Genomic DNA, 144,179 nt, shown 5'->3' with positions numbered 1-144,179 from the left:
TGCACTATAATCGTAATCCTGATGAGCAACAGTTCTGGAAATAGGCCTATTCGATGAGACGTTCGAAGGTAAGCTAACTAATCAATTCGCGATTATTCTATTTTCTTTCAGATGTACTATTTTTAATAGGCCTAAAATATCTGGAAGTTTTTTTTGCTATTAATTTTACGTCGCACCGATACAGATAAGTCTTATGGCGACGATGGGATAGGAAAGGGCTAGGAGTGGGAAGGAATCGGCCGTGGCCTTAATTAAGGCACAGCCCCAGCGTTTGCCTGGTGTGAAAATGGAGAACCACGGAAAACCATCTACAGGGCTGCCGACACTAGGATTCGAACGCACTATCTCCCGGATGCAAGCTCTCAGCTGCGCGCTCCTAACCGCACGGCCATCTCGCCTGGTAGTTTTATATTATCTTAGATGCTATTGATATTAAGAATGACACCATGCCTTTTCAGAAAAAACCTGTCACTCTGGAGTTGTCTTCTTTGGCCATGATATGTGGTTATCGTGTTCGATTTGCGGAAGAAAATTCCAACTGTGAATCATGCTTGGGGCAGATATCCTCGGCCGCTACTGACAGTCCATTGATGTGCCTCATTAGGATGAAAGATCGTGGAGCATTACGCTACCCCTCAAAATAATTTGTTTACTTCCTGCAAAATATGTTGAATTTTACGCGTCACTCATTATGTTATCTGGGAAGTACGAATTTAGTTTTAAAACTTAACGTTTTTGTTGTTCCAAAGTTCACTGAGGCATTCAGATGTGAGGAGTGTGATCAGAAAGTACTGACTGCAACTCTCATTACAAAACTTTTAAAACCAATACTCGACAATGAAGCTCATGACTTGGAAAATAACATCAGGACAAAACCTTTAAGTTGGAAGATCTTAAAACTGTGAGTGATACGAGCAGTGATCATGGTAAGTCATTTTTAATGTATTGCTTTTATTATTTATTGCACTTGACTCCTCTAAAGTAATACCACTTAAATGTGCTTTACTTTACATCCAAACACTCGAAATCACATTTAGGTGGTCCGAACTTCATTATTTGTAGATTTTTACGTCTTTAAAAACCAACATGTACCGGTACTATTAAGTGAATGTATTTCGCGCGAGCAACATAGCACGATGTCGAGACCTCTATCGGACGTTCGTAAAACTACTTGCGACCCGCATTGCTATCGGTCCATTTCCCGGCCTTGAATATCTCGTAGGCAACGGCTGAAGATGGTAATTCATGTGGATGAACATGCAAGATCGTGATTTGCGGATCAGCAGCTTCGTAACCAATCTGGAAGCTCCGATTTCGAACGAGGCTGCCTTGACCAAGAGACGCTTGAAGATGTGGCAATGGTAGTGTTGTTTCCTGTGGATTTTGGCAGACCACATTACGCTACTTAGAGTGGGCCTATATATACATAGCCTATGTGCACGTGCAATGAGTGTCTTATATCAGATTTGTCATGGAGTGATGGACAAAGCATATTGTGCCTGCTGCGAGTTTGTTATTATTAACTTACTGTTCACGACTATTGCGGTTGCTGTTCATGAAGATTACCGGTACCATTACGAAGTGTTTGCTATATGAGTTCTTTACGGTTTTATTAATGTAGCGTTATGGAGTCACGGCGAGTGCATAACTCGGCAATCAAGTTTCCGATGACCAGTTGGTGGAAGATGCTACATTGTGTTCTTTTATAAGTAAGACTCTGGATGATTCCTCGCTGAGGAAATGCACACTGTGAGATAATTTATGTGTGTAATCTGGAGGTAATATGTTGTTGTGCACAGAACTAATTACGAATTGATGAAAACGTAGGCCGAGTGTTTATTACTTGCTCGTTCTTTGAATAATATGACATGGTTGTCGTTATTTATCAATCCCACAGCAGACATTTTACATTGTGGATGTGTATGGCTTATTAACAGTGTATAGTGTGACGACTGGGTTTATTTCACATAGCCTACAGTTATAACCCTGGATAAATAGATTCCGCGGTGATGATGCTATTGTGCTAATGTACCGTATATAAGGTTAGGAAGGGACAGTCTTCTTATTCTTAGGATATATACAATTTGAAGCTGGGCCTTCAGAACTATGCATAGTTGTGGTGTTTTGGGAGTAAATTCATGTAGTGAAACTTGTGGTAAATCTTTTATTGGTGGAGTAAGGAAAAACCTGGCATGCTACCCACATTTAATTTCAGGAGTAAACTGTAATAGGTAAGGTTATAAAGCAAGTTTGGAGCTTCGTCAGCCTGATGACCGTTGCCTTGGGAGAGGGAGTTCTTTCATGCTCTACAGAATCGATTATTTCTGTAAATCTTTTGCAGGTGGCCCCGCTGCTTGGGTCACGTAGCTATCAGCTTGTATTTGGGAGATGGTGGGTTCGAACCTCGCTGTTGGCAGCCCTGAAGATGGTTTACTGTGGTTTCCCATTTCACACCAGGCAAATGCTGGACCTGTACCTTAATTAAGGACATGGTCACTTCCTTCCCACTTCTAGCCCTTTCCTATCCCAGCATTGCTATAGGACCTTCCAGTGTTGCAGTGACATAAAGCAAATTGTATTGAATAAATAAGAAAAGCAGATGAGGAGTTTGTGATCCATCCAACACTCATTAATATTTCATGCAGTCCAAGACTGCTCCAGTGCACAGTCGATTTAAAGGGAATTTGTAAGCAAGGAAACAGCTTATTTGCTTGATCTTCCGTTACCAATAAGTTTGCTTTCAGATATTTTCTTGTTTATTCCTCATAATGGATACTGAATTATTGTATGTCATCTTCTTCATCCATTCCCTTTTCCTGATTCTCATGTTCATTTTCCAAAATATGATTTCAGAATACCATCAAATATTTGTTTTAATCTGGAGATTCTAGCGAGACCTGATTAGATTGTATGGTTGAGTTGATTGATTGCATTTTGCATTTCATTTCTAATATCAATGCTTTGTTTTCATTAATACTAATTTTATGTTTTCTGATTTCAGTTTGAAGAGGAATTCCAACGCATATTTTTATGCGACATTTGCAGCATACTTTCTTGGTTTGATGGCTACTATATTCGTGATGCATTTATTCAAACATGCACAACCTGCCTTGTTGTACCTTGTGTGCCTGCCTGTTTGGGAACCCCTCTTGCATTAGCAGTTGTGAAAGGTGACATCAAAGCTATGTTTTTGTAAGTATCTAAGCAATTTAATACACCAGTATGAGTGAATATATTTTCTAGGAGTCTGTAATGTAGTGGAACTAATGTTATTTTAATGGACCTCCAAGTATAATCTCTGATGTTGCATTGCTCTGTTAGCAAAGTTAAAGTGATGATTATGTCTATGGTTATGAAAAATGTTTAGATTCATGGTGAAATAGTTTTCATGCCATTAACTTGTTTGAATCTCTCCTACAAAACATAGCTATGATATTTAGCTTTGCTCTCATGCAAAATTAAGAATGTTATGAAATACAATGCAGTTGTGGAATAGGCCTACACCATTTGTGTTGGCATTAAAAAGGTATTATCCTACAATCTGACCTTGTCTGTATAAGTAGTGTCTCTGCAGGCTTTGAGATAATGTTGTAAAGTTGTCAGAGGCAGCTGGTGTGTAACACTTTTTATCCAGAGCAGAATGAACTGTTTGTGTACATTTGTGGTGTGACCCTGGAATACATTTAACTGTTGTTGTTCTAGAATTTTGTAATGCAGTAGAACTAATGTCATTTTAATGGTTCTTCAGGTATAATCTCTAATGTTGCATTTATCTATTAGCACAATTAAGGTGATGTGTTTTATGTCTGTGGCTACAAAGAATTTTCAGATTCATGGTGAAATTGTTTTCATGGTGTTAGCTTCTTTGAATATCTTCCCCAAATCAAGAAACACATGTGAATGATACTGTGCAAAGAAGAATCTATTATTAGGCAACTCAAGGTAAATCAAACTCAGATTACGGTGTCCAATACCTAGAGGTCTTAGTTTTTGTTAATTAGCAATAAAATGAAAAAATTATTCATTGGTTAGGATGGTTTTATTTTCACGTATTTACATGTTTTTTGTTGTCTGGGACTGAATTTAAATAATGAAATAACACTAATTTTGTAAATAACACCACAAACACCACAATCGTCATAATATAACCCTTTTTATAAAAATAATCCAATGTTTGAAATTGTTTTGTGTAAATTCGTAATGATGGATTGTGTAGTTTCACGAGGGGCAATATATTGTTGATAGTCTCATTACTTGGCGACTCATGAGTAATGGAGTTGGTCCTGGATTAGTAGCGCTGTGGCCTCATACTTCCTTTTTGTTATTTCAGATTATTCGAAACTGGGCTCAGTTGTTGTCTGTGTGGTTGCTTTTGTGAACATCACAGCAAAACAGCTTGAAAGAATTTCTTGAAATTGAAGTAGAGGTATATGCAGAGTGTGCACTAGGCTATATATTATTTGATTTATATACTGTGACATGGAAATATTGAGGATCATCAAAACATGAAATGTCAAATTTCTCCTTTAATATTAGCTATATTAGAATACTGTACATTTTAAAAGTTGTGTAAAATATAATTTCCAATGTTTTATGTGTTACAAACTTTTACCTTAAGAGAAAAAATAACTGATATTCATAACTATTACATTATTCACAAATGTCCAAATGTCCTGGGATATATTTCTTCAATTAAAAACCTGTACATGACAAACGTTATAAAAATTGAAATATACAATTCTTTGTCTTGTATATTTTTACTCCAGGGTCACTGATAAGAGATCTTCACGAATTTAGATTTTCAGAGCGAAGGCCACCGACGTCAAACATCACTGATATGGAAATATTGTTCAATCTTTATGGTAACGAGGTACATGGCGATATTGGTGAGAGATTTTATAAAGTACAAAACTGCATCATCAGCTTATATTGATCAGGAAAACAGATAACTATTGAAATGAGAACAACCATAGTAAAAGCAAAAGGAACCATAAAGGGACGTGGAAATATGACTCCCCGACCTTGGGTGTTCCAATATTGCCAAGCCAGAAGAAAATGAAATGCGATGGATTCCAATGTCCTAAGCCTTTTAGAACTGGTCAGCAATAACATTACATTGACTGTTGTTAATTGAGAAGTGCTGTTTCTCTCTTCGGCTGCTACTCTTCTCCACTTGATGGCATTACCGCTCTAGTTGTATATAAAGAAACCTGTTATTTTCAATAATTAGTTTACAGTAAAATGTACTGAATTCTCTCCTCACTTATTCACCCTTATATTTTATTGCCCCATTCTATAGTCAAGAATTGGAGGCCTTCCGTGATAAACTCTTCTTTTTATTCAACTACTCTTTGAATTATTTCTCCTCTTATAAATAATAACTCTGCCTTGTGTTTGCCTCAACACTTCTCCATGCTCTCTCATCCTGGACTACTTGAAATAACTTCTATGTAACCACTTCACCTTCTAGTAACAAAGTTTTCAATCTCTTATCTTCCAAGTCTTTTTTTTCTGTTCCTGAAATTGCTCGTTACCTTGTTTTAAAGATGAGCTCTTCTTTTTCAGTTTCCTTCAAATTCCATTGTGAGCATCCCATATGGTTATAACATTCTGTATCTGTTACTTAATCATTGGTTTATTTGTTATAATTTTTATCTTCAAGTTATATATTTTCTTTGCTTCATTACAATGGAAAATAATCATTCTAGCAATATTATTTGTGCTGTTTGTGATGTCACCATCCCACTATTATTAATTACATATATTTTTCACATCATGTTATTTTACAGGTATGAAGACCATCTATATGAGAAAGCTGAAGAGCCAAGTAAATCTGTCACAAGCAAGGAAAATAAAATAAAATAGATATTCCATTATTTTCGTACAAGTTACAGTGATGCAACTCAGGAGTGGTCTAAAGGAAGGTGCAGCCCATATTTATTTTATTGGAATTTTGAAATAATATTGGGGGCTAGAGTTCTGTGGACCATATAGTTCCAGTTAGCCTATATTGTCATTAAAAAATAAATTTTCCTGAAGTCTATTTCTTTGAGGCCATTTGACACTGATAGCAGTTTTGATTTGTATCTACCTAATTTCCCTTTTACCCTGAAAATAGCATTTAAGGAAGTTATCGCACTTTCTAAATGCATCGTTCTTCAAAAGAACTGTATTGTGAAGATTATACTAAACTATCCAGATTATGAAAATACTGAATTATACAGCCTTATAAAGGTTTTTTCCTCAAAAGAAAACTTTCATTGGACAGTTATTATAAATGTGTACATTTGGCACATTAATCTGGAAATTAACATTAGTCCCTAAATTGATAATTTAATATCTTCTCACAGCCACATCATTGTGTACAAAAGTGGCTTGACCACTGCTGGGTTAACATCAGTCTGCCCCAAGACTATGCTTCGCAAGATAAATTTTGTGCAGAAAAGAGAAAAGAAGCGAGTTAAAATGTTAAAAATCCATTGATTGTGATCATTATTTGCCTTCGGTGTGCATGAGAAACCTCTGCCGTATTCTATAGCTGGGCATTTGTTATAAGAAATTTTCCCATCAAGGGAGATTTCTCGCAAAGGGTGAAGTTGATAGCTTGTCTGTCCCTGAAATGTGATTTGAATTCTTCCTTTCGAACTAATTTCAACGCACATGCCAGGATGGTAGTTATTTCCTTTGGGAAACAGAGAATAGCTTCTCCTGTAAGAAAAAAGAAGTATTATAATTATTTATAAATTTTATACATGAACAGAAGGAAGTTCAAAGTGTATTTGTCCTTCTTGTTCTGCAGAGGAATAGGGGTTTATATCACATTGTATATAGAAAGATTGTGTAGGCCTTTTGACACTGGCACAGGGGCCTGTATTTGATGTCATTAAAAAAAAAATTTTATTAATTTGAAGCCTTTCCTACTTTTTCCCTTTATCATATTTACATTGTGCATTCTCTTAAGAACTTAGGTAGGTAGATACTGGTAATTGTACAGTTGATAGAAACAAATTTCAAAAATGGTTATTATCTACAGTTGTAATTGTAAATCCATAAATTTTATTACGTGATCAAAGAAAATCAGCAGGAGATCTTGTTTAGATTGTTTTGATCAGTGAAAGGGATTTTTGGTTTTATTAGGTTCATGCTGAAGGAACATTGCCATACATGAAGTTCGATAATTATGATCTTTCGGCTTAAGAACAGCTGTTTGAAAGTAACTTATGTATTATTGATTAGGAGGTTAACTGGAAGTAAATTGGAATTTTGAGCAGAAGAAATAAAATGATTATTTTATCCTTATGTTTATCTTTGTCCAAGATGGAAGAAAAGTTGAGCTTGAGGTAAAATGGACTAAAAATGAATTCAACTTTTGTTACTACATCTAGGATTGATCAGCTTTTTCAAAACATTTTGTGTGAACTCAGTGTTTTTGAAAATAATGCTTTGTTAAAATTGTGTGTGTCTAATGAAATCGGTTGTCCTCGTAGATAATTGGAAAGAAGTCAGTTCTTCCTTGTTCTTCCTATTAATCTGGACATTCAAACTGTTCATTCTAGTATTACTGTAGGCATTTCTCCAGAATTGTTCATTATTTATGAGGTATTTGATGTATTATATATAATGTTCTGTGTACAGAACACCAGTAGGAAAGAAATTATACAAGAGGCAATACTGAAGGATCATGTACGGTATGTATTTTAAATGTACTCCATGCAACATTGCAAAAAGCCTAAGTCCCACTAATAATTCTTCAGTACTTTGCAATTTACGAACGTTGTAATCTTTGAAATGAACAGTCTTCCTTTCTTCACCTAATAGATACATTTCTTTGCATTTAGTACAATATCCATGGATATAGAGCAATTTCCATTTGGCCAGCTCTCCCTTTAAGAGGGATTGTAACAATGTTCATTGCAATTCAGGTTACATATATTGTTTTGATATGTCTGAATAAGTGTATAATTATTGTGCACTTTGCACATTATTACTCTTTTAGAAGCATGCCTCAAGCTTGCTTTTGCAGTTAAAAAAACCTGTTATATATTTAAAAAATCCATTTAATTGAAATATTTTACACCTGTTTATTATTAGTGGCAAACTTTGTATGTCATAGCGAATGAATGTTGGGATATGTGCTTCCAGACTTTTTCAGTCAAATTACTGTTGAAGTTTCCAGAAAAGTCTCCTCCAAACTGTGTTGTATTTGAAATAACTCTTAGGATCATACAAGACAATAAATCTAATACTAAAATGATTTTTATTTTTATCTTTCTAATTTAAACTGTAGCTGTTGTTGTTATAGTATTTCTCCGATTTTGTGTTAGCTCTGTCTAGATGAGGTTTACCGGGCGAGTTAGGGGCACGCAGCTATGAGCTTGCATACGGAGATAGTGGGTTCGACCTCCATGGTCGGCAGCCCTGAAGATGGTTTTTCTGTAGTTTACCATTATCAGACCAGGCAAATGCTGGGGCTGTACCTTAAAGCCACGGCCGCTTCCTTCCCACCCCTTGGCCTTTCCTATCACTGCATCGCCGTAAGACCTATCTGTGGCGGTGCGACATAAAGCAAATTGTTAAAAAAAAGAAAAATAATTCTAATTCTAACAGAATATTTTTGTAATATTTGATGAAATAAAAATTATTCCTATGAATTTACAAAAACTATTATCAAAAAGAAACAGGTGCATCAACAGCAGCTTCCTAAAAAGAGGTTCAGCAATGAGAAGAATTGATGTACATGTTGCTAAATTGCAGGCAGGAGTACAGAAGACCAACCTTTGGAGTGGCCCTAAAGTTAAAGGGGATGGAGCACCAGTAATGAAAGTAAAGCATTCTTCCAAATCAGATGCCAATGTTCAGTGTAATATTGAAACAAAACCTCGAGAACTGACCACAAAGAGAGGTAGAACCCGAAAAATCATTGACCTAACATCAAATTACTTCAGATTCAAGTCTGTCACATCATTTCACCTCTATCAGTACAGTGTTGACTTTGCTCCAGAAGAAGATCTTAATTCAATAAAACAGAAACTTGTGAGAATCCACAGAGAGACTATAGGTGCCTATATCTTTGATGGCACTCTTCTTTTTACTGCACACAAGATTTTGAGGGACCCACTGACGTTAGTATCGTGAAGAGAAGCAGATGATCCCAATGTTGTTGTCACCATACGGCTTGTAAGCAGTGTGTCAGCTGGAGAATACCATTACTGTCACTTTTTTAATATCCTCATGAGATGTTGCTTGGAAACACTAAATTTACAGTTGGTAGGTTGTAATTATTTTGATGCAAAAGCAAACATGCCAGTACCCAACCACGAACCTACTACATTGGTGTAGCAGGGGGAGAGGTGATACTCCCACGTGGCGCGTCCCCAGGTGGCGGATCGGGGGGTCCTAACCGGCTTGCCGGCGGACTTGAGCGAAATAAAATAGCTCTCGCGGACCAAACTCAACCCCCTGTGGGTGGGGGACGCAGATGGAGAATACACCCACGGTATCCCCTGCCTGTCGTAAGAGGCGACTAAAAGGGGCGACCAAGGTTTGATCGAATTAGAACCATGAGACTTCTTGTAATTAGTACCATCACACAGGGAACACCTTGGGTCGCTTTTACTTGCGCGTTGTAGCAGTATGTTATGTACACAATAGGTTTGCGAGTAGTAGCAAAAGAGTGCGCTTCCAGCTGGGTTTTACAGTATCCATGGTTGGTACCAAGTACCACTATATGAGTGACACCATGGTTCTGCCTTGCCTATGATTAGTACCCACTATGTGAAGAACACCACGGGGTAGTACGAGTCCCTATGGTTAGTACATTTATGTAAGGAACACCATAGATTTGCGTTGTCTGTAAATGGCGCCACAATGTGCAAAACACCATAGGTCTGTGTTACATGTGCGAATTACATTACCTGTGAGTAGTATCATAATGTGTGGAATACCGTGTGTCTACGCTACTTTTGAATAGTACCACAACATGACAAATACCATGGTTCTACTTTCCTAGTGATAAGTACTGTTATGAGGGGCCAATGACCTGGATTTTGGGTCCCTTTATACTACAAGCATCATTGATTCAGTATTGTGCTTTAGAAGCAGTCCCTTGGTCAGTGATACTATTGTTTAATGCTAGTTTCTGGGACTGTGGGGCATTGTGGGTCAGATCCACTGATTGTTTTAAATTCATATCCATCCATTCATTCTTTGTTCTCGTGTTTTGAATTCTGATCAGTGGTGTATTTTGGACTTAACTACCATCTTGAATTATGGCCAGGGTATGTGACTTCAATCCGACAACATGAAGACAACATTTTGCTGTGTGCCGAGATTACTCACAAGGTGATGCATCGAGATAATTCTCTCGACATTCTGGAGAGTATTGCCGAAAATGATCCGGCTCGTTTTCGGCACTTATGTCAGAAGTGCATTGTGGGAGCAACAAAACTGAAAGACTACAATAACACCCCTGTGGGTTGGAGACTTAGATGTAGAATACACCCGCGGTATCCCCTGCCTGGTATGAAGCGACTAAAAGGGGTGACCAGGGGATCATCGAATTAGAACCATGAGACTACTTGTAATTAGTACCACCACGTGGAGAATACCATGGGTCGCTTTTACTTGCGCGTAGTACCACTTCATTAGGTACAAAATAGGTTTGTGGTTAGTAGCAACAGAGTGTGGTGTTGGCTTTAAGAGTACCTGTGATTAGTACCACTATATGAGCAACACCATGGTTCTGGCTTGCCTATGATTATTACCCACTCTGAGAGGAACACCACGGGATAGTACGAGTACCTGTGGTTAGTACACTTATGCGATGAACACCATAGGTTTGCGTTGCCTGTTAATGGCGCCACAATGTGCGAAACACCATAGGTCTGTGTTACATATGCGAATTACATTACCTGTGAGTAGTACCATAATGTGTGGAATACCGTGAGTCTACACTAATTTTGATTAGTACTGCAACATGACAAATACCATGGTTCTACTTTCCTAGCAATAAGTACCATTATGAGGGGCCGATTACTTCGATTTTGAACCCCTTTAGACTACAAGCCTCATCGATTCAGTATTGTGCTATAGAAGCAGTCCCTTGGTTAGTAATAATATTTTTTTACGTCAGCTTCTGTGAATGTGAGGTATTGCGGGTTGGATCCACTGATTGTTTTAAATTCATATCCATCCATTCATTCTTCGTCATGTTTTGAATTCTAGTCAGTGGAGGATTTTTGATTTTTAATTTGTCATTACGTTTTGTCTCATTTCGTACCATTAGGGGCCGATGACCTAGATGTTAGCCCCCTTTAAACAAGCGTCATCATCAGACTACAGTAACAAGACTTACAGGGTGGATGATATTGATTTCACCGTAACTCCTATGAGTCCATTTTCTCAAGATGGCAAGCATGTAACCCCCAAGGCTTACTTCAAATCTTGGTATGGCCTTGAAATCAAGAATTCTGAACAGGCAATGCTTGTATCTCTACTCAAATTGTGTGAACGTCATCGATGCTTCTCCATACCAGTGTATCTGGTGCCTGAGCTGTGCCGTATGACTGGCATCACAGATGAAATGCGTGCCAAGTTCCACCTCATGAGGAACTTGGCTGAATACACGAGACTATCACCAAAAGACCGCATTGCAGCCCTGAACAATTTTCACAAGAGACTTTCTGACATGAATATATGTGATTTTAACATTCCTCATCATGTTTATTTTGAAAAACATCATCATAGTTCATTACAAGACCTCACCCTTATGTGAATAACTGTTTTTAATCATAAACAGTCTAATGCAATTGAGCGAAGATTATTATGGTCATTGATTTATACGAACATTTAATCACTACATATTATAGTAACATTTCATGTCATTCATTCCACTTACAGTTGAAGCAATTTTAATGATCAATATTTGTTTTAATAGACATAATATAATCTTATTGATTATTTTTTAAAAAATTTTAAATTCATATTTTATCAATGTATATGAGACGTTTTTTCGTTATATATACCAGGATCAGGGCGCTGACCTACCATGTATTATGTTATCTATAGGTGATGATGCTCACTAAGATTGAGCGAAACATGTCCTACTTGTAATTAAATGGTTTTATCCTAAATATAAAGGACTATTGTGTATTGCAAAGGTGGTTTTATTAATATAATAACTTCTTATTATGAAGAAGGTAGCCAGTGAACTGAAACAATGGAACTTTGCTCTCCCAAATGAGTTTATCAAGGTGGGAAATGCTTTATCTTTGCATAGTGGCACACAGAATAACTGGGGCCGAGAAATCAGTGTTTAGGCCCTGCTGTGTACCCCAGTCCTGAGAGAGTGGGGAATTTTAGTTCCTTGCGGTTTCAGTCACCCACCTCACAGTTTCACAGCAACACTTACAGAGGTTGCCACTAGGATGCACTTTTGCATTAAACCATCATGTGTGCAAGAGATTTTTTATGAATGGACGACAAGATATATTGATGGCATTGACAGCATTACCTGCTCAAAGAATCCAAAGTTACTCATGCTGATGTTACCAAACCGTGCCTGGTGTAGTCCCGGTTGGGGACTGGTTCTGAGTTGGGTAGGATTCAGTCACTACTCTTCAGGGAATAGACTGGGATGGGGGGCCTCAACCCCAATACGGCGTGTCCCAGTGGGGAAGTTCCTGTAGATATGCAGGGCAGTTGCAAATGTTATACCAAATAAGCAACCGTGGATCAACCTGGGAAATCCGCTTTTTTGTGGATAGGGTTTTGACACAAAAGCTATGGGAGTAAACCCAGAAAGAAAATCAAGCAAGTACAGAGGCTTTAAGGGGGCAGTCCTCTCACTGTCCTAGCACCATCACAGGGTTAATTACCCATATGGAGTGAATTTCAAAAGAATTCAGAGAAATATTAGATTTGAAGTCGGATGGATCACAAGACGACGAATTGGTGAGAAGAGGAATATGATAATCGGAACCTAGAATATTTCCTTTTACAGGCAAGGAAGTGGAAGTGGTGTAGGAGATGAAGTACAAACTCAAAATTCTTGGTATCAGTGAGGCGAAGGGAAAGGAAACAGGGGAGATGAAACTGAACCAGGGATATGTCCGAGATATTCAGGAGTTGATAAGAGAATTAGAGCTAAAGGAGTCGGAATTATCATAAGTGAACAAGTAAGTAATAAAGTGGTGGATTGGAAGGCAGTAAGCCCAAGGATAATGAGATTAGATCAGGATCTGGAAAATAACCGAAAAGTTGCACTCGTACAGATATATGCTCCTACTGAATATAATGATTAGATAGAAAAGGAGATATTTCACTCTGGCCTCCAGAGGACATTGGACAAAGCTAGAGATGCCATAGAATCGGTGGTGATAATGGGGGACTGGAATGCTAGAGTTGGAAATAAGGTGAGTTCTGGTCATTGAAGCTTGGGAAGGTATCGGGCAGAGAGAAGTCTGAAAAGCAATGGGAAGATGATGCTTGAGTTCTGCATAGATAATGAAATGCAAATAGGGAATTCTTTCTTCCCTCATAAACAGATCCACCAAATTACCTTTGTGGCAATAAGCAGAAATGTATGAAGCACAATAGACTACCATGTGTACTCAAAGAATACCAACTATGATGTAATGGATGTGAGGGTATTCCGCAGTACGGAACTCAACACTGAACATAGTTTATTAGTAATGGAAACCTGGTTCAGATGTATACCAGAATCAACTATAATGAATTATGTCAAAGTGAAAGTATCTGCCTTAGAGGATATTTCCATGCGACAGGAGTATGAGAATAAGTTGGGCGAAAAACTCATACAGAAGGAGCAAAATCACAGAGGTATGTGGAACATGGAAGACAAATAGGTGATGAAAGAGGCTACAGAGGTGTGTGGGATCAGCAGTCAAAGGAAGCAGGAAACATACAAGATGGTGGAGTGAAACCTAAAAGGAAGTGGTTGCAGCCAAGAAGAAAGCATGAAAAAGATATATGAAATCCAAAAGTGAGGAAGACAAAGGAACATATATTCAATTAAGAAATGCAGCAGGGAGAGCAGTCAAGGAAGTTAAACAGGAATTCTGGGAACAGTTCGGAATGGAAATAGAAGAAAGTTATAAGGAAAATCAAAGAAAGTTCTGGCATGTGGTGAAAGGCTTGAAGGGGGAAAAAAAATCAGAAACATTAAGGATAAAAATAACAGGCTGAAAACCAACATAAAGGACATCCTGGAACTGTGGAGGAAATATTACTGAGAAACTGTCAAGGAAAGCAATAGAATGGTGGGCATGAAACCAGTGGAAGAGGATAACAGTGGAGAGAGGGAAAAGGAAGAAGGTTTTAGATTGAAGGAAGTGCATGAGGCAATCAAGTCTGGTAAAGCAGCAGGCTGGGATAATATTTACCGGGAGTTTGTGAAATTCGGAGGGAGAGAACTAGAGGAATGGATCCGGGATCTCTTCAAGTTAGTTTGGAACTTTGAGAAAGTACTAGAAGATTGGGAACGGAACATCATATTTCCCATTCACAAGAAGGGAAGCTCAGATGACTGTCATAATTACAGAGTGATATGCTTAGCATCAGTTCTCCAGAAGTTATATTCAACTATAATAGAGAAGAGACTTAGAGAGCAAGTGGAGGAAGAACTGGAAGAACAACAGGCTGGATTTAGAACCCATTGGCAAACACAAGATTGAATCTTCTGTTTGAGTAATGCAGCAGAAGAGATCCTAAATCGGCAAGGAGATCTGTTTGCAGCATTTATAGATTTGAAGTCAGAATTTGACAGAGTACCGAGAGAAGAGCTATGAATGGCTTTACAGAAGGCACATATTACCTCCGAACTGACTAGGATGATTAAAAGTATTTACAGAAGGGTTAACTCAAAGGAATTTACAATGGAAGGAGGTGTCAGCAAGGTGATGGGCTTAGTCTTCTTCTCTTTATAATATTCATGGATCAAGTTATTAAACGATGTAAGAGGCGAAGAAGTGAATGCAAAGTTGGAACTTAAAAGATGAGGCCAGTGTGGATACAGGCACTAGTATACGCAGATGATATCGCGTTGGCAACAGATGGAGATAAATTATAGAGGGCAGTGTTAGAATGGGGGTGTGCAATCCAAGATGGGGATGGAAGTTAATGTTAGTAAAAGTAAAGTTATGTACCTTACTAAGAAAGAACAAAAAGACCTGAACATCGAGTGGCAGAATGAGATTTTAGAACAGGTTCAGCAGTTTGAATATTTAGGCAGCATCATAACAGCAGATGGGAAAGTGGATTTTAAAATAAATCACAGAATCCATAAAACTAACAATTTATATTATAATATTAATGATACCATCATAGGAAAGACAGAGGTTACCAGGAAAACAAAAATGAGAATATACAAATCTGTTCATCTTCCAGTGCTGACGTACAGATCTGAAAGCTAGACACTGCAGAGTAGTTTATAGAGCTGACTCTCTGTCACAGAAATGAAGTATTTGTGAAAAAAAGAAGGAAGGACAAGGAGGAATATGGTTAGGAATACTAGGACAAGGAAAGAGTGTCTCAACCAAGAACTACTAATTAGTTTAATTGAAAAGAAGGGACTTCGATGGTTGGGGGACCTGCTGTGGATGGAAGAGTAAAGGAAATAAACAACAAATATTCTAAGCAAGACCAGAGGGTAAAAAAGGGAGCGGATGACCGAGGCTGGAGTGGGGCACCTACGTCTTTGACCTGGCACGAAAGAGGGGAAAGACTCCAGCAGAATTGAGAACATGGCTCTGGACCGGGTTTCATATGGAAAGGACCCGAAGCCTGCGAGGACATAAAGGGAAAAGAGAAAAATGATGATGTTACCAACACTCCGCACATACAGATATAGAAGAGAGGCTGTGTGGATTTAGGAATTCCCACTCAAGTGGTACTCCCAAAGAACCTACAAGGCAAGAACTTGAAGTCCATTGCAATCAAGATAGCCATCCAGATGTGCTGCAAGATTGGGGGTGCACCATGAAGTGTAGTCATTCCTCTGTCTGGACTCATGGTGGTGGGATTTGATGAATATCATGAGGCCAATATGCATGGAGTCACTATTGGTGTTCTTGTAGCAACCATGAACAAGGATGCAAATCAGTACTTCTCAGCTATAAGCTATCTGCGCACATGAGAAGAAATGAGTAGGGACTTGACCACTAACATTGTGAAAGTTCTTTGCTAGTACAACAACTGCCTACCACAGCGTATATTGTTGTATCGAGATGGAGTTGGTGAGGGTCAAGTTGCCTATGTGTTCCAGCAGGAAGTTGAACTTCTCAGGAGAAAGCTCAAAGAGATATATGGAGAACATGAATGGAAACTGGCTTACATCATTGTTACCAAACGTCTGAATACTCGTCTTTTCCATGGGCTGGATAATCCTTCACCTGGCACTGTGGTTGATGGTGTCATCACACTCCCACAAAGGTATAACTTCTATCTGGTGAGTTAGTCTGTACATCAGCGAACAGTGAGTCCCACATCCTACAATGAGATCAGCGACAATTTGGGTCTAGAGCCAGATCAGCTCCAACATCTCACGTACAAGTTGACACCATCTGTATTATAATTGGAATGGAACAGTTTGTGTACCAGCACCAGTACAGTATGCTTACAAGCTGGCCTTCTCTGTTGGGCAGAACCTCCACAAGATACCCAGTCCAAGACTCGAGGATAGACTACTTCCTCTAATGATCACTGTATTCCACATGAGCTTATTTACTACAGTAGAATTTCGTACTTTCTGAGGATATTTTATCAGTTAGATGGTTTATATACTTTAAGATTATGTAAGCAAGATTATGCCTTTTTTCATGTCTCAGGAATTAGGGTTCTGTGGGTAGATGTACATTTTTCGTATCATATGTTGTTCGTAAATGGTTATAAAAGGATTATCAATCAGGTGTTTACAGATGCTTTGGCAGTCAAGAGATCAATGTAATTCATTTAGAAATGGGAAACCACGGAAAACCATCTTCAGGGCTGCTGACAGTGGGGTTCGAACCCGGATGCAAGGTCACAGCTGCATTCCCCGAAATGTATGGCCAATTCGCCCGGTAGAATTGTTTAGCATTTTACTCTAGGAAATGTGGAAATTATTTTTAATAGTATATTCTGTGTATGTGGAAAATAAACAGCCTTGCTCTAGCAAAGAGAATATCTGTGAACTAAGGTATATATAGTGCAGGAGGGAACTGGCATGCATCTTCAAGTTGCTGTATTCCTCACATGCAAACATTTATCTTCATGGTAGGGACTATTAGGCGAACAAATGTAGTGAACATATTGCAAAATTAATACTACTTGATAGTGATGTAACAATTTTATAAATCAAGTGTATGGATGGACGGACAGACGGTAAGTGCAATATTTGAACTGTACATATATCTGTATATTTTTAAAATAAAATTTGCAGTTCCAAAAGACTATATTAAATATCATTTTGAAAACTTAATGAATGAGAAGATACTAACATGTTGGTAAATTAAAGTATTCAACCTCTTTAAACCTTCTCAATCATAAAATTACCAGTATTGTGCCCCAGTGTGGCAGTGGCCGTGAGCTTATGAGTTGGGTTGCCACCCCTTTCCATTTATGCAAGTTAAGGTATCTCCTCTCCTAGCGTGCTGTCCCTGCATTGTTATCACAAAGAGGGTTGCAGAGGTGTCTCAATGGTGCACTACCCACCAGCATCTAGGAAAGGTGTAGCAATTGATTCCCTTCTGGGAGCCTAATTGTTGATATGTTTGTAATTGTTGACATATTACATAATTATTTTGTATCATTTAATTAAATGCAGTGTATGAAAATTTAGATATTTCTAATACATATCTTATCTCTTGCTATTCACACTCCTTACAACTGAAATTGTCATAATGTTATAATATTACTTTGTTCTCCGGTGTATGCGAGTGTATTTTTCGAGTGCTGACAACCTGTGAAGAAAATATTGGAGCACGTGTATCTTCATCCCTGCGGCATGCTGTATGGGACGAGGTGGACAAAGGATTGAAGGATGAGTGGACATCAGAGCGATATACCAGAGGTCAGTCATTCCTCTCATTTTTCCTTTCTTTCCTAACTTTATATCATGGAGTCTAATGATTAAAACCTGTTGGTGAAACAACGGGCAGTCATTAAAAATTAACTGACATGTATCAGTAAGTATGTAGACAAGTTTGTGGCGGGCTCCGATATTAATACATTATGTAGCAGGTAGAAACAATTGCCTTCACTCTGGGAGAAATATAAGCACGTTCAATGTAAACTTGAGATTAATGATGACAAGAACTACAAAAATCATGAATGGGATAGAGAACAGTTCGAAGAAACCTATTACAATTCAGAGGTGAGAATGACTACACTTACTGAAAAGAGCACAACCTCCGAGCAGAATATCGATCAGTTATCTCAGCATTCTTGCGGTAATTCCCAACAGAATTCCATGTAGATACGATTGCCCGTCATTAACCTCCCTACATTTCATGGGCAGTATGAGATTTGGACTCATTTTCAAGACACTTTTCAGGCTGTAATTGCTGGTAATTTAAAACTATTGAACGTTCAGCATTTTCATTGTCTACTTTCAGCACTTCAGGGCGAGCCTCGTCAATGAATTCAGATCATTCCTGTTTCTAACCCTAACTCTTTAGTAGCTTGTGAAATCATATGTAAGGGGTACAACAACAGAAAACTGATAGCAACACAACAGAACTCAAAGATTCGCAGTTACCTCTACGATTTGATAAGGAAGACAATATCAAAACACCAGGATTGCTGTGGCATCCCTTTCTTGACAAGTTCCAGTTTGAGGTCCACATTAAGGAGAACAGTGGAGGCCCTACAAAACGAAAGGTGCTTTCAATAATAGCCTCTGTATTTGATCCACTAGGGCTGATGGGACCAGTAATCATAGTGTGTAAACTTTTCATGCAGCAGTTGTGGCAAAAAAACTAGGATGGAATGAACAACTACCATCTCCTTTACTTGAGGGCTGGATTAAAATCTTTACTGATCTTCTAGCACTGAACAGCATTCATGTCGACAGGTTGATTCTTTGCACGGGAAGAGTAATCCAAATAGAAGTTCATGGCTTCTCAGATGTTTCTGAACGGGCCTATGCAGCGTGTGTGTATATTCGCAGTGCCAATCAACACGGTGAAGTTTTGGTGCATTTGGTATGTTCAAAATGCAGAGTTGCTCCTCTGAAACAATAGTCTCTCCCTAGATTAGAACTGTGTGGGGCTCTTTTGTTGGCATGTCTGGTTGATATGACTACCAACACCCTGAACCTGACAACACTTTCTTGTGGACTGACGCGACAGTAGTACTCGCGTGGCTTGCAGCTGAACCGACCGAGATGGAAAACGTTCATTGCAAATCGTGTCTCTGAGATACAGCAGTTGACTGGAAGAGCTGAGTGGGCTCATGTTATGTCATATGACAAGAGGAGAAGGACAGCTCAGCTTACAACGTAATGAGGAATGGTGGCATGGACTGGCATGGTTAGTGCAAGACGCAAGTCGCTGGCCCACTAAGGATACAAACGACTCTGCAGACGAACTTCCAGAAAGAAGGGATATGGTACAATGAGTGCCAGTCCATCTGACGAAGTCACGACAAGGTTCTCATCCCTCCATCGTCTACGGAGGGTGATGGCTTATTGCAACTGATTTGTGTTCAATTCCAGAAGACAGAACATAAGAGAAACGGGACCAATATCTGCAGGAGAACTAGCGATGGGAGTCGGATATGTATCAAACTTGCTCAAAGTATGACATTCACAAGGGAAATGGGCGAGTTGAATTTGAATTGATCAGTTTCACTGCAAAGTTCAGTAAGGAATCTGATCTCATTCCTAGATGGGTACGAGGTATTACGAGTAGGTGGATGCTTACAAAACTCTTTGAAACCATTTGCAGAAAGGCATCAAATCATATTACCTCAGCGTCATAACATAATCCAGGTGGTTGTGGCTGACAGGCATATTCAGCTGCTATGTGCTGGTGCAAATCATGTAGCAGCTGCTTTTAGGTCCAGATATTGGGTAGTGAGCATAAAGAAAGTGGTACAGACTGTCATTCACAAATGTTGAATTAATGAACTTCATTGTTTGTCTGTATTGAACCAAGATTACAACTTTTATTATAATTTGGGTCCACCTTATTCAATACATAAAAGTTGTTGCGTAGATTTAATTACAACATATATTTCAATCAGTACTAGTTTCGGCGCCCGTCTGCGTCATCATCAGCTGATAGAAGTTTGTGGAAAAATTGACAGTCATATAAGTTTATCAGCGTTATGTGATTGTCAACCTCTATCAGCTGATGATGACGCAGAATAACGTGGACCCAAATTATCACAAAAGTTGTATTCACAAATGTGTGAAGTGTTTCAGAATATGAGCCTCAACAGCAACGCAACTCATGGGGCAGCTACTTTCTCCTCGACTGACTCCATCTTGCCCATTCTTGAATACGGGAGTTGACTACGTTGGTCCGTTGTACATTAAACAGGGTTTAACCAGGAGCAATGTCAAGGTAAAATGCTACGTAGCATTGTTTGTTTGCCTTTGCACCGAGGCAATACACTTGGAAATAGTTTGTGACTTGACTACACAGGGCTTTATTGCCGCCTTATGGAGTTTCGCAGCCAGTAGGGGAGGTGTACAAACCTATATAGTGACAATGCTACTAACTTTGTAGGAGCTAGAAATGAATTTTTGAAGGTGCACCAGTCAGAGCAGTGGAAGTCCGAAATGCTGAACAACGTAGCCCAAGAGGGATTCACTTGGCATTTCATTCCTTATAATTCACCTCACTTCAGGGGACTTCGGGAAGCTGGAGTGCAATCCATGAAACATCATTTCCGAAAAACTACTCGCAATGCCTGCTTAACGTAGAAGCTGATAGATTATAGTGCTTAACGTTTGACGAGATGTATACCCTACTTTGCCAAATAGAGGCATGCCTAAACTCATGACCAATCGTTAGACTCTCAGGCGACAGATGAACCCTCATACCTACCTCCTGTCCACTCTCTGATCTGAGCTGCCCTGCTATCCTTCCCTGAACCTGACCTCAGTGATGGTGTGCCCTGATATACTTACAGATGGCACTACATTCAGGTGCTGCAGCAGTACTTTTGGAGACAGTGGTCCAATGACTACCTTAATAGCTTACAACAGCAGCAGAAATGGTTGACGAGTCAGCCTAACCATCAGCTTGGAACTATCGTTTTAGTTAAGGACGACAACATTCTTCCTCTCTATTGGCGACTTGTAAGGGTCGAGGAAACTCATACTGGAAAGGACAGATGAGTGCGTATGGTTACAATTCGCACCAATAATGGAATTTTAACGTGTTCTGTACGTAAGTTATGTCCATTGCCAGGTCAACACTGATACTTACAAATACATTCTAGTCTCATTTTGGGTTGGTGTTAAATTCGTTGCTCTTGTATAGTAAGATTTTAATTGTGATCAGTGTCCTTTATTGTTTGTGTTTAGTGCTGCACTTTTGTTTTGTTAGATTTAAATTTGTTCATTTAGGTTTCATTATTTGAACATCTGTGTACATTTTTGCTAAGTTATATTGGTTGAACTTGTGCGTGTCTCGTAATCGGCATATGTATTGATGGTGAAAGAACTTCCAAATATGGCTGTGTGTTCAGTTTAAATTCAATATTTCTTTTAATTGTTAAATGTGATAATTTAGGTGAGGCGGTATGTTTGTGGTTGATCAGAGCGCCACTTCATGAGATAGTTTATTTCGGGAGTGGTCAGGCACCTTCATGTGCAATCGGGTGAGCGAGTGAGTAAATAGCAAGACTATGGTGAATTGTGTTATGCAGTCAAGTTTTGTAAATATCCAAACCATAACATGAGCGACAGGTTAAACAAATGTATCATGAGGTGTATATAGTGTAATAAACCTAGTGTATATATAAATAAATACATTTCATCTTTCTATGTGTTGAACCAGCATGTGGTTCCTAGAACCACGTGTTCTCCAAACAAGGTTGGAACACATACCTTGATAAACCGGACTTTGCTTAACTCAGAGACAAGAAACAAAGCAGGAGAGGGAAAAGAAAGTTAGGAAATGCAGAGTGCAAAGTCAACAATCACATTTGTCATTCAGCTACGTTGTGGTAGATTGTTTTCCATTGTTGTTTCTACTCTTCTTGCTGGTTATTTAAGTTAATCTGACTTCCCTTAATCCAAACAACTCACCACACCCCAAGTTAGTCTGGATTAACAAGGTTCTACTGTGCTCAAGTAGGGTCTAAGAGGAATCACACTTGACCCCTTATTTTCAAAGTAGAGCAGAAAATAAGATTGTTGGATTGTTGGATGTGCTTGTAAATGGTCGGCTGTTGAGAGAGCTCTTGCATTATTGTAGTGATAAAGTAGTTAAAACCTATTAAAATTGTTCAGCTTTGCGTGTGTGTGATCCATTTAGTGCTATTTATATATTGATGTTTAGTGCTTGTTGGTAGAAATTGGGAGAGTTGATATTTATTTGAATTTTGTAAGAAGTAATTCAGTTGGTGTTCAGTAGATTATGTTTTCTAGGTTAAGTAGGCTAGCCCTTGTTCAAATTTAGGTGTAGGAAATATTTTAGATAATATTATTAACTTTTAAAAAATATTTTGAAATATCCTTGTAACTTCCGCCGCAATATTTCCAGTATTTTGTATAGATATCCGTTCAAACTATCACAAAAGTAATGATTTATTAAATTAAATAACACAATACGCCTGTAAACTTTGATTTAATAAGAAGTTAAAGAGATTACACGGCAATTACACTGGATAATTCAGGTACTTAACAGTTTCTGAATTGTTGACAATTGTTGCTACATGCACATGGTAGTTGTGTAAACAGATACAAAATCAGCTGATTACTTTATTCCAATAATTTGTAGTTTAACTTCCCGGCATACTTTGTACTTTCCTTTATTCATCGAGTAAAAGATAATAATCAAATTACTATATCCCAATAATATTGCAGTTCAAGCTCCCGGCATATTTTTGACAGAAATTATTGTAGCCAACCTCATATTTTTCAGCATTGAAGGACACTTTTATTCTCCGTCCCATGTAGTAGGGAAAATAATAGTAATACACCAACGGTAAATATCATATAAACATATTTCAGTTAGAATTGTAGTGTTGATACGATATATTTAGATAGTACCGTATCTTGCCTGCTATATTTTTGTGTATCTTTCATGTGTATCTATTAGTGCATAGTACTAATAATAATCTGTCTAAGCATTTAGCTTTGTTTGTAATCTTCGAGTACACTAGGTCATGCTATTTTCATTTCTGTTTGTGCTTACTAGTGACATACGGTACCGGTATTGTAATTAGGATATGCTTGAATGTAGTTTAAAATTATTGTAATGTACTGCACAGTAGTATACGAGTAATATCTTATTAGAAATCAACATGCTTATTTTATTATTTTAAAGATATTTCTGTACTATTTGTATAGTAGAGGTATCTGTAGAAACTCGTTTACTAGAATTCTGGTGTTGTAATTAGAATAGGCTTAACTGCAGTTTAGAATTGTGTGATTCTTGTGTAATTCTTTCAGTATCCAGTAACTAACAGCAGTTTTTATCATGTTAGGGTGTTGTAGGAGAAAAATAGAATACGACTAAGTAGTACTGTAGTGTAGTAGTATATTAATTACCTTATTGTCGTGAGATCTTTGAGTACTAACCTAGACAATATTTCCTTCCGTCTTTTTCTTTTGCACATAATAAGTTATTTTATTTTTCCTTTTCTTTTCATTTTTTTCTTAAAGAATGGCACATGTGACGAGGCATTGAGGGATATGAGAGAGGAGTTGGAGAGTTGAGAGAGATAATTAGGATTCTCACAGAAGACAGGAAGGAAGGTAGGCCTCCCTCAAACAATGTACGGTACAGGCTACAGTAGGTATAAAAGAGGAATGGGAAGAAAAGGGGAGAATTGTAAAAGACAGGTGGTCTAATGTTCTAAGGGGAGGGAGATTGTAGGCTAAGGGCTCTATTCAGGATCAGAATTCAGGACAGGTATCTGTGAGAAATCGGTACAAGTCACTCCAGGTAGAACAATAGAGCGAAGATCAGGAACAGGGAACTGTTGCTGAGATGTGTGGAATTAGGAGGAGGGAAAGGTAGGAAAGGGAAATGTAGAGTAGAGGACAGGAAAAGACAGGTGGAACAGGGTCATGGAGGAGAGAAAAGGGAGTAGGAAATAGCTTTCCTAGCTCTCAGGAAAGATAGGGCTGACCAGGAGGGGAGGGGATCAAGTGAGGTGGGTAGGGTTGATGCTCTTGTTATGGGGGATTCCATCGTTAGACATGTGGGGAAGGTGTGTGGAGAAAAGGGAACCAGGGTAAAGTGTTAGCCAGGAAGTGTTAGCCAGGAATTAGGTTGAGGCAGATGTTGAGGAAAGTAGAAGAGAAGGAGTTGGGAAGGAGAAGGTGGTAGTGTTTCACGTTGGTACCAACAACGTAAGCCAAGCTGGTATAAGTGCCAACATAGTTGGGGATGTGTGGGATCTGGTAAATGCAGATTGTTATCAGTGGAGTACTGTATAGGAGGGATACTGACTGGAGGCTGATTGGAGATTTAAATGAGACTATGGAGTGGGTATGTGGGAAATTGGGAGTGAAATTTCTAGATCCTAATGGGTGGGTAGGAGATAGGGATCTGCGCTCAGATGGCCTTTACTTAAACCGCAGTGATACGTATAAGTTAGGAAATTTGTTTGGAAGGGTAATAGGGAGGTATATTCAGGGAGACAGAGTTGTCTAGGGAGCGGTGATAAGGGTAGAGATCTGGAAGTCAAGTAGGGATGACAAAAATGTTAGAGTTGAACTGTAAAAGTATTGTAAAGAAAGGAATAGAATTAATTAATTTAATAGATATATACTTACCAGATATTTTAATAGGAGTTGAATCATGGCTGACAAATGATATAATGGATGCAGAAATTTTCTCACGGAGCTGGAGTGTGTATCATAGAGACAGGATAGGAATGGTGGGAGTGGGAGTATTCATTTTGGTGAAAGAGGAATTTGTAAGCTACGAAAAAGTTAAAGATGACAAACGTGAAATTCTAGGTGTAAGGTTCATTTCTAAGGATAATATGCAACTTGATATCATTGGAGTCTACAGACTGGAAAAGGGTGGCACTGACACGGATTCAGATTTATTTGATAAGATAATCAGTTATGTGCGAAACGACATGGAAAGGAATGCGATTGTAGCGGGAGATCTGAATTTACAAAATGTCAATTGGGAAGGAAATACGAACGACATGAGGCATGACCAACAAATGGCAAATAAGCTAATATGGGAAGGTCAGCTGATTCAGGAAGTGATGGAACCAACTAGAGGGAAAAATATCCTGGACGTGGTGCTGGTAAAACCAGATGAGCTCTATAGAGAAACCGAATTATTAGAAGGTATTAGTGATCATGAAGCTGTTTTTGTCGTAGTTAAAATTAAATGAGATAGAAAGGAAGGTCTTAAAAGTAGGACTATTAGGCAGAACCATATGGCTGATAAAGCACACACGAGGCAGTTTTTGAAAAGTAACTGTGACCGGTGCAAATGGTAAATTAAAATGTAAACAGACTCTGGGATGGGATAAACCAATTTTTGAGGAATGTGAAAAATGGTTCGTACCTTTAAAGGTGGTAAGGAATGGTAAAGACCCACCATATTATAATAGAGAAATAAAGAGACTAAGAAGGATGTGCAGATTGGAAAGAAGAGTTAGAAATAGCTGTGGAAGTAAGGAGAAATTGAAAGAACTTAACTAGGAAATTGAATCTAGCAAAGAAGGAAGCTAAGGATAACATGATGATAACCATAATTGGCAGTCATACAAATTTTAGTGAAAAATGGAAGGGTATGTATAGGTACTTTATGGCAGAAACAGGTTCCAAGAAGGACAATCCAGGAATAATTAATGAACAAGGGGAGTGTGTATGTGAGGATCTTCAAAAGGCAGAAGAATTCAGTCAGCAGTATGTAAAGATTGTTGGTTACAAGGATAATGTCGAGATAGAGGAAGAGACTAAGGCCAAAGAAGTAATAAAATTTACGTATGATAACAATGACATTTACAATAAGATACAAAAGTTGAAAACTAGAAAAGCGGCTGGAATTGATCAGATTTCTGGGGATATACTAAAGACAATGGGTTGGGATATAGTACCATATCTGAAGTACTTATTTGATTATTGTTTGGCCGAAGGAGCTATACCAGATGAATGGAGAGTTGCTATAGTAGCCCCTGTGTATAAAGGAAAGGGTGATAGACATAAAGCTGAAAATTACAGGCCAGTAAGTTTGACATGCATTGTATGTAAGCTTTGGGAAGGCATTCTTTCTGATTATATTAGACATGTTTGTGAAATTAATAACTGGTTCGATAGAAGGCAATTCGGTTTTAGGAAAGGTTATTCCACTGAAGCTCAACTTGTAGGATTCCAGCAAGATATAGCAGATATCTTGGATTCTGGAGGTCAAATGGACTATATCGCGATTGACATGTCTAAAGCATTTGATAGGGTGGATCATGGGAGACTACTGGCAAAAATGAGTGCAATTGGACTAGACAAAATAGTGACTGAATGGGTGGCTAATTTTCTAGAAAATAGAACTCAGAGAATTAGAGTAGGCAAAGCTTTATCTGCCCCTGTAGTAATTAAGAAGGGAATTCCTCAAGGCATTAGTATTAGACCTTTATGTTTGCTTATATATATATCAATGATATGTATAAAGAAGTGGAATCATAAGTAAGGCTTTTTGTGGATGATGTTATTTTGTATAGAGTAATAAATAAGTTACAAGCTTGTGAGCAACTGCAACATGACCTCGATAATGTTGTGAGATGGACAGCAGGCAATGATATGATGATGACCGGGGTTAAAAGTCAGATTGTGAGCTTTACAAATAGGAAAAGTCCTCTCAGTTTAATTACTGTGTTGATGGGGTGAAGGTTCCTTTTGGGGATCATTGTAAGTATCTAGGTGTTAATATAAGGAAATATCTTCATTGGGGTAATCACATAATTGGGATTGTCAATAAAGTGTGCAGAACTCTGCACATGGTTATGAGGGTGTTTAGGGGTAGTAGTAAGGATGTAAAGGAGAGGGCATATAAGTCTCTAGGAAGAACCCAACTAGAGTATGGTTCCAATATATGGGACACTCACCAGAATTACTTGAATAAGGAACTGGAAAATATTCAATGAAAAGCAGCTCGATTTGTTCTGAGGGATTTCCGACAGAAAAATATTGCAAAGTTTGGCCTGGGAAGAATTGGGAGAAAGAGGACTCATTGCATAGTGAACAAATGAAATGGCATATGGCTTTTAGTGCCAGGAGTGTCTGAAGACAAGTTCGGCTCGCCAGATGCAGGACTTTTGATTTGACTCCCATAGGCGACCTGCGCATCATGATGAGGATGGAATTATGATGATGACTACACATACACCCGGAACCCATGCCAGCGAAATAAACCAATTAAGGTTAAAATTCCCAACCCTGCCTGGAATCGAACCCAGAGCCCCTGTGACCATAGGCCAGCACGCTAACCATTTGGCCATGGAGCCAGACTGAACAAAAGAAAAGGGGCACTCTTAGAGCAAATAATCTAGGGATAGCATAGCCAAAGCAGTCAACGGGTGCTTGATTTAGCTGAAAGGACGTGGATTCAATTTCCCACATGATAGTCAATAAACTTCAAAATGAGGCTGCCCCTTCTAGGATGTGGGATTCACTGTTCACTAATGTACAGACTGACTCACCAGATAGAAGTCATACGTTTGTGGGAGTGTAATGACACCATCAACCACACTGCTAGTTGGAGGATTCTGCAGCCCATGGAAAAGACAAGTATTCAGACATTTGGAAACAGTGATGTAAGCCAGTTTACATTCATGTTCTCCATATATCTCTTTGAGCTTTCTCCTGAGAAGTTCAACTTCCTACTGGAACACATAGGCAAATTGACCCTCACCAACTCCACCTCGATACAACATTATACGCTGTGGTAGGCAGTTGTTGTAGGCGTTGAACTGGCGAAGAACTTTCACGATGTTAGTGGTCAAGTCGCTACTCCTTTCTTCTCCTGTGTGCAGGTAGCTTACAGCTGAGAAGTACTGACTTGCATCCTTGTTCATGGTTGCTACAAGAACACCAAAAGTGACTCCATGCATATTGACCTCATGATATTCATCAAATCCCACCACCATGAGACCAGATAGAGGAATGACTACACTCCATGGTGCACCCCGAATCTTGCAGCACATCTGGATGGCTATCTTGATTGCATTGGACTTCAAGTTCTTGCTTTGTAGGTTGTTTGTGAGAGTACCACTTGAGTGGGAATTCCTAAATCCACACAGCCTCTCTTCTTAATAACATTGTATCTGTCTGTGCAGCGTGATGGTAACACCAGCATGAGTAACTCTCGATTCTTTGAATGGGTAATGCTGTCAATGCCATCAATATAACTTGTCGCCTGTTCATCAAACATCTCTTGCACACATGGTGGTTTAATGCAAAAGTGCATCCTAGTGGCAACCTCTGTAAGTGTTCCTATCAAAATGTGAGCTGGGTGACTGAAACCACAAGGAACTACAATTCCCCACTCTCTCAGGACTGGGGTACACAGCAAGCCCTGACCACTGATTTTTCGGCCCCAGTTATTCTATGTGCCACTATGGAATGATAAATAATTCCCACCTTGATAAACTCATCTGGGAGAACACGACCTTTCAAAGAAACCAAGCTTTCACTGAGAGCAAAGTTCCATTGTTTCAGTTCACTGGCTACCTTCTCTATATCAGAAAATCTCTTGTGAAACTTGTTCAGGGCTGTAATGCGGTCTTTTGTTGATGGTCTCATGTGTTCAGCCATGTTCCTCATGAGGTGGAAGTTTGCACGCATTTCATCTGTGATGCGAGTCATATTGCACAGCTCAGGCAACAGATATACTGGTGTGGAGAAGCCCCAATGACGCAATTTGGGTAGAGATACAAGCATTGGCTGGTCAGGATTCTTGATTTTGAGACCATACCAAGATTTGAAGTAAGCCCTTGTGTGTTACATCCTTGCCATCTCAAGAAAATGCGCTCACAGGAGTTACATCATCCACCCTGTAAGTCTTGTTATTGTAGTCTGTCAGTACTGTTGTTCCTGCAATGAACTTCTGATATAAGTGCTGAAAATGAACCGGATCCTTTTCAGCAATACTCTCCAGAATGTTGAGAGCATTATCTCGACCCCTCACCTTGTGAGTAATCTCGGTACACAGCAAAATGTCGTCTTCATGTTGTCGGATTGATGTCAAATACCCTGGCCATAATTGTTAATTGGGTACCGGCACGTTTGTTTTTGCATCAAACTACATTCGACCTACCAACTGTAAATTTAGTGCTTCCAAGCAACATCTCATGAGGATATTAAAAAAGTGACAGTAATGGTATTCTCCAGCTGACACACTGCTTACAAGCCGTATGGTGACAACAACATTGGGATCATCTGCTTCTCTTCACGATGCTAACGTCAGTGGGTCCTTCAAAATCTTGTGTTTAGTAAACAGAAGAGTGCCATCAAAGATATAGGCACCTATAGTCTCTCTGTGGATTCTCACAAGTTTCTGTTTTATTGAATTAAGATCTTCTTCTGGAGCAAAGTCAACACTGTACTGATAGAGGTGAAATGATGTGACAGACTTGAATCTGAAGTAATTTGATGTTAGGTCAATGATTTTTCGGGTTCTACCTCTCTTTGTGGTCAGTTCTCGAGGTTTTGTTTCAATATTACACTGAACATTGGCATCTGATTTGGAAGAATGCTTTACTTTTATTACTGGTGCTCCATCCCCATTAACTTTAGGGCCACTCCCAAGGTTGATCTTCTGTACTCCTGCCTGCAATTTAGCGACATGTACATTGATATCTTCTCATTGCTGAACCTCCTTTTTAGGAAGCTGCGTTGATGCACCTGTTGCTTTCTGATAATAGTTTTTGTAAATTCATAGGAATAATTTTTATTTCATCAAATATTACAAAAATATTCTGTTAGAATTAGAATTATTATTTTTTTTTTTTTTAACAATTTGCTTTATGTCGCACCGCCATAGATAGGTCTTACGGCGACGCAGTGATAGGAAAGGCCAAGGGGTGGGAATAAAGCGGCCGTGGCCTTAATCTTAATTAAGGTACAGCGCTAGCATTTGCCTGATGTGAAAATGGGAAACTTCAGAAAACGATCTTCAGGGCTGCTGACAGTGGAGTTCGAACCTGGATGCAAGCTCACAGCTGTGCGCCTCGAACCCCACAGCCAACTCGCCCAGTGAATTGTTTAGCATTTTACTGTAAGGAATGTGGAAATTATTTTTAATAGTATATTCTGGGTATGTAGAAAATAAACAGCTTGGCACTAGCAAAGAGGATATCTGTGAACTGAGAAATACAGTATATAGTGCAGAAGGGAACTAGCATGCATCCTCAAGCTGCTGTATTCTTTACATGCAAAGATTTATCTTGCATGGTTGGGACTATTACTCGAACAAATGTAGTGAACATATTGCAAAATTAATACTACTTGATTTATAAAATTGTTACATCACTATCAAGTGTATGGATGGATGGTAAATGTAATATTTGAACTAAACATATATTTATGTATTTTTATCACAAAATTTGTGGTTCCAAAAATTTATATTAAATGATATTTTGAAAACATAATAAACGAGAAGATACTAACATGTTTGTGAATTATTCAAGCTAACTTTCTCAGTCGTAAAATTACCAGTATTGTGCCGCAGAGTGGCAGTGGCAGCAAGCTTATTTGTTGGATTGCTACACTTTTCCACTTATGCAGGTTAAGGTATCTCTCCCAGCGTGCTGTCGCTACATTGTCGTAAAAAAGAGGGTTGCAGAGGGGTCTCAGTGGTGCACTAGCTACTAGCATCTTGGAAAGGTGTAGCAATTGAGTCCCTTCTGGGAGCCTAATTGTTGATATGTTTGTAATTGTTGAGGCATTATATAATTATTCTGTATCATTTAATTAAATGCAGTGAATGAAAATGTAGATATTTCTAATACATATCTCCTCTCTTGCTATTCACACTCATTACAACTCATTTCAATACCTGTGATAGGGCCGATGACCTAGATGTTAAAACCCTTTAAACAAGCACTACCTATGTTCAATGTATCATGTATAGTGCTGCTGTACTTGTCATCTACTCTCCACCACATAAGAAGCATTCTCCTTCTTGTTGGATGTTCTAAATTCTGCTGCTATATCGTATTGCTCATCTATCTACTTCACTTAACCCTGTTCACAGATACCTTCTCTTTGTTCAAGTTCATTACAACAACTATACTCAATTTTAGAGAGCTATAACAGTACTTTCTGCTTTGTTTGTTAATGTACAAAATTTATAAATAATGCTTACTCTATCAAATTTATATATGTTGTGTATTGTTTTAAAATTCAAACCTGTAATTTTCATGTACCTTGAACTTCACTTTTCTTCCTCTATAAAATGCTGTGGACATACAAGTGGTGAAAATATCACAAACTCTTAATAGTTTTGTTAGTAAGCAAATGATTGAGTACTTCTTCCCGAGATGAGTGACATTCTCATCTCAGTATTGTTTATGATGTGCTTATATAAATTCATGGTTTGTCCCAAAAGATTGAGAGAAATCTCTTTAAACTGCTCCTGTATATAGCGAGGCATATTATCTGTTCATATTCAACTGGTATCGTTTATGATTGCTACTGTGCCAGTGTTTTGACCTCCTCCTACATTTTCTTTCAAAGTTCCTCTTGTATTTTAACTCGTAATAAAATGTACTGGTTTTATACTTATAGGAGATCTTACTATTTGTATATTTGTATTTATGAACATTTTCTGTTTTCAGTTATTTGTTCTCATCAAAAATATTTGCGTCATATCAGTGATACTTTGCCTGAGCCTGAAGGAATTGTTATTTTATTGCTTCCTTCAGACATTCTGATATTACTCTTTGACAGTCATCATTTTCATCAAGAAGTAGAAAGAGATAGAAACATTTCTTTGATGTGTATAATTGTTATTGAGAACAGGAGAATTATAGCCATTTTCTTCCAATGTTTTTATGATATTTTAAGGCTTCCAGGTGCCATTTGATGTCAAATAGAACTGACTGAATTATTTCACACTGTTATTGAGAAACCGAAGCCAGCTTGCTGGAGTGAAGAACTAATGATTATACTTTAAGAGGTACAGATTACTGTATTATTCTTTCTGTTCCATGGTTTTGTACTTATTCAGCTTCCTATTTTATTCTGTCCTTTGAATAGCGCTTGCTGGTAAATGAAGTCTAGGTGAAAGAAAATGAAAATTGCTTTTCAGATATGTTTTGTTTCCTTTACATTTCCTGTTGAAAATTGCCATGTTAATTGTGTTTAAACCATTATATATGTTGTATCAAAAGTTTGTACTTGATAAATGTATCGATTTGTACAGAGATGACAACCATCAAAATGTTATGATAAATAGAGAAACATTCTTGATCCAGTTCATGTGGCTTCATATTCTTCTTTCCATTGTTACTGTTTTGTTGAAGTGACAATTTTTGTAATCACCCATTGTTCTGGTTTATACTAATTATACCTTAGAACGTATGAAGAAAGAGACCAAGTTTTGATCTGTTCTTTGTTAAAAATAATTTAAGCGCAATTCATTTTAGTTCTAGGTTTGATACTGCACTAAGATTTTAAGGTATACACTGTAAAATGTTACAACCTAGAGCACCCTAATGTCAATAATGAAAAGTGTGGGTGAGGCGTATGAGCAGGCATCATCCTAAACTATTGTCCGCACATAGCTAGAATGGGATTGACTGCTGCCTCAGCTCATGTTCTCAGCTGTAATGGGGATGGAGTGAGAAGAAAACATTAGCAGGTTGTCATAACAACCCAAATTTGGCAAATCACATGCAACTGGGCACAAAAGAATGCAGGCAAGCAAAGAGAAATGAGGGAAAGCTCAAGATCTTGTTGCCGTTCTCCTAACGTGTGGCACGAGATAACAAAATAGCTTTCACCAGCAGTGTTCACTGTGCTATCAGTTTCTTAATAGTGGATGTTACTTTGTATTGGTAAATGTATGTCCGTGTGTATAATTGTACTATAATTGCTTCATTTCTAATAGTAACTGATATTAATAAACAGTTTCTCTGCATGCATGTGTGTAATAATAGTTGTACAGTTAAGTTTTAGATATTGTTTGTGTATATATGCCAAGTAGTATCTTCTAATTTTAATTCAATGGCAGAAAGTGAAGGGAGAGAACTTCTCGGCAAAGGCATTCCTGTAAAGGGACAGTCTCTGAACGTTATTTGTTATGTACGAGAGTACTTTGAATGGGAGAAAGAGGGCAACAATTCTGACACTGGATGTGGCTCACAGATGAGTGGTGTATTGCATATATAAGATTTATCATGTCAGGTATGACGATATATCGTCAATGTTCACACTGGCTAAAAAGACCAGCTGGCGATATTTTGTCAATGGAATAAAAGGATGTCTGTAGGCCAAATATTTTAACACATGAATAATATGACGCTATATTAAGGGTCTTGAAGATCTTTCGGGACAAAGTTTGATTGAGTATGACAGTCAAACCATGAAATAAACACCAACAAGTACAGTGCAGCACACCTAATGCAGAGTGCCACTTCGCACTCGCCAGCCCGCGCTAACCATCGCCGAGCTGTGCAGTCTGTTGTTGCCGTTTCAACATAAACCACGAGTGGTGGCAAGTAACATAGTGTATTCTTCTCAATTTTATTATTTGTTTGTTATCTTATTTACGATATTTCCTTTCCAAAATTCTGATAAATCTACAAGTCATCATCAAAGTTCTTATTGAGTTCTGCCTGCAATTCGCAACTTGTCATACGTTTACAAGAAACACACATTATTTACAAAGGTGATGGCTGTATCACTCGAAATGGAAAACAACAATCAAAATAATTATCCACTTGGAAAGAAGATACTGTAAATAAACAAACAAACGATAAAACTGTATATATAAAATATTGTTTATTCTAAAGTATTAATTTTGTTCAAACTGCCTCCATTTACATCTCATAAGAAAAAGGGTTGTTTTATCAAGATTTGGAACAAGAATCATGAAGAAACCTTTATTGCAGCCTAAGTTATAGGTTTCTGAAAGGAGATGTGAAAAATATGCCTCGAATGCCTTGGTCTTTTTTGCCATACCACATGCTAAACAGCTGGTCTTCTTAGGCGCTCCCACCTTGAACATACCCGATCCTAAAAGGGTTAAATATTTGCATAATCCTGTTTTATGTTTTTGTACTTTTTGGTTACTCTAAAGGGGTAGTTGAAAGACAGGAATTATATCTATTCTTGCCATAAATACTAATCTGAATTTTGAATTACATATGTATTTTTATATTTTATTTTGAATATCTGTGTGAATTCTTTAAAATACTTTTCCTCTAATGTATGCTACTAGAATTTGCTGCGAGAAGGCCTTCATTAGCGTAACACTACATGTCAACACCTAGCATCTCGCTCTCTTAAAAGTCAATCCCATTCTAGTTTAGCATGGACAATAATGAACATCTGTGCTTATAACAGCACTCAGAACGAAGAGCCTTTCAAGATTGTCAAAAATTACTTACCACCTTGCAGTCAATGCTCATTGACCATGCAAGTGGCTAAAGCAGATGTGGCAAAACTCTGTCAATAAGAACACTGCATTGTAGCGTTTCAAGGTTCTAAGCGCAGATCCAGCAACTGTAGGAATATGCTACGATGAAGAAATTTATTACTCCTAACTTATGAGGGGAACCCGCCAAGTGTAACAACCCAGTTTCCCAGAAATTTCGCTCAGCGAAAGAGGGTTCGAAATTAGCACGCATACATGTTTCGGCTTGTCTGTAGACACTCGACATTTTCCGAGAAAATAGTGCTTGAAGTTTCTGACATTTTACGTACCACGTTGAGCGTAACAAATTCAACTGATGTGGTGGCGCAGTAGCTATCACTGTGGCTTTACAATTTTGCGCCTCATGTTCAAATCCTGATGAATTGTTTTGTTTGATTTATCTACTTATGTCCACCCATTGAATGTTGGTTGTAAAATTACAACTGGGTTTCACAATAAGTGTTATGTATGTGTTGTTATATATATATGGCTGGCCCTGTTGTGTAGGGGTAGCATGCCTGCCTCTTACCCGGAGGACCCGGGTTCGATTCCCGGCCAGGTCAGAGATTTTTACCTGGACCTGAGGGCTGGTTCGAGGTCCACTCAGACTATGTGATTAGAATTGAGGAGCTATCTGATGGTGAGATAGAGGCCCCGGGCTAGAAAGCCAAGAATAACGACTGAGAGGATTTGTCGTGCTGACCACACGACACGTCATAATCTGCAGGCCTTCAGGATGAGCAGCGGTCGCTTGGCAGGCCGAGGCCCTTCAAGGGCTGTAGTGCCATGGGGTTGTTGTATATATGATATGGTATATTTCAGAGATTGCAATAAATTGTAAGTTCATTCCCATATTATCGCTTCAGGGAGATACGGAGCATTCCCTTGGATGATTCCGATCATAGGAACGTTCAAAACATGGCAACTTCGCTCACAGCGAGCATCATTTGAAGGCAGATTTGCCATGGTTATATTTCTGGGTGGGTATGTCGCTTAGGAAAGAAACTTTGTTAACATTACTGAAGATTTGGCTGTAAGTCTGCAACAAACCACGCATAATGGATCATTTTTCTGAAAACTGGCGCTTGCAGTTGATTATGAATCAATGCGTGGATTTTTATTGCATCACATCTAGTCGTGATATCCCTTTGCTGTGTAATGAGTGTAGAACAATTGAAGTTTTAAAATTCAATTATCAGGAAGAAAATAGATGAAAAAGGACAATGATATTTCAAAATACATTGAGCAAAACCATTCGTGTAGTAATCGTAAATGTACAAATGTAAATAAATGAAACAAAAACAAAAAATCACAATTCATCAGCATTTGAACATGGTGTAAAAGTTTCAAACAAATTTATATAAAAACCACCATTACAATACTTTAAAATCTGTAAGTTACTAAGATACTAATACTACATACATGTTGAAATGGGACATGTTTCGCTTAGTATAATAATACAAGATAAAACAGTCATAAAATCTAGTTTGTGGAAAAAGCAATACTTAAATACATATAAAAATCAATAATGAACTTGTCATAATATTATATGTACATGGAATGAATACTAGTGTTCATCTAAAAAAGTACACGTTAGTTATTTGTAGAACGAGACAGTCATAATGATCTGACATACATTTGGATTGTACAGATTGTTTGACATTAATGAAGCATGGATTATTTAAAAATGTCGAAAAATAAACTTCGAGCATTGCTGACTGAGAATCAGGTACGTAGAATACAGTAGAGTTGTTGAGTCCATGTGGTTGCGTAATAAGGTCTATAGGCGCTTGAAGCATCAGTATAGAAGGGTTGTGTCTCCTTCTAGAATAATCTTTGTAATAGATTGTAGTCGCGAGCTGTCTAGCGTAGATTCAAAAAATAGGGTGTTCAATAAAGCCTTAGATGTGGGAGAATTTGCAATGTAGTGCGTGTTGAAAACTGAAATGTGGAAGAAAATAAATGTAAGTTTTGAAGCATAGAGAACATTCTATTAATGAGTGGAAGTTTAACAACGCTTACCCCTAGTGTTGACAGAGAGGTGACTAGTCTTGTTGGTTGTCTGAGACGATCTGGCAGTTGTTATTCTACTGCTACGTATACTGTAGGGGTGTGTCTGTGAAGGCGGAGAATGAGTCAGGAGAGGGGAGGTATGCGGAGCATTGAGGACATTAGGAGTACGTGGAGGGGGTGTGGCGTGAATCGGTGACTTGGGAGTGGCTACTATTGCGTTATGGAAATTGCTGACGTGTTTATAATTAAATATTTTCATGAAGTTATTTGTATTTATGTTGAAGACTGTGAGTAATTTAGGGATTTATTCAATTAATGGGCTATTTGTGTCAAGAACATCGTTTAGATTACTATTAATGTTATAATGCTGGTCTAGAAAAATGTAAGCATTTTCAAACTCGGTCATCAGTTTACTCTTGTTGACGTGTTTTATAATATGAAGGTCTTGTTCAGTCGTGGTAAAGTTATGGCCGGTATCCTTCATATGATTGCTCATGGCGGAATATTTTCTATGTTTTGAAGCATTGTAATGTTCCAAATATCTAGTTTTGAAACTGCGTCCGGTTTGTCCTATGTACGTAAAGTTACATTGGGCGCATTTGAGTCTATAAATTCCGGAATTCGAAAATGTATTGTGTATTGAATTTACGGTATTGGAGTTTAAAAATATATTATGATTCATGTTACGAGTTTTATACGCGATTTTGACATCATCATTTCTTTAGCAGATTGGTTATACGGTATATAGCCGGGTCAGTAAAAGGAAAAGAAGCAAAATTAGTTTTTTCGGGTTTTTCGAGAGTTAATTTTGAAGCGGCTTTTCGTTTGATTTTACCTATAATTTTATTGACCATATCTGATTTGTAGCCGTTGAGTTCAGCTAGATCTTTAATGTAACCAAATTCTTTCTTTCTGTTAGCTTTAGACAGTGGGATTTTTAGAGCCCTGTGAATTAAACTGTAAAAAGTCGCCTGCTTATGAGAATGTGGATGCAAAGAATCATTCTTTATAGTCAACGGAGTGGACAAAGGTTTCCTGTAAATTTGTAATATAAATTTATCCTTAGCCCTTGTTAAATTTAAATCCAAGAAAATCAGAGAATTATTGGATTTGTCTTCTTCAGTGAATTTGATATTATTGTCAAGGTCGTTGAGGTACTTTAATATATTATCACTGTTATTTTTTTTTTTGTCCGACTCATTGGCTGAACGGTCAGCGTACTGGCCTTCGGTTCAGAGGGTCTCGGGTTCGATTCCCGGCCGGGTCGGGGATTTTAACCTTAATTGGTTAATTCCAATGCCACGGGGGCTGGGTGTATGTGTTGTCTTCATCATCATTTCATCCTCATCACGACGCGCAGGTCACCTACGGGTGTCAAATAGAAAGACCTGCACCTGGCGAGCCGAACCCGTCCTGGGATATCCCGGCACTAAAAGCCATACGACATTTCATTTCACTGTTATTTTGATGTTTGTCAATGATAGCGAATGTGTCGTCTACAAATCTCAGCCACAATTGAAGACCATTGATTCTGTTAATTATCTTATTCGTTTCTAGGTTGTCCATGAAAATATTGGCAAGAATACCCGAAACTGGGTCGCCCATTGTGAGGCCCTTTTGATGGTAGATTTTGTCGTTAAAAGTGAAAAAGTTATTGTTTAGAACAAATTTCAGTAGATTGATGAATTCTTCTATTTCAAATTTACTTAAGTTATTCTGTTTTGAAAGATTAGTTTTAATGATGTTGATAGTTTCGTTTATAGGTATATTCGAATACATATTGACAGTGTCATATGAAACCATTATATGATTGTGTTGTAATTTAAATTTAGAGAGTTTTTCGCAAAAATCGATGGAATTTTTGACGTAGGCGAGATTATTAAATTTAAAGTGTTTACTTAAGAAAGTGTGTAAGAATTTAGAAACATTGTATTTGGGGCTGTTTCTGCAGTTTATGATAGGGCATACGGGTACTTCGTTTTTATGAATTTTTGGTAAGGCTTTGGCTGTTGGTAGTTTGAGATTCATTAAAATAAGCTTGTGATATTGGTGTTCTTGTAAAAGAAAGGACGAATTTTTCAATAAATTCTTTAAATCTCGTTGGATCTTAGGGATTGGGTCTTTATTTATTATGGTATATGTATTAGCAGAAAAGAAGTCTTCAGTTTTTTTGATGTAGTCATCTTTATTAAGCAACATGGTTGTGGAACCTTTGTCTGCTTTCGTAACGATTATATTCTTCTTAATTGTACTCTTTATCTCACGTTTTTGTTTCTTGAGAATCGGATCGGACTTGGATCTTAGTTCATTTACTAAAGAAGGGAGTTTCTTTTTTATTTCGTATTTGATGTCATTTTGTTTATCAATGGGAAGTTTTGAAATATTGGACTCAATTTCAGCAATTGTAGTGATTAAATCGTCCGTATTATTAGGATTAGGCCAATTGAATTTCAACCCTTTATTTAGGAGAGCGGGTGAAATGTCCAATATTTCAAAACATCCTGTGTTACAGAGTTTTAATTGATTTTGTCGGATGAGCACCAAATGTATCAGCAGATTTCTTTAACGTTCCGACATCCAATGAAATGCACTTCTTTCCATTTTTCGTTACCTCTGCCGGGTTTGAATCGACTGTCTTGAGATTCGGAACCTGACAATCTACCATCATCAACAGAGGGAATTATCTGTGCAATGAAGCCACGTCCCCATTGTTCGTATTCCACGTAAAACTGGAGATGCCATGGCTTTGGTGACGATATCGGCAGTCACATAAAACTACAAGTTTGCTTGACTTTTAGTTTTGGAGATCACTTTGGTTAGTTGTTTGCTCACTGTGTGAACTGCCTCAATAATTAGAATGATTATTATTCCAGCAAATATTTTTGCAAATTTTCCACCTTGCTTTCAGACAATAACCGGATGTAGCAGTAAAAATAAACTTATCTGAGAAGAAGATCCACCAGATTCTTGGTACATGTGATCAGAAACATGTAATCAAACGTGTGGAAACCTCAGGCCTACGTAAAAATAGATAATTACTTCCATCTATGAAATACATCATTAGGATGCCCAATGTCAGACCTCTGCCCAGAAGCGCGCACCTTGCGGTGGGGATAAGGAAAAAACAGTGGGAATACCAAATGAATGTGAAATGCATGAAGGAAATTAAGGTCCCTCTAAAAGAACGGAGACTCTGATTGGACACCGGACAGCCAATATTTGATTTCGAGTAATTATTTCCGATACTCCCCCATAAAGAAGGAAAAGTAAACAACTCTTTATGTTGTGGAGTTCTCTTTCGTACTGTGACGTCCCGTCCATTACCTTCAAGCTTGAGTTCGAAGTTTGATTGAATTTCCTTAAGAGACGTCATACACGATGTTTGTTTCGTAGCATCCAGTACCTTTCCAGTAGCGTGAGTGTCACGTATTTTAGTGTATGAGCTACAGATGTGACCAGGAAATCTTGATCTTTCTTCCTTTCTTAATCTGTTTACCCTCCAGGGTTGCTTTTTCCGTCGGACTCAGCGAGGGATCCCACCCCTACCGCCTCAAGGGCAGTGTCCTGGAGCTTCAGACTCTGGGTCAGCGATACAACTGGAGAGAAGGACCAATACCTCACCCGGGCGGCCCCACTTGCTATACTGAGCAGGGGTCTTGTGGGGGGATGGGAAGATCGGAATGGGTAGACAAGGCTGAGGTGGGAATCGAACCTCCCGAGGCTGAATGGATCAAGTTCCAGCCCTCGTACCACTTTCCAACTTTCGTGGTAAAGCCGGGAATCGAACCCTTGCCTCTGGGGGTGGCAGCTTAATCACACCAACCAGTACACCACAGAGGTGAAATTAGAAGTCTTCATTTTGCTTCAAATATGCAATAAACAACTCAACGTGTAATTCTCGACACAAAAACTCAGCAGACACTTGAACGGAAGATACACCGTCAAACACTGTATATCTCGTCAGTCCGGCTTTGTGAATAAATTGTCGGCACCATGGCCTTCAGTTCAGAGAGCCCGGAGTGCTATTCCCGTCTGGGCTGGGAATTTTAACTGGGTATGATGGATTCCTCTGGCTCGGGAACTAGGTGTTTTTGTTGGTATTAAAACACATCTCTTCATCTACGCACAACACAACACAGCACGCCACCAACCACCACAGAAACACACAACAGTGAATACATCCCTCCATATACTGTACGGTTGGCGACAGGAAGGGCCAAATCCACACTAAATGCCCACCCTAATAAACAGGAAAAGGACAACAAAAAGAACTGAATATCTCGTCACGTTCTGTAGTCTGTAGAACATTCCTTGGCTTTCTCAAATTACCCATTTGTTCCGTACCTTTTAAAGTTTTTCAATGCATCGAATACTGGCTACATACCTGAAAAAAATTAATTAGTAATGACAGAATTATAAGTTTCGTTTTAGAAAATTTTGTACAGGCTGGAAAACCTGAAAGTTGTTTTATCTAAATTGACATTAAAAGCATGGCTTTCATCTTTTTTTTAAGACTATTTGTTGTACGTTGCACCGACACAGACAGGTTTTATGGCGATGATGGGATTGAAGGAAGGTACTGTGACCTTAAGGTAGGCCCTACAGCCCCACCTCGTGTGAAAATAGGAAACAATGGTAAACCATCTTGAAGGCTGCCTACAGTCGGTTACTGCAAATGCAAGTTCACAGTTACACAGCCACTCGCTCGGCGGCTTCCGTCTTAACAAAGCCTTCAGAACAATTTGTAAGGAACGCCATCACTTAAATTCGCTCCAAAATCAGGGAAAATGCCTGTTTATTGGGAAAGTGCAGTTATACCTCACTGTATTTCCATCGTAACGTGCTTCTTCCTTCTGGTCATGCTTGTACTCGGGAACTTAGCACATTCAACTGATCACTTATTGTATCAAGAAGTGTACTTACGAGGAAACCTTACGGAAGAGTTCTGCTTTTGGCGCAACCGACATTGGTTCAAGTGATTAAGAGTCAAGCTCCGTAGAGTAACGATTACCCCCATTAGTTGCCGTTCTCAGTTGACTGGGTTCGATTCCCTGCCCAGCCATAGATTTAATATTGACAACGGAGCTGGTACATGTTTAAAAAATACATGCCATGCAATGAGTGAGTATGAGCTTATTCCTCTCCAATTCTACTGGTAGACTCGGTGAATAGTAGCCGGTCTGCCACGGGAAATACTTGCTTTCTTCTCGAGTGGCGGGTTCAAAGTGCGCGGTCAGTCAGCGCAGTGAACATGGTTAGCGGTAAGCGTGGTTTACAAGTGGCGTTCTTGCTGAGCGCATGTTATTATAATTATTAGTGTTGCATTCCCAAACTTGTTTTTGAATGTTATTTATGTTAGCTATTACTATGGTAACATATGGTATTAGACAGCGGATATTTCTAGAAATTGTATAACAAATAATATAATATTATTATTGGCTTTGCGTCCCACTAACTCCATGTTTACTGTTACCACAATGCAAAGTGGAAATGAATGCTTATAATATTGGTGCTGAGCATTTCTGTCCGTTCTTTCCGCCACGCTCAGCCTTGCATTGTTATAACTTGTGTTAATTATTGTTTTCTGTTATAATTCATCATGACTTTTATTGTTTAAGTTTGAATTTATATTTAACTAGCAATTACCCGCGGCTTTGCTCATGTGGATCTTGTAATTTGATCAAAGTAATCATTCCTCGGCATTGTACAGAGATATTATCTGAAAATTCCTAAAGTATAAAAACTCACCCAAAAATTCCAAATTCATTTACGCCAGAAATTCTTTGTAAACCTTGTTTATGGTATTACCTTTTGGGGCTAAGACGACCATGCGACATAGAATTGTACATGTGAGAAACAGTCTTCTCTCAGGTCGAAAAAATAAATACATGTTTCTTTATTTTTAAAGGAAATTCCAAATACCTATTCCCTCACCTATAACATCTTCAGTTTTTGAGATATACATAAGTATCCCCATCAAAAGAATTCAACCCCTTGATCAGTCCTTCCCCCACCCTCATCCTCATCTAAGTGTATTTTCCAAAAACAAAAATTCATGTTTCTTTATTTAAAAAGGAGTTTCCAAATACCAGTTTTCACGTCTGTAGCATCTTCAGTTTTTAAGATATAAGTATCCTCATTAAAAATAATTCAACTAATTTTCACTTCTTTCCACCCCCTGTTATGCACCTTCTCCAAAAACAAAAAGTTCAGGTTCCTGTATTTTTAAAAGACTTTTCCAAATACTAAGTTTCTTGTCTCTAACATGTTAAGTTTTTGACATAAAATGTAGATATACCAGTACTCATTTCAAAAATTCACCCACTTTTCTTTTCAGTCCCTTAACTGGATTTTGTGAAAACAAAAAAATACGTGTTTCATTATTTTTAAAGGAGATTCCAAATACCAGTTTTCATGCATGAGCGTCTGTAACACCTTCAGTTTTTGAGATAAATGTATACTCGTAAGAATAATTCACCTTCTTCACTTCTTTCCACCCCTCTTCCGCCTTAAGTGGACATTCAGAAAACAAGGAATACATGTTTCTTTGTTTTGAAAGGAAATTCAAAATACCAACTTTTACATCTTTAATAGCTTCAGTTTTTAAGATAAAGTATTTTCATAAACATACTTCAGCTCCTTATTTACTTATTTTCAACCCCACACCCCTTATGTCGATTTTCTGAAAAGAACAAATGCATGTTTCTTCATTTTTAAAGGAGATTCCAAATACTAATTTTCACATCTGTGCCATCTTCAGTTTTTGAGATATAAGTATACTCATAAAAGTAATTCAACTCCTTTTCCAACCCCCCCCCCCCCTTCTTACTCATTAAGTTGATTCCCCTCCTCCTCCTCAAAAGTGCGTGTTCTTTTATTTTTAAAGGAGATTCCACATACCAGTTTTGATGTGTTTAACATTTTTAGTTTTTTAGATATAAGTATCCTTACACAAAGAATTCAATTAATTTTTCATTTCATTCACCCCCTTAAGTGGATTTTCCGTGGGACAAAAGAACATTTGTTTCTTTACTTTGAAAGAAGATTCCGAATACAAATGGTCATGCCTCTAACATCTTCAGTTTTTGAGATACAAGTGTCCTCATGAAAAGAATTCAACTCCTTTTTCACTCCAGCCTGTTAAGTTTATTCCCCACCCCCTCCACAAATGCATGTTTTTTTAATTTTTTAAGGTGATTCCAAATACAAATTTTTGTGTGTGTGTTACCTTAAGTTTGAGATATAAGTTTCTGCATAAAAATAATTAAATTTTTTCACTTCTTTTCACCCTCCCCCCTTAAATGAATTTTCCGAAAGCCAAAAATACTTGTTTATTTATAAAGGGGCTTCCAAAATGCCAATTATCATGACTGTAACATCTTCAGTTTTGAGATATATGTATCCTCATAAAAAGGAATAAACTCCTTTTTCACTGCCCCCGCCCCAAGTTGATTTCCCACCCCTCCACCCCGAAAATGCATGTTTCTTTATTTTCAAAGCAGATTCCAAATACTAATTTTCATGTCTGTAACATCTTTAGTTGTTGAGGTTTAAGTATCCTCATACAAAGTATTCAACTAATTTTTCAATAAATTCACACCCCCTTAAGTGGATTTTCCAAATACAAAAGATTACGTATTTCTTTACTTTGAAAGAAAATTCCAAATACAAATTTTCATATCTTTAACATCTTAAGTTTTTGAGATATAAGTACCCTCATGAAAAGAATTCAACTCCTTTTTCACTCCACCCCCGCCCGTTAAGTGTGTTTCCACCCACCCAAAAAATGCGTGTTTCTTTATTTTTAAAGATGATTCCAAATACCAATTTGCATGTCTGTAACCTTCAGTTTTGAGATATAAGTTTCTCCAGAAAAAGAATTCAATTTTTTTTACATTCTTTCACACTCCGCACTCAAGTGAATTTTCCGAAAACAAACAGTACCCGTTTCTTTAAAAGAGCTTCCAAATATCAATTATCACGACTGTAACATCTTCAGTTTTTGAGATATATGTATCCTTGTAGAAGGAATTCTTCTCCATTCCCCCTCCCCGCCCCCCTACAAAGTTAATTCTCCCCACCAAAAATGCGTGTTTCTTTATTTTTAAAGGAGATTCCAAATACCAGTTTTCACGTTTGTAACATCTTTAGATTTTTGGGTATGTATATATATTCACATGCAAATTGCAACTAATTTTTCACTTTCACTCCCCCACCCCCATTAAGTTTTTTCGGAATAGAAAAGAATAGGTGTTTCCTAACTTTTGAAGGAGATTCCAAATATCAATTTTCACGTCTGCAACATGTTAAGTTTTTGAGATATACTGTGGATACATTAATTTTAAAAATTCACCCCCTTTTTCAGTTCCCCTTAAGTGGATTTTCCGAAAAAATATTTGTTTCTTTACTTTTACAGGAATGGTTCATGTTTGTGAGTTACTGTAGTCATGTCCTAGTTCGTGAACCATGGGCAACGGCTGAGTGGCCTAGTAAGTGGTCCTGAGAGTCGGGATACCAGTTGCAATGGAATGGGGTGGGCATCTCGGACATATTCTGAGTCATGGCCCTCTTTGTGGTCAGGCGGCTAGGACTATACAATTCACTGGTGGTCCATAACCCGTTAGAGGAGAGATCCTCACTTGGACTATGTGCAAGTAGGGTAGCATCCTGCTTCATGAATTTACCGAGCTCAGACCATTTTAAGCAAGCCTCGGAGCTATGGGAGTAAAGGAGTCCCACTCCCATTTGACAGGCGAGGGACTCCTTGGAAACAACTTGGCGAATGAAATGGAATTCGATGGGGAGCTATCAATATTAATGGGGCTTATGGAAGAAAGAAGGTAGGACTGGCTGAGTCAGAAAAGAGGATGCATCTGGATTTGCTAGGAGTAAGTGATATTCGGGTAAGGGGAGATAATGAGGAAGAGATAGGAGATCATAAAGTGTACTTGACGGATGTTAAAAAGGGAAGTGCAGAGTCTGGGGTAGGGCTCTTTATCAGGAATACCATTGCACGTAACATAGTTTCTGTTAGGCACGTAAATGAACGAATGATGTGGGTAGATTTGTCAGTTGGAGGAATTAGGACAAGAATTGTGTCCATGTATTCACCATGTGAGGGTGCAGATGAGGATGAAGTTGACAAGTTTTATGAAGCATTGAGTGACATCGTGGTCAGGGTCAACAGCAAGGATAGAATAGTGCTACCCCCTGTGGGTGGGGGAGGCAGACGAAGAATTCACCCACGGTATCCCCTGCCTGTCATAAGAGGCGACTGAAAGGGGCGACCAAGGGATGAATGAATTAGAACCATGAAACTACTCTTGATTCGCACCATCATGCGGGGAACACCATGGGCTGCATGTACTTGCGAGTAGTATCACTAACTTGGTACGAAATAGGTTTGTGATTCGTTGCAGTAAAAAGCCTGGCCGGGTGGATTCCAGTACCCGTGCGTTGTACCCATGTGGGCAACACCGCGGGTCTGGGCGTAGCCTGTGAGTTGTACCACTATATGAGCGACACCGTGGGTCTGCGTTGCCTATGATTAGTACACACTATGTGAGGAACACCACAGGGCCCTTGGGACCGGCACCCGTGACTAGTACACCTAGGTGAGGAAACTCATCGGTTTGCGTTGGCTGTAAGTGGCGCCATTGTGTGCGAAACACCATAGGTCTGTGTTACCTGTACGAAGTACAATACTTGTGAGTAGTACCATCTTTTGTGGAACACCGTCAGTCTTCGCTACTTCTGATTAATACCCCAACATGACACATACCATGGTTCTATTTTACTAGCGACATGTACCATTGTGTGGGGCCTTAGACTTGGATTTTCCACCCCCTTTAGACACCAAGCATCATTGTGCTTTATAAGTGGCTCCTTGGTCGGTAATAATGTTATTTTTGATCTCTATTGAGTCCGATCCTCTGGTTTTTGTTTGTTTTGTGTTTTGTTGGGTTCCTGTCCATCCATTCATTCTTCATGACATATTTTATTTTTATTTTGGTCAGTGGGTGCCTTTGAAATTTTTTTCTTTCATTTCGTACCATTAGGGGCCGATGACCTTCGATGTTAGGCCCCTTAAAAAAACAAGCATCATCATCATCATCATCATCAGAATAGTGCTAATGGGCGATTTCAATGTGAGAGCTGGGAATAGAACTGAAGGATACGGAAGAGTGATTGATAAATGTGGGGAAGATATGGAAGCTAATGGGAATGGCAAGCGTTTGCTGGTCTTCTGTGCTAGTATGGGTTTAGCTGTTACGAATATATTCTTCAAGCATAAGGCTATTCACCGCTACACATGGGAGGCTAGGGGTACCAGATCCATAATAGACTATATCTTAACAGACTTTGAATTCAGGAAATCGGTTAGGAATGTACGAGTTTTTCGCGGATTTTTCGATGATACAGACCACTATCTGATCTGTAGTGAACTAAGTATATCTAGGCCTAGGGTAGAGAAAGTGAAATCTGTCTGCAAACGAATAAGGGTAGAAAATCTCCAGGACAAGGAAATTAGACAGAAGTACATGGATATGATTAGTGAGAAGTTTTGAACAGTAGACAGTAAGCAGGTTCAGGATATAGAAAGTGAATGGGTGGCATACAGGGATGCTGTAGTAGAAACAGCAAGGGAATGCCTAGGAACAACTGTGTGTAAAGATGGGAAAAGGCAAACATATTGGTGGAATTATGAAGTGAGAGCAGCCTGTAAACGTAAAAAGAAGGCTTATCAGAAATGGCTCAAAACAAGGGCCGAGGCAGACAGGGATTTGTACGTAGATGAAGGAAACAGAGTGAAACAAATTAGTTGTTGAATCCAAAAAGAAGTTATGGGAAGATTTTGGTAATAACCTGGAAAGGCTAGGTCAAGCGGTAGGGAAACCTTTCTGGACAGTAATAAAGAATCTTAGGAAGGGAGGTAAAAAGGAAATGAACAGTGTTTTGGGTAATTCAGGTGAACTCATAATAGATCCCAGGGAATCACTGGAGAGGTGGAGGGAATATTTTGAACATCTTCTCAATGTAAAAGGAAAGCATCCTGGTGGTGTTGCAAACAGCCAAGCTCATGGGGAGGAGGAAAATGATGTTGGTGAAATTATGCTTGAGGAAGTGGAAAGGATGGTAAATAAACTCCATTGTCATAAGGCATCAGGAATAGATGAAATTAGACCTGAAATGGTGAAGTATAGTGGGAATGCAGGGATGAAATGGCTTCGTAGAGTAATAAAATTAGCGTGGAGTGTTGGTAAGGTACCTTCAGATTGGACAAAAGCAGTAATTGCACCTATCTATAAGCTAGGGAACAGGAAGGATTGCAACAACTATCGAGGTATCTTATTGATTAGTATACCAGGCAAAGTATTGACTGGCATCCTGGAAGGGAGGGTGCGATCAGTCGTTGAGAGGAAGTTGTATGAAAACCAGTGAGGTTTCTGACCACAGAGTGGCTGTCAGGATCAGATTTTCAGTACGCGCCAGGTAATTGAAGAATGCTACGAGAGGAATAGACAGTTGTGCTTATGTTTCGTAGATCTAGAGAAAGCATATGACAGGGTACAGAGGGAAATGATGTTCACCATGCTGAGGACTATAGGGTTAAGGATAGATTATTAAAATCGACCAAAGGCATTTATGTTGACAATTGGGCTGCAGTGAGAATTGATGGTAGAATGAGTTCTCGGTTCAGGGAATTTAAATTAAATGGAAGACTATCCATTTTTGCTGATGACACTAATATTTTTTATACAGGCTCTAGCAATCATGAACTTGAACAAAATATGCAGCAGGATATTCGATTACTTGAAACATGGCTTAATTCCAACCACTTAACTATCAATCTAACAAAAACAAACTACATAAATTTTCACAAACCTTTATATGTATTAAATTTGGATAAAAATCTGCTTTTCTTCAATCAAAGAGTAATGAAAGTGCACAGTACTAAATTCTTAGGACTGATTATAGATGAAAATCTGTCGTGGAGTAATCACGTGGAGACTGTTTGTAATAAAATTATCCCTGTGATTGGTATCCTCAGTAGATTGCGATATAAGTTTTCTCGTGGGTTGTTGAAGGGTATATACTATGCTCTTATTGAAAGCCACATCTCTTATATGATACATGTCTGGGCATGCTGTAATAAAGAATTATTTGGAAAGGTAGAGGTCCTTAGGAAGAGAGCACTAAAAATAATTTTCAAACTGCCCATTCTGACACCGACTAAAGATCTGTATAAATATTGTAATAAATTATCACTTCCAAACCTCTGCATAAAGGCTTCTATAATTATGATCTATAAAATTCAAAACAAATTAGTCCGCTCAAACACATCAGTAATTACCAATTCACAGATTCATAATTATGAAACAAGAATTATTTATAATATTCACTACAATCAGATTCATTCCACTAGTTATGGTCAAAACTCTCTTTGGCATTTTTCTATAACTATGTATAACTCGCTTCCAAAAAATATAAAAATGTTACCAACTTTATCTATCTTCAAGAGTAATGTAACTAAATACCTGAAGTAGTATGGTAATTATGGTTAGGAAGCTTTGTCTTATCTTATCTCTTACACCATGTTAAATTATATACTGCTGTGAGCTTGTATCCGGGAGATAGTAGGTTCGAATCCCACTATCGGCAGCCCTGAAGATGGTTTTCCGTGGTTTCCCATTTTCACACCAGGCAAATGCTGGGGCTGTACCTTAATTAAGGCCACGGCCGCTTTCTTCCAACTCCTAGGCCTTTCCTATCCCATCGTCGCCATAAGACCTATCCGTGTCGGTGCGACGTAAAGCCCCTAGCAAAAAAAAAAATTATATACTTACTGTATTTTATTTTGTAATCAGATTGTGAATATAGCTGCCATTGTCATTTATTTGTATTACACCAAGAAGAGCCTTGGCTCAGGTGCCTATATTGAAATGAAGTAAATAAATAATGATAAAAATAATACAGGGATTAGACAAGGCTGTAATCTTTCACCCTTGCTGTTCTTAGTTTACGTGGATCATCTGCTGAAAGGTATAAAATGGCAGGGAGGGATTCAGTTAGATGGAAATATAGTAAGTAGTTTGGCCTATGCTGACGACTTGGTCTTAATGGCAGACTGTGCCGAAAGCCTGCAGTCTAATATCTTGGAACTTGAAAATAGGTGCAATGAGTATGGTATGAAAATTAACCTCTCAAAGACTAAATTGATGTCAGTAGGTAAGAAATTCAAAAGAATTGAATGTCAGGTTGGTGATACAAAGCTAGAACAGGATGATAATTTCAAGTATTTAGGTTGTGTGTTCTCCCAGGATGATAATATAGTAGCGTGATTTCTCAGCCGACAGTCATTGTAGAACGTGTTGTGGTGTGCCACAGGACACGTGTATAGATAAGAATGCCAGGCCGCCGTCAACGGAGGCATTTCCAGCAGACAGATGACTTTACGAGGGGTATGGTGATCGGGCTGAGAAGGGCAGGTTTGTCGCTTCGTCAAATCGCAGCCGATACCCATAGGGATGTGTCCACTGTGCAGCGCCTGCGGCGAAGATGGTTGGCGCAGGGACATGTGGCACGTGCGAGGGGTCCAGGCGCAGCCCGAGTGACGTCAGCACCCGAGGATCGGCGCATCCGCCGCCAAGCGGTGGCAGCCCCGCACGCCATGTCAACCGCCATTCTTCAGCATGTGCAAGACACCCTGGCTGTTCCAATATCGACCAGAACAATTTCCCGTCGATTGGTTGAAGGAGGCCTGCACTCCCGGCGTCCGCTCAGAAGACTACCATTGACTCCACAGCATAGACGTGCACGCCTGGCATGGTGCCGGGCTAGAGCGACTTGGGTGAGGGAATGGTGGAACGTCGTGTTCTCCGATGAGTCACGCTTCTGTTCTGTCAGTGATAGTCACTGCAGACGAGTGTGGCGTCGGCGTGGAGAAAGGTCAAATCCGGCAGTAACTGTGGAGCGCCCTACCGCTCGACAACGCGGCATCATGGTTTGGGGCGCTATTGCGTATGATTCCACGTCACCTCTAGTGCGTATTCAAGGCACGTTAAATGCCCACCACTACGTGCAGCATGTGCTGCGGCCGGTGGCACTCCCGTACCTTCAGGGGCTGCCCAATGCTCTGTTTCAGCAGGATAATGCCCGCCCACACACTGCTCGCATCTCCCAACAGGCTCTACGAGGTGTACAGATGCTTCCGTGGCCAGCGTACTCTCCGGATCTCTCACCAATCGAACACGTGTGGGATCTCATTGGACGCCGTTTGCAAACTCTGCCCCAGCCTCGTACGGATGACCAACTGTGGCAAATGGTTGACAGAGAATGGAGAACCATCCCTCAGGACACCATCCGCACTCTTATTGACTCTGTACCTCGATGTGTTTCTGCGTGCATCGCCGCTCGCGGTGGTCCTACATCCTACTGAGTCGATGCCGTGCGCATTGTGTAACCTGCATATCGGTTTGAAATAAACATCAATTATTCGTCCGTGCCGTCTCTGTTTTTTCCCCAACTTTCATCCCTTTCGAACCACTCCTTCTTGGTGTTGCATTTGCTCTGTCAGTCAGTGTAATTACATGTATACAGTATATACAATCATGTGAGATAATTGTAATTTTCCAGTAAATGATGTAGAAAAATGTTAATTGTAATATTTACACTATGATCCAGCTAGATAGTTATTTCCAAAAACAAGGCCTCCTACTTTTTTATATATACAGAACTCTGTTTGTGTGGCTGTTGGTCACAATATTGTGAAGAGTGCTTCCCGCGCTCGCATTTAAACAAGCGCACGCTGCACTGAGAAACTCGGTCTTGGCTTGGCTGCCATTGAGAATGGAGCTCTCGTTGGATGTTACCCTCAACTGCGAAGTGCGCGCAGTTATTTGGTTCTCGAATGCAAAAGGTTCTGAACCAATTGAAATCCATTGCCAATTGACGGAGGTGTATGGTGAGTTGTGCATTGTCTAAAATGTTCGTAAGTGGTATAGAGAGTTTGCAGCCGGTCGGACTGAAATTCACGACGAATGAACAAACGAGCGGGAGATCGTCAATTTCCGTCGAGGCAGTTGTGATGGTTGAGCAAATCATGCGTGAAGATCAGCGGATCACCCTGGATGATCTCTGCACTTTGGTTCTGGAGGTTTCCCGAAGTGGCGCTCACAGAATTTTAACGGAAAACTTGACATACCAGAAGGTGTGCGCAAGATGGGTGCCAGCACCGACGATGAGGTTAAAGATGTGGTTCACAACTTCCTGAACAGCATGGCCGTGAGCTGGTGTGACATAGGTGTACAAAAACTGTCACAGCGTCTACAAAAATGCATCGACCGAAATGGTGATTATGTAGGAAAATAGCTAAATGTTCAAGCTGTAAAATGATGCAAACCATTGTAGAAATAAACAGGACTATGTATTTATAAAAAAAATAGGAGACCTTATTTTTGGGATTACCTTCGATTATTGGTTTTATAAATTTACTCATTCGGAACAAATATCTCAGGTTCCCTATGGAAATCAGCATCTTTATCAAGCCGGGGTATGTCGAGAATCGTTAGATTTTTTGTTGCACATGAGTTTTATTGATAGTCCTTTTCAGAATTTGGCAGGTATGTAGTCGGTATGTCAGGAATGTCAAAGTCATACCCAGTGAGTGTCTAGATAGCAACCATTGGCTATTAATAGCTGATGTCCATATCCCCAAAGCTATGGCACGCAAAAGCCAAAAATCAAGACCTGGTTGTTGAAGGACTCGAATAAGAAGGAGAAATACCAAGCAACAATAACAACAAAATTTCCCAAAACTGTCATTAGATGGGTAGAAGAAGAATGGACCTCTTTGAAAAAAAAAAAAACTCTTGTAGAGGAAACTGAGGAAATCTGTGGGAAAACAAGTGCAAAACTGATAGAGAAGGAAACTCCATGGTAGAATGACCGGGTGAAGAGAGCATAAGAGAAAGATATAAGCCGAAAAGAAAATTAGATCATGTAAAATGAAAAATGGCTGATAGAAGGAATGAGGTGGAAATTGAAGAGCGTGCACAGGAATATCGTACCAAGAAGTTGGCGGTAAAACAACTAATCCAAGAAGAGAAGAAAAACTGCTGGGATTACTTTATTACCAGAATAGAGGAAGACTGCCAAGGAAGTAGGAAGCTACTATATAAAGTAATAAAAAGTAAAAGAAGTGAATATGGAACATCCTTGCTCTGGAAACAAATGATGATAGTTTGATAAGAATGGAGGAAGGGATCAGAGATGAAATGAAAATGTATTTCCACATGTTGTTAAATAGAGATGGAGACACCACCACTAACAACAACAACTATAGAAAAGATGAAATCCAGAAAAACCAACCCCCATTAACGTGGCTTGAAGTCGAAACAGCACTAAAGAACATGAAAAACGGATAGTCCTCAACTTCGATGATCTCACCTCAGATATGATAAAGGCCACTGGACTACCAGGATTAAATTTGCTATATCAGCGTGCTCTCAGTGATCTGGAAAGAAAACAAAATCCCAGAAGATTTGAGAAAAGGAATCATCATCCCACTGTTTAAAAAGGGCAACAGACGGAAATGTGGAAACTCTAGGGGCATAACTTAGTTGTCAAACACCCTGAAGCTGTTGGAAATGATACTCGAAATGATATTTAAGAAGATAGTGGAGCGTTTGTGTGAGGAAGAACAACACAGATTCAATAAAGATCGAAGTACTATGGATCTCATTCTTGCTGTAAGAATGATTACAGAAAAGTACTGGGAACATGGAAAGAATCTTGTGATTACATTTTTGGACATTGAAAAGGCCTATGACATTGTACCTCAGAACCAGATCAGGGAATGCCTGGAAGATGGGGTGCCAGAGTACCTGACTGACAAAGTAAAGATGTTATACCAAAATTGCCACAACTGTGTTCAGATAGGCAATGGAAGATCAAAACGTTTTGAGACAAAGAGAGGTGTCCAATAAGGAAGTGCCCTATCACACTGTTGTTCATAATGGTGATGGACAAGATCACAAAGTCTATCAAGACAAGGGACAACAGACCAAATGTCCTGGTATTTGCTGATGATGTTATGGGGAGAAACAGAAGTTGAAGTCCAGAAAAAACTGTGTGGAAAAATATGTTCAATAAATTTCAGATGAAGATAAGTAAAACAAAGACTAGAAATGACCATCAACAGGAAAGGAACAAACTCAAACCTCTTTTTGGAAGAGGCAAAATTTAATCAGTTTCTCAATTAAAGAACCTTGGAAGCACAATCCCCAAAGATTACACTATTAAGCAGTAAATACTCAGCAGGACACAGAAAGCATCAAACGTTTACAATCAAGTCAGACATCTGCTCTGGGACTGCAAAATACCACAAAAAGGTAACACAACCCTGTACCACATCTACTTTGTACTAGTTCTCACGCATGGTTTTAGAGACATGTACTCTATTAAACAGTGACTACAGCAGAAATGAGATTCATTAGAACTATGAATCAAACTACTTGAAAGAACAAAATCAGGAATAAAGTATGTACCGGGCGAGTCGGCCATGCGGTTAGGAGCGTGCAGCTGTGAGCTCGCACCTGGGAGATAGTGGGTTCAAACCCCACTGTCGGCAGCGCTGAAGATGGTTTTCTGTGGTTTCCCATTTTCACACCAGGCAAATGCTGGGGCTGTACCTTAAGACCACAGCCGCTTCCTTCCCATTCCTAAGCCTTCCTTGTCCCATCATTGCCATAAGATCTATCTGTGTCGGTGCAACGTAAAGCAACTAGCAAAAAAAAAAAAGGTAAACAGGAAGCTAGCTGGCATTTCCAGTGTAATAAAGAAGCATAGATTTCAGTGGTATGTGCACATTATGAGAATGAAGAGCAAAAGACCTGCCAGAAAATTCTTCGAACTTACTATCCAAGGAAAAAGACCAAGTGGTTTGCCAAGGAAATACTGGACTGACACAGTGAAATTAGATGTGAAGGAGAGAGGTCTCAAATGGGATGATGTATACAGACAGAAAGAGATGGCAAGTGCTTGTATGCCACACCTGGGAAACTGGAGTTGGAAAACGATGATCATCCATAGTTATCCAGAATTGAAGTTTCACAGCTAAAGAACTTGGGACTAGAGCCATCCCAGTTGAAATACGTAACTCTTTACTGTACAACTGAGATACAGTGGAACCTCGGATTGCGAGTAACTTGGTCTATGAGTGTTTTGCAAGACGAGCAAATATTTTAAATAAATTGTAACTTGATAAGCGAGTGAGGTTTCGCAATACGAGCGTCACGGGTACGTACGTTTCCACCTCCCCTGTGCCTTTGTATTCCCCTCCCCCTGCCACTCTCTTTCCTGGGAAAGTGTGTGTAATCATTTCCCGCGCTGGACTTCAGTTGGCGTGCCTCGCTCGCATAGTCAACACCGTACGAGTGTACATGTTTTGTTTCTGTCATCTGTGATATAACTGTTCTGCAACGATGGGCCAAGTGAACGAAAAGATGGCCAAAAAGAATTCCGTCGTAAGAAGGAGATGATTACAGTGGATGAATCTGTTCAATGACAATGCAATGTCACATTTTCATGAAATCCTAAAAAAGAGGCAAAAGCAATGGTCATTGGACAGGTTCCTCGTTAAAGTTGCACGAAAAGAAAACACTTCCAATGAGCCAACCGATAACAGTGATTCCGTTAGTGAAATTCGTGCTACACAGTAACTCTTCTCATGTCATCTCTCATCTCCCTCACACCAACAATGATTCTATTGTAAGGTAAAGTGCAGTTTAATTGTTTTACGTTATATTTTGTTTTAGAAATGTTATGCGAATAAATGTTTTTTTGTTGTGGACAAATCATCCGAGTTTGAATAGTTTCTTATGGGAAAATTTGCTTTGATATACGAGCGATTTGGATTACGAGCATGTTGCCGGAACGAATTATGCTCGCAATCCAAGGTTCCACTGTAGTATCAACAGAACTGAAGTACTGTCTAGGACAAAACATAAAGTCCTTGGTTCCTGGAAGTAATTCAAATGGCCATTCCCCTAACACATGCTATAAATACTTGTGAAAAAAACACAACACTTATCTCCCCCATCCAAACTTCTACCTATCTATCTTATTCATATATTAAGCTGCCTGCAGGCAGTGAAGTGAGGAAATACCCTACACTATTTGTCATTGTCACTTTCTTGTAAACCCAGCTAACAAAAATGGTGGTAAAAGTTACATTGCATTCAGGTGGTAGGGTGAGGAGTGAATGTGTTAAGACCTGTCAATCAGCTATGTTACCCAGGGCAAATTAGGAAGCATAAAATGGAGGGATAAGCTGGGAAATACCAGGTTATACGTGAGTGACTGACCCATCGCGTTGTAGAAATAGGAATTTGTATTCCATTGTTGCAGTGACAACTTTCAAGTTAAAGTTGAAAAACTTTAAAAATGTTTCATAATTATGTATAATCCACTGCGTTCAGCTAAGCATTTGGCATGGACATTGGTTGTATGTAAAAATTAGTAACTATTTTTAAAATGTGATATTGTACAAAATATGTAGCATTAATATTAAATACAATGGCTCTTCTAGCCTAATTAGTAAACATTTCCAGTTTTCAGACATATACATACAGAGCAAAAGAGTAAAAATCTGGAATCTAATAATCGGAAAGAATGCATTCCAAGAGCTTACATGTAAAACATCAAGCTGACTGGCCAGTAATTGTCTACGTATCGACCGAGTACACCATGCTGTTATACTCTGAGTCACCTCAAGTTCTAAGGGGTCCCTTTGATGTTATGTTATAAATGCCGCTTACATTACCCGTCACCTTCAGGACGAGAACCGATATTGAGATGGGGGAAACAGGGGAAGTGTTAACATGCGGAAGGAAATAGGAGTTGAATTGACGCTGACTATAGGGTCGCTTAGCTTTGAGCTTGCATTTGGGAGGTGGTAGGTTCGAATCCTACCGTCAGCAGCCCTGAAGATATTTTTCTGTGGTTTCTCATTTTTCACACCAGGCACATGCTTGGGGCTGTACCTTAAGGTCACGGCTGCTATCTTCCCAATCCTAGTCCTTTGCCATCCTTCCCCAGCTGAAAATCTTCCATGTGTTAGTGTGATGTTAAACAACTAGCAAAAGAATGCACTTCATGTTTAGCACCCTTTTTTAAATATTTTTTTTATTACACTGTTGTTACCATAGCAACTCTCCATTCATTTGGTATAAGTCTTTCATGCAAACAATAATTAGGTAAGTATTTCAGATATAGTACTATATCCCAACCTACTGCCTTTAGTATATCTCCAGAAATCTTACCAATTCCAGCTGCTTTTCTAGTTTTCACCTTTCGTATCTTCTTGAAAATATCTTTATCATAGGTATATATATTTCAGTACTTCAGTAGTATTAGTCACTTCCTCTACCAGGACTTTATCCATATATCCAACTATCTTAATGTACTGCTGATAAAACAATTCTGCCTTCTGTAACTCCTTGCATATACACTCCCCTGGTTCATTAATGAATCCTGGAATTTTGTTTTTGGAACCTGTTTCTGCCTTTAAGTACCTATAGTTATCCTTCCATTTTTCCCTAAAATTCATATGACTGCCAATTATACTTATCATCATGTAATGTTTAGCTGACTTCTTAGCTAAATTCAATTTCCTGGTAAGTTCCTTCAATCTCTCCTTACTTCCACAACCATTCCTAACTATCTCTTTTTAACTTGCACCTCCTTTTTAATCTCTTGTAGTGGGTTTTTACCATTCCTTACCACCTTGAGGGTACATACTTGCCTTCATACTCCTCAATAACTGCTGTAAACCCTCCCATAGATTGTTTAAATTTATTTTTTATTTATCATTTTCTACCAGTCATATTTTTTTAAACTCCCTCATGCCTCTATTACCAACCATACACTATTGCCTAATAGTCCTAATTTACCGGGCGAGTTGGCTGTGCAGTTAGTAGTGCTTAGCTGTGAGCTTGCATCCAGAAGATAGTGGGTTCAAACCCCACTGTAGGCAGCCCTGAAGATGGTTTTCCATGGTTTCCCATTTTCACACCAGGCAAATGCTGGGGCTGTACCTTAATTAAGGCCACGGCCACTTCCTTCCCATTCCTAGGTCTTTCCTATCCCATCGTCGCCATAAGACCAATCTGTGTCAGTGCGACGTAAAACAAATAGCAAAAATAAATAAATAAATAAATAAAGTCCTAATTTTTCCAGCCATCTTTTGTATCACATTTTTTATTTATTTTTTTTGCTAGGGGCTTTACGTCGCACCGACACAGATAGGTCTTATGGCGACGATGGGATAGGAAAGGCCTAGGAGTTGGAAGGAAGCGGCCGTGGCCTTAATTAAGGTACAGCCCCAGCATTTGCCTGGTGTGAAAATGGAAAACCACGGAAAACCATCTTCAGGGCTGCCGATAGTGGGATTCGAACCTACGATCTCCCGGATGCAAGCTCACAGCCACGCGCCTCTACGCGCACACATTTATTTTTAAGTGCTACAAGAATAGCTTTATGATCCCTTATACTATACATCACTTGAGTATCTGTATAGAGCTCATCTGGTTTTATCAGCACTATGTCTAGAATATTATTTCCCCTTGTTGGTTCAATCACTTTCCAATTCAGCTGTCATTTTCTTTACCTTCCCAGTTAACGTTTAGTAAATTGAAATCACCCTCTACAATCATGTTCCTTCTGTGTCATGTCCCACATAGCTGATTAGCTTATCAAACAATTCTGTATCAGCCTCTCTCCTTCCAGGTCTGTACACCCCAAAAACATCAAGTTGCCTATTTCTAGAATTTCATGTTTCTCATTTTTTTTTTCATAGCTTTCAACTTCTTTTTGAATTTTTCATGAGTATAAATACCCCCCTCCTATTGAATCTATCCAGTCTCTACTATAAGCACTTCATTTCCGGGAGAAAATTTCCTAATCCATAATATCTCTTCATACGTTCCAGAGGAGTTGTTTTGTCGGCAAGGTATGCCAACATTTTAGAAAGCCTGAAATAAGAGAACCGTATACTTTATTGGTAATCAACATTTTTGGGGCCATGTACAGCATGGATCAGTAAGATAGATGATGGTAAATTTTCATGAGTATCTTATAGTTATGGAGTTATTGAAATATATCCTCACTAGTGTTTGATGCCCTGCAATGAAAAAATATATTAATTTATGGGAGTTGAAACAATATTTTATAGTTTTTTGACTTATGTGTGTGAAATTCTCAACTCTGTATCAATGGACATCCGTGCATTGCTTTATTGCATGTAAAATGTCTGGAATATAGTTAATATTCTTAAATATATCACATTATCTCACTGATATCTATTGTAATGGCCATCTGCAAGCACTATTTTGTCACTATGTATATAGCTGAAGAGTTGAACTATTGCGCCAAGAAACAGGAAGAGGGCATTCCTTTGTGTTATTGTAATCACATGAAATACATTCTGTAGAAATGTTTTGGATTTACAGGACAGGCTTTTAAATATTTGTCATAATGTACTACATCTTTTTGAGAAATATATTGGAGCACAAAATATGTGTAAGATTTTCAAGAATACTGATTTCAGCATCTTACATGTGCTTGTCAAAAGACTTATGTTTTTTAAAAAAAATATTGTATGTTGGATAGCTTTTTGGAAACAATCTTCTAATTTTTGTTGCTATTTGCTTTACGTCGCACAACACAGATAGGTCTTATGACGACGATGGGTAGGAAAGGCCTAGGAATTGGAAGGAAGTGGCCGTGGCCTTAATTAAGGTACAGCCCCGGCATTTGTCTGGTGTGAAAGTGGGAAACCACAGAAAACCATATTCAGGGCTGCCGACATTGGGGCTCGAACCCCCTATCTCCCAATTACTGGATACTGGCCGCACTTAAGCGACTGCAGCTATCGAGCTCGGTCTTCTCAATTTGTTAATAACCTGCATCAGCAGAACACATTATGGTGGGTTGTTGCTTTTCTGTTTGTTTGATTTTCTAGACTAATGGCTGGTTTCTGGTACACCACAGTTACCTGTGAGTTTTTTTTATTTTTTTTATTTTTTATTTATTGATAAATAGGGTTCCAGAGAGCAAGAGCTCTGTCAAGAGGAACAATACATAATCACAACAATGGCGGATTAACGCATAAGGTCTAAAAGTGAAAGAGTAATAATAGTGGTTTTACATATACTTTAAGTATCACAATTTATCTAATGGATAGGATTATATTAAGTGGATTATCATCAGAGTAAGAATACATGAGGAACAGCTTTTTGACTTTTAAGATTTGGAAATGAAAATATCAGAGAAATAACTGTTACACATTTATAGTGCCTAACAGGTACTTCTTAAGCTTATTACGAAATGGCACAGTTTTAGAGATGATTGCTATGTTGTCAGGAATGCTGTTATATTCAGATATTAGTAAGTGTTGCACTCCCTTAGTGCCAAACCTTGTTGTATAATTTTGATGAACATGTAACCTAAATGCGCTTGTAACTTTAACTGCGCTGTTAACATTAATGAGTTTCTGGAAACTTAAATCCAGATTTATAAGCCCTGATAATAAACAGTGCAGTTATCGTCATGTTTAGTATCTGTCGTCCTCCAATAGATGTCTCTACGTAAATGATTTCGGGGTTATTTTGGTAATATCTAGTTACTATTACTAGCAGAAGTTTTCTACAATGAAAAATGGTTAGCAAGTATGTACACAGTCATCTCAATCAATCTGATTAGCATGTAATAATCTCTCATAATATGAATATACAGTATGTACGATCAAATAATGCAAACATGATATATATTTCCCGTTCTTTCTTATTCACAGTATGCAGACATCATCTAAATTGCACCTTGAACGTTGTCGTCAGTAAAATGATAAAAATACACAGCAATTTCCAAACAGATCACTTTTCACTGATCCAGGACACAACAAGCATAAACGAAAAAAAAAATCCATAAATGAAAACGTGCAGCACACTTTGGAACCTATCATTCCGGCACTGAAGTTCTGCACTGATGGTGCGATATCCATTTGTTCCCGCTGCAGCTGTTGCAGATTTTTTTTGTATTGCAAACAAACCCAAAACTCCTACTTAAAACACGCATATGCCGTTTTTTCTATTTGAGGATGCTGGATATGTATGGTAAGATTGCTGTTTCTTCAGTGTTTTTTCTGTATCTCGACGCCGAGTCTTACGTACAAAATGTTGCTTATTCCCGTTCGTATCTCTCTGGAACTCACTCATTTATCATTCTTCTTTGACATGTAATTTCACCTGATCAGATGCCAAACCCTTCAGGAATTCCATTTTTCTCCCTGACTTTCATGGCACAACTTGGACAACACGAAAGCATTACAATCTACGATCTCCAACAGCCAAAAGAAAATAGCCATATCACTCAATTTTTCATCAGTACTGTAGTTCCCTAATGTACTCCTCGAACTGAAAATTTGTAGTCCATAATAACTGCATCGGACTATTAATAATAATAATTTTGTGTGGCTATTTCTAGCCGAGTGCAGCCCTTGTAAGGCAGACCCTCCGACAAGGGTGGGCAGCGTCTGCCATGTGTAGGTAACTGAGTGTTAATGTGGTGGAGGATAGTGTTGTGTGTGGTATGTAAGTTGCAGGGATGTTGGGGACAGTACAAAAACCCAGCCCCCGTGCCACTGGAATTAACCATTGAAGGTTAAAATCCCCGACCTGGCTGGGAATCGAACACGGGACCCTCTGAACAGAAGGCCAGTACGCTGACCATTCAGTCAACGAGTCGGACAACGGACTAGTAATTTGAGATGTTTTACTAACACTGAGCACGCAACATGCGTTGACAAAAATACTCTTGTAACTGCTGACGTGAAGTCCACTTGAGAATTTCAATCGACCCTAGCGAGCTATTCCTGACCTAGGGTGTGAAGCGTGTTGACACAGATAAGATGACATAACCTACAGCTCCCTGCAAGATTTTTAATTAAGTCCAGATGGTTTATGTTTACTGGGAGTCTATGAGACCTCACGTCACCGGTTAAAGAATATAATAACATTAAAAAAGCAATGAAAAATCGATATTCAGCAGGCTTATATTAAATGCATACCAGTACCTAAGATATTTATTATTTAATACAAATGTAAATATTCCATAATTTCAGACTGGGTGTTAACAATTGTTGGTGGGACACATGAATCAAAGCCTGATGAAAGAGATCTTAACATTAATTCTACTGTACACAGAAAGATCAACTTGAGCTTGATGAAAATCCATTTGATTCGAGTTCTATTTTATTTGATGATTCATTTCCCGTATTGCAAGATACATCTACATTAGAGGTGTCATACTCCGAGAAGACTATAACCTAAGCAGATGACAGGGATAGATGACACCATTTAAGTGGAATCAGTGACTAAAAGCCAGTGATAACGTGGAAGTAAATGAACTGACAAAAATAATGTCGACTCCAGCACACCCAAGCACGTTAGAACTACAATGAATGACTGTAAATATATTATAACTAGTTCATTATCACGTATTAATGTTTACAAAACTAATATAAGACCTAGTACAAGTAGCGTCTCATAGCGGTATATGTTGGAATCAGTTCTAACATAGAGGTAACTACAGCACTAGCTGCAGTTACCAGTCGTTGCGCAGATAGCTGTGAAGATAACTGTTGTTTCGGAAACTCATTTTAAACATATCACCATGTTAAGTCACTGATAACTACGCATCTACAGATAACTGTCATTCCAGAAACCGGCCATAAATATGTTATGTTTGTATATCTCTTTGATATTGTACATGGTCTTTTTTTGGCTGGTTCAACGGCACCACTCAGAGCACAGCACGGCTGGCGCATTGACACTCAGTCACCAGCCGGTATAATGCACGCTTTCCCTCCCCACTACTCAAGGCAATTCACTGTTTCTTGCCGCAATAGTTCAGCTATATACATAGTGACAAAATAGTGCTTGCAGGTGGCCATTACAATAGATATCAGTTAGATAATGTGATATATTTAAGAATATTAACTATATTCCAGACCTTTTACATGCAATAAAGCAATGCAGTGATGTCCAGAAATCCATTTCTATTGAAACTATTAGTCTAAAACCTACCTGGCATTACATTTGATGTTCAGAATGCTGTCCCTCAGCTGTCAAACACGCCTGACACCTCGTAAATAGGTTTGCAGACACTCGGCCAATCTCAGCCCATGTGATGTTTGAAATAACTTGTGTAATTCTTCTCTTGTGGGAGGGTTGTTCACATACACTTTTCCCTTCAGCATCACCCACAGGTAATAATCACAGGGATTTAAATCAGGAGATCTTGGGGAATAATTAACCCCACGATCTTCAAAAACTTCCTGTATTGCCTCCATAGACCGATTAGCAGTGTGTGCTGTCGCATTATCTTGCATAAAGTAACCATTACTCCTTTCGTCTTCCGTCAGCTTTTGAAAGGATGGTCTGAGAATGAGGTCTATATATCAATCAGCATTTATTGTTTCGCGGAAAAATATAGGTCCTATAATTCTGCGAGCACTTATTGCACACCAAACTCCTATTTTTTGCATCATGTAGTGGACGGACATGCAGCTGGTGGGGATTTTCTGCACACCAGTAATGATTGTTGTGACTATTTACATAGCCACTTAAGTGTAGCCATGCTTCATCACTAAAAAATAAAAGTTCTGGGTCAACATACCCATTGTGAACTGACTGAAGCAACCAGTTAATATACTGAACTCTAGCGTAACTGTCAGGTCCTGTTAAGTATTGGGCAGGGGTGGGTTTGTACAGTTTTGCTTTTAACAGTTTTGTTGCTTTGTGGGCAGAAAATAATGACACATAAGCTTGTACGGCAAGACACAACAGGGATTTTGTTGGAGTTCTTTCCAAAAGAGCTCCTATTTCGTCAAGCTTTTCCTTTGTTGAAACTGGTCATCTCCTGCATGATTTCTTGTTAAGAATGGACCCAGTGGTGCGGAACTTCTTTACTAATTTACGTACTGTACTCCTATGGGGAGGGAGGATGCCAGGAAGTTTGCGAATGAATTGAAAGTGGCATTCTGTATAAGAAGAATGCTTCGCATAGCACAACAGAATGAATACACACTGTTCTCCCATATACATCACTTGTTAAACACACTATTACTTTAATATTCCTACAGATACTACACTATTTTAAAGCCAACACATTGAACACGCTACCAATGCCGCAGATGTTGAACTGAACTATTGCTGTGAAGCAATATATCTCTCGGCATATGAGTCACCCGGCCACGCTATCGCTTTCCGTGCATTTTTCCCTGACACACGGAACAAGCCATAAAAAAGACCCTGTATACGCTAGGGTGTATACTATAAGATGATCACGGAGCCACAGTAGAATAGTTTAATCCTGGGTGAAGAGATTTCCAGTGTTTCTTTACATAGAATTTTCTTACTCTTATCCCAGTAAAATGTTTTGTTTATGTTATTTCAGGTCCATTACATGCTATTTGTCCTATTTTTGGACTTAAATAATTACATTTTCACTCGGTGCTACAGACATCACACGAACACTGTATTGGCACTCTTACTCAGGTACACAGGTCTAATGACTAGAATGACCTTAATCATTAAATAAATCAATTATTAGATGCATTTTTGCTGGTAAGTTGCAAATAATATCCCTGGCGAACATGGCTTAATTTTATCATTGCAGTCTAAATTTCTTCAGTCTGTGTTTAAGGGAAAAGTTTTCCTCCTTAGACTGTTGTGAAATTATCAGAATTGTTTCAGTTGTCTAAATATCTACTTAACTATTGTACATTTGGCAGAAGAAGGACTCTTTCCACTCTTCTTTTCAAACAGTTGTGATGTCATGGGTTAGGGGAAGGGGACAGAAATCCTTAGTTCTAAAATTTGGTAAATGTTAAGACAGCTCAAATGCTTACAGATTTTGTCTGGTTAACATAGTTTTGCAAAAATGATTAGTAAAGCTCTGGTCTCGAGCTGTCATTGCAGGCATTTGTTACACTTCCTGTAGCAGCAAAAATGCCTTGAAAGTCATTTATCCTCAATCCCACGCCTGCTCTGCCTTAAACTTTAGGTGGCAAAAGTCTCTCTACTCACCTAAAACACTACAATGGCACTAATTGAATTTAATTTTTGTTGATGTTTCAGTCCATGTCTAGTATGTGCATTAAACTTCTAATATTTTGCATAGCACTGGATTGCTAACAACCTATTTGGCATTGCATTTGCTATTAATGGCGTTGAACTGTTGCATCTCAACAATGCAGAAACAGGCTGCATCCTGCTATGCAGACTCTTCATATCTATATATACCGGTATGTAAAATAACATGTCCTGATTGACTGCTTCATCATCGCCGAGCCAAATCTACTCCGCTAAGGGAGGATTTTTGGATATTCCGTTGCTAAGGGGGTGAAGAGGGCAGTGAATTTTTGTAATGAGTGTATCTATATCTCAATAACTTAACAGTTTAAAGATGTGAAAATTGGTATTGGAATCTACTTTAAAAATAAGGAAACCCTAATTTTTTTGTTTTCAGAAAATCCTTTTGAGGGGGTGAAAAAAAAGTGAAAAAGGGGTTGAATATCTTTTATGAAGATACTTACATTTTAAAACTGAAGCTGTTACAGTCATGAAAATTGGTATTTGGAATCTCCTTTAAAAATAAAGAAACACAAATTTTGTTGTGTGTGGAAAATCTTCTTAGGAGGGGGTAAACAGGCGCGACAAGGGGGGGGGGGGAGAGTTTTTGAAATGAGTATCTCTACAATATATCTCAAAGATGGAACATGTTAGAGATATGAAAATTGGTATTTGGAATCTCCTGTAAAAGTAAAAGAACGCACATAATTTGTTTCTCTTAAAATCCTCCTAAGGGGAAGTGTTAAAGGGGGTGGAATTTTAAAATGAGCATATCTACAGTATACATGAAAAAATTAACATATTACAGACGTGAAGACTGGTATTTATAATCCTTTAAAATGAAAGTAGCAAATAACTGGAAAAGAGGGTTGAGTTATTTTTATTAGGATACTGGTATCTCCAAAACTGAAGATATTACAGACTTGAATTTGGAATTTCCTTTAAAAATAAAGAAACATGTATTTTTTTTTTGTTTTTGGAAAATTCGCATACGGGAGTCAAAAATGGGTTGAATTCTTTTTATGAGGAGACTTATATCTTAAAAACTGAAGTTGTTACAGACATGAAAATTTGTATTTGTAATCTTCTTAAAACTCAAGAAACAAGTAGTTTTTGTTTTTGTTTTTGGAAAATCCACGTAAGGGGGTGGGGTGGGTGAAAAGAATTGAATAAAGTTTTGAATTCTTTTTATGAAGATACTTACATATCAAATACTGAAGATGTTACAGACATGGAAATTGGTATTTGGAATCTCCAGGTAAAGTAAAGGAACGCGCATAATTTGTTTTCTGAAAATCCACTTAAGGGGAAATGTTAAAGGGGGTGAATTTTTTAATGAGCATATCTACAGTATATCTCAAAAACTTAACATATTACAGAGGCAAGAAGTAACACATACTTTTATGTTTTGGAAAAAACTTAGGTGGGGTAAAAATGGCTGGAAAAGAGGGTTGAATTATTTTTATTAGGATACTAGTATCTCCAAAACTGAAGTTGTCACGGACATGAAAATTTGTATTTGGAATCTCCTTTAATAATAAAGAAACACGTATTTTGTGGTGGGGGACGGGGGCTTGAATCAACTTGCAGGGGGTGTGTGTGTGTGTGTAATAGGAGTTGAATTATTTTTATAAGTATACAAATAAGAAGTGGACTTAAAGCAATACACCTGTAATGGGGGTTTTGACCAGGCGGTGAGGAATGGTGACAAAAATATGCATTTATATGAAACCATTTGTTTTATGAAGTTAAAATTTCCAATGATATCCTAGGTATTATATAGCAGAAGGTTTGAAACAAATTTAACCACTCAGTTAAATGGGGGTTCAAATCGGAAAAAAATATTTATTCCTTCCTTCAAACCGGATTAACGTAACGTAGACAAAATTCCAAATAGCGGTGTATATATATTAAATCCTAGGTGTGAAATAGGAAGTATGTTTTAACATTCCACCCCTAGAGTGTTAAATATGATTTGCTCCGTAAATGACATTATTCATCCCTTTGAAACCGTCTGACATTCAAAGTTGTAATTTTATGAGAACTTTTATGTTCTAGGTGCAAAATATCACATACTCAAAATATTTCTCTCCTAAAGGGGTTTATATGGTGGTTGACTTTCAAAAACACAATATCTATTCTTCCAAAATCGTTTCAGGCACGAACTTAAGTTTGTTTATGAAGGGTAGTCTTCTATATCCTAAAAACTTTCACACCCTTAAAAAATTTCATTCCTCCATTACTGTTCGACGTACAAAATCAAAATTTCACAGGATGGTCGCTTTTACATCCTAGATGTTAAATAAAATAGGGTTTAAAGCATTCAAATTCTTCAGTATGTGGTTCAAATGAGTATTAGATCAGAAAATAAATAATCATTCCCTCAAAACCGTTTGATGTACGATGTACAGGCTCAGCTGACAGTGCACTCTCCAAAATGTAAAACTTTGAATAATAACTCACAGTTTAAAACCATAGCGCCATGAACCTACTATGCTGGTGTAGCAGGAGGGAGAGGTGATACTCCCTCGTGGTGCATCCCAGGTGGCGGATAGGGGGTCCTAACCGGCTTGCCGGTGGACTTGGAGGAAATAAAATACCTCTCGCGGACCAAACACACAATCCCCTGTGGGTGGGGGATGCAGGCGAAGAATACATCCACGGTATCCCCTGCCTGTTGTAAGAGGCGACTGAAAGGGGCGACCAAGGGATGATCCAATTAGAACCATGAGATTACCTGTAATTAGTACCATCACACAGGGAACATCATGGGTCGCATTTACTTGCGCGTAGTACCAGTATGTTAGGTACGCAATATGTTTGTGAATAGTAGCGACAGTGTGTGAATCAGGAGGTGGGTCCTATGGTACCTGTGATTCGTACCCCTATATGAGCGACACCATGGGATTAGTGACACCGTGGTTCTGCCTTACCTATGCTCAGTTCCCACTATGTGAGGAATTCCACGGGATAGTACAAGTCCCTGTTATTAGTCCACTTATGTTAGGAAGGCCATAGGTTTGCGTTGCCTGTAAATAGCACCGCGATGTGCGAAACACCATAGGTCTGTTTCACATGTGCGCATTACACTACCTGTGAATAGTACCATAATGTGTAGAATACCGCAAGTCTCCGCTACTTTTGAATAGTACCGCAACATTACACATAGCATGGTTCTACTTTCCTAGCGATCAATACAGTTATGAGGGGCCGATGACCTGGATTTTGGACCTGTTTTGACTATAAGCATAATCGATTTAGCATCATGCTATAGAAGCAGTCCCTTGATCAGTAATACTATTGTTTTGTGCCAGCTTCTGTACAGGTGAGGCACTGTGGGTCAGATCCACTGATCGTTTTAAATTCATATCCGTCCATCCATTCATTCTTCGTCCTCGTTCTTTGAATTCTGGTCAGTGGAGGATTTTGAACTTTTAAGTTGTCATTTCATTTCGTCTCATTTCGTACCATTAAGGGCCGATGACCTCGATGTTAGGCCCCTTTAAACAACAAACATCAATGAAAACAGTAGTGAAGCACGGGTATCTTGCTAGTATGATATGTTTTGGGTGTTTGGAACCAATGTTATCGTAACAGTAGCAAAATCCTTTGAAGCTTCAAATATATTTTATTTTTGAATATATGTTTAATGATAGTAGATTCTGTTTGTGATGTCAGGTTACAAATTCCGTGAGTCTGTACAGAAGTATGAATAAATTGTGTTCACCTGGTAGTATAATTGAATTGGAACGTGTCATAGTCATAATGACTTTTGTTTTAGAATATGGTGATTGTGTCAGTGTGCTGATTATATAAAACTTGGCCAGGCTTTTACTGCATGTGCCTGTTCTGCTCTTTTATGAGAAAATAAGAACAAATATTATACGAAGTTTATGCCGGAAGTTTTTAGCAGCGCGTAAACCGTAATTCTGAGGACAATGGGATTATTTTTGTTTGAAAGAGCGATGTTTTTCGACCTTGGAACATGCGCGCACAACCCCTCCTAGCAGTAGTTTCTCCACAGTGAGGGAAGAAAGCACAGGCAGTGCTGAGTCAGACACCTTGCAAGATGGGTCTGTCGCGCCGCGATTTTCGAGCAATGAATTTTTATGATTATAAAAAGAAATTAAGTGCCGAATAATGCCATTCTTCTTTGCTGCACGTTTTTGGTGAGGCTGCCCCTTCTAGAGCCACAGTTGGAAATTGGTGTCGCGAGTTTTCAAGGGGTCGACAGTCAATTGAAGATGAAACTCGTCCCGGTCGCCCAGCTACAGCTGTGACTCAAGAAAACATTGATGCTGTGAGGGAAATGATCAAAGCAGATCCACATCTTACATTTTGTGACATTGAATGGACCTTAAATATTGGGTCAAGAGCAGCGCAGACCATCGTTCACGATTATTTAGGCCTTACCAAGAGATGTGCCCGTTGGGTGCCACATTCCCTGACAGAAAGCCAAAAGGAGGAGAGAGTGGACTGGTGTCATTTCATGCTAGAAAAATTCAGTGGAGGGCAGTCCGAAGACACCTACAGTATCGTCACAGGTGATGAAACTTGGGTCTACCATTACGACCCTGAAACGAAGAAACAGTCTTCTGTGTGGTGCTTTCCAGGGGAGGAACCACCCACAAAAGTTCGACGATGATGGTGGCAACTTTTTTTACGAAAATGGGGCATCTCACCTGTGTGACCTTGGACACACGTCGTACAGTCAATGCTGAATGGTATGTGAATGACTGTCTTCCCAAAGTCCTCGCCTCGCCACAGCAACCAACGACAATGCATCTGCACACAGGACTGCCAGAACAATGGACTTTTTGGAAAGGGAAAAGTGCGAGTGTTACCTCATCCCCCCTATTCACCTGACCTGGCCCCATGTGACTTCTTTCTGTTCCCTAAGGCCAAGTAAAAAATACGTGGGCAGAGGTTTTTGTCAGATGAAGAGGCCATTGCAGCATACAAGAGTGCACTAAGTGACATCCCAAAAGAAGCTTGGACTGAAACATTTTCTAAGTGGTTTCAGAGAATGGAAAAATGTATACGTGCTAATGGAGAGTATTTTGAAAAGTTGTAATTGTTGTTTTGCAAATAAATTTTTTTTCTCACACTCTAGGCACCAACATGGCGTGCCACTACAGCTCCACTTCACAAACAGAAATGAAGATGTCTCATCCTAGCCATGATGCTCTGACTCTGTAGTAGAGTGCTTTCTCATTTAATCCCTCCACTGTGGATTATGCCAAAAACAACTCCATTCTATTTCACTAGGCCAGCATCACAAAAACAAACACTTTGTCCTGATGTTCTTCAAGTTTTCATTTACGACAATACCTCCATTTAAAGTCTCATCAACCATTCTCACGCTGGTATTTTTCACATAGCATTCATAGTTATCAAGAAGTTAACAAAACTCAATAAGTGAAAGATTCTAATCCTGCAACATGTTCCCTGTAAATACAATTATCAACAAATAACTGCCGTCATTGTTGCCAATCACAATGCACCATGTACTCAACGACCTTTCGTTTCAACTACACCGAAAATATGCCTAAACATTACGACACCCAAACAAGCTTCCTTCTACACCAGCCAAATTCACCATTGCTTATGGAGCCATATTCACGGACCCGGGACTTCAACCAGACAGCTTCCAGTATGACTATCGCCTAATAGAACCTCATTTGGCAATCTTAAAAAACGTTGGAGTATTCATCCTAGCATTCCAGTAATTATGAACTGAGGTCAAACCACACTGCATATTACTGTGTAGTTGTCTTGTTAATACTGCAATCATCAACCAACGGCAGAAATGATGTAATGCACATTGGTGCCAGACATTTTGTATCCTTTCTCCCCAAACTGCTCCCTTGTAAATATGTATTATAAGCTTGTAATTTCCCGACTGTTCACTAGAATAACGTCAATATTACTGTGTAGTTGCCCTGTCAAACTGTGATCGTCAACCAACGGCAGTAATTATTGTTATGAACATTGGTGCCAGACACTTTATACTCTATCTCCCCAAACTGCTTCCATGTATAAGCTTTATAATTTCCTAAGATTTTCTAATAGAGTAGCGTCAATGATTCTTCAGACCACCACTGCTGGACACTGCTAAAATACCCTGTGGTTTTATGCATTGGTGCCCACTACTGTATCTGTAAATAAGTTAATATACCAATTTTATTGCCATGTATTAATAAACATTGTTTTCTCAATGAACATTGTTACTTAATGAAATTTTAGTAACAGTTACCAAAATTTCTGATAATGTAATGTCAATACTTCATACGGACCACTGCTGCCAGATACTGTCAAATACCCTGTGGTCTTACCTATTAATGCAAGTCACTTATCTTTCCCTTAGACTGCCCCATATTAATATGTTATCTTTTGTAGGACATACCCTAACATTTTGATGCTGTTATCCTTCACAACTGGTAATTTACAGCCAACGACTGATATATTGGTATCTAAATCATCAATGAACATTGTTTTTCTCTTGACTATCCCTACTGTAATATGTCAATATTATATCTTAGTATTTACAATTTAATTACAAATCAGGTACCTGATTTATGCCTTGAGGTAGTACTATGACTGATGATGCCTTCAAAGAAGGGCAAAACACATCTCATGTGGAAATAAAGATAAATTCCTAAATGTTTAAAATTTCTAATGTATTGAATAGATGATATAATAAACTATTTAGCATCCTACATATAGTATCTTCAATACGGATCAATAATGATATTTATCGCTTGCATCGCATTCAAATGTCGACGAGAAAGCTTGGAATTGCACATAGCAAGAAAACGATACCGAAGGTCCCATTTGGTAGCAAAATCTTCAGTTTTCTTATTCAAACAGTGTCACCTTCCCTAACTGAACTGCGTATGTACCATGAAAACATATATCATGCACCAGTAGAAAAGTGATAATCTTCTCGCTATAAATTGACCAAAATTTAACCAGACCCGAGAAAATATAATCTAACCTCTCATATCAGTGATGCACTCTGCCATATCTTGAGGTGTATCGCATTCTTATTGAATTTCAGTGTAGAGACTTAAAATTAAGTGATCTTTTACTAAGCCTTTATTTCTAATGAGTTAACTACTGCTATCGACCCTGTTGTTTACGTATTTATTACGAAAACATGTTGTCTTTCATTTGTGATTTTCTTTACGGAACAGCGGCAGACTCCAACATCGCCTTTGAATGTTGACATGAGAGCTCGCAAATGCATGTAGCGAGAAAACCATACCATTCCGAAGATGATCAGTCTGATTTTGTTGCGAACATTTCAGTTTTCATATTCAAACAGCTTCACCTAACGTAATCATACTATATGTATCATAAAAAAATGTTTGAAGCACCCGTAGGGAGATGATAACCTTCTTGCTATAAATTTACATGATAATAGCCTTTCCGAAATTTTACCAGACGCGAGAAAATATAAAATAACCTCCGAAATCAATAACGCACTCTGCCATATCTTGAGGTGTATCCCATTCTTACTTAATAGCAGTATTTAGCATTAAAATTAAGCGACCATTTACTTCATCCTCTGATTTTAACAAGTTAACAACTGCTATCGGAGATGTTATTTACGCATTTATTATGAAAACATGTTCTTTTTCTTTCCATTTTCCTTTACGGTACAGCAGTCGACGGGTTTTACTAAGAGACTCCGACATCGCCCTCGAATGTACACAAGAGAGCTCGCTAGTGGATATAGCGAGGAAATGATACCAAAGATGGTCGATCACATGCAATATAATGGCTGGTTGCATAAATATCGGTGATGGAAAAAATCGCACATGCTTAATCACTCGTGCTAATGGATATGTTGTGATAGGGCTCTTGCTGTAACCGAAGGATAGTACACAGTTTAATATAGGAATTTTGAAGGGACGGAAAAAACTGACGTTATAATGGGGATCTCGTTATATCCCGTACTTATTAGCTGTACATCTTATCTTTAAATCTTTAGAAACTGAGTCTAACCGTAGTCACATTGATCGTTCTCTACCTCTCTTATCCTCCATAACAGAATCCATTATTCACCTGCTTTCAGTTCTTTATACAGAGCTTTTTCTTTAGCCTGAATAACCAAGGTAAATATTGGGATAGAATGTTTAGTGTGTTGTTGAATCCATTGGGCTAACATTTGTTCCATTTTCTCCATAATTAGCATCCTTATTTGTGTTATCATGGATGACGTCATTCTGGTTGCACTTTTGCAGCTTTCTTTAACTTTTCTTTAACTTTTTCTGCTTGACTTCTTACACTTCTCAGTGTTGATTCTGATATTCCTGTAGCTATGAATATGTCTACAGTGTGATCATTGCATTCATATCACTTTAAAACTTCCAGCTTTTCTTCAAGTGTTATTGATTTCCTTTGCTTTTCGATTTTGGAAGAATTTTGACCATCTTTTTGTTTTTCCACAACAATTTTAGAAACAATAAAACATAGTTTGCTAACTCAATGTACTCTCTAATACTGACCACATGCCGCCAGTTAACACTGAGACAACGCAACATTATTTATTATTTGTTCTGAGGGATTTCCGACAAGAGAGTCAGATGGAAAGATAGCGTGTGTCACAGGATGTTCCACAAGTATGGTTCAAAAATTATTGCACTCTTATAGAACTTGTTGCACTTGAACAGTAATCATCATCATCATCATCATTTATTACTTTAAACGGGCCTTTAAGGCCCATGGTAGGAAACAAAATTAACAATTACTGACAATCACACAATTGCACATGTTGTTCACAGATTTTAGCCAATCTTCTTCTGTCTCTCACATCAAATTCAAAATCTCTTTATTTGCAAATGAGGTGACTACCTCGGTGGCAAATGGTACACTAAAATACATTATTGTCAACCACTAAATATTAAATTAACAAGAGAAGAAAATTTTCCTATAATACAATATTATACAATTTACGCTAACAATTTTTTCTCTTAAACACACAGCTCATCCTTAATAAATTTATATTGTTTACAAAATTCTACTTATAATATCTCCTGTACTACTTACAAATATAGTCAACTGATATACATTATGTGGAATTACTTCAAATGATACTATACAACTGGTATAAGATTAAACTTTACATTGCATTTATTTACTTTTTTTTTTTTTTTACCCATTCTGGAACCTAAGTAGCATAACGACCTGCTGCGTCTTAACCAGAGCCCCTTTTGCCACCACTTTTCAGAGTTCCTGAAGGGCTTTCACAGCTACCATAGCGGTCCCAGGGCCCTTGAAGTCCCCACTGTACTTCACCCGTACAGGCAGTCCCCTACTTTGGCTGCACTGGTCGAATGCCCTCTAACACTTCATTTTCTTTGTTGCTGTTTATTCTCTTCTTGAATATCTGTACAGATTTTGGAAAAGGATCAAACACTACCCCTGGTAAACTGTTCCACTCTTTCACAACCTTCCCAATTAATGAAAATTTACCTCAATCGCTTCTGCTAAAATTCCTTCTAATTTTATATTTGTGGTCTGTCCTGCCGATATAATTATTTTCCAACTGAAGCCTCTCACGGATATCTCCCCATGCTTCTTCTCTTGTATAGGCTCTATATAATCCTATAAGTCTAGTTTTCTCCCTTCTCTTACTTAAAGTTTCCCACCCAAGTTCCTTTAACATTTCTGATACACTACTCTTTCTCCTGAAATCCCCTGTTACAAATCTTGCTGCTTTCCTCTACATACTATCTATTTCTTTTATTAGGTATTCTTGGTGAGGATCCCAAACACTGTTTGCATATTCCAATAATGGACGGACCATACTTAAGTAACTTTTTCTTTTTGTTTTAATTCTTTATTGCATCTTTTAAGTATCCTCATTATGACATGTAACGATCTGTATGCTTTCCCAACAATGTCATCAATATGACCCTTCCAGTGCAAATTACTTTCAAATGTCACACTTAAGTATTTGCACTTGCCATCTTTTGGGATAACTACCTCATCCAAAGTATATTCAAATTCAGTTTTAATGCTCCTGTTTGTAAAAGTTGTAACAGTTGATTTGCCTCCATTAACCTTCATTTATTTTCTTCAACCCATCAACACAGCTACTCTGTGCTCTCTTTTAGACTGACTACACGCCACCTTTCAGTGTCGCACATTTGATCAAAAGATCGTCCACAAGGAGATTATGAATCCACGACCTAACTTGTATATTTTTTTAATATTTTAGATAATTATGTATATTTTTAAAATCACATTATAGTGAGAACGCGTTAATGAAGGACGACTGTGTTACAAATAGGCAGTCTGTATTCAGTAATGCACATTTCAAACTCTATTAAAATAACTGTATTTACTCACGTATTTGACCCCCTTTTTTCCACTTTTATGTCCAAAAAAGGTAAGAGCGGGGGGGGGGTCCAATATGTAATAACATCAAATTTTGTGCAGTGAACACATGACTTCTAGGTTATAAATTGTACATATAAACATTCTACACTATTCTTTAAAAAAACTCATGAATGTATTCTAAGTTTTACTGGCTATTTCATTGGAAGGCAGTATTTCAAAATTCAAAAAGACAATAAATGGTGTACACATGACTTTTAGGCCTACATATACATTAAATAGAGTCAGTTTTAGTTACTCTTATATCACATCATTCGTTTCATCTCATCAACTCCTATGATGAGGTTGACGTCAAGAAGGGCATCCGGTTGTAAAAACTCTACGAAGATTTGTCTTGCTTCATACTCGACCCTGTAGAGAAAAGGGATAAGGGTTTTGTATTATTGTGTTATGTATTATTAATACAAAAGAACTTAATGGTCTGTCAGTTGAGCCGTCGGCCTACCACACAGTAAACCTGATCACTGATTTAATTTGAATTATCGTCGTCATGTGCCGCCAACTTCCCTGCTACCGGTGTATCGTCATTCCATATGAAGTCTTCTTCACTGCCATGCACTGCCTTCGAGAGCATTCAAGATCACATCTTTTTGAAACTCTTAAAAATAGTTTTGTTCCTGACTATAAAGTCCAAACAGTGAGAATCTATTTGCAGAATATTTCTGGAGATGGTCTCTATTATTCCCGGTTGATGTATATGTTGCAGAAGCAACCCCTTCTGAATAAAGCAGTGCTGTATCAGACAATCGTTACTTATCTGCATTTAGGACGTCGCTCAGGTGTCAGATTCCCCATCTGTTGTTTTCCTAGCCTTGTTTTAAATGATTGCAAAGAAATCGGAAATTTATTAAACATCTCCCTAACACCCCTTCCTACAAATGAAGCGTGGCAACTAGCATATGTTTCGAGTTGTACTTCTAAAGATATAGATGTTGATTCCCATAGGGAATGTAATACAGTAGAACCTCAATGCATCGTTCCCAGAACTGTCGTTTTCCCATATCCATCGTACAATTTATTCGGTCCCAGAAATGTTCAATATAAACCAATGTCAAATTTCCCTGCATTTATTGTTCCATGAACTATCATTTTATCGCATTGATCATCAAAATAATATTTGTGCTTGGCCACAGTTTTCTCGCATGGATCGATCGTACGTAAGAAAAAAATACGCAAATGTCTAATTCAAAGAGACAGCTGAATACTCTAGCATATAATAGTGGCAATCTGTTAAGCGAGAATGTACGAGCGATTACGAGTTGCTAGTCTTGAGCAAGGATCTCATCGGCTGGAGTGCTTTGCGCAGGTTATTCACGTGCAACGTCACTACGAGCCTCCTGGCGCCAACGCCTCTCCTCGAACCACTATCCGGCCCGTAGAAGTATTCTTATTTACAAGAATTAAAACGGAGGCACTCTAAAACTCATAATTGCCACCATTTTCTGTGTTGCTATTGGCTGGTTAGGGTTGCCAACTTTGTTGAAAATGAGAAAATCGCACAGTTTAAAATAGTTACAGCGTGTACTGGGTACATTTTAATTAGTCACAGGGTTATTAATCGTGTTGTACATTGTGATGTATGTGGGATGCGAGAGGTCTGTTGACCACTTTGCTTCTCCCTACCCAGTTGTCTTGTTACAAGCCGGACCTAACCAAGCCAGACCAATAATCTTTTCACTAGCCTGGTCTTGAAACTAATTTCTAAATTGGCAGCATTATTTAGCCCGCTGTGACATCGTCCGAGGCGTGCCATGTTGAATTTCTAACCTCTGTGACATCGTCCGAGCTGTGCCTTGTGGGATCGTTTGCGAAGTGTCTACTATGGAATCTTTACCAAAATACAGGTTATCACCGTGATATCCGCATATATCATTAATTTGGAATAAGAGAATTGACCTTGAAGGTTTTCCATTTACTACTAAGAGTAAGGAAAAGTGAAATGAAATGGCGTAAAAGTCGCGCGTTTATATTTTCATCGTGTATATTATGATTGCAATATATTGATACGGTTATGTATAGTATGAGCATGTCCGGCTCCATGGCTAAATGGTTAACAGATGTTGGCCTTCAGTTCGAGGGTTCACAATCGGGTCAGGGATTTTAACTTTCGGTGTTTAATTCCGACAGTTCGGGGGCTGTGTGTGTGCGCTGACTTACGCATTAGGATTCATCTTAAGTACAGTCGCATTTTCATAAGCGTGTAGATCGGCTGTAACGCGACAACTTCAAAGATCTGCACCTGGCTACGGATGATACACGCCATCATCAGAATCATTATTATATTTACATGTTGAAGAATGCCTTAATGTAGTACCCGTATTTTATTATTTTGCTTTTCCCCTATTTTATATGTCAGTCGCATTTATCGTTGTCCGGCATCCATCAAGGCATGCATCAAGGTTTTACTGTACATAGTGACTGGAAGCATTCTTTGGATTACTGCAGCTGTTAGAAGCCAGACCTTCATGCTTGTTTCCCACATTTATCACATCAGGGTTTACCTAAACAGCTGTAATTGAGGTAAGGGAGAACACATTGTTTGGGTTAGGTATGCTATCAAGTGCCCGGATAGTGCCAGAAGTACTACTACGGAAAGAATAAAAATAAATAACAGAAAACTGGCCGCATTTATGGATATCTACAGATGTGGTGGTAATTAATTTTATTATCATGTTTAGTTTAGTACGTTCGTTGTGTCCATTTGTTTATTAACGCATAGTATGTTTTGCCTGGAGTCTCCAAAAATCATAAATGTAGATAATGGGGATGTAAAAACAATAACATATTATTTGTTAGGTACGTTGGTGAGTAAAACAATTGTTTTGATTGGATCATTTTTATCGAGTTTTAAACTTATCACGTGGGGTAAAAGCATGCTTAATGCTTTTTAGTAGGGATAGTAGAAGTCCTTATTTGAAAACAAAATCTGCCTAGTTGTAATATTCATAGAGAAATGAAATCAAGGCATTTATCGTGCAACCTGTTTAAAACATTTGCATAAGGGTGGTCGATCGCCACTTCTGGTATCTCCAAGATAAGCTAATGAATTACATAATATTTATGTAATTTTCATTTAAGCTTACAAAATTCAGTCTGACACACACAATTATGGAGAAGTATTGTCAGTACTGACAGCTAAACTTCATGTAAACTGGCCCTTTACTTGCCTCTGGCAGTTTTTTCTTATTGTTTCTTAAACTTGATTGCATTTCTTAGAAAATGGTTTCCCCTCCTGCTAACTGCAGTGGATTTGGTCCCTGGCAATTGTCCTGTTTATCTATGAATATAATATATGCACAATATGCAAGTATGCTATTACCATTTTCTTTGTACCTTTTATTTGTATCGATTTTTCACAAAGTTTTGCTCTAGGAATCCTATCATAGTCCTTTAAATCAATAAAAATAATTTCTATATAGATTATACAGTACAGTGACTGTAGAAGAATATAAAATAAAGGTTGGGTATCAGTTATTTATGCATTCTGATGGATATTAAAACCACATTTGAATTTGATACATTAACTGTTGTCTGATGATTGGGGAATCCTGTTCTGATGATCAGCCTTATCTTGACCACACCTGTAACCATGCTTCTGGTTACTTATTAAATAAAAACAAAGGAGGGACTGAGCTCGATAGCTGCAGTCGCTTAAGTGCAGCCAGTATCCATTATTCGGGAGATAATGGGTTTGACCCCCACTGTTGGCAGCCCTGGAGATGGTTTTCGTGGATTCCCTTTTTCACACCAGACAAATGCTGGGGATGTACCATAAGGCCATGGCTGCTCCCTTTCCACTCCTAGCCCTTTCTTGTCCCATCGTCACCATAAGACCGATCTGTGTAAGTGCGACGTAAAGCAACTTGTAAAAACAAAGGAAATATCTAAATCAACACTTCACAGAAAAAATATTTTACTCCTTGAATGAACATCAGTAGGAACATATAATACGATAAATACTATGACAAGTCAACATCGGAAGAGGGAGCAGTAATGAGGGAAACTGTGGTATGGTTAAACATGTAAACACAAAATGGACAACAGCAATCTACATACCTTCATGCTCTGCTGCCTTCAAATAGTTTGGCGCTCTCCTCATCAGTCCCAATTGTTCTACATCCTTTAATTCTCAGCCCCTGACAAGCTCACTTCTGCATCCCAGCTTCATTGGGACGGCAGGCTACATCTTGACAGATTTTCAGTCTTGATGTGGGAAGTGTGGGATAAGAAGAAAGTCAAATAATTTTCATGTTTTTCTATATATGACTTTGTCACTTATTTGTTCCTTTCCATTACTTATACTCATTGAATGAAGTTAGCTGAAGTGTCACCGGAATAATTGTGGCTTGATAATATTTATAAAATATTAGCAGTGAAAGAATAGTTATCATTTAAGTAGCCTGAATAGTCACTGTCCAATAGGAAATTTCCTTTTGATTTCCTGAATATAATACAGAGACGTCCAGTAGAATAGTAGACTGACTCACAGCTTTGGTTGTCGTTCTTAATAGGTTTCTTTTAAAGATATTAAATGATACGCTCACTCACATAATTACTGAACTTGTACAACTTGCAGGTGGTTGAACTTGTTCCATTTAATATCAGCACGTTACAAGCTTTAATATACTAAAACTTGACTTGAAATACTTTACACATCAGATAAGTACAGAACCAGTTGTTCTCGCTACGGAATATCTGGAAATGAAATGGTGTATGGCTTTTAGTACCGGGAGTGTCCGAGGGCATGTTCGGCTTGCCAGGTGCAGGTCTTTTGATTTGATGCTTGGAGGTGACCTGCACATCGTGATGAGGATGAAATGATGATGAAGACGACATATACACCCAGCCCTCCAGCCGGTGAAATTAACCAGTGTTGGTTAAAATTCCCGACCCTACCATGAATCAAACCCGGGACCCCTCTGACCAAAGGCCAGCACGCTAACCATATAGCCATGGAGCCGGACAGAATATATGGACACCCCCTTATTTAGGTTCTTCCAGATGTAGATTTAAATTAAGTTATACTTGCACTCCAGTCAAGTATCTATGATGAAATTTTGAAAGTTCTAGTTTACCTATTTTACCCAGTTTACTTCTTATATGGGCATGATGTTGATGTGATTGGGAAGAAGTGTTTTTGTGAAAGCTCTTTTTAAAGCATGAAGTAATTAACTCCTACTGCATCTTTCCAAACTGACCACTGAAAAGTTGTCCATATTGAGGAGGCACCTCTAGTTCCAAACAAGTACACAGTCCCATGAAATCCTTTAGTCCATATCTGAGAACATAGGACATTTGCATGTCTCAATGATCTTTCACTTGTTATTTCGAACACATGCAGGCTATTAACAAAAGGGGTTTCTCTTGCTCAGTACTTCCCGTCCTTGTCCTTTGCATCATACCATGCTTTATAATTTTCGTATCTTATAAAGTTATAAACTAACGATATGACAGCATGTGGCTATTAGTAAAAAAGGAACATACATGTAAGGTATTGTCTTGAAATAACCCAAGTGTAGATATCACACATATGGTGTGCATTAATAACAAGTATGGAATATTGGGTCATCATAATACTTCACATATGCATAATGGTTTTTCAAATATTCCACTTCTTAAGCCAGAACATTGTATTTGCATCTCAACTTTTTTCTCTATTTCTTCATTCTAGTGATAGTGAATTAGACTTCACCACACGTAGCATGTTCAGGCAGTCATCCTCTGCAGCAAACTCTCGGTAAAGAAACTGTTGATGTCCAGTGTTCATTACCAACATTACTATCATTTCCATATGATGTCATACAGTGCTCATGATTTGAACTGAATCTGTTAATTGAGATTGTTAGGAGTATGCCATAGTCTTCGATCAAAATGTTAAGACAGCATTCCATAATGATTTAATGATTTGTTTTGGTGTTTGGCTTCTCACACAGCCTTTCGCTAAACATTGCGGAACTACTACACATGTACTCCTTGCATGGACTACACGTGCATTTTGTAGCTGCACCACTGAAGTGCAGATGTTACATAGGAATGTGTTTTGCCACTTTTGCTTCACTCGATATACTGAAATCCTTTTCTGTCAAGTTAACCATTGAGGTCTTCACTCGATATCCTGAGCTCAAGTGCTCCATACTTTCAACACCAAGAGAGAGAGGGCGTCCCAGAATTAAAAAAGACCATCAGGAGTTAGGCTGCTCTGTAGCACTAGTATATAAAAATATATATCGTCCCTGGAAAGGCAAAGTGTCATAAGCAACATTTTTGTCAAAATTGAGGTTATGATGTTTATAGGTCAGTCAGACTCTGCTGTGCAAGTATCGTAAGCATCAAATTAATCTAGAGGATATAAACAACATAAAAAAGAAATTATCGTAATCACCATCAGTGATATACAGTACAGCAGGTTATCGTACAGCACAAGCTTTAAAACTTGAGGGAACGAGAGATGCGTCAGTTTCATTGTTCGTGACTGTTGTTATTGCTGAAGTACACATTTTATAACTGCCTCAAATCAATTTAGCCATGAAACCTAAGCCAAAGCCTGCTGGCGGATCTATTGCATGTTGATTGCCATCTGGTATACTAGTGGAATGCAGAAGAAGGGTGGGAAGAGAATACTAGGGGATGCTTCTTATGGTAGACTTGACTGAGCAAGTACGGTCAGTCCTAAACAAATCGGTTCATTGTCAGTACCTATTCCTACTGTTCATGCCCAAAGTGAATTATGCTGCAAAAAATTCTAAACTGAAGTTTGCGACAAGAGGAGAAATGCAAGAGATTATTTAGTGTTCATAGTTTTATGAATAAGGAAGCTGAGGGCAAACAATAGAACAAAGGAACAGTATAGAATGGAGTTGTTGGAAGTACAACAAAATAGCAGATGCAACAAAAGTGTTGTAGAGGACGGTCAAGAGAATTTTAGCCGAGCAAGTTGGCCATGCACTTATAGTTCCACAGCTATGAACTTGCATTCGGGATATAGAAAGTTTGAATCCCAACCTTGACAACCCTGAAGATGGTTTTCCATGGTTCCTGAGTATCACATAGACAAATACAGGGGCTGTACCTTACTTAAGGCCACAGCCACTACCTTCCCAATGCCAGCCCTTTCCCACCCCTCCATTGCCAAAAACCTTCAGTGTGTTAGTGTAACGTTAAACGAGTAGAAAAAACAAACAAAAAAACAAACAGAGACAGCTCAAGACTGAAGAAACTTCATTTAATACACCAGGAAAAACACTGAAAGGGAAAGCGTGTAATGGATTTTTAAGACTTTGACACACAATCCATGAATTTTACATTCTTCAGAAAGCAACTAAATTACAACCTGTATCAGGAAAGAGAATTGGTTTCCAAGGAGGTTGTATCAGTTTGAGAAGTATTGTAAAAAAGTTAGGCTTTAACTGGAAGAAGATTAGAAATAATAGGAGGGTTTTAATTGAGTTCGCCTATCCGGCGAAGGACCTGCACCGGGCCTCTCTGGAGCCACATGCCATGACATTAGTCATCTTGTTCATAAATTTGTGAGCGAATTGCCGTGGAAACTGAAGGTACTTCTGAACAGTGATGGGTGGTATCCAACGAGGAGATTGCAGGTGACACAAGAGGAGTATCTAAACATTACTTATGACTCCCACACACAGTGATCTATTAATACAAACAGTTGAAGAGGCTGATAAAATTTTCTTTTCTGAATATTGTACTGTAATGAGTGTAATTTCCACTGTCATTGACTTATTGTAGTCTAGTAAGTCAATTTTCCTATTGTTTTTTATCTACATTTCTTAATACAATCATTTAAGAAAATCTCTTATTATTCTCATGCCTTATAGTCCTTCAAATCAATCCCTCCAAAATATCGTAAGCACTTTTTCTTCTTCTTTTCTTCATGGGGCCTCTAAATATTAGTAAATATTAGTTCCTAATTAGCATCGACCACTAAGATCTTTTGCTACCATGTTTTTCCTTCATTCCCACCTAGATATACCTGCTCCCTTCACAAAGCTGCAGGTTGTTCTTATTGGGTCTTCTTGGATTTTTTCTCTCTCTTCACCTGGTAGTCCTAGAGTGGAGAGTCTGATTCTACCCAGCGCCTCACATTCGAAAAGTATGTGTTCAGCTGATTCCTCTGCTTCAGTGCATTTCCTACATATATTGTCTCTTATTACTCCAATTCTATGTAGGTGTTTTTTCAGACGGCAGTGTCCTGTCAACAGTCCTACTACCCATCTTATATTTTCTGTGCTGAGTTTCAACAGTAATTTAGTGTGCTTCTTGTTTGGTCCTTTTATCAGTTCCTTTGCAGGCCTGCATCCTGGAGTATTTTTCCAGTTCTCCATTTCTTTTGTACCCATTTTCCTATGTAGTGTCAGGCTTGTCCATAGGAAATCCCACATACAGATTCTGGGCCTACAAAATGTGTTTCTGCCCTTTCCCTGGCCAGTTTATCTGCCTTTTCATTTCCTTCTATACCTGCATGCCCTGGTACCCATATTATTCTGACAATGTTGTACATTGAGAGCTTCAGGAGAAGTGAATGGCAATACCAGACAATTCTGGATATTATCTGGACTGTTTCTAGTGCCTTAATGGCTGCTTGGCTGTCCGAAAAAATGAAGATGTTCTTATTCCTATAGTTCATTTTCAAATTTTCTTCGAGACATGTTGTGATAGCTATCACTTCAGCTTGAAAGACTGCAGTGTGTTTGCCCAGGCTCATCTGGATTGATCTCTCAGGTCTTCCCCCGTTGATCTCTCCTCCTGTGCCATCCCCAGTCTTTGAGCCATCAGTCCACCACACTATATCTTCTTTTTCAGTATTCCATTTGTTGATATCCCAGTCTTCTGTTTTTATTATCTGGGTCTCAAACGGTTTTTCAAAGTTGTACTTTGCTATCATATGATCAGAAGGCATGTGTAGAACTTCCTCTGTTATTACTGTTAATTTTACAGTGTCTTTTATTGGGTTTTTGTGCATTCCAGCACTCTGATTGTGCTAATCCATATGAACTCTTTCTAGCCTGTCCTTTTATGAAATTGCATAGTGATGGGAGGTCAGGTAAAGTATTCAAGGCTTCTGTCAGCGTAGTTTTCATAGCCACAGTTACGGCTATGCATGCCATTCTCTGTAGGCTATCCAATCTACTACTGACTTTTCCTTGGCTTACTTTCTGCCATCAGATGATTGCAGCATAGGCCATCAACGGTCTAATGATCATTGTATATATCCACATTACCATTGATGGTCTTAGGCCCCATGTCTTCCTGACAGCTCTTTTACATGCGTACAGCAAGTTCTTGGCCCGGGTTATGTTCCTTTCTATATGTGGATTCCAGGTTAGATTTTCATCTAACACTACACATAGGTGAAGTGCCTGTTCTTCCATATACACATGTATACATCTTGCCCAAAGAGCTTTAGTGATCTCTATCCCTCTAATTTCCTCCTTGTAAAAGGGAGCAGAGTTATCTTGTTTGGGTTGACTGATAGTTGTTCTTTCTGACACCAGTTCTTCACACTGGTAAGTGATCTTTGCATGAGGTCCTGGAAACACTCATCACCTTACCTCATACCACAATCACTAGGTCATCTGCATATCCTTGTGTATAAAAACCTTGTTCGTTAAGCATAGCTATGATTTTGTTCACCACGAGGTTCCACAGCTGAGGAGAAAGAACTCCACCCTGAGCACAGCCTTGGCCTAACCGTCAGCGTTTCTTCAAAGAGGGTTGCTTTTATCTTCCGTCTAACATGGATTTAATCCATATGAGATGGTTTTACTCACCTTGCTCTTTTCCAATGCTTTGATCATAGAGTCATAGGTTGTATTGCTGAAGGCTCCTTCTATACCTGGACATGCTGCCAGTGCAATTTCTTTATATTATAGGCTTTCCTCTAGTTTACAAACCAACTGGTGGAATGCTACTTCAGTGGATCTGCCAGGTCTATATGCAAACTGAATTTCATGTAACGTAGAGTTCAGTTGCACCATTCTTCTGATATATTGATCCAGAATATTATCCATTGCTGTCAGCATGAAGGAGGTTAAACATAAGGGTCTGTATGCTTTGGCATAATTTGCCCTTCCAGCCTTAGGTATGAATACTGCCTTAGCTTCAGACCATGATTTTGGCATGTACCCTAAAGCTAGACTAGCTCTGAAAAGGTCCATCAGGGCATTGATGAGTATCTCCCATCCTTCTTGTAGGAGTATCGGAAGTTACACGAGTAAAATGGCGCCTGCCGGTCGTGTTGCTCCTCAAGCTGTTGAGAATTTTCAGAAATGTAATAGTTTAATGGAAAGTAGTGAGTGCATAGAATTTAACGACGGGAAGAAGGTGTCAAATACCAGTGGAAGTGTGGATCAGGTCATAGGCCAAAGGAAAAATAATTCGCGAAGTGTTTGTGTATGTGACGCACGCATCGTGCATGCGGAAGCGGGAAAGTGTGTTGACTGTGTTACTTTATTATCCGAATTGGCCTCAAGGGATGAAATTATTCGAATGTTAAGGGAAGACATTGAAAGTATTAAACGTAATAGACTTAGTTTAAATGGTGTGACTGAAGTGCAAACTGAGACATGGTCGGAAGTAAGTACGAGGTGTTGTAACAGTAGGCCTAAAACTAATCATGATCGGGGCGTAGGCCTAGGTATTGAATTAAGGAATAAGTTCCAGGTCCTTGAATCAATTACCGCTAGTGAAGAAGAATGTGTAAAGATTAATAACATTCCAGCCATTACAAGGAAGCCTGCACTGGGGTTGAAGAAGAAAAAATGTAAGGTAGTTGTGTACGGGGATAGCCATGGTCGGGGTATTGCTGTCGAACTTGGTGATATGCTACCGGAGACTGAAGTTGTAGGTTTTGTCAAGCCAGGTGCTCTGTTCAAAGAGGTTCTTCAGTCAGATATGGAAGAGATGGGAACACTTAATGAGAATGACTACGTGGTTATTATGGCAGGGACGAATGATATTGCCAGAAATGAAGCATCAAATGTGATTTCTGGGGTGAAGAAAGCACTTTGCAAATTAAAGACCACCAATGTAATATTATGTGATATTCCACATCGACATGATTTAATTGAATGGTCCTGTGTAAATAAGTTAGTTAATGATACAAACAGGCGGCTACAGAAAATTGTCAAATGCTTTCGAAATACAGAAATAATTGATATGAGCAATATGGATCGAGGATATTTCACAAATCATGGCATGCATCTTAGCAGAAGAGGGAAAAAGCAGCTATGTAATATGATAAGAAAGAAAATACAACAGACTTCAGGAACAACTATCACAACCAATGCCATACCACTGCTGTTCGATAAAGATGAGGAAGTTGCAGAACATTTGCAGGTAATGAAAGTAAGAAGAGTTGAGGAAGTAGTTGAGGTGAGTGCTACCACTAAAGAAGGATGCCTAGGAGAAGAACATCAGCTGAAAGGGATTAATGTGATTCTACCACAATCATCAGAGACAGCAATACCAGAAAGCACTGAGTACTCAGGGAAAACTTGTGAGGAAACCATTGAGATCATCAGTAGCAGTCAGTTGGATGAACGAGGAGAGGAGTTACTGGAGAAGTTGGATGTTGGAGCACCATCAGGACGAACTGAAGGAGGGCAAGCTAAACAACCAGAAATAAGAACGTCCAGTAGGACAAGGAAACGACCAGTATTACTAGAGCAGGATTTTTTATGGTAAAAGGTAGCAATAGTTATAATCTAAAGGGAGAGCTAAATTTGTTCCACCAGAATGTTCAATCTTTAAGAAATAAAATTCTAAGTATGGAGGTTCTGTTGGCAGATAACCTACAAGGGTATGATGTTTTATGCTTAACTGAACATTGGTTGATGGAGGATGAGATTTCAAATTTTGTATTAGAAGGTTATGCTCTTGCAAGTAAGTTTTGTAGAAAGAAAATGAAGTGTGGAGGTTCATGTATATATGTGAATAATAATATCAAATGTAAGCAGTTGGATAAATTTGAATATCTGAATGTAGAGGAGCATTTCGAGGCTAGCTTTGTTGAACTAGTGGATTATAAGTTAATACTTATATGCATTTATAGAAATCCTTCTAGTAATGTTGAAACTTTTTATAATAATATTGAAATTATTTTAGATGACCTACAGAATCATAACAAAAATGTAATAATCATGGGTGACTTCAATGTAGATTTTTTAGGGAATAATGGTGGGCGAGATAAGCAAAGGCTAGAAATGTTGTTTTCCTTGTACGGTCTAAAGGCAGTTGTAAATCAACCAACTAGAATATCTGGGGATACAAAGTCAGCAGTAGATCAAGTCGTATTGAATGAGGAAATGTGGAACTATGAAATAGAAGTTTATGATACAGGTTTTTCAGATCATTCTGCTCAAATTGTGCATCTAAATTTTAGGGTAATAGGAAACCATAATTTAAAAAATAACAATGTAATTTACAGGGAAACTAGAATGTGCAACAAGGAAAATATTTCATATTTTAACCAGTTATTGGCCAAGGAAACTTGGGAGAGTGTATATAGAAATAACTCAACTAATGAGGCCTTCAGTGAGTTTTTGGGTTTGTTCGATTATTATTATCAAGTGGCAATACCAGTCAAAAGGATAATTGTAAAGAATTATAGGAATGGGTGGATTACAACAGGAATTAGAAATTCAAGTAGACGATTAAGGTTTTTAAGCAAATGTGTGAAAGGGAGTAACACCTCATCTGAATTGAAGGATTATTATAAGAAGTATAAGAACATATATCAAGAAGTTTTGAAGGCTGCCAAAAGATTGCATAATGAGAATGAGCTAAAAAAATCTAAAAACAGGTCTAAATGTATGTGGAACATTATAAAAAGGGAGAAAGGTACTCTAGTTCCATTAAAAAATAATATTACTCTTACAAATGCAGGGAAAGAAATCAGTGATCCAGAAGAAGTTGCAGAAATATTTAGTAATTATTTTATAGAAGCAGTTTTGAGGTTAACGGAAAATTTTCAAACATCAGTGACAAGAACAAACTTGAATACAGTTCACAGGAATGTATCATCCATGTTTCTTACTCCTGTGACTGAGCAAGAGATAGATAAGATAATAAAACAGATGGGTAAAAAGAAGTCTTCTGGTTTAGATGGTTATTCAAACTACCTTATTCAATGCTGTTACCAATACATAATCAAGCCTCTCTGTTACTTGATAAATTTGTCACTAACCACTGGTAAATTTCCAGACAAATTCAAGGTAACCAAAGTTGTTCCGATACATAAAAAGGGTAGTGAAGAAGATGCTGGTAACTATAGGCCTGTCTGCCTCCCCTCTGTATTCTCCAAAATACTGGAAAGAATTATGTACGATAGACTGTTATCATTCTTAGAGAAGCATAATATATTAGCTGGTTGCCAGAATGGCTTTCGTAAAAATAGATCAACTACCACAGCATTCATTAACTTTATTGAACGGATATATGACACACTAGATGGGAAGGGTGCATGTTTAGGTATTTTCTTGGACTTAACAAAAGCTTTTGATATAATTGACCACAGCTTGCTTTTAGAAAAGTTATACATGTATGGAGTTCGGGGAATGGCCTATGACTGGTTCAAATCATTTTTAGGGGATAGAAGGCAGATTGTTGAAATATCATATACCGGTACTGATTTGAGCAAAAATGTAATTAAGAATGTGTATTCCTGTGCCAGAAACATAGATCATGGTGTTCCACAGGGGTCAGTTTTAGGACCATTATTATTTTTAGTATTTATTAATGATATCGTCCAAATTGTTGATGATATTCAAGGAGTGCAATTAACTTTGTTTGCAGATGATATTACTGTCTTTGTAGCTGATGAAAGTTCTGAAGGGTTAGAATTGAAGGCAGGCAATATAGTGAGTAATATCCTGAGCTGGCTTGAGGATAATAAATTAATTTTAAGTAAACAGAAAACTTCTGTGATTAGATTTCACCATAAGATTAATTTAAATATGGAAGTTAGTCCAATATCATTTGGAGAGACCATAATTGAGTACTCATCATCAACAAAGTTTCTTGGCTTGTGGATGGATGAATCATTAACCTGGGATAAACATACAGAGTTTATAGGGAAAAAGCTTAGTAGAATTTATTTCATGATAATGTCTTTGAAAAATAGTTTTAATTTAAAGGCTTGCCAAATTATGTATTTTGCATATGTCCATCCCATACTAACCTATGGAATCATTTACTGGGGGAATTCACAATATAGCAAAGTCATCTTTAAGTTACAAAAGAAAATAATTAGAGGAATGGCCGGTGTCGGCAGGAGGACAAGCTGCAAGAAATACTTTAAACTTTATTTTATTTTACCATTGCCTAGCCTTTATATCTTCCATACACTTGTATATATGAAGGAGAATGTAAACAGCTACACCACAAATTCTGATGTACATAGGTATAATACTAGAAATAAACACAGTCTGCACATAGAAACACACAAAACTAAGCTATATGAATCAAGTTTGAGTTATGCAGGAGTACATATATTTAATAAATTACCAGACTGCATTAAGCAGATAAAACCATGTTCAAAATTTAAGAAAGAATTATTCAAATTTGTTTCTAACCATTGTTTTTATTCTATTGAAGAATACTTAGCTCTTGAAAATTAACTTATGTATCACTTTTTTTTTTTTTTTTAATCTGTGCCTCTTTACCACATTGTATATTTCTCTTTATTTATCATGGCATGTATGTTACTGTTTTATCCTTTGTTACTGTAAATATGATTATTGACGTGTCCCATATCACTGTATGATCAGTTGGACGAAATAAAATACAATACAATACAACAATACAATCTCATCTGGCCCTGGAGCCTTTATAGGATGAAACGTGCAGATTGCCAATTTTACATGGTAATGTTTTATTATTTTCTTGGCACAGTTCCAGTCTGCTCTTCGAGATCCGTTCTCTGTTCCAACCATTTCTTCCTCTGTCATTTCCTCAGCCTCAGGAAAGTGACACACCATTAGTATCTCCAGCATGTCCCTCCCTGCCTTAGTAAATGACCCACCTGGTTTCTTCAGTTTACCCAATTGATTTATATGGGTTGCTTTCAGAACTTCTGGAGCCTTGTTGTTTCAGTGTGTGATTCTACTTTCTCGCAGAACAGTCTCCAAGATTTTTTTTTTCTTTCTGTATCTCTAGGTTATACTCAGTGAGCTCCCTATGATATTGCTATTGTTGTTCCACCACCTTACTTTTTTGGTGTTTTTCTTTTCTTTGTTAGGACAGTTTTCATGGAATGAGTCTATAATGGCCTCTTTAAATAGTTCCACTGACTCATCCAATTCTTTCTGTGCTCTCACGTTAGTTGGAATTTTTTGTACAGCCTTCCCTAGAACTTCTCTGTATCTGTCCCAGTTAGTTCTTTTTCAGTCTCTGTACATCTCAATCCCACATAGTCTTGTATCTATTGCAAATTTGTGTGCTGGTGGTCTGCCAGTTATTGTTCCCTCCAGCACCTTCCAGTCTTTAATAAAGTTTGCAATATGCGTAGTGCTTAGTGTAAAGTCTATTAAATATTACCTCCCTATGACTTTTATTTATAAATGTAGGGTTGTTTCCTAGGTTTAGTATCGTCAACTCAGTTCCAATAATAAACTCTAGTAAAGACTTACCTCTTGCATCTGTTCCAAGGATTAGGCGTTCGCTTTCCTCTTTGCGTTACAAAAGCTATCGTAAGGGAACCACTTTGTTAAACAATGCACTCGACAACGACCGGCAAAGAATCGTAAGAGACTTTAATAACTTTAAAATAAGTTCCTCTTTGCTACAATTGTATAAACACGTAACTTGATATGACAAAAAGGTGAAAAAATCATTTCTGGAGTAGAATGAAAACAGAAACTGCCTAAACTATAAGAACTATATTTTTCTGAACCCGAGACGACCCTGGATGCAAGACGACCCCCACTCTTTCCTTCAAAAAAATTAAATCAGGCTTAAAAAGTGCTTTGTGAAATCGTATGAATGCCTTTCTTGTACAGTTCGCATTTTTAGACTATCTTTGCCTTCACGCCAGCGCCGAACATTGGTTTTAGTTATGCCGTATTTTCTTGTGGCTGCACAATTATCTTTTATTTCTGCGAGTTTCGTAACCATTAAATTAAAATTGATATCATAAAATCGAAGAGAACCCGTTGAAAATTTGCCAGCAATACCTGTTCCACGCCTCTACAATACAGCGATCCATCACGAAAATACTCCTGCTGTCTGTAAAACTGTTACTTTTTCTGTGTGTCGGGTACAGTAGACGTGTTGTAACTCTACAACTGCGCAGCCATGGCTTTTCTAAGAATTCAAAGGCTCGCATGTTTTGAAGCCATATTCTGTGGATTTGAGAAACGCTTTTGTAGAGGCTAATACAGCAACATTTGTTTTTTTATTTAGGGGATTGTCAGTTGCTCGCAACTGCGAGCCTGTCTCCCGCCAAGTAGAATGTCATTCTCTCTTCACTATTTTTTTAAAAACCAGTGTCGTTACGCAGAGGCACTGTACAGCCGGTTGCTGCGGCTAGCAATGTAGCCTATAGGACTAATAAAGGCACGGGCTTTGAAGATAAAGTTTTATGAGCGCGAGGGGATGAAGGTAAGCAGTTTAGTTACCGTTGTAGCTGCCAGTGGTATTCATCACTGTTAGGTTGCGAATGGAAGACGACCCTTAACTTTTCACATGAGATTCTGGGATAAAAATTCCTTGGTTTGGAGAAATATGGTAGGCTATTCGACTGGTTGTTATAATCACCTTTTATAAAATTCATATTTTTTCACTTATATATTGTGTATTTATATAAGACTGTAGCACTAACCCCTACTGTACCATAACATAGTTCGTTAGTTACAGCCACATATTTAACCCTTTAACCGCCAACGTCCTATTGATCGTACGTTCCGGAAAATACTTTCCAAGTTATGTATTCGTTTTAATAATCTATAATACCAGTTTTGGACTAGTGTTTGGATTAAATAAGACTATATACAAAATGTTTAGTTGAGGAACTTGCTGCCGAGTGGCTTGGTGGCCAAGCGGCAATTCGGCTCCCGCGGGCGGATAACGAACCCCTTAATATTTTACCGAAAAAAAGGAACGCAACTGTTCCGTATTCAGAAAGATTAGTACTAGTAAAGGTGGTAAATGGAAAAAAGACCAGATACATTTGTAAACAGTGTAAGAAGAGTGTACACCCTTTGTGCCTCCCTAAGCACATTTGCTAGAACACGTCATAAACATGTGTAAATATTAGTAAATCATTTCTTGTATCATATTTTTAAGGCAAAAAGTGAATTTTTGAGCGTTAAGTCTGTGTGAAATAGATATTAGTAGTAATTTTTTACTTAAAACGAACCAGGAACTGCAGCATTTGCATATAATGTAAGATTAGAACATTTCACGTTAATGTAATAATAATAATAATAATAATATTGTAACTGTAATATTGTACATAAGGCTCTACTTTTTATATATAGCATAGGAAGCACCACCTCTCTAAAATAATGCAGCTTTTGATAGTAGATATAGTTTTTTCTTACCGGTTTTTGATCATGATATACTTTTTTCAAAGAAAGGAAACATTTATTTGAATTATCACTTCATAAAATAAAAATTTATAAAATAAAGGTGCATTAATTTACATCAATAAAATGTCCGAAGCATTACCTTTGAAACAAAAAATGTCCATCCAATTTATATAAATTGAACAGAAGTTATTACGAATAATTTACTGTAAGGTAAAAAAGTGCTCATTTGGCCTTGGCGGTATAGGGCATGGGCACCACGTATGAGGCTGGCGGTCAAAGGGTTAAATAACATTTTAACTGTACAAGAGTATGATCCCCAATTTTAGGGTTGGAAATGTTTGTATATGACTATCTCCCAATTTTAGGCTAGGAAATTTTCGTAAAATAATTTGCAATATAAAGTAGTAAATATCATGTGAGTTTTTAGATTAAGCTGTAATAAAATAATATTCTAAGAAGTATGTGTAGTTAGGGAATATTGAATACGGTATGTGCATCATTATATTTTGTATACATTTCTGTTTGGGTAAGACTCTGTAAACATGGCCTAGCAGTTGAGATTGTGTAAGCTGGAAAACCGCTGCTATATCAGGAAAGACGGTTGAACTCGGTTAAAAGTGTTGCAACGTGTTGTTTAGGCACCCGGGGTAAGGCCGGGATGTGCTGAAGAGTTGCCTACGAGATATACAAGGCCGGGAAGTGTGCAATAGTTCTGAGCATAAAAACCGTCCCCAACCAGGTTCGTAGTACCGCCGCCAGATGTCTCGACATCATGCTATAGTTTTCGTGTGCTGTAGTGTATTAACATATGGAGAAAAGTGTTTTTAAATACGTTTACTTACAGATTTCACTTACTGTTAGTGTTCAAATGAACTCGAAGTAAATTTCATATACTCTATAAAATATGGTATATCGTACTGTAAGTCCAATTCGTAAAAAAAAAAAAGAGAACATTTGGAGTTTTCAATCATTTCCAGCCGATCCAGTTTTAAATGAGAAGTGGGTAATTGCTACATCCGGACGGGGGTGGGGAGAAGTTAGGTTCGCTTTGGTCGCCTGGGAAGTCATCCAGAGTCTGTAATTTACATTTAAAATATTGGGACTTCAGATTATGGGTTAAAGATTCATTAGATCACTTCACTGCCTCCGACTACCGCATCAAAAGACACGAATTAGGCCTATGGTTGCTTTTCGAATCGAAAAAACTAGAATAACACCCCTCATTAATGATACACCTGTGGGTGGGGGCGGTAAAATAACCCTCACGGTATCCCCAGCCCATCGTAAGAGAAGACTAAAAGGGGCCCCGAACTTTGGAACGTGGGTTAGCGACCACTGGACCCTTAGCTGAGACCTGGCATTGCTTCCACTTACTTGTGCTAGGCTCCTCACTTTCATCTATCCTATCCGACTCTTCTTGGCCAACTCTTGTTCTTTCCGACCCCCACGGTATTAGGTTCCCCAGGCCTAGGGATTCTTTCATTTTCACGTGGTTCTTGTCTTCCTTTGGCCGATATCTTTATTTTTTGAAGTGCCTAGTTGTACTTACCCTTAAAACAATGATTACCACCACCACCACCACCACCTCATTAAAGAAAACCTCCATTACGAAGTAATGAATTTGACATGCGTGGAGGAAACGTTAGGATCCCTTATCATAGATGAAATTGCTATCAAGCCCAGAGTGCACTATAATCGTAATCCTGATGAGCAACAGTTCTGGAAATAGGCCTATTCGATGAGACGTTCGAAGGTAAGCTAACTAATCAATTCGCGATTATTCTATTTTCTTTCAGATGTACTATTTTTAATAGGCCTAAAATATCTGGAAGTGTTTTTTGCTATTAGTTTTGTAACTACTGCAGACTATTGAAATACTGAACAGATAAACGTTGACTCAAATAAGTGTAAATAACAAGGATAATGGGCGCCACCTGCAAAACAATTGCAGGAATATTTAATGGTGTAGAGCAACGAGCCACTCTCTCTCTCAAGGCGACGGTCATCAGGCTGACGAGGCTCCAGACTTGCTTTGTAACCTTACCTGTTGCTATATAACCCCTGAAATTAAATTTGGGTAACATGCCAGGTTCAGCCTTACTCCACTGACTAAAGACTCACTTAAAGTTTGATTCTATGACTTTACTCCCAGAATAAGAACTAATATGTGACAAACACCAACAAAAATAAACACTTATGCAACCCACTTAGTGCTTGCTGTTTACATAGAGCTAATATACACAATACCACCCAACAAAATCATCTCTTCACGATATTTACTCGTTTGCCGTCTTACAAATGCAAATTACACATCATTAAAATCTTCAATAAACATAGAACATCGAATAATAACTAATATGTGACAAACACCAACAAAATCAACACTAATGCAACCCACTTAGTGCTGGCCGTTCACATAGAGCTAATATACACAATACCACCCAACAAAATCATCTCTTCACGAGATTTACTCGTTTGCCGTATTACAAAGGCAAATTACACATCATTAAAATCTTCAATAAACATAGAACATCATTATACTTTTAACATACCTCCAGGTAAGAGCCCCTTCGCATTCCACTGTTACCGTGAATTCTAATCTGGTAGAGAAAAGTACGACGACTATTTCTCTACATATGGATGCAACCTTCTTAAGACGAGCATCCCTAACCCTATTTACACTTCTTCGTCGACGTCTTGAATTCTTTCCAATTGCTGGCTGGACAGAAAGTGTTACATCTCCAGAGGCAAGCAAATAGCAAAATTCTTCATCAACTGAAGCTGCATACTCGGGTGACAAGTTCCAAACAAACACTTTCTTTTACAGAAAGTCCACTGCAAAGCCGGTAAGTCGTTGAGATTATACCATGATCACTCCGTAACAGATACTCACGTACAATAGCAGATCGTATAGCAAACTGCGCAAATACGTCGCTCCCGCAGACCAGTACAAATGAGAAACACACAGTATCAGCATCAGAGTCAGAAACACAATGAGAATCAGAATCAGAGTCAGAGTGACTCGCCGCACACGCGTACCCACTTATATGTGCTTGCTACACGTGGTAATCGCGTCCTGAAAAGTTTAGTGGTAGCAACGCTCACACCGGCACTTCTTCCCGCGTCACTCTGTCAACACAAACCTCGCTCAAAACAAAGCCCTCGCATTGGCTATCGAGTATATGATGTGACATAGACCGTCCACTCATGTATGTCCACATTGATTCACTCCAATTCTTCAACCGATACAACCTGCCGTACCCCGTGTTTTCAAGCCACCTGTTGCAACACATCCAACTGACTTCAACCGTCCTTCCCGATATAGTCGCAGTTTTCCCGGTTGCACAATCCTTACGGCTAGGCCATATTTAGAGACTCTTACCCAAACGGAAATTTATACAAAATATAATGATGAACATATGCAATATTCCCTAACTATACATTCTTCTTATAATATTACGTTTTTACATGGTAAATAAACAAAATTACATGATTTTAACCTAACAAACTATATACGAAAATTTCCTAACCTAAAAACTCGGGGATCGTACATACGTACGGTTACAGTTTTACGTCGCACCGATACAGATAAGTCTTATTGCGACGATGGGATAGGAAAGGGCTAGGAGTGGGAAGGAATCGGCCGTGGCCTTAATTAAGGCACAGCCCCAGCGTTTGCCTGGTGTGAAAATGGAGAACCACGGAAAACCATCTACAGGGCTGCCGACACTAGGATTCGAACGCACTATCTCCCGGATGCAAGCTCTCAGCTGCGCGCTCCTAACCGCACGGCCATCTCGCCTGGTAGTTTTATATTATCTTAGATGCTATTGATATTAAGAATGACACCATGCCTTTTCAGAAAAAACCTGTCACTCTGGAGTTGTCTTCTTTGGCCATGATATGTGGTTATCGTGTTCGAGTTGCGGAAGAAAATTCCAACTGTGAATCATGCTTGGGGCAGATATCCTCGGCCGCTACTGACAGTCCATTGATGTGCCTCATTAGGATGAAAGATCGTGGAGCATTACGCTACCCCTCAAAATAATTTGTTTACTTCCTGCAAAATATGTTGAATTTTACGCGTCACTCATTATGTTATCTGGGAAGTACGAATTTAGTTTAAAAACTTAACGTTTTTGTTGTTCCAAAGTTCACTGAGGCATTCAGATGTGAGGAGTGTGATCAGAAAGTACTGACTGCAACTCTCATTACAAAACTTTTAAAACTTTTAAAACCAATACTCGACAATGAAGCTCATACAATTATAGATGCTCATGACTTGGAAAATAACATCAGGACAAAACCTTTAAGTTGGAAGATCTTAAAACTGTGAGTGATACGAGCAGTGATCATGGTAAGTCATTTTTAATGTATTGCTTTTATTATTTATTGCACTTGACTCCTCTAAAGTAATACCACTTAAATGTGCTTTACTTTACATCCAAACACTCGAAATCACATTTAGGTGGTCCGAACTTCATTATTTGTAGATTTTTACGTCTTTAAAAACCAACATGTACCGGTACTATTAAGTGAATGTATTTCGCGCGAGCAACATAGCACGATGTCGAGACCTCTATCGGACGTTCGTAAAACTACTTGCGACCCGCATTGCTATCGGTCCATTTCCCGGCCTTGTATATCTCGTAGGCAACGGCTGAAGATGGTAATTCATGTGGATGAACATGCAAGATCGTGATTTGCAGATCAGCAGCTTCGTAACCAATCTGGAAGCTCCGATTTCGAACGAGGCTGCATTGACCAAGAGACGTGTCTTGTTTACAATCCGTCACCGGACATAATATACATATTAAACAGATATTTAGATGACACGGACATCATATTATAAACATACCATAAGATTCACGTTTCACTAATAGTTGTGTCACTTACATAGTCTTCATAACACTCCCGACTATGCCTACTTAGGTTTTGTTTAATTTTTGTTATTATACAACTCTAGCAGACAATGAGCACAATGTTCGCGTTACTATTGTCATTTGTCACCTCTAGCACATATGTTAATGCGTTGTTCTTTTGTTAGAAAGATCCAGATTCAGTAGGTACATTCTCTTTGGTAGGTCAGATGCTCTTTGGTAGGTACGGTTTAGGGTAACACGTCGTTAGTCATATCACATGTCATTGGTAAGCTTTCATTACACTTTGCGCGATATCTACATTCTAACCCTCTATTTGTGTTATTCCATCCTTAATACTAGATCCTTTAGTTGTTGTGTTCTATCCTTTGTCCTTCCCAATTGTAGACCCGTTCCGTATGTCAAAGTAGAAGACGCCAAGATGGGTCACTTCGGCGTGAAGATATAGTACCTTGTGTCCCCGTGCTTACTCCTATGTCTATTACACTTACACCCACAAGATGTAGATTTTCACCCATACCAGTGATCTTTGTACTGTGAGATAAAGTATTTCTTAGTCACCATAACTAAATGTTTCTGAGTGTTCGACAGTGTTTCATTTACAAAGTCTTGGAACTGGGTGTTAGTTAAATACAGAGCCCAACCAAATATCAAGAAGAAGAAGAAGAAGACCAAGAGACGCTTGAAGATGTGGCAATGGTAGTGTTGTTTCCTGTGGATCAGTTCTCTCTTAGCAGTGATCGTGTGCAGTTGAGTGGACAGTCGCTGTGAAGAGGTAGCGTGGACGGTATTGAGTAGTTATTCTACGAGTGTAATTTGTACGTAATGGGGGAGCAGAGTGGTGGAGAGGAGTCTCCTGATCCTTCAACCCTCACAGTTGCTAGGGAAGAGACAGTTCAAATGGATCAGGATGAGGATGATAGTTCCAGTGAGAACCGTAGTACAGTGAATAAATCGAATACACCCAATGAGGTGGTGAATAACGAGACTGGTGCTTCGATTTCGAAGACTGAGTCGCAGGAACTTTATCCTAGTACTCATTATGGACCTTTCATTACTTTTGTGGAGTCCACAGCAACAGGCAATGTCGGTAACATTCATCCTATGAACTTGGGAAGAATTTTCTATGAGAAAAATATTCCAGGCATAAAATCAGTGGCCCGCAAGGGACGAAATAGGGTACAAATAGAATTTGTATATGCCGTACAGGCAAATTCATTTTTGAAACACCCTTTATTGGTTGAGCTTAAGTTACGTGCATACATACCTAGTTCTAATGTATTGCGGGTAGGAGTTATAAGGGGAGTAGAGAAGACCTTGACAGAGGATGCTATGTTAAAGCACTTAAAGTCTCCTGCTACTATCAAATCTGTAAAGCGTTTGAACCGTAGAATTGTTAACGAAGACGGAACACAGTATGTCCCTACTGGATCTATAAAAGTGGTTTTTCGAGCTCAGAAACTTCCCCAGTATGTGTCCTTATATCAAGTGCATTTAGAGGTGGAGCCATATGTTTTTGCTCCCATCATCTGTAAAAAATGCCAACGGTACGGTCACGTTGATAAGCATTGCAGAGCGACAGGTCCCCGGTGTGGGAAATGTGCATTACACCATACTACGGCGAACTGTACGGAAACTTTCCTGCAATGCGTGCATTGTCGCGGTACCCATTCAACTGGGGATGTTGCCTGTCCAACTCACCAACAGCAAGTTCACATTAAAAAGATAATGAGCCAGCAGAACTTATCGTTCAAGGACGCTGTACAAAAGTCCAGCCTAGTGAATATAATGTAGTAGACAATTCTCAAAATTTTCCCCCTTTAACGGGGGAGGAGCAGACTACTACACAGTCGAATCCCCGTACGAGAAAATTCACACAAGTAATTTTAAAATCACCGAGACCAGTACCAGCCCCAGGATATGATAAGGAAGGTTATCAACATTTGGTTCGGGAGATTCCCCGCATGGAGATGGCAGCTTCAAGAGTTACACCCGTTTCCAATGGCGCAAGCCTGCGGATGGCGGCACCTTTGGACGAACCTGTTGCCACGAGTAGCGCCTCAATAGCGCAACCACTTTCGTCATTTCATAGGCAACGAGAATATCTACAAAGTGGTCTTTATCAATCTCTTTAGCAATTGGTACAATTACTGGGTGATCACCCCGAGTTAGCTCATAATGTATTCCAGTTAAGGGACAGGGTTTGTAGTTTTATTCAATTCTATGATCAGAATCACTCAATGGAACGCTAGAAGTCTCATGAACAAACGTCATGAGCTATTTAAATTAATTCAGGAAACAGTACCTCACTTTTTAGCTATACAAGAAACTTGGTTTAACCTTGAGACTCGCATTAAGTATCCTAATTACAAAGTTTTACGTAATGATGGCCCAGGTTACGGTGGAGTTGCCTTTTTGGTCCACTCGTCTATGCCATATCGAACTCATTCGAATATTCAGGCCATACCCCATACATATGTTATGGGATTATATTATATGCATATTTTACTTGTCAATATCTACTGTCCTCCTGACATTTCCATTACTGAGAGACAATGGAACCAATTCTTTCAACAATTTACTGCCGAACCATATGTGTTTATCTTTGGGGACTTTAATCTGCATCACACACTGTGGGGGGGAAATTTGGATACACCTCACGGTACACAGTTCCTTAATGCAGTAAATAACCATGCTCTTGTTATTTTGAATGATGGCTCTCCTACGCGTTTGACTGCGCCCTCTGCTTCTCCTAGCGCGGTAGATTTAACACTGTGTATGCGAAATATGGCGTCTATCACTACATGGCATACTTTGTGTGATACTTATTCCAGTGATCATTTCCCTATTGTTATTTCTTATGGTTTCGGCAGACCCTTTCCTCCACCGCAGCACACATTACAAAATACCATGATTCGATCTTTGAGGAGATTTAAACCGCAAATATATACCGCTTACATTGAAGATGCGTTACAAAAAATTCCGGAAAATGATTTTTCATATCACACTTTACTGCAGATTTTAACAGATTATATTACTATTCACCACCCCATCATCGTTTCACCCCCTTTATCTTCTAGGAAACCTGCGCTTGTTAAATGGTGGGACGAGGAATGTCATTTACTGATTCAAACCCGCAAAGTACTTTTTCGACAGTATAGGCAGCACGCAACACCTGAAAATTATTTCCGGCTAAAACGACACATAGCACACACTCGACGCATTTTCCATCAAAAACGTCGTGTCGCTTGGAGGGAGTTTATATCGTCCTTCACGCGTCAGGTTCCACTTGCAGATTTGTGGAATGCTATCAGGGCAATCACACGAGTTACGCAGCATTCCCCTGCCAAGACCATCCCAGGTCAGGTGTTATCTGAGTTTCTTGTTAAAGAGACGCCCGATTTCGTTGTTCCACAGTATGTTCATTCCCAAGACCCAATAGACGCACGTTTTTCCGTATTGCTACAACCATGCGATTATCAGGAATTCGAGGCAGTACTCCATTCGTGCTCAAATTCCTCCCCAGGTCCAGATAATGTATCATATCAAATGCTCAAATTATTACCTATTAGAGCAAAGCAGGCCTTATTAGACAGGTATAATGATATTTTTCGCAATCATAATACACCTGTTAGTTGGAATGATTTTTTTCTAATTCCCATTCTTAAAAATAAGCAGTTACCCACTGAAGTTAGTAATTATCGCGGTATCGTTCTCGGTTCGTGCCTCCGTAAAGTCTTTCTAAAGATTTTACTTCGACGAATCATATGAGTCTTAGAATACTATAACTTGACGCCTCGATATCAATATGCCTTTTTTAAGGGACGCAGTACAGCTGATGCATTTAATAGTTTTGTTATCGATTTACTATTAGCTCGTTATAGAAAACATAGTACCATAGCGGTTTTCCTTGATATTCAACGGGCCTATGATTCCGTGCCTTTGAACATATTATGGGAAAAACTTGCAACTCTTCAGATTCCTGAGGGATTCATTATCATTCTCAGCCGACTACTGACTTATCGAACCCTCAGATTTAAATCGACACCTTATACCATCCCGCCACGGCAGGTAAGTAATGGTTTGCCACAGGGCGATATTCTGAGTGGTATTCTTTTCGCTCTTTTCATGAAAGACTTCGAAACGGTCATTTTACGTCATGCTAGACTACAGGCGTATGCTGACGATTTCTTGCTCTATTATACACATGAAGATTTACAGCTCTGCAGACAACGTATTAGTTACACGCTTCATGAAGCTCGAACATGGTTAGAGGCCCATGGGTTAAATCTTTCCATAGCGAAATGTCGAGCGATGATATTTACACATCACCGAACCTATGACCGATCGCCACTTGTTTTTGATCAGTATGAAATACCAATGGTTAGTCACCATAAATATCTTGGGTTATTTATCGACCAAAAACTTACATGGAAGCATCATTTTTTATATTTGCGTTCGAAGAGTGAAAGGTATATTCAGGTAATACAGGCTGTAACCCGTAGGCATTGGGGGGCAGATCCCGCTGTGGTGCTATCTTTGTACAAAGCCACTATTCGCTCGATATTGGACTACGGATCGCATATTTTTGACTTGGCATCGTATACTAACTTGAATATTCTTAACACTTGCCAATATAAAGCACTTCGCTCCTGTATTGGAGCTTTAAAGTCCACACCTACCAATGCACTTTTAGTCGAATCCTGCGAAGCTCCCTTACAAGTACGTAGAAAAATACTTGCGACGACATATTTACTTAAAAAGTTTTCTTTAACAAGTCATCCTTTACTTCAGAAGTTACAGTTACTTTCGGAGTATTATTCTGTACGGAGGCAGGGTTTACGCAGATTGCCAGTACTGTTTCATGCTTTTAATACATTGAAGTCGAAACAGTGTACCTTAATACACAGTGTTAATTTAATGCCCTATACCTTACTCTATCAGGTTTCTTATTATAAGCCTCAAATAATATGGCCTATCCGTAATGGCTCTACTAACGTTACTTGTCTGCAGGGGACTGAGATTTGTCCTGTTAAAAGAGTGAAATTTTCTAATATTCCACGAAGCATAAACATTTTTACAGATGGGGCAAAGAACATTAATGGAGTTGGTTCCGCTTATTATATACCTTCTCAAAATGTTAAAGAGCAATATGGTTTGCCTAGTGACTGTTCGATTTTTACAGCGGAGTTATTCGCTATACAGCAAGCTTTACTGCTTGTTCAGAGACAGGGATATACGAGAGTTACAATCTATACGGATTCGCTGAGTGCATTGCAATCTTTGGCTTCGTATGAGTTATCCTATAATTGGTATGTATACAATGTCAAGAGTCTCCTTTATATGCTTGACAACGTTGGTATTTACATAACTTTAGTATGGGTACCAGGTCATGTCGGTATTGAGGGCAATGAAAAAGTAGATTATCTTGCAAAACAAGCTTCTCGTCTTCCTGTTCCGAATACTAACAATATTGTTCCCGCTTCTGATTATGTAGTTGTTATCAAACAGGAGGCACGCCAAGAATGGCAGCATGTTTTTCGACAGACTGCACAAGTCCAAGGTAACTTCTATTATCATTTACAACCAACACTTTTAGTTAAACCTTGGTTTCTACGAGGATCTTATACTAGACGACATATTATTAATATCATTCGGTTAAGGTTTAATCATGCCCTTACACCACAATATAGATCACGTTTCCATTTAACGCAGGATACAAACTGTTTGTGTGGTACCAATATCCGTAATGGCGACTCTAACCACATTCGCTTTGAATGTTCTGTATATGCTCACCCTCGTAAAAAAACTTTTAACTAATCTTCAGCGACTCAAGCAGGTTTTTCCAACCAGTGTTTCTTGTTTGCTCAGTAATCCTACAGTCGAGATTATTCGAGTGCTAAATTTGTTTCTAGATGAAGCCAATATCGTGTTATAATTCTGTCTGTACTATTGGGTGAGAATTGATCATGCTTTTGACGGTTCCATTAGAGTGATTCCTCATAGCAATAGTGTCTTACTTGTGAGTGCTATTTTGGTTTCTTCGTGTGGGTTAAGCTTTCGATGCAGTGTGATTGCAAGCTTGGAAGTGTCCCGTATGTGAACAGTCTGCTATAGCAAATTAGGGTTATTATGTGATATAGTGAAGATCAGTGTTTTGTGTTTTCTACTTGCAAGCTCAAGCATCAATTATTGAGCTGAAGTTTTCATTATACTAGTGTTTTTACATGAGCAAGCGAGTATTGACTGGGTGAAATGTCGTAGAAACAGCCCATAAGCATCAGCAAGCAAGCAAGCAAGCAAGCAAGTTTCCTGTGGATAGTTGCAGACCACATTACGCTACTTAGAGTGGGCCTATATATACATAGCCTATGTGCACGTGCAATGAGTGTCTTATATCTGATTTATCATGGAGTGATGGACAAAGCATATTGTGCCTGCTGCGAGTTTGTTATTATTAACTTACTGTTCACGACTATTGCGGTTGCTGTTCATGAAGATTACCGGTACCATTACGAAGTGTTTGCTATATGAGTTCTTTACGGTTTTATTAATGTAGCGTTATGGAGTCACGGCGAGTGCATAACTCGGCAATCAAGTTTCCGATGACCAGTTGGTGGAAGATGCTACATTGTGTTCTTTTATAAGTAAGACTCTGGATGATTCCTCGCTGAGGAAATGCACACTGTGAGATAATTTATGTGTGTAATCTGGAGGTAATATGTTGTTGTGTACAGAACTAATTACGAATTGATGAAAACATAGGCCGAGTGTTTATTACTTGCTCGTTCTTTGAATAATATGACATGGTTGTCGTTATTTATCAATCCCACAGCAGACATTTTACATTGTGGATGTGTATGGCTTATTAACAGTGTATAGTGTGACGACTGGGTTTATTTCACATAGCCTACAGTTATAACCCTGGATAAATAGATTCCGCGGTGATGATGCTATTGTGCTAATGTACCGTATATAAGGTTAGGAAGGGACAGTCTTCTTATTCTTAGGATATATACAATTTGAAGCTGGGCCTTCAGAACTATGCATAGTTGTGGTGTTTTGGGAGTAAATTCATGTAGTGAAACTTGTGGTAAATCTTTTATTGGTGGAGTAAGGAAAAACCTGGCATGCTACCCAAATTTAATTTCAGGAGTAAACAGTAATAGGTAAGGTTATAAAGCAAGTTTGGAGCTTCGTCAGCCTGATGACCGTTGCCTTGGGAGAGGGAGTTCTTTCATGCTCTACAGAATCGATTATTTCTGTAAATCTTTTGCAGGTGGCCCCGCTGCTTGGGTCACGTAGCTATCAGCTTGTATTTGGGAGATGGTGGGTTCGAACCTCGCTGTTGGCAGCCCTGAAGATGGTTTACTGTGGTTTCCCATTTCACACCAGGCAAATGCTGGACCTGTACCTTAATTAAGGACATGGTCACTTCCTTCCCACTTCTAGCCCTTTCCTATCCCAGCATTGCTATAGGACCTTCCAGTGTTGCAGTGACATAAAGCAAATTGTATTGAATAAATAAGAAAAGCAGATGAGGAGTTTGTGATCCATCCAACACTCATTAATATTTCATGCAGTCCAAGACTGCTCCAGTGCACAGTCGATTTAAAGGGAATTTGTAAGCAAGGAAACAGCTTATTTGCTTGATCTTCCATTACCAATAAGTTTGCTTTCAGATATTTTCTTGTTTATTCCTCATAATGGATACTGAATTATTGTATGTCATCTTCTTCATCCATTCCCTTTTCCTGATTCTCATGTTCATTTTCCAAAATATGATTTCAGAATACCATCAAACATTTGTTTTAATCTGGAGATTCTAGCGAGACCTGATTAGATTGTATGGTTGAGTTGATTGATTGCATTTTGCATTTCATTTCTAATATCAATGCTTTGTTTTCATTAATACTAATTTTATGTTTTCTGATTTCAGTTTGAAGAGGAATTCCAACGCATATTTTTATGCGACATTTGCAGCATACTTTCTTGGTTTGATGGCTACTATATTCGTGATGCATTTATTCAAACATGCACAACCTGCCTTGTTGTACCTTGTGTGCCTGCCTGTTTGGGAACCCCTCTTGCATTAGCAGTTGTGAAAGGTGACATCAAAGCTATATTTTTGTAAGTATCTAAAGCAATTTAATACACCAGTATGAGTGAATATATTTTCTAGGAGTCTGTAATGTAGTGGAACTAATGTTATTTTAATGGACCTCCAAGTATAATCTCTGATGTTGCATTGCTCTGTTAGCAAAGTTAAAGTGATGATTATGTCTATGGTTATGAAAAATGTTTAGATTCATGGTGAAATAGTTTTCATGCCATTAACTTGTTTGAATCTCTCCTACAAAAAATAGCTATGATATTTAGCTTTGCTCTCATGCAAAATTAAGAATGTTATGAAATACAATGCAGTTGTGGAATAGGCCTACACCATTTGTGCTGGCATTAAAACAGTATTATCCTACAATCTGACCTTGTCTGTATAAGTAGTGTCTCTGCAGGCTTCGAGATAATGTTGTAAAGTTGTCAGAGGCAGCTGGTGTGTAACACTTTTTATCCAGAGCAGAATGAACTGTTTGTGTACATTTGTGGTGTGACCCTGGAATACATTTAACTGTTGTTGTTCTAGAATTTTGTAATGCAGTAGAACTAATGTCATTTTAATGGTTCTTCAGGTATAATCTCTAATGTTGCATTTATCTATTAGCACAATTAAGGTGATGTGTTTTATGTCTGTGGCTACAAAGAATTTTCAGATTCATGGTGAAATTGTTTTCATGGTGTTAGCTTCTTTGAATATCTTCCCCAAATCAAGAAACACATGTGAATGATACTGTGCAAAGAAGAATCTATTATTAGGCAACTCAAGGTAAATCAAACTCAGATTACGGTGTCCAATACCTAGAGGTGTTAGTTTTTGTTAATTAGCAATAAAATGAAAAAATTATTTATTGGTTAGGATGGTTTTATTTTCACGTATTTACATGTTTTTTGTTGTCTGGGACTGAATTTAAATAATGAAATAACACTAATTTTGTAAATAACACCACAAACACCACAATCGGCATAATATAACCCTTTTTATAAAAATAATCCAATGTTTGAAATTGTTTTGTGTAAATTCGTAATGATGGATTGTGTAGTTTCACGAGGGGCAATATATTGTTGATAGTCTCATTACTTGGCGACTCATGAGTAATGGAGTTGGTCCTGGATTAGTAGCACTGTGGCCTCATACTTCCTTTTTGTTATTTCAGATTATTCGAAATTGGGCTCAGTTGTTGTCTGTGTGGTTGCTTTTGTGAACATCACAGCAAAACAGCTTGAAAGAATTTCTTGAAATTGAAGTAGAGGGATATGCAGAGTGTGCACTAGGCTATATATTATTTGATTTATATACTGTGACATGGAAATATTGAGGATCATCAAAACATGAAATGTCAAATTTCTCCTTTAATATTAGCTATATTAGAATACTGTCCCTGGAATTAACCTGGGAGGAGTCCTTGTGGCTCCGGGCAAATGGGAGTGAAATGCGTCGTTGCCGGGTATCTGCAACATAAAATATTGGATTCAGCAAGAGTATCCAACTAGCCTCTTTCACTCCAACTCCAGCACGTAACCTACAAGAGGTGTCCCTGTTAAGCTGAGCAACCCAGTGGAAGGTTGGGTAACCAATCCCAGCGGGAAACTGGGTCAGTGAACCGATCAGTGCTGGGGGCTTCAAGGCTTACAACCTTGATAGTCAACAACTCGTCACTTTCGGGTGACCAACTATACACACTTGTGTGATAGACTGTATCAAACATGAAGTACGAAAACAATAATGATAAATCCCCAGGTGGTAACCAATCCACCCCCGTTCATGACGGGGCATATAGGTCATCGGATTCCGGGGGACCTATGCCTTCATGTGACCCAGTCAGAACTAAAAGAAAAAGGAACATCACATACCCAGCTACGATCAATATTAACTCGCTGATCAAGACCGGGAAACTTAAACATACCCTTGAAATCCTGAAAGACAAGAACATCAGCATTGCAGCCTTACAAGAGACACGGTTCCCAGATGAAGATGCCATGGAGTCTCAAGAATATAGAATATATAAGGGAAAGCCTGGTAAGAGAGTCATGATGAATGTACCCTTCCTGGGGACGGGGTTCGCAGTACACCACAAACTAGTTGCTAACATACTTGGCTTCTCTTCACCCAATGATAGAACTTCAGTAATATCCTTCAGGTCTAGCAATAGGGGATACTCTTTGGTTAACTTCCATGCTCCTACCAATGACTCTAACAAGAAAAACCCAGAGACTACAGATAAGTATTGGGACACCCTTGAGGAAACCCTAGACCACATCCCACATCATCATACGACAATACTGCTGGGAGATTTCAACGCTCAGATTGGGAGAGAACAGAAATACCGGAAGATTGTAGGAAGATACCCCGCCCATAAGAGAACCAACAAGAATGGGGAACGGCTAATCAGTCTGTGCACCAAGTATGGATTACTCTTGAAGTCTACGGCTTTTAAACGCCTACCTAGGAAGGCCATGACGTGGCGCAGCCCAAACAGCATGATGGGCGAGTTCCAAATTGACCACGTAGCAATAGATAAGGAGCACCACTGCGACATTATGAATGTGAAGGTTTTACGAGGAGCTAACATAGACTCCGATCATTACCTGTCCATGGTTAAGATGAATCTGAAACCACTGTATAAGACCAAGGCTATGCTTATGAAGAAAAAGAAGATTCCTAGGTTTGATATCACCAAACTTAAAGAAGACAATGCAAGTTACCAAGAGAGTCTGAACCAACACATCAATAGGATTAACACCACTACAAATTGGGACCCACTTCGGGATGCTATAACAGACGCGGCTCAGAAGATGATCCCCAATAGACCTAAAGGAAACAAGCACCCATGGTGGTCAAACGAATGCGACAAGGCTATAGAATCCAGGCGACTAGCATGGCTCAAATGGAACCATCATAAAAACGAAACCAACCTACAAGCCTTTATTACACAAAGAAAGAACACCTCCAGCATCATAAGAGGGGCGAAAAGAAAATACAACAAAGAACTGATTAAGCAAGCCGAGGAGGATTTTGGAAAAAACAACTCCAGAGACTTATACAAAGGTCTAAAACAACAGACGACCCAGTTCACACCCCAAACTTTACACTTCCAGAGAACAGACGGATCATTGTGCCTCAATGATGATGACTGCATCAAGACCCTAGCTGATTATTTCCAAGGACTTTTGAATGCTGAAGAACCTGCGCAGCGCCTCCCAGTTAGAGAACCAGCTAACCCGGACACCAAAGACATCCCTCCTCCCACCTATGAAGAAGTAAGAGAGACCATTCAACTTCTCAAGAACAACAAAGCTCCTGGAGAAGACGGAATAGTGGCAGAAATGTTGAAACAAGCTGGTGAGCAAACATTCAGGCACATACACAAAGTAATCCTGGACATATGGGCTAAAGAAAGGCTCCCAGATGATTGGACATCAGCTGTTATCCATCCAATCCACAAGAAGGGAAGCAAAACAGATCCCAGCAACTCCTTTCAGTATCGTATAAAGTCTTTTCCAAGATTCTGGAACAGCACATAACAAGACAACTGGATAAAGAATTAGGAGAATATCAAGCAGGATTCAGAACTGCAAGGTCTTGTGCTGAACAGATACAAAATCTGAAGACCATCCTTCAATATAGCAAGAAAAGGTGCCGACAGTGGGTAGCTATCTTTGTCGACTTCCAGAAGGCATACGACTCCGTGGATAGGATCACACTCTTCAACAACTTAAGAGAACTGGGACTAAACGAAAAAATTAATAGGTTGGTGCAAGCCACCCTGCACAACACCACTTCCAAGGTTAAGTTTAGAGGTCAATTATCAGAGAGCTTCACAATCAAAACAGGGGTGAGGCAAGGAGATGGTGTCTCATGCATATTATTTAACTGTGTCCTGGAAAAGATCATAAGAGAATGGACCAGGTCATTACCTGAGAACACCGGATTAAGAATGGGGTTTAAATCAGACAACCTGAGGATTCCATGCCTGGCCTTTGCTGATGACCTTACTTTATTAGCAAACGACATGCATGAGGCCACTATGCAGCTTCAAACACTGCACTCTATTGCAGCTAAAGCGGGCCTCATGATCAACATTGGAAAGACCGAGTTTATGACCAACATCAAAGATGCCCCTACAACAATGGGAGTCAGTGATACAAAACACATCAAGAGAGCTAAAAATGTGAAGTACCTCGGAGAGTGGGTATCGGAGGACCTAAGTGAAACGATGGCTCTTGAACAAAGGAGAATCAAATTAGACAAGGCCTACCATGCCTGTAGAAAACTGTATGCCTCAAAGCATTTATCAAAGAATGTAAAACTGAGACACTATAATGCAGTAGTCAGACCATCAGTCCTCTATGCAGCAGAATGCCTATCCCTAACTAAAAAAAACCCACTGAGAGCCCTGGAAGTGCAAGAACGGAAATTCCTGAGAAGAATAATAGGGCCAAGGATCCTACCAGATGGAAGGCGATGGTACAAACCCAACAATGAGCTCTACCAGCATCAAGAAAACCTCATAGATGCCATCAGGAGAAAACGTCTGACTTTCTATGGACACCTATACAGAATGGATCCTAATAGATTATCCCATAAGATCTTCAAGGTTGCTAACAAAGGCAAAGCTACTGGATTCCCCTGGACCAAACAAGTGGACAAAGATCTTGCAGAGCTTAATATTAATCAAGCCGCCATTACTGACAGAAATGCATACCGTTTAATGGTCAAAACTAAACCTTTCCTAACATCCCTTACATCAGCTAGCCACAAAGGAGCCGGGAATTGGTCAGAGGAGCGCAGGAAAGAATTCAGCGAGAAAATGAAGGAATACTGGGCCAACAGGAAGGCTCAAGAGGCCACTAAGAACACAATCCAGTATGCTAAAAGGTGCAGACGAAGACAAAAACACAGCTAGAACACAAGCACCGTGGTCCACAGATGGCCTGAACGCAAAGAGAGAGAGAATACTGTACATTTTAAAAGTTGTGTAAAATATAATTTCCAATGTTTTATGTGTTGCAAACTTTTACCTTAAGAGAAAAAATAACTGATATTCGTAACTATTACATTATTTACAAATGTCCAAATGTCCTGGGATATATTTCTTCAATTAAAAACCTGTACATGACAAACGTTATGAAAATTGAAATATACAATTCTTTGTCTTGTATATTTTTACTCCAGGGTCACTGATAAGAGATCTTCACGAATTTAGATTTTCAGAGCGAAGGCCACCGACGTCAAACATCACTGATATGGAAATATTGTTCAATCTTTATGGTAACGAGGTACATGGCGATATTGGTGAGAGATTTTATAAAGTACAAAACTGCATCATCAGCTTATATTGATCAGGAAAACAGATAACTATTGAAATGAGAACAACCATAGTAAAAGCAAAAGGAACCGTAAAGGGATGTGGAAATATGACTCCCCGACCTTGGGTGTTCCAATATTGCCAAGCCAGAAGAAAATGAAATGCGATGGATTCCAATGTCCTAAGCCTTTTAGAACTGGTCAGCAATAACATTACATTGACTGTTGTTAATTGAGAAGTGCTGTTTCTCTCTTCGGCTGCTACTCTTCTCCACTTGATGGCATTACCGCTCTAGTTGTATATAAAGAAACCTGTTATATTCAATAATTAGTTTACAGTAAAATGTACTGAATTCTTTCCTCACTTATTCACCCTTATATTTTATTGCCCCATTCTATAGTCAAGAATTGGAGGCCTTCCGTGATAAACTCTTCTTTTTATTCAACTACTCTTTGAATTATTTCTCCTCTTATAAATAATAACTCTGCCTTGTGTTTGCCTCAACACTTCTCCATGCTCTCTCATCCTGGACTACTTGAAATAACTTCTATGTAACCACTTCACCTTCTAGTAATAAAGTTTTCAATCTCTTATCTTCCAAGTCTTTTTTTTCTGTTCCTGAAATTGCTCGTTACCTTGTTTTAAAGATGAGCTCTTCTTTTTCAGTTTCCTTCAAATTCCATTGTGAGCATCCCATATGGTTATAACATTCTGTATCTGTTACTTAATCATTGGTTTATTTGTTATAATTTTTATCTTCAAGTTATATATTTTCTTTGCTTCATTACAATGGAAAATAATCATTCTAGCAATATTATTTGTGCTGCTTGTGATGTCACCATCCCACTATTATTAATTACATATATTTTTCACATCATGTTATTTTACAGGTATGAAGACCATCTATATGAGAAAGCTGAAGAGCCAAGTAAATCTGTCACAAGCAAGGAAAATAAAATAAAATAGATATTCCATTATTTTCGTACAAGTTACAGTGATGCAACTCAGGAGTGGTCTAAAGGAAGGTGCAGCCCATATTTATTTTATTGGAATTTTGAAATAATATTGGGGGCTAGAGTTCTGTGGACCATATAGTTCCAGTTAGCCTATATTGTCATTAAAAAATAAATTTTTTTGAAGTCTATTTCTTTGAGGCCATTTAACACTGATAGCTGTTTTGATTTGTATCTACCTAATTTCCCTTTTACCCTGAAAATAGCATTTAAGGAAGTTATCGCACTTTCTAAATGCATCGTTCTTCAAAAGAACTGTATTGTGAAGATTATACTAAACTATCCAGATTATGAAAATACTGAATTATACAGCCTTATAAAGGTTTTTTCCTCAAAAGAAAACTTTCATTGGACAGTTATTATAAATGTGTACAGTTGGCACATTAATCTGGAAATTAACATTAGTCCCTAAATTGATAATTTAATATCTTCTCACAGCCACATCATTGTGTACAAAAGTGGCTTGACCACTGCTGGGTTAACATCAGTCTGCCCCAAGACTATGCTTCGCAAGATAAATTTTGTGCAGAAAAGAGAAAAGAAGAGAGTTAAAATGTTAAAAATCCATTGATTGTGATCATTATTTGCCTTCGGTGTGCATGAGAAACCTCTGCCGTATTCTATAGCTGGGCATTTGTTATAAGAAATTTTCCCATCAAGGGAGATTTCTCGCAAAGGGTGAAGTTGATAGCTTGTCTGTCCCTGAAATGTGATTTGAATTCTTCCTTTCGAACTAATTTCAATGCACATGCCAGGATGGTAGTTATTTCCTTTGGGAAACAGAGAATAGCTTCTCCTGTAAGAAAAAAGAAGTATTATAATTATTTATAAATTTTATACATGAACAGAAGGAAGTTCAAAGTGTATTTGTCCTTGTTCTGCAGAGGAATAGGGGTTTATATCACGTATATAGAAAGATTGTGTAGGCCTTTTGACACTGGCACAGGGGCCTGTATTTGATGTCATTAAAATATTTTTTTATTAATTTGAAGCCTTTCCTACTTTTTCCCTTTATCATATTTACATTGTGCATTCTCTTAAGAACTTAGGTAGGTAGATACTGGTAATTGTACAGTTGATAGAAACAAATTTCAAAAATGGTTATTATCTACAGTTGTAATTGTAAATCCATAAATTTTATTACGTGATCAAAGAAAATCAGCAGGAGATCTTGTTTAGATTGTTTTGATCAGTGAAAGGGATTTTTGGTTTTATTAGGTTCATGCTGAAGGAACATTGCCATACATGAAGTTCGATAATTATGATCTTTCGGCTTAAGAACAGCTGTTTGAAAGTAACTTATGTATTATTGATTAGGAGGTTAACTGGAAGTAAATTGGAATTTTGAGCAGAAGAAATAAAATGATTATTTTATCCTTATGTTTATCTTTGTCCAAGATGGAAGAAAAGTTGAGCTTGAGGTAAAATGGACTAAAAATGAATTCAACTTTTGTTACTACATCTAGGATTGATCAGCTTTTTCAAAACATTTTGTGTGAACTCAGTGTTTTTGAAAATAATGCTTTGTTAAAATTGTGTGTGTCTAATGAAATCGGTTGTCCTCGTAGATAATTGGAAAGAAGTCAGTTCTTCCTTGTTCTTCCTATTAATCTGGACATTCAAACTGTTCATTCTAGTATTACTGTAGGCATTTCTCCAGAATTGCTCATTATTTATGAGGTATTTGATGTATTATATATAATCTTCTGTGTACAGAACACCAGTAGGAAAGAAATTATACAAGAGGCAATACTGAAGGATCATGTACGGTATGTATTTTAAATGTACTCCATGCAACATTGCAAAAAGCCTAAGTCCCACTAATAATTCTTCAGTACTTTGCAATTTACGAACGTTGTAATCTTTGAAATGAACAGTCTTCCTTTCTTCACCTAATAGATACATTTCTTTGCATTTAGTACAATATCCATGGATATAGAGCAATTTCCATTTGGCCAGCTCTCCCTTTAAGAGGGATTGTAACAATGTTCATTGCAATTCAGGTTACATATATTGTTTTGATATGTCTGAATAAGTGTATAATTATTGTGCACTTTGCACATTATTACTCTTTTAGAAGCATGCCTCAAGCTTGCTTTTGCAGTTAAAAAAGCCTCTTATATATTTAAAAAATCCATTTATTTGAAATATTTTACACCTGTTTATTATTAGTGGCAAACTTTGTATGTCATAGCGAATGAATGTTGGGATATGTGCTTCCAGACTTTTTCAGTCAAATTACTGTTGAAGTTTCCAGAAAAGTCTCTTCCAAACTGTGTTGTATTTGAAATAACTCTTAGGATCATACAAGACTATAAATCTAATACTAAAATGATTTTTATTTTGATCTTTCTAATTTAAACTGTAGCTGTAGTTGTTATAGTATTTCTCCGATTTTGTGTTAGATCTGTCTAGATGAGGTTTACCGGGCGAGTTAGGGGCACGCAGCTATGAGCTTGCATACGGAGATAGTGGGTTCGACCTCCATGGTCGGCAGCCCTAAAGATGGTTTTTCTGTAGTTTACCATTATCAGACCAGGCAAACGCTGGGGCTGTACCTTAAGGCCACGGCCGCTTCCTTCCCACCCCTTGGCCTTTCCTATCACTGCGTCACCGTAAGACCTATCTGTGGCGGTGCGACATAAAGCAAATTGTTAAAAAATAATAATAATAACAATAATTCTAATTCTAACAGAATATTTTTGTAATATTTGATGAAATAAAAATTATTCCTCTGAATTTACAAAACCTATTATCAAAAAGAAACAGGTGCATCAACAGCAGCTTCCTAAAAAGAGGTTCAGCAATGAGAAGAATTGATGTACATGTTGCTAAATTGCAGGCAGGAGTACAGAAGATCAACCTTTGGAGTGGCCCTAAAGTTAAAGGGGATGGAGCACCAGTAATGAAAGTAAAGCATTCTTCCAAATCAGATGCCAATGTTCAGTGTAATATTGAAACAAAACCTCGAGAACTGACCACAAAGAGAGGTAGAACCCGAAAAATCATTGACCTAACATCAAATTACTTCAGATTCAAGTCTGTCACATCATTTCACCTCTATCAGTACAGTGTTGACTTTGCTCCAGAAGAAGATCTTAATTCAATAAAACAGAAACTTGTGAGAATCCACAGAGAGACTATAGGTGCCTATATCTTTGATGGCACTCTTCTTTTTACTGCACACAAGATTTTGAGGGACCCACTGACGTTAGTATCGTGAAGAGAAGCAGATGATCCCAATGTTGTTGTCACCATACGGCTTGTAAGCAGTGTGTCAGCTGGAGAATACCATTACTGTCACTTTTTTAATATCCTCATGAGATGTTGCTTGGAAACACTAAATTTACAGTTGGTAGGTTGTAATTATTTTGATGCAAAAGCAAACATGCCAGTACCCAACCACGAACCTACTACATTGGTGTAGCAGGGGGAGAGGTGATACTCCCACGTGGCGCGTCCCCAGGTGGCGGATCGGGGGGTCCTAACCGGCTTGCCGGCGGACTTGAGCGAAATAAAATAGCTCTCGCGGACCAAACTCAACCCCCTGTGGGTGGGGGACGCAGATGGAGAATACACCCACGGTATCCCCTGCCTGTCGTAAGAGGCGACTAAAAGGGGCGACCAAGGTTTGATCGAATTAGAACCATGAGACTTCTTGTAATTAGTACCATCACACAGGGAACACCTTGGGTCGCTTTTACTTGCACGTTGTACCAGTATGTTATGTACACAATAGGTTTGCAAGTAGTAGCAAAAGAGTGCGCTTCCGGCTGGGTTTTACAGTAACCATGGTTGGTACCAAGTACCACTATGTGAGTGACACCATGGTTCTGCCTTGCCTATGATTAGTACCCACTATGTGAGGAACACCACGGGGTAGTACGAGTCCCTATGGTTAGTACATTTATGTAAGGAACACCATAGATTTGCGTTGTCTGTAAATGGCGCCACAATGTGCAAAACACCATAGGTCTGTGTTACATGTGCGAATTACATTACCTGTGAGTAGTATCATAATGTGTGGAATACCGTGTGTCTACGCTACTTTTGAATAGTACCACAACATGACAAATACCATGGTTCTACTTTCCTAGTGATAAGTACTGTTTTGAGGGGCCAATGACCTGGATTTTGGGTCCCTTTATACTACAAGCATCATTGATTCAGTATTGTGCTTTAGAAGCAGTCCCTTGGTCAGTAATACTATTGTTTAATGCTAGTTTCTGGGACTGTGGGGCATTGTGGGTCAGATCCACTGATTGTTTTAAATTCATATCCATCCATTCATTCTTTGTTCTCGTGTTTTGAATTCTGATCAGTGGTGTATATTGGACTTAACTACCATCTTGAATTATGGCCAGGGTATGTGACTTCAATCCGACAACATGAAGACAACATTTTGCTGTGTGCCGAGATTACTCACAAGGTGATGCATCGAGATAATTCTCTCGACATTCTGGAGAGTATTGCCGAAAACAATCCGGCTCGTTTTCGGCACTTATATCAGAAGTGCATTGTGGGAGCAACAAAACTGAAAGACTACAATAACACCCCTGTGGGTTGGAGACTTAAATGTAGAATACACCCACGGTATCCCCTGCCTGGTATGAAGCGACTAAAAGGGGTGACCAGGGGATCATCGAATTAGAACCATGAGACTACTTGTAATTAGTACCACCACGTGGAGAATACCATGGGTCGCTTTTACTTGCGCGTAGTACCACTTCATTAGGTACAAAATAGGTTTGTGGTTAGTAGCAACAGTGTGTGCTGTTGGCTTTAAGAGTACCTGTGATTAGTACCACTATATGAGCAACACCATGGTTCTGGCTTGCCTATGATTATTACCCACTCTGAGAGGAACACCACGGGATAGTACGAGTCCCTGTGGTTAGTACACTTATGCGATGAACACCATAGGTTTGCGTTGCCTGTTAATGGCGCCACAATGTGCGAAACACCATAGGTCTGTGTTACATATGCGAATTACATTACCTGTGAGTAGTACCATAATGTGTGGAATACCGCGAGTCCACACTAATTTTGGTTAGTACTGCAACATGACAAATACCATGGTTCTACTTTCCTAGCAATAAGTACCATTATGAGGGGCCGATTACTTCGATTTTGAACCCCTTTAGACTACAAGCCTCATCGATTCAGTATTGTGCTATAGAAGCAGTCCCTTGGTTAGTAATAATATTTTTTTACGTCAGCTTCTGTGAATGTGAGGTATTGCGGGTTGGATCCACTGATTGTTTTAAATTCATATCCATCCATTCATTCTTCGTCATGTTTTGAATTCTAGTCAGTGGAGGATTTTTGATTTTTAATTTGTCATTACGTTTTGTCTCATTTCGTACCATTAGGGGCCGATGACCTAGATGTTAGCCCCCTTTAAACAAGCGTCATCATCAGACTACAATAACAAGACTTACAGGGTGGATGATATTGATTTCACCGTAACTCCTATGAGTCCATTTTCTCAAGATGGCAAGCATGTAACCCCCAAGGCTTACTTCAAATCTTGGTATGGCCTTGAAATCAAGAATTCTGAACAGCCAATGCTTGTATCTCTACTCAAATTGTGTGAACGTCATCGATGCTTCTCCATACCAGTGTATCTGGTGCCTGAGCTGTGCCGTATGACTGGCATCACAGATGAAATGCGTGCCAAGTTCCACCTCATGAGGAACTTGGCTGAATACACGAGACTATCACCAAAAGACCGCATTGCAGCCCTGAACAATTTTCACAAGAGACTTTCTGACATGAATATATGTGATTTTACCATTCCTCATCATGTTTATTTTGAAAAACAACATCATAGTTCAGTACAAGAGCTCACCCTTATGTGAATAACTGTTTTTAATCATAAACAGTCTAATGCAATTGAGCGAAGATTATTATGGTCATTGATTTATACGAACATTTAATCACTACATATTATAGTAACATTTCATGTCATTCATTCCACTTACAGTTGAAGCAATTTTAATGATCAATATTTGTTTTAATAGACATAATATAATCTTATTGATTATTTTTTAAAAAATTTTAAATTCATATTTTATCAATGTATATCAGACGTTTTTTCGTTATATATACCAGGATCAGAGCGCTGACCTACCATGTATTATGTTATCTATAGGTGATGATGCTCACTAAGATTGAGCGAAACATGTCCTACTTGTAATTAAATGGTTTTATCCTAAATATAAAGGACTATTGTGTATTGCAAAGGTGGTTTTATTAATATAATAACTTCTTATTATGAAGAAGGTAGCCAGTGAACTGAAACAATGGAACTTTGCTCTCCCAAATGAGTTTATCAAGGTGGGAAATGATTTATCTTTGCATAGTGGCACACAGAATAACTGAGGCCGAGAAATCAGTGTTTAGGCCCTGCTGTGTACCCCAGTCCTGAGAGAGTGGGGAATTTTAGTTCCTTGCGGTTTCAGTCACCCACCTCACAGTTTCACAGCAACACTTACAGAGGTTGCCACTAGGATGCACTTTTGCATGAAACCATCATGTGTGCAAGAGATTTTTTATGAATGGACGACAAGATATATTGATGGCATTGACAGCATTACCTGCTCAAAGAATCCAAAGTTACTCATGCTGATGTTACCAAACCGTGCCTGGTGTAGTCCCGGTTGGGGACTGGTTCTGAGTTGGGTAGGATCCAGTCACTACTCTTCAGGGAATAGACTGGGATGGGGGGCCTCAACCCCAATACGGCATGTCCCAATGGCTGATGGGGAAGTTCCTGTAGATATGCAGGGCAGGTGCAAATGTTATACCAAATAAGCAACCGTGGATCAACCTGGGAAATCCGCTTTTTTGTGGATAGGGTTTTGACACAAAAGCTATGGGAGTAAACCCAGAAAGAAAATCAAGCAAGTACAGAGGCTTTAAGGGGGCAGTCCTCTCACTGTCCTAGCACCATCACAGGTTTAATTACCCATATGGAGTGAATTTCAAAACAATTCAGAGAAATATTAGATTTGAAGTCGGATGGATCACAAGACGACGAATTGGTGAGAAAAGGAATATGATAATCGGAACCTAGAATATTTCCTTTTACAGGCAAGGAAGTGGAAGTGGTGTAGGAGATGAAGTACAAACTCAAAATTCTTGGTATCAGTGAGGCGAAGGGAAAGGAAACAGGGGAGATGGAACTGAACCAGGGATATGTCCGAGATATTCAGGAGTTGATAAGAGAATTAGAGCTAAAGGAGTCGGAATTATCACAAGTGAACAAGTAAGTAATAAAGTGGTGGATTGGAAGGCAGTAAGCCCAAGGATAATGAGATTAGATCAGGATCTGGAAAATAACCGAAAAGTTGCACTCGTACAGATATATGCTCCTACTGAATATAATGATTAGATAGAAAAGGAGATATTTCACTCTGCCCTCCAGAGGACATTGGACAAAGCTAGAGATGCCATAGAATCGGTGGTGATAATGGGGGACTGGAATGCTAGAGTTGGAAATAAGGTGAGTTCTGGTCATTGAAGCTTGGGAAGGTATCGGGCAGAGAGAAGTCTGAAAAGCAATGGGAAGATGATGCTTGAGTTCTGCATAGATAATGAAATGCAAATAGGGAATTCTTTCTTCCCTCATAAACAGATCCACCAAATTACCTTTGTGGCAATAAGCAGAAATGTATGAAGCACAATAGACTACCATGTGTACTCAAAGATTACCAACTATGATGTAATGGATGTGAGGGTATTCCGCAGTACGGAACTCAACACTGAACATAGTTTATTAGTAATGGAAACCTGGTTCAGATGTATACCAGAATCAACAATAATGAATTATGTCAAAGTGAAAGTATCTGCCTTAGAGGATATTTCCATGCGACAGGAGTATGAGAATAAGTTGGGCGAAAAACTCATACAGAAGGAGCAAAATCACAGAGGTATGTGGAACATGGAAGACAAATAGGTGATGAAAGAGGCTACAGAGGTGTGTGGGATCAGCAGTCAAAGGAAGCAGGAAACATACAAGATGGTGGAGTGAAACCGAAAAGGAAGTGGTTGCAGCCAAGAAGAAAGCATGAAAAAGATATATGAAATCCAAAAGTGAGGAAGACAAAGGAACATATATTCAATTAAGAAATGCAGCAGGGAGAGCAGTCAAGGAAGTTAAACAGGAATTCTGGGAACAGTTCGGAATGGAAATAGAAGAAAGTTATAAGGAAAATCAAAGAAAGTTCTGGCATGTGGTGAAAGGCTTGAAGGGGAAAGAAAAAAGAAACATTAAGGATAAAAATAACAGGCTGAAAACCAACATAAAGGACATCCTGGAACTGTGGAGCAAATATTAGTGAGAAACTGTCAAGGAAAGCAATAGAATGGTGGGCATGACACCAGTGGAAGAGGATAACAGTGAAGAGAGGGAAAAGGAAGAAGGTTTTAGATTGAATGAAGTGCATGAGGCAATCAAGTCTGGTAAAGCAGCAGGCTGGGATAATATTTACTGGGAGTTTGTGAAATTCGGAGGGAGAGAACTAGAGGAATGGATCCGGGATCTCTTCAAGTTAGTTTGGAACTTTGAGAAAGTACTAGAAGATTGGGAACGGAACTTCATATTTCCCATTCACAAGAAGGGAAGCTCAGATGACTGCCATAATTACAGAGTGATATGCTTAGCATCAGTTCTCCAGAAGTTATATTCAACTATAATAGAGAAGAGACTTAGAGAGCAAGTGGAGGAAGAACTGGAAGAACAACAGGCTGGATTTAGAACCCATTGGCAAACACAAGATTGTATCTTCTGTTTGAGTAATGCAGCAGAAGAGATCCTAAATCGGCAAGGAGAACTGTTTGCAGCATTTATAGATTTGAAGTCAGAATTTGACAGAGTACCGAGAGAAGAGCTATGAATGGCTTTACAGAAGGCACATATTACCTCCGAACTGACTAGGATGATTAAAAGTATTTACAGAAGGGTTAACTCAAAGGAATTTACAATGGAAGGAGGTGTCAGCAAGGTGATGGGCTTAGTCTTCTACTCTTTATAATATTCATGGATCAAGTTATTAAACGATGTAAGAGGCGAAGAAGTGAATGCAAAGTTGGAACTTAAAAGATGAGGCCAGTGTGGATACAGGCACTAGTATACGCAGATGATATCGCGTTGGCAACAGATGGAGATAAATTATAGAGGGCAGTGTTAGAATGGGGGTGTGCAATCCAAGATGGGGATGGAAGTTAATGTTAGTAAAAGTAAAGTTATGTACCTTACTAAGAAAGAACAAAAAGACCTGAACATCGAGTGGCAGAATGAGATTTTAGAACAGGTTCAGCAGTTTGAATATTTAGGCAGCATCATAACAGCAGATGGGAAAGTGGATTTTAAAATAAATCACAGAATCCATAAAACTAACAATTTATATTATAATATTAATGATACCATCATAGGAAAGACAGAGGTTACCAGGAAAACAAAAATGAGAATATACAAATCTGTTCATCTTCCAGTGCTGACGTACAGATCTGAAAGCTAGACACTGCAGAGTAGTTTATAGAGCAGACTCTCTGTCACAGAAATGAAGTATTTGTGAAAAAAAGAAGGAAGGACAAGGAGGAATATGGTTAGAAATACTAGGACAAGGAAAGAGTGTCTCAACCAAGAACTACTAATTAGTTTAATTGAAAAGAAGGGACTTGGATGGTTGGGGGACCTGCTGTGGATGGAAGAGTAAAGGAAACCTAAACAAATATTCCAAGCAAGACCAGAGGGTAAAAAAGGGAGCGGATGACCGAGGCTGGAGTGGGGCACCTACGTCTTTGACCTGGCACGAAAGAGGGGAAAGACTCCAGCAGAATTGAGAACATGGCTCTGGACCGGGTTTCATATGGAAAGGACCCGAAGCCTGCGAGGACATAAAGGGAAAAGAGAAAAATGATGATGTTACCAACACTCCGCACATACAGATATAGAAGAGAGGCTGTGTGGATTTAGGAATTCCCACTCAAGTGGTACTCCCAAAGAACCTACAAGGCAAGAACTTGAAGTCCATTGCAATCAAGATAGCCATCCAGATGTGCTGCAAGATTGGGGGTGCACCATGAAGTGTAGTCATTCCTCTGTCTGGACTCATGGTGGTGGGATTTGATGAATATCATGAGGCCAATATGCATGGAGTCACTATTGGTGTTCTTGTAGCAACCATGAACAAGGATGCAAATCAGTACTTCTCAGCTATAAGCTACCTGCGCACATGAGAAGAAATGAGTAGGGACTTGACCACTAACATTGTGAAAGTTCTTTGCTAGTACAACAACTGCCTACCACAGCGTATATTGTTGTATCGAGATGGAGTTGGTGAGGGTCAAGTTGCCTATGTGTTCCAGCAGGAAGTTGAACTTCTCAGGAGAAAGCTCAAAGAGATATATGGAGAACATGAATGGAAACTGGCTTACATCATTGTTACCAAACGTCTGAATACTCGTCTTTTCCATGGGCTGGATAATCCTTCACCTGGCACTGTGGTTGATGGTGTCATCACACTCCCACAAAGGTATAACTTCTATCTGGTGAGTTAGTCTGTACATCAGCGAACAGTGAGTCCCACATCCTACAATGAGATCAGCGACAATTTGGGTCTAGAGCCAGATCAGCTCCAACGTCTCACGTACAAGTTGACACCATCTGTATTATAATTGGAATGGAACAGTTTGTGTACCAGCACCAGTACAGTATGCTTACAAGCTGGCCTTCTCTGTTGGGCAGAACCTCCACAAGATACCCAGTCCAAGACTCGAGGATAGACTACTTCCTCTAATGATCACTGTATTCCACATGAGCTTATTTACTACAGTAGAATTTCGTACTTTCTGAGGATATTTTATCAGTTAGATGGTTTATATACTTTAAGATTATGTAAGCAAGATTATGCCTTTTTTCATGTCTCAGGAATTAGGGTTCTGTGGGTAGATGTACATTTTTCGTATCATATGTTGTTCGTAAATGGTTATAAAAGGATTATCAATCAGGTGTTTACAGATGCTTTGGCAGTCAAGAGATCAATGTAATTCATTTAGAAATGGGAAACCACGGAAAACCATCTTCAGGGCTGCTGACAGTGGGGTTCGAACCCGGATGCAAGGTCACAGCTGCATTCCCCGAAATGTATGGCCAATTCGCCCGGTAGAATTGTTTAGCATTTTACTCTAGGAAATGTGGAAATTATTTTTAATAGTATATTCTGTGTATGTGGAAAATAAACAGCCTTGCTCTAGCAGAGAGAATATCTGTGAACTAAGATATATATAGTGCAGGAGGGAACTGGCATGCATCTTCAAGTTGCTGTATTCCTCACATGCAAACATTTATCTTCATGGTAGGGACTATTAGGCGAACAAATGTAGTGAACATATTGCAAAATTAATACTACTTGATAGTGATGTAACAATTTTATAAATCAAGTGTATGGGTGGACGGACAGGTGGTAAGTGCAATATTTGAACTGTACATACAGTATATCTGTATATTTTTAAAATAAAATTTGCAGTTCCAAAAGACTATATTAAATATCATTTTGAAAACTTAATGAATGAGAAGATACTAACATGTTGGTAAATTAAAGTATTCTACCTCTTTAAACCTTCTCAATCATAAAATTACCAGTATTGTGCCCCAGTGTGGCAGTGGCAGTGAGCTTACGAGTTGGGTTGCCACCCCTTTCCATTTATGCAAGTTAAGGTATCTCCTCTCATAGCGTGCTGTCCCTGCATTGTTATCACAAAGAGGGTTGCAGAGGTGTCTCAATGGTGCACTACCCACCAGCATCTAGGAAAGGTGTAGCAATTGATTCCCTTCTGGGAGCCTAATTGTTGATATGTTTGTAATTGTTGACATATTACATAATTATTTTGTATCATTTAATTAAATGCAGTGTATGAAAATGTAGATATTTCTAATACATATCTTATCTCTTGCTATTCACACTCCTTACAACTGAAATTGTCATAATGTTATAATATTACTTTGTTCTCCGGTGTATGCGAGTGTATTTTTCGAGTGCTGACAACCTGTGAAGAAAATATTGGAGCACGTGTATCTTCATCCCTGCAGCATGCTGTATGGGACGAGGTGGACAAAGGATTGAAGGATGAGTGGACATCAGAGCGATATACCAGAGGTCAGTCATTCCTCTCATTTTTCCTTTCTTTCCTAACTTTATATCATGGAGTCTAATGATTAAAACCTGTTGGTGAAACAACGGGCAGTCATTAAAAATTAACTGACATGTATCAGTAAGTATGTAGACAAGTTTGTGGCGGGCTCCGATATTAATACATTATGTAGCAGGTAGAAACAATTGCCTTCACTCTGGGAGAAATATAAGCACGTTCAATGTAAACTTGAGATTAATGATGACAAGAACTACAAAAATCATGAATGGGATAGAGAACAGTTCGAAGAAACCTATTACAATTCAGAGGTGAGAATGACTACACTTACTGAAAAGAGCACAACCTCCGAGCAGAATATCGATCAGTTATCTCAGCATTCTTGCGGTAATTCCCAACAGAATTCCATGGAAATACGATTGCCCGTCATTAACCTCGCTACATTTCATGGGCAGTATGAGATTTGGACTCATTTTCAAGACACTTTTCAGGCTGTAGTTGCTGGTAATTTAAAACTATTGAACGTTCAGCATTTTCATTGTCTACTTTCAGCACTTCAGGGCGAGCCTCATCAATGAATTCAGATCATTCTTGTTTCTAACCCTAACTCTTTAGTAGCTTGTGAAATCGTATGTAAGGGGTACAACAACAGAAAACTGATAGCAACACAACAGAACTCAGAGATTCGCAGTTACCTCTACGATTTGATAAGGAAGACAATATCAAAACACCAGGATTGCTGTGGCATCCCTTTCTTGACAAGTTCCAGTTTGAGGTCCACATTAAGGAGAACAGTGGAGGCCCTACAAAACGAAAGGTGCTTTCAATAATAGCCTCTGTATTTGATCCACTAGGGCTGATGGGACCAGTAATCATAGTGTGTAAACTTTTCATGCAGCAGTTGTGGCGAAAAAACCTAGGATGGAATGAACCACTACCATCTCCTTTACTTGAGGGCTGGATTAAAATCTTTACTGATCTTCTAGCACTGAACAGCATTCATGTCGACAGGTTGATTCTTTGCACGGGAAGGGTAATCCAAATAGAAGTTCATGGCTTCTCAGACGCTTCTGAACGGGGCTATGCAGCGTGTGTGTATATTCGCAGTGCCAATTAACACGGTGAAATTTTGGTGCATTTGGTATGTTCAAAATGCAGAGTTGCTCCTCTGAAACAATAGTCTCTCCCTAGATTAGAACTGTGTGGGGCTCTTTTGTTGGCATGTCTGGTTGATATGACTACCAACACCCTGAACCTGACAACACTTTCTTGTGGACTGACGCGACAATAGTACTCGCGTGGCTTGCAGCTGAACCGACCGAGATGGAAAACTTTCATTGCAAATCATGTCTCTGAGATACAGCAGTTGACTGGAAGAGCTGAGTGGGCTCATGTTATGTCAGATGACAAGGGGAGAAGGACAGCTCAGCTTACAACGTAATGAGGAATGGTGGCATGGACTGGCATGGTTAGTGCAAGACGCAAGTCGCTGGCCCACTAAGGATACAAACGACTCTGCAGACGAACTTCCAGAAAGAAGGGATATGGTACAATGAGTGCCAGTCCATCTGACGAAGTCACGACAAGGTTCTCATCCCTCCATCGTCTACGGAGGGTGATGGCTTATTGCAACTGATTTGTGTTCAATTCCAGAAGACAGAACATAAGAGAAACGGGACCAATATCTGCAGGAGGACTAGCGATGGGAGTCGGATATGTATCAAACTTGCTCAAAGTATGACATTCAGAAGGGAAATGGGCGAGTTGAATTTGAATTGATCAGTTTCACTGCAAAGTTCAGTAAGGAATCTGACCTCATTCCTAGATGGGTACGAGGTATTACGAGTAGGTGGATGCTTACAAAACTCTTTGAAACCATTTGCAGAAAGGCATCAAATCATATTACCTCAGCGTCATAACATAATCCAGGTGGTTGTGGCTGACGGGCATATTCGGCTGCTATATGCTGGTGCAAATCATGTAGCAGCTGCTTTTAGGTCCAGATATTGGGTAGTGAGCATAAAGAAAGTGGTACAGACTGTCATTCACAAATGTTGAATTAATGAACTTCATTGTTTGTCTGTATTGAACCAAGATTACAACTTTTATTATAATTTGGGTCCACCTTATTCAATACATAAAAGTTGTTGCGTACATTTAATTACAACATATATTTCAATCAGTACTAGTTTCGGCGCCTGTCTGCGTCATCATCACCTGATAGAAGTTTGTGGAAAAATTGACAGTCATATAAATTTATCAGCGTTATATGATTGTCAACTTCTATCAGCTGATGATGACGCAGAATAAGGTGGACCCAAATTATAACAAAAGTTGTATTCACAAATGTGTGAAGTGTTTCAGAATACGAGCCTCAACAGCAACGCAACTCATGGGGCAGCTACTTTCTCCTCGAGTGACTCCATCTTGCCCATTCTTGAATACGGGAGTTGACTACGTTGGTCCGTTGTACATTAAACAGGGTTTAACCAGGAGCAAAGTCAAGGTAAAATGCTTCGTAGCATTGTTTGTTTGCCTTTGCACCGAGGCAATACACTTGGAAATAGTTTGTGACTTGACCACACAGGGCTTTATTGCCACCTTATGGAGATTCGCAGCCAGTAGGGGAGGTGTACAAACCTATATAGTGACAATGCTACTAACTTTGTAGGAGCTAGAAATGAATTGTTGAAGGTGCACCAGTCGGAGCAGTGGAAGTCCGAAATGCTGAACAACGTAGCCCAAGAGGGATTCACTGGGCATTTCATTCCTCCTAATTCACCTCACTTCGGGGGACTCCGGGAAGCTGGAGTGCAATCCATGAAACATCATTTCCGAAAAACTACTCGCAATGCCTGCTTAACGGAGAAGCTGATAGATTATAGTGCTTAACGTTTGACGAGATGTATACCCTACTTCGCCAAATAGAGGCATGCCTAAACTCACGACCAATCGTTAGACTCTCAGGCGACCGATGAACCCTCATACCTACCTCCTGTCCACTCTCTGATCTGAGCTGCCATGCTATCCTTCCCTGAACCTGACCTCAGTGATTGTGTGCACTGATATACTTACAGATGGCACTACATTCAGGTGGTGCAGCAGTACTTTTGGAGACAGTGGTCCAATGACTACCTTAATAGCTTACAACAGCAGCAGAAATGGTTGACGAGTCAGCCTAACCATCAGCTTGGAACTATCGTTTTAGTTAAGGACGACAACATTCTTCCTCTCTATTGGCGACTTGTAAGGGTCGAGGAAACTCATACTGGAAAGGACAGATGAGTGCGTATGGTTACAATTCGCACCAATAATGGAATTTTAACATGTTTTGTACATAAGTTATGTCCATTGCCAGGTCAACACTGATACTTACAAATACATTCTAGTCTCATTTTAGGTTGGTGTTAAATTCGTTGCTCTTGTATTGTAAGATTTTAATTGTGATCAGTGTCCTTTATTGTTTGTGTTTAGTGCTGCACTTTTGTTTTGTTAGATTTAAATTTGTTCATTTAGGTTTCATTATTTGAACATCTGTGTACATTTTTGCTAAGTTATATTGGTTGAACTTGTGCGTGTCTCGTAATCGGCATATGTATTGATGGTGAAAGAACTTCCAAATATGGCTGTGTGTTCAGTTTAAATTCAATATTTCTTTTAATTGTTAAATGTGATAATTTAGGTGTTTGTGGTTGATCAGAGCGCCACTTCATGAGATAGTTTATCTCGGGAGTGGTCAGGCACCTTCATGTGCAATCGGGTGAGCGAGTGAGTAAATAGCAAGACTATGGTGAATTGTGTTATGCAGTCAAGTTTTGTAAATATCCAAACCATAACATGAGCGACAGGTTAAACAAATGTATCATGAGGTGTATATAGTGTAATAAACCTAGTATATATATAAATAAATACATTTCATCTTTCTATGTGTTGAACCAGCATGTGCTTCCTAGAACCACGTGTTCTCCAAACAAGGTTGGAACACATACCTTGATAAACCGGACTTTGCTTAACTCAGAGACAAGAAACAAAGCAGGAGAGGGAAAAGAAAGTTAGGAAATGCAGAGTGCAAAGTCAACAATCACATTTGTCATTCAGCTACGTTGTGGTAGATTGTTTTCCATTGTTGTTTCTACTCTTCTTGCTGGTTATTTAAGTTAATCTGACTTTCCTTAATCCAAACAACTCACCACACCCCAAGTTAGTCTGGATTAACAAGGTTCTACTGTGCTCAAGTAGGGTCTAAGAGGAATCACACTTGACCCCTTATTTTCAAAGTAGAGCAGAAAATAAGATTGTTGGATTGTTGGATGTGCTTGTAAATGGTCGGCTGTTGAGAGAGCTCTTGCATTATTGTAGTGATAAAGTAGTTAAAACCTATTAAAATTGTTCAACTTTGCGTGTGTGTGATCCATTTAGTGCTATTTATATATTGATGTTTAGTGCTTGTTGGTAGAAATTGGGAGTGTTGATATTTATTTGAATTTTGTAAGAAGTAATTCAGTTGGTGTTCAGTAGATTATGTTTTCTAGGTTAAGTAGGCTAGCCCTTGTTCAAATTTAGGTGTAGGAAATATTTTAGATAATATTATTAACTTTTAAAAAATATTTTGAAATATCCTTGTAACTTCCGCCGCAACATTTCCAGTATTTTGTATAGATATCCGTTCAAACTATCACGAAAGTAATGATTTATTAAATTAAATAACACAATACGCCTGTAAACTTTGATTTAATAAGAAGTTAAAGAGATTACACGGCAATTACACTGGATAATTAAGGTACTTAACAGTTTCTGAATTGTTGACGATTTTTGCTACATGCACATGGTAGTTGTGTAAACAGATACAAAATCAGCTGATTACTTTATTCCAATAATTTGTAGTTTAACTTCCCGGCATACTTTGTACTTTCCTTTATTCATCGAGTAAAAGATAATAATCAAATTACTATATCCCAATAATATTGCAGTTCAAGCTCCCGGCATATTTTTGACAGAAATTATTGTAGACAACCTCATATTTTTCAGCATTGAAGGACACTTTTATTCTCCGTCCCATGTAGTAGGGAAAATAATAGTAATACACCAACGGTAAATATCATATAAACATATTTCAGTTAGAATTGTAGTGTTGATACAATATATTTAGATAGTACCGTATCTTGCCTGCTATATTTGTGTGTATCTTTCATGTGTATCTATTAGTGCATAGTACTAATAATAATCTGTCTAAGCATTTAGCTTTGTTTGTAATCTTTGAGTACACTAGGTCTTGCTATTTTCATTTCTGTTTGTGCTTACTAGTGACATACGGTACCGGTATTGTAATTAGGATATGCTTGAATGTAGTTTAAAATTATTGTAATGTACTGCACAGTAGTATACGAGTAATATCTTATTAGAAATCAACATGCTTATTTTATTATTTTAAAGATATTTCTGTACTATTTGTATAGTAGAGGTATCTGTAGAAACTCGCTTACTAGAATTCTGGTGTTGTAATTAGAATAGGCTTAACTGCAGTTTAGAATTGTGTGATTCTTGTGTAATTCTTTCAGTATCCAGTAACTAACAGCAGTTTTTATCATGTTAGGGTGTTGTAGGAGAAAAATAGAATACGACTAAGTAGTACTGTAGTGTAGTAGTATATTAATTACCTTATTGTCGTGAGATCTTTGAGTACTAACCTAGACAATATTTCCTTCCGTCTTTTTCTTTTGCACATAATAAGTTATTTTATTTTTCCTTTTCTTTTCATTTTTTCCTTAAAGAATGGCACATGTGACGAGGCATTGAGGGATATGAGAGAGGAGTTGGAGAGTTGAGAGAGATAATTAGGATTCTCACAGAAGACAGGAAGGAAGGTAGGCCTCCCTCAAACAATGTACGGTACAGGCTACAGTAGGTATAAAAGAGGAATGGGAAGAAAAGGGGAGAATTGTAAAAGACAGGTGGTCTAATGTTCTAAGGGGAGGGAGATTGTAGGCTAAGGGCTCTATTCAGGATCAGAATTCAGGACAGGTATCTGTGAGAAATCGGTACAAGTCACTCCAGGTAGAACAATAGAGCGAAGATCAGGAACAGGGAACTGTTGCTGAGATGTGTGGAATTAGGAGGAAGGGAAAGGTAGGAAAGGGAAATGTAGAGTAGAGGACAGGAAAAGACAGGTGGAACAGGGTCATGGAGGAGAGAAAAGGGAGTAGGAAATAGCTTTCCTAGCTCTCAGGAAAGATAGGGCTGACCAGGAGGGGAGGGGATCAAGTGAGGTGGGTAGGGTTGATGCTCTTGTTATGGGGGATTCCATCGTTAGACATGTGGGGAAGGTGTGTGGAGGAAAGGGAACCAGGGTAAAGTGTTAGCCAGGAATTAGGTTGAGGCAGATGTTGAGGAAAGTAGAAGAGAAGGAGTTGGGAAGGAGAAGGTGGTAGTGTTTCACGTTGGTACCAACAACGTAAGCCAAGCTGGTATAAGTGCCAACATAGTTGGGGATGTGTGGGATCTGGTAAATGCAGATTGTTATCAGTGGAGTACTGTATAGGAGGGATACTGACTGGAGGCTGATTGGAGATTTAAATGAGACTATGGAGTGGGTATGTGGGAAATTGGGAGTGAAATTTCTAGATCCTAATGGGTGGGTAGGAGATAGGGATCTGCGCTCAGATGGCCTTTACTTAAACCGCAGTGATACGTATAAGTTAGGAAATTTGTTTGGAAGGGTAATAGGGAGGTACATTCAGGGAGACAGAGTTGTCTAGGGAGCGGTGATAAGGGTAGAGATCTGGAAGTCAAGTAGGGATGACAAAAATGTTAGAGTTGAACTGTAAAAGTATTGTAAAGAAAGGAATAGAATTAATTAATTTAATAGATATATACTTACCAGATATTTTAATAGGAGTTGAATCATGGCTGACAAATGATATAATGGATGCAGAAATTTTCTCACGGAGCTGGAGTGTGTATCATAGAGACAGGATAGGAATGGTGGGAGTGGGAGTATTCATTTTGGTGAAAGAGGAATTTGTAAGCTACGAAAAAGTTAAAGATGACAAACGTGAAATTCTAGGTGTAAGGTTCATTTCTAAGGATAATATGCAACTTGATATCATTGGAGTCTACAGACTGGAAAAGGGTGGCACTGACACGGATTCAGATTTATTTGATAAGATAATCAGTTATGTGCGAAACGACATGGAAAGGAATGCGATTGTAGCGGGAGATCTGAATTTACCAAATGTCAATTGGGAAGGAAATACGAACGACATGAGGCATGACCAACAAATGGCAAATAAGCTAATATGGGAAGGTCAGCTGATTCAGAAAGTGATGGAACCAACTAGAGGGAAAAATATCCTGGACGTGGTGCTGGTAAAACCAGATGAGCTCTATAGAGAAACCGAATTATTAGAAGGTATTAGTGATCATGAAGCTGTTTTTGTCGTAGTTAAAATTAAATGAGATAGAAAGGAAGGTCTTAAAAGTAGGACTATTAGGCAGAACCATATGGCTGATAAAGCACACACGAGGCAGTTTTTGAAAAGTAACTGTGACCGGTGCAAATGGTAAATTAAAATGTAAACAGACTCTGGGATGGGATAAACCAATTTTTGAGGAATGTGAAAAATGGTTTGTACCTTTAAAGGTGGTAAGGAATGGTAATAAATGAACAAGGGGAGTGTGTGTGTGAGGATCTTCAAAAGGCAGAAGTATTCAGTCAGCAGTATGTAAAGATTGTTGTTACAAGGATAATGTCCAGATAGAGGAGGTGACTATTGCTAAAGAAGCAATGAAATTTACATATGATAACAATGACATTTACAATAAGATACAAAAGTTGAAAACTAGAAAAGCGGTTGGAATTGATAAGATTCCTGGTGATATACTAAAGACAATGGGTTGGGATATAGTACCATATCTGAAGTACTTATTTGATTATTGTTTGGTTGAATGAGCTATACCAAATGGATGGAGAGTTGCTATAGTAGCCCCTGTGTATAAAGGAAAGGGTGATAGACATAAAGCTGAAAATTACAGGACAGTTAGTTCGCCATGCGTTGCATGTAAGCTTTGGGAAGGCATTCCTTCTGATTATATTAGACATGTTTGCAAAATTAATAACTCGTTTGATAGAAGGCAGTTTGGGTTTAGGACAGATCATTCCACTGAAGCTCAACTGGTAGGATTCCAACAAGATACAGCAGATATCCTGGATTCAGGTCAAATGGACTGTATCGTGATTGACCTATCTAAGGCATTTGATAGGGTAGATCATGGGAGACTACTGGCAAAAATGAGTGGAATTGGACTTGACAAAAGAGTGACTGAATGGGTGGCTAATTTTCTAGAAAATAGAACTCAGAGAATTAGAGTAGGCAAAGCTTTATCTGCCCCTGTAGTCATTAAGAAGGGAATTCCTCAAGGCATTAGTATTGGACCTTTATGTTTGCTTATATATATATCAATGATATGTATAAAGAAGTGGAATCATAAGTAAGGCTTTTTGCAGATGATGTTATTTTGTATAGAGTAATAAATAAGTTACAAGATTGTGAGCAACTGCAACATGACCTCGATAATGTTGTGAGATGGACAGCAGGCAATGATATGATGATGACCGGGGTTAAAAGTCAGATTGTGAGCTTTACAAATAGGAAAAGTCCTCTCAGTTTAATTACTGTGTTGATGGGGTGAAGGTTCCTTTTGGGGATCATTGTAAGTATCTAGGTGTTAATATAAGGAAATATCTTCATTGGGGTAATCACATAATTGGGATTGTCAATAAAGTGTGCAGAACTCTGCACATGGTTATGAGGGTGTTTAGGGGTTGTAGTAAGGATGTAAAGGAGAGGGCATATAAGTCTCTAGGAAGAACCCAACTAGAGTATGGTTCCAATGTATGGGACACTCACCAGAATTACTTGAATAAGGAACTGGAGAATATTCAATGAAAAGCAGCTCGATTTGTTCTGAGGGATTTCCGACAGAAAAATATTGCAAAGTTTGGCCTGGGAAGAATTGGGAGAAAGAGGACTCATTGCATAGTGAACAAATGAAATGGCATATGGCTTTTAGTGCCAGGAGTGTCTGAAGACAAGTTCGGCTCGCCAGATGCAGGACTTTTGATTTGACTCCCATAGGCGACCTGTGCATCATGATGAGGATGGAATTATGATGATGACTACACATACACCCGGGACCCATGCCAGCGAAATAAACCAATTAAGGTTAAAATTCCCAACCCTGTCTGGAATCGAACCCAGAGCCCCTGTGACCATAGGCCAGCACGCTAACCATTTGGCCATGGAGCCAGACTGAACAAAAGAAAAGGGGCACTCTTAGAGCAAATAATCTAGGGATAGCATAGCCAAAGCAGTCAACGGGTGCTTGATTTAGCTGAAAGGACGTGGATTCAATTTCCCACGTGATAGTCAATAAACTTCAAAATGAGGCTGCCCCTTCTAGGATGTGGGATTCACTGTTCACTAATGTACAGACTGACTCACCAGATAGAAGTCATACGTTTGTGGGAGTGTAATGACACCATCAACCACACTGCTAGTTGGAGGATTCTGCAGCCCATGGAAAAGACAAGTATTCAGACATTTGGAAACAGTGATGTAAGCCAGTTTACATTCATGTTCTCCATATATCTCTTTGAGCTTTCTCCTGAGAAGTTCAACTTCCTACTGGAACACATAGGCAAATTGACCCTCACCAACTCCACCTCGATACAACATTATACGCTGTGGTAGGCAGTTGTTGTAGGCGTTGAACTGGCGAAGAACTTTCACGATGTTAGTGGTCAAGTCGCTACTCCTTTCTTCTCCTGTGCGCAGGTAGCTTACAGCTGAGAAGTACTGACTTGCATCCTTGTTCATGGTTGCCACAAGAGCACCAAAAGTGACTCCATGCATATTGACCTCATGATATTCATCAAATCCCACCACCATGAGACCAGATACAGGAATGAGTACACTCCATGGTGCACCCCGAATCTTGCAGCACATCTGGATGGCTATCTTGATTGCATTGGACTTCAAGTTCTTGCTTTGTAGGTTGTTTGTGAGAGTACCACTTGAGTGGGAATTCCTAAATCCACGCAGCCTCTCTTCTTAATAACATTGTATCTGTCTGTGCAGCGTGATGGTAACACCAGCATGAGTAACTCTCGATTCTTTGAATGGGTAATGCTGTCAATGCCATCAATATAACTTGTCGCCTGTTCATCAAACATCTCTTGCACACATGGTGGTTTAATGCAAAAGTGCATCCTAGTGGCAACCTCTGTAAGTGTTCCTATCAAAATGTGAGCTGGGTGACTGAAACCACAAGGAACTACAATTCCCCACTCTCTCAGGACTGGGGTACACAGCAAGCCCTGACCACTGATTTTTCGGCCCCAGTTATTCTATGTGCCACTATGGAATGATAAATATTTCCCACCTTGATAAACTCATCTGGGAGAACACGACCTTTCAAAGAAACCAAGCTTTCACTGAGAGCAAAGTTCCTTTGTTTCAGTTTACTGGCTACCTTCTCTATATCAGAAAATCTCTTGTGAAACTTGTTCAGGGCTGTAATGCGGTCTTTTGTTGATGGTCTCATGTGTTCAGCCATGTTCCTCATGAGGTGGAAGTTTGCACGCATTTCATCTGTGATGCCAGTCATACTGCACAGCTCAGGCAACAGATATACTGGTGTGGAGAAGCCCCAATGACGCAATTTGGGTAGAGATACAAGCATTGGCTGGTCAGGATTCTTGATTTTGAGACCATACCAAGATTTGAAGTAAGCCCTTGTGTGTTACATCCTTGCCATCTCAAGAAAATGCGCTCACAGGAGTTACAACATCATCCACCCTGTAAGTCTTGTTATTGTAGTCTGTCAGTACTGTTGTTCCTGCAATGAACTTCTGATATAAGTGCTGAAAATGAACCGGATCCTTTTCAGCAATACTCTCCAGAATGTTGAGAGCATTATCTCGACCCCTCACCTTGTGAGTAATCTCGGTACACAGCAAAATGTCGTCTTCATGTTGTCGGATTGATGTCAAATACCCTGGCCATAATTGTTAATTGGGTACCGGCACGTTTGTTTTTGCATCAAACTACATTCGACCTACCAACTGTAAATGTAGTGCTTCCAAGCAACATCTCATGAGGATATTAAAAAAGTGACAGTAATGGTATTCTCCAGCTGACACACTGCTTACAAGCCGTATGGTGACAACAACATTGGGATCATCTGCTTCTCTTCACGATGCTAACGTCAGTGGGTCCTTCAAAATCTTGTGTTTAGTAAAAAGAAGAGTGCCATCAAAGATATAGGCACCTATAGTCTCTCTGTGGATTCTCACAAGTTTCTGTTTTATTGAATTAAGATCTTCTTCTGGAGCAAAGTCAACACTGTACTGATAGAGGTGAAATGATGTGACAGACTTGAATCTGAAGTAATTTGATGTTAGGTCAATGATTTTTCGGGTTCTACCTCTCTTTGTGGTCAGTTCTCGAGGTTTTGTTTCAATATTACACTGAACATTGGCATCTGATTTGGAAGAATGCTTTACTTTTATTACTGGTGCTCCATCCCCTTTAACTTTAGGGCCACTCCCAAGGTTGATCTTCTGTACTCCTGCCTGCAATTTAGCGACATGTACATTGATATCTTCTCATTGCTGAACCTCCTTTTTAGGAAGCTGCGTTGATGCACCTGTTGCTTTCTGATAATAGTTTTTGTAAATTCAGAGGAATAATTTTTATTTCATCAAATATTACAAAAATATTCTGTTAGAATTAGAATTATTATTATTTTATTTTTTTTAACAATTTGCTTTATGTCGCACCGCCATAGATAGGTCTTACGGCGACGCAGTGATAGGAAAGGCCAAGGGGTGGGAAGGAAGCGGCCGTGGCCTTAATCTTAATTAAGGTACAGCGCTAGCATTTGCCTGATGTGAAAATGGGAAACTTCAGAAAACGATCTTCAGGGCTGCTGACAGTGGAGTTCGAACCTGGATGCAAGCTCACAGCTGTGCGCCTCGAACCCCACAGCCAACTCGCCCAGTGAATTGTTTAGCATTTTACTGTAAGGAATGTGGAAATTATTTTTAATAGTATATTCTGGGTATGTAGAAAATAAACAGCCTGGCACTAGCAAAGAGGATATCTGTGAACTGAGAAATACAGTATATAGTGCAGAAGGGAACTAGCATGCATCCTCAAGCTGCTGTATTCTTTACATGCAAACATTTATCTTGCATGGTTGGGACTATTACTCGAACAAATGTAGTGAACATATTGCAAAATTAATACTACTTGATTTATAAAATTGTTACATCACTATCAAGTGTATGGATGGATGGTAAATGTAATATTTGAACTAAACATATATTTATGTATTTTTATCACAAAATTTGTGGTTCCAAAAATTTATATTAAATGATATTTTGAAAACATAATAAACGAGAAGATACTAACATGTTTGTGAATTATTCAAGCTAACTTTCTCAGTCGTAAAATTACCAGTATTGTGCCCCAGAGTGGCAGTGGCAGCAAGCTTATTTGTTGGATTGCTACACTTTTCCACTTATGCAGGTTAAGGTATCTCTCCCAGCGTGCTGTCACTACATTGTCGTAAAAAAGAGGGTTGCAGAGGGGTCTCAGTGGTGCACTAGCTACTAGCATCTTGGAAAGGTGTAGCAATTGATTCCCTTCTGGGAGCCTAATTGTTGATATGTTTGTAATTGTTGAGACATTATATAATTATTCTGTATCATTTAATTAAATGCAGTGAATGAAAATGTAGATATTTCTAATACATATCTCCTCTCTTGCTATTCACACTCATTACAACTCATTTCAATACCTGTGATAGGGCCGATGACCTAGATGTTAAAACCCTTTAAACAAGCACTACCTATGTTCAATGTATCATGTATAGTGCTGCTGTACTTGTCATCTACTCTCCACCACATAAGAAGCATTCTCCTTCTTGTTGGATGTTCTAAATTCTGCTGCTATATCATATTGCTCATCTATCTACTTCACTTAACCCTGTTCACAGATACCTTCTCTTTGTTCAAGTTCATTACAACAACTATACTCAATTTTAGAGGGCTATAACAGTACTTTCTGCTTTGTTTGTTAATGTACAAAATTTATAAATAATGCTTACTCTATCAAATTTATATATGTTGTGTATTGTTTTAAAATTCAAACCTGTAATTTTCATGTACCTTGAACTTCACTTTTCTTCCTCTATAAAATGCTGTGGACATACAAGTGGTGAAAATATCACAAACTCTTAATAGTTTTGTTAGTAAGCAAATGATTGAGTACTTCTTCCCGAGATGAGTGACATTCTCATCTCAGTATTGTTTATGATGTGCTTATATAAATTCATGGTTTGTCCCAAAAGATTGAGAGAAATCTCTTTAAACTGCTCCTGTATATAGCGAGGCATATTATCTGTTCATATTCAACTGGTATCGTTTATGATTGCTACTGTGCCAGTGTTTTGACCTCCTCCTACATTTTCTTTCAAAGTTCCTCTTGTATTTTAACTCGTAATAAAATGTACTGGTTTTATACTTATAGGAGATCTTACTATTTGTATATTTGTATTTATGAACATTTTCTGTTTTCAGTTATTTGTTCTCATCAAAAATATTTGCGTCATATCAGTGATACTTTGCCTGAAGGAATTGTTATTTTATTGCTTCCTTCAGACATTCTGATATTACTCTTTGACAGTCATCATTTTCATCAAGAAGTAGAAAGAGATAGAAACATTTCTTTGATGTGCATAATTGTTATTGAGAACAGGAGAATTATAGCCATTTTCTTCCAATGTTTTTATGATATTTTAAGGCTTCCAGGTGCCATTTGATGTCAAATAGAACTGACTGAATTATTTCACACTGTTATTGAGAAACTGAAGCCAGCTTGCTGGAGTGAAGAACTAATGATTATACTTTAAGAGGTACAGATTACTGTATTATTCTTTCTGTTCCATGGTTTTGTACTTATTCAGCTTCCTATTTTATTCTGTCCTTTGAATAGCGCTTGCTGGTAAATGAAGTCTAGGTGAAAGAAAATGAAAATTGCTTTTCAGATATGTTTTGTTTCCTTTACATTTCCTGTTGAAAATTGCCATGTTAATTGTGTTTAAACCATTATATATGTTGTATCAAAAGTTTGTACTTGATAAATGTATCGATTTGTACAGAGATGACAACCATCAAAATGTTATGATAAATAGAGAAACATTCTTGATCCAGTTCATGTGGCTTCATATTCTTCTTTCCATTGTTACTGTTTTGTTGAAGTGACAATTTTTGTAATCACCCATTGTTCTGGTTTATACTAATTATACCTTAGAACGTATGAAGAAAGAGACCAAGTTTTGATCTGTTCTTTGTTAAAAATAATTTAAGCGCAATTCATTTTAGTTCTAGGTTTGATACTGCACTAAGATTTTCAGGTATACACTGTAAAATGTTACAACCTAGAGCACCCTAATGTCAATAATGAAAAGTGTGGGTGAGGCGTATGAGCAGGCATCATCCTAAACTATTGTCCGCACATAGCTAGAATGGGATTGACTGCTGCCTCAGCTCGTGTCCTCAGCTGTAATGGGGATGGAGTGTGAAGAAAATATTAGCAGGTTGTCATAACAACCCAAATTTGGCAAATCACATGCAACTGAGCACAAAAGAATGCAGGCAAGCAAAGAGAAATGAGGGAAAGCTCAAGATCTTGTTGCCGTTCTCCTAACGTGTGGCACGAGATAACAAAATAGCTTTCACCAGCAGTGTTCACTGTGCTATCAGTTTCTTAATAGTGGATGTTACTTTGTATTGGTAAATGTATGTCCGTGTGTATAATTGCTTCATTTCTAATAGTAACTGATATTAATAAACAGTTTCTCTGCGTGCATGCATGCATGTGTGTAATAATAGTTGTACAGTTAAGTTTTAGATATTGTTTGTGTATATATGCCAAGTAGTATCTTCTAATTTTAATTCAATGGCAGAAAGTGAAGGGAGAGAACTTCTCGGCAAAGGCATTCCTGTAAAGGGACAGTCTCTGAACGTTATTTGTTATGTACGAGAGTACTTTGAATGGGAGAAAGAGGGCAACAATTCTGACACTGGATGTGGCTCACAGATGAGTGGTGTATTGCATATATAAGATTTATCGTGTCAGGTATGACGATATATCGTCAATGTTCACACTGGCTAAAAAGACCAGCTGGCGATATTTTGTCAATGGAATAAAAGGATGTCTGTAGGCCAAATATTTTAACACATGAATAATATGACGCTATATTAAGGGTCTTGAAGATCTTTCGGGACAAAGTTTGATTGAGTATGACAGTCAAACCATGAAATAAACACCAACAAGTACAGTGCAGCACACCTAATGCAGAGTGCCGCTGTGCAGTCTGTTGTTGCCGTTTCAACATAAACCACGAGTGGTGGCAAGTAACATAGTGTATTCTTCTCAATTTTATTATTTGTTTGTTATCTTATTTACGATATTTCCTTTCCAAAATTCTGATAAATCTAACAAGTCATCATCAAAGTTCTTATTGAGTTCTGCCTGCAATTCGCAACTTGTCATACGTTTACAAGAAACACTCATTATTTACAAAGGTGATGGCTGTATCACTCGAAACGGAAAACAACAATCAAAATAATTATCCACTTGGAAAGAAGATACTGTAAATAAACAAACAAACGATAAAACTGTATATATAAAATATTGTTTATTCTAAAGTATTAATTTTGTTCAAACTGCCTCCGTTTACATCTCATAAGAAAAAGGGTTGTTTTATCAAGATTTGGAACAAGAATCATGAAGAAACCTTTATTGCAGCCTAAGTTATAGGTTTCTGAAAGGAGATGTGAAAAATATGCCTCGAATGCCTTGGTCTTTTTTGCCATACCACATGCTAAACAGCTGGTCTTCTTAGGCGCTCCCACCTTGAACATACCCGATCCTAAAAGGGTTAAATATTTGCATAATCCTGTTTTATGTTTTTGTACTTTTTGGTTACTCTAAAGGGGTAGTTGAAAGACAGGAATTATATCTATTCTTGCCATAAATACTAATCTGAATTTTGAAGTACATATGTATTTTTATATTTTATTTTGAATATCTGTGTGAATTCTTTAAAATACTTTTCCTCTAATGTATGCTACTAGAATTTGCTGCGAGAAGGCCTTCATTAGCGTAACACTACATGTCAACACCTAGCATCTCGCTCTCTTAAAAGTCAATCCCATTCTAGTTTAGCATGGACAATAATGAACATCTGTGCTTATAACAGCACTCAGAACGAAGAGCCTTTCAAGATTGTCAAAAATTACTTACCACCTTGCAGTCAATGCTCATTGACCATGCAAGTGGCTAAAGCAGATGTGGCAAAACTCTGTCAATAAGAACACTGCATTGTAGCGTTTCAAGGTTCTAAGCGCAGATCCAGCAACTGTAGGAATATGCTACGATGAAGAAATTTATTACTCCTAACTTATGAGGGGAACCCGCCAAGTGTAACAACCCAGTTTCCCAGAAATTTCGCTCAGCGAAAGAGGGTTCGAAATTAGCACGCATACATGTTTCGGCTTGTCTGTAGACACTCGACATTTTCCGAGAAAATAGTGCTTGAAGTTTCTGACATTTTACGTACCACGTTGAGCGTAACAAATTCAACTGATGTGGTGGCGCAGTAGCTATCACTGTGGCTTTACAATTTTGCGCCTCATGTTCAAATCCTGATTAATTGTTTTGTTTGATTTATCTACTTATGTCCATCCATTGAATGTTGGTTGTAAAATTACAACTGGGTTTCACAATAAGTGTTATGTATGTGTTGTTATATATATATGGCTGGCCCTGTTGTGTAGGGGTAGCATGCCTGCCTCTTACCCGGAGGACCCGGGTTCGATTCCCGGCCAGGTCAGAGATTTTTACCTGGACCTGAGGGCTGGTTCGAGGTCCACTCAGACTATGTGATTAGAATTGAGGAGCTATCTGATGGTGAGATAGAGGCCCCGGTCTAGAAAGCCAAGAATAACGACTGAGAGGATTTGTCGTGCTGACCACACGACACGTCATAATCTGCAGGCCTTCAGGATGAGCAGCGGTCGCTTGGCAGGCCAAGGCCCTTCAAGGGCTGTAGTGCCATGGGGTTGTTGTATATATTATATGGTATATTTCAGAGATTGCAATAAATTGTAAGTTCATTCCCATATTATCGCTTCAGGGAGATACGGAGCATTCCCTTGGATGATTCCGATCATAGGAACGTTCAAAACATGGCAATTTCGCTCACAGCGAGCATCATTTGAAGGCAGATTTGCCATGGTTATATTTCTGGGTGGGTATGTCGCTTAGGAAAGAAACTTTGTTAACATTACTGAAGATTTGGCTGTAAGTCTGCAACAAACCACGCATAATGGATCATTTTTCTGAAAACTGGCGCTTGCAGTTGATTATGAATCAATGCGTGGATTTTTATTGCATCACATCTAGTCGTGATATCCCTTTGCTGTGTAATGAGTGTAGAACAATTGAAGTTTTAAAATTCAATTATCAGGCAGAAAATAGATGAAAAAGGACAATGATATTTCAAAATACATTGAGCAAAACCATTCGTGTAGTAATCGTAAATGTACAAATGTAAATAAATGAAACAAAAACAAAAAATCACAATTCATCAGCATTTGAACATGGTGTAAAAGTTTCAAACAAATTTATATAAAAACCACCATTACAATACTTTAAAATCTCTAAGTTACTAAGATACTAATACTACATACATGTTGAAATGGGACATGTTTCGCTTAGTATAATAATACAAGATAAAACAGTCATAAAATCTAGTTTGTGGAAAAAGCAATACTTAAATACATATAAAATTCAATAATGAACTTGTCATAATATTATATGTACATGGAATGAATACTAGTGTTCATCTAAAAAAGTACACGTTAGTTATTTGTAGAACGAGACAGTCATAATGATCTGACATACATTTGGATTGTACAGATTGTTTGACATTAATGAAGCATGGATTAATTAAAAATGTCAAAAAATAAACTTCGAGCATTGCTGACTGAGAATCAGGTACGTAGAATACAGTAGAGTTGTTGACTCCAAGTGGTTGCGTAATAAGTTCTAAACGTTGAAGGTTAGGTCAAATGTTCCACCTTTACAATACCAAGATTCTTTAATAACTAAATATTTACATGATTTTTAATTATATCGGGACATGTTTCGTCTACCTTGTAGACATCATCAGCCATAAAAACTTTTGAGAAAAAGCTACAAGGACAAGGACAAAGTAACACATTAAAATAATTCGGATAACCGAATATGTCATTTAAAATGGTGAAGAATTCAGAACTGTTTTGATCATAGCACTTAAGAATACCGTTGACATTAAAATTAAAATTGTCCACATGGGATGATTCAGTAAAAACTTTGCGTTAAAATTCTTCTTCTTTTTTTTTTTTGTGTGATGCGTTAATATATAATATTCTGTTGTCGTGAAGGCTTGATAATGAATTGCACAATGTTAATTCCAATAGGATAATAACGATGTATAAGAAATCCAGCGAGCAGATGTTAAAGCCGTCTTATTGGTGTAGTGTTGGCATTTCTTGTTGAGAGGTTAGGTGGAAAATTTAAATGTGATAACATAATGTGGAATGTGCAATGGCAATGTGCAATCTTTACATCGGTCCATTTTCAGACCAACTTTGCTTTACGGGAGCGAAAGCTGGGAGGACTCAGGATATCTTATTCATAAGTTAGAAGTAACACACATGAAAGTAGCAAGAATGATTTCTGGTACAAACAGGTGGGAACAATGGCAGGAGGGTACTTGGAATGAGGAATTAAAGGCTAATTTAGGAATGAACTCAATGGATGAAGCTGTACGCATAAACCAGCTTTGGTGGTGGGGTCATGTGAGGCGAATGGAGGAGGATAGGTTACCTAGGAGAATAATGGACTCTGTTATGAAAGGTAAGAGAAGTAGAGGGAGACCAAGACGACGATGGTTAGACTCGGTTTCTAATGTTTTAAAGATAAGAGGTATAGAACTAAATGAGGCCACAACACTAGTTGCAAATCGAGGATTTTGGCAATGTTTAGTAAATTCTCAGAGGCTTGCAGGCTGAACGCTGAAAGGCATAACAGTCTATAATGATTACCGTATGTATGTATGTACTTTTACAGGAAATTCCAAATACCTGTTTTAAAATCTGTAATATGTTATGTGTCTGAGATAATTTGCAAATATCTTTTTAAAAATTCACCCCGTTTGTCACTCCTGTTCACCCTCTATCAGATTATCCAAAAACACAAAAGTACATGTTTCTTTATTTTCAAAGGAGATTCCAAATTTCAATTTTCTTGTCTGTAACATCTTCAGTTTTTGAGATATGTCTCCACATAAAAGGATTTAAACCCCTTTTTTCACCCCCCTTAATGGGATTTTCCGAAAACAAAAAATGTGTGTTTCTTTATTTTTAAAAGAGATTCCAAACACCAATTTTTACATCTGTAAACTTTTAAGTTTTGAGATATAGATATCCTCATTTTAAAAATTCATGAATGTATCCTCAAAATTTCATTTCTTTATGTCCAGTAGTTTTGGCTCGGCGTTGATGAATCAGTCAGTCGGGACAAGTTATTTTATATATATATTTGTCTTGGCATATTTTAGGACCATCAAATGAGCCAGGATCAAACTCGTTAACT

Source organism: Anabrus simplex, chromosome 2, assembly GCF_040414725.1.
Source record: "Anabrus simplex isolate iqAnaSimp1 chromosome 2, ASM4041472v1, whole genome shotgun sequence".
NCBI lineage: Eukaryota > Metazoa > Arthropoda > Insecta > Orthoptera > Tettigoniidae > Anabrus > Anabrus simplex.
Note: the sequence above shows the minus strand (reverse complement) of the source record.